Source organism: Podarcis tiliguerta, assembly GCF_965153285.1.
Source record: "Podarcis tiliguerta genome assembly, chromosome: 3".
Taxonomy (NCBI): Eukaryota; Metazoa; Chordata; class Lepidosauria; order Squamata; family Lacertidae; genus Podarcis; species Podarcis tiliguerta.
In genome coordinates, this window is record NC_139536.1 from 5,541,575 (window position 1) to 5,664,410 (window position 122,836).

General features: G+C 46.5%; 3 protein-coding genes and 1 long non-coding RNA gene across 12 annotated transcripts; all 4 read left to right on the forward strand.

The window, feature by feature from the left end:
• Positions 1 to 22,778: 22,778 nt before the first annotated feature.
• Positions 22,779 to 26,887, forward strand: LOC310673972 (gallinacin-13-like). The gene is made up of 3 exons (XM_083432837.1): positions 22,779 to 22,917; positions 25,807 to 25,955; positions 26,796 to 26,887. Exons 1-3 carry the CDS (start codon positions 22,860 to 22,862, stop codon positions 26,835 to 26,837), a joined length of 249 nt encoding a protein of 82 aa, XP_083288963.1. The 5' UTR covers positions 22,779 to 22,859; the 3' UTR covers positions 26,838 to 26,887.
• A 5,866-nt stretch (positions 26,888 to 32,753) lies between these two features.
• MTMR9 (myotubularin related protein 9) lies at positions 32,754 to 73,917 on the forward strand. 4 transcript variants are annotated; one of them, XM_083432663.1, is made up of 11 exons: positions 32,754 to 32,827; positions 34,431 to 34,795; positions 43,454 to 43,562; positions 44,916 to 45,041; positions 46,273 to 46,446; positions 49,973 to 50,190; positions 57,316 to 57,477; positions 58,395 to 58,536; positions 63,592 to 63,812; positions 65,295 to 65,446; positions 67,275 to 73,917. In XM_083432663.1, the coding sequence occupies exons 2-11, from the start codon at positions 34,611 to 34,613 to the stop codon at positions 67,451 to 67,453; spliced, it is 1,668 nt and encodes a 555-aa protein (XP_083288789.1). In that variant the 5' UTR covers positions 32,754 to 32,827; positions 34,431 to 34,610; the 3' UTR covers positions 67,454 to 73,917. The 4 variants fall into 4 exon arrangements, with proteins under 4 accessions (XP_083288789.1, XP_083288788.1, XP_083288787.1 ...); XM_083432662.1 differs by lacking the exon at positions 32,754 to 32,827 and adding an exon at positions 32,932 to 33,026; XM_083432661.1 differs by lacking the exon at positions 32,754 to 32,827 and adding an exon at positions 32,968 to 33,503.
• Positions 67,141 to 109,058, forward strand: LOC310673921 (L-threonine 3-dehydrogenase, mitochondrial-like). 6 transcript variants are annotated; one of them, XM_083432747.1, is made up of 9 exons: positions 67,141 to 67,153; positions 97,235 to 97,427; positions 97,985 to 98,027; positions 98,783 to 98,853; positions 100,408 to 100,557; positions 100,662 to 100,834; positions 102,500 to 102,590; positions 105,064 to 105,333; positions 106,912 to 109,058. In XM_083432747.1, exons 2-9 carry the CDS (start codon positions 97,244 to 97,246, stop codon positions 107,058 to 107,060), a joined length of 1,131 nt encoding a protein of 376 aa, XP_083288873.1. In that variant the 5' UTR covers positions 67,141 to 67,153; positions 97,235 to 97,243; the 3' UTR covers positions 107,061 to 109,058. The 6 variants fall into 6 exon arrangements, with proteins under 6 accessions (XP_083288873.1, XP_083288874.1, XP_083288871.1 ...); XM_083432748.1 differs by lacking the exon at positions 67,141 to 67,153 and adding an exon at positions 84,074 to 84,435; XM_083432745.1 differs by lacking the exon at positions 67,141 to 67,153 and adding an exon at positions 93,914 to 94,050.
• Positions 109,059 to 111,273: 2,215 nt separating this feature from the next.
• Positions 111,274 to 117,271, forward strand: LOC310673984. Its single transcript, XR_014509279.1, has 5 exons — positions 111,274 to 111,390; positions 112,147 to 112,205; positions 114,262 to 114,289; positions 116,141 to 116,197; positions 117,057 to 117,271. It is a non-coding gene; the product is annotated as an uncharacterized lncRNA (long non-coding RNA).
• Positions 117,272 to 122,836: the final 5,565 nt, after the last annotated feature.

A 122,836-nucleotide genomic window follows, 5' to 3' on the forward strand; every position in this document is an offset into this window, starting at 1 on the left:
GCAGCAAGTTATACATTCTTGAAAATGTCTTAGTTTTGGGTTCTAACAGTTCTGTTTCCAATTTTGATTTTTCCACCTGGAAGCCAATTTTTCTATCCAATTTAAATGCCTCCATTATCTGATGATAGTGGAGCCAATCGTGGACTTTGCTTTTTAACTTATCAAAACTCTGTAGTTTCAATTTATCTCCATCTTGTTCTAAAATCTCCCAACATTTTGGCCAATTGGCCTCCATACTGAGTTTCTTTAAAGCTTTTGCTTCCATTGGAGACAACCACCTTGGAGTCTTGTTTTCCAAAAGATCTTTATATCTAGTCCATACATTAAACAGTGCTTTCCTGACAATGTGAATTTTGAACATTCTATGCACTTTAACCTTGTCATACCACAGATATGCATGCCAACCAAATATATTATTAAATCCTTCTAAATCCAATATATCTGTATTTTCAAGAAGTAGCCATTCTTTCAGCCAGCAGAAAGCTGCTGCTTCATAGTAAAGTTTTAAGTCCGGCAGGGCAAAGCCTCCTCTTTCCTTTGCATCTGTTAATATTTTAAATTTTATTCTTGGCTTTTTGCCCTGCCAGACAAATCTGGATATATCTTTCTGCCACTTCTTGAAACAATCTGTTTTGTCAATAATCTGCAGTGTCTGGAACAAAAATGACATTCTTGGCAATACATTCATCTTTATCACAGCAATACGGCCTAAAAGTGAGAGTTTCAAATTAGACCATGTATCTAGATCCTTCTTTATCTCTGTCCAACATTTATCATAATTATCTTTAAATAAATTCCCATTTTTAGCGGTCATGGTAATTCCCAAATATTTTACTTTTTTCACCACTGTCAAGCCTGTCTCATTCTGAAACCTTGCTTTCTCAATTTCTGTTAATTTTTTTATAATGTTCCATTATTTTAATGTTGTATTTTACTTTTGTTTTTAAGTTGTAATCATTCATCTTGTTTTTATTATTGCTTGTAAGCCGCTCTGAGCCCGGCCTTGGCTGGGGAGGGCGGGGTATAAATAAAAAATTATTATTATTATTATTATTACTCAGGGGGTACTAAGAGGCAAAGGAGCAGTCGTCTTTTTCTCCTTCATTGGCAATCACTCATAGCTGAGTAAGATTGTTTTCCATGAACACGGTTTTAACAATGAGTCTGTAAGTGACTGTAGAGGCCAATTCTGGATGCAGTCTTTTCAATGGCCATTGTTCATTGGGTTCATCCACTTTCTTCTTTTTGTGATAGCCGTGCTCAGCTGACCCCCCACCTGCCAGACTCCAAAGGAGGAACTCTATGTCTTTATGATCTGCTGTGAAATGTATGACTCGCTGTTAAGTCATAGTCAAGGCAGCCAAATTCAACAACCATTTGGGTGTTGCCGGTGTCTCAAGATTAGAGACCCAATGGAGCCCAATGGCTGTGTTTGAGAAGGCAGACTGAAGAGGCTTCTGCCTTGGCCGTAATTCAGGAGACAAGTATCAGTTTCATGGGAAAGGCAGTAATAGCCACCAGCCTAGATGACCTTCAAAGAGGATTATAGAAATTCATGGAGTGGGATATCAATGGCTACTGGCCATGTTAGCTGTGCTCCATCTTCACAGTTGGAGACAGTAAATGCGGGTTTCCCACAGGCATCTGGTCAAGCACTGACCGAAGAGGGTGCTGGACAATATGGACCACTGACCTAATCCAGCAGCCTCTTCTTATGTTCTCATGGTGAAGACAGAAGATGCTCCTGCCCTTGTCTGAACTCAAGGGCGTGGTGTTGGCCCCATCGGAAAGCAATGACATAGAGGAGTCGGTTTTGGGTCTTGTTATTTATAAGTTGGATGTAGTGACACCCTTCAACAATGTGTGTGTGTGTGTGTGAAAGGTGTCATGGGCTTTGAAGATGCTCAAACTCAGGACGAAAGGGAGAAACATGCTAACAGGAAGGCACACTTGGCAAACCCTCAACGTGATCAACTCCCACCCGGAAACCAATGTCCCCATTGTGGAAGGATGTGTGCATCCAGAATTGGCCTCCACAGTCACTTACAGACTCAATGTTAAAACCGTGTTCATGGAAAACAATCTTACACAGCTATGAGTGATCGCCAATGAAGAAGGAGAAGAAGACGACTGCTCCTTTGCCTCTTAGTACCCCCTGAGTAGATTCCCCATCTCTCCAATGGGCATTACAACCAAACCTTGCAGACCACTACTCAAAATTATTGGTTGCCATCCCGACCTAGCCATAGGACCTCTGTCTTCGAAGGATTTAGTTTCAATCGGCTCCCACGAAACCATCCAGCCACTGCTTCCAAACATCTGGTCAGTGTGTTCGGGGCCGAGTCGGTGTGACCATCCATCAACAGATAGAGCTGAGTGTCATCAGCATATTGGTGACAGCCCAGCCCAAAGCTCCGGATAATCTGGGCAAGGGGGTGCATAAAGAAATCAGATTAGATTCCCCATCTCTCCAATGGGCATTACAACCAAACCTTGCAGACCAGTACTCAAAATTATTGCTCCCTTTTCATTTGCAGCAGGTCCTTCAGACTCATTGCTGCTCCAATACCCAAATTCCTTGCTCCATTGGGCTCACTAATCTTGAGACACTGTCAACACCCAAATGGTTGTTGAATTTGGCTGCCTTGACTATGACTTAACAGCGAGTCATACATTTCACAGCAGATCATAAAGACATAGAGTTCCTCCTTTGGAGTCTGGCAGGTGGGGGGTCAGCTGAGCACGGCTATCACAAAAAGAAGAAAGTGGATGAACCCAATGAACAATGGCCATTGAAAAGACTGCATCAGTGTGCATTGTACTGGGCAAGAGAAGATAAGACAAGAATGCGCCAAAAGGGCAGAAGGTACGTAAGCCACATGAATGTCCACATGACATCTCTACCAGATATTCCCACTATAAAAGAGCAGAGCCCCTGACTGGAAGCACCGCCGAGTCCCCAGCTCATCCACTGTCCTTCTGTGTTCATCCAGAGAACCCAACCAGAACTCCACCATGAGAGCTCTCTACCTTGCCTTGGCCATCGTGATGTTGGTTGTCACCGACATGGCTGTTGCAGGTATGAACCGGATTTCTACAGGGTGGGAAGAAGGGGCTGTGTTCGATAAGAGAGAGTGAAGGGTCTGCTGCCTTGGCCTTAATTCAAGGGAGAGGTATGGGTTTCCTGGGAAAAGCAGTGATGACCACCAACGGAGATGGTCTTCAAAGAGGATTATTGAAATTCATGGAAGAGAGGGATATCAATGGCTACAGGCCATGTTAGCTGTGCTCTGTCTCCACAGTTGGAGACAGAAATTGCTTCTGAATACTCCAGGGGGGAAGATTGCCCTTGTGCTTGGATCCCACTTGCGGGTTTCCCACAGGCATCTGGTCAGCCACAGAGAGAAGAGGGTGCTGGATGAGATGGACCATTGACCTGATCCAGCAGCCTCTTCTTATGCTCTTATGGCGAAGACAGACCTCAAAGGAGTAGTGTTGGCCGCATGGGAAAGCGATGGCATAGAGCAGGTGTCTTAGGTCTAGACTGGAGCCCCATTTGGGCTTCAAAGAGCTTTTTGGTCTGGGAGGCATTTCTTAGGAGAAACCACAGCTTAGTGGTAGAACAGCAGGGAGAACATGAGGTGACCTCCCTTGAAAAAGGATGTTGTGTTCCAGGCAAAAGTTCAGAAAAGGACAAACAAAATGACCACGGGGTGGAAGCAGCTCATTCAGGAGCTCATTCAACATTCGGGACTTCTTCAGCTAGAGAAAAGGCTGCTAAGAGGAGGCATTACAGGGGTGCCTACAATCATGTGTGGAGTGAGAAAGTGAACAGGCTGCTTTCTGTCCACAAGCCCATGCAGACATTTCTTCATCCTCTGGCCAGAGGCAAGAACGAGGCAACATTGCATCTCAAGAGCACATTCCAGCCAGGGAAAACCACAAGAGGAGTGTGTGGAGCTGGGCAGCGGGAGGTGTGGCCTTGGAAGGGGTGTGGCCTAGGAAGGGGGTGTGGCTTGAGCCAGGCAGAGAGATCTGAAGGGCTGCATTGAGCACCCAAGGCTGAGGTTCCCCACCTCTGACCGCTAACATAAATGTTTGGTGTGAAGCTGCTTCCAGAGAGAGACCATAGCTCAGGGGTGGAGTATGGGATTTGTCTTGCATGCAACTGGGCATTCCCTCTCTGCAGATCCTTGGTGGGAGCTCCATCCACAGGGAGGTGCTCTTGCTTTGCCTCAATATTTATTATTCGTTCATCTATTGCATTTATATGCCACCTTTCCTCCATGTTGTGTACATGGTTCTCCCCCTCCTCATTTAAGCACCACAACACCCAGTGAGTTTCACGGCCGACCAGGGGTTTGCACCATGGTCTCCCAGGGCCTAGTCCAACATTCTAACCACTAATCCACACTGCCTTTCTCTTCCTCCTGCAGGATACTGTAAGGGGAAGCGCACCTGCGGGAGCTACAAAGGCAGCTGTGGCACTGACTGCCCGAAGAAAGGGAACTACGGCCCCACCTGCGACTGTCCTCATGGCACCGTCTGCTGTGTGCCTCACAAGACAGGCTGAGCAGGAGGCAGGCTGCCTCACTGAGGAGGAGCTGGAGACCCTGTCTTCACCTCTCAGCTGTGTAGAGGGGCCCACCATGGATGCTTCTCCTCAATAAAATGACATGAACGTCCTTGGCGAGTTCTGTGTGCTTCTTGCAGAGGGCAGACAGGGAGGAAGCACTGTGGGGCGGGGGGGGGGCAACATATTCAGTTCTGATGCCTGGTGTTTCCAGGACCTTTACCTATTAATCCAAATAGTAGTAGTAGTAATAGTAATAATAATTTATTTATACACCACCCATCTGGCTGTGTTTCCCCAGCCACTCTGGGTGCCTCCCAACATAATATTTACAATAAAAAGTGATAAAATTTCAAACATTAAAAACTTCCTTAAACAGGGCTGCCTTCAGATTTCTTCTAAAAGGGTGGGCAACACTACCAAGAAGGCCCTCTGCCTGATTCCCTGTAACCTCATTTGGCATTTGGAACTGGAGATCAGTGTCTGGGCTGAACGATGGGGGTGGAGACACTCCTTCTGGTATCCTGGGCCAAGGCCATTTAGGGCTTTAAAGGTCAACACCAGCACTTTGAATTGTGCTCGGAAACATACTGGGAGCCAATGTAGGTCTCTCAGGATTGGTGTTATCTGGTCTCGTCAGCCACTCCCAGTCACCAGTCTAGCTGCCACATTCTGGATTAGTTGTAGTTTTCAGGTCACCTTCAAAGGTAGTCGCCCATAGAGCACATTGCAGTAGTCCAAGTGGGAGATAACCAGAGCATGCACCACTCTGGCAAGGTAGTCCATGGGCAGACAGGGTCTCAGCCTGCATACCAGATGGAGCTGGTAGACAGCTGCCCTGGACATAGAATTGACCTGTGCCTCCATGGACAGCTGTGAGTCCAAAAAGACTCCCAGGCTGCGCATAGCACAGTGGTTAAGAGTGGTGGACTCATAATCTGGTGAACCGGGTTCGCTTCCCCGCTCCTCCACATGCAGCTGCTGGGTGACCTTGGGCTAGTCACGCTTCTCTGAAGTTTCTCAGCCTCACTCACCTCACAGAGTGTTTGTTGTGGGGGAGGAAGGGAAAGGAGATTGTTCGCCGCTTTGAAACTCCTTAGGGGAGTGAAAGGTGGGATATCAAGTCCAAACTCTTCTTCTTCTTCTGCACCTGGTCCTTCAGGGGCACAGTTACTCCACTGAGAACCAGGGAGTCCTCTACACCTGCCTGCCCCCTGTCACCCCAAAACAGTACTTCTGTCTTGTCAGGATTCAACCTCAATCTGACTCACCTCCCTGTCCCGCCCAAAAGCGAGCACTCCTCCTGCGAGTACTCAGGTCTCTCCTTCTCTCAGACCTCAGTCTCTGCAGCTCAGGAGACGTCTGTGGGTTACTAGACCCAGAGGCCGCCTCAGCCTCTCCTGACCTAATTGGTAGTGGTGCAGCTGTAAGTGATGGCCCAGCTGAAGGCAACGAGGTCATCCCCGCATCTGGAGCCAGGGCAGGCTCAGGCCCCTGACTCGGCCCAGCTGGTGTTTGTTGCAGGGGAACCTGTGCAGACTGGGGCTCTTCAGGATCAGGACCCAGACTTGGTTCAGCTGCTGCCTGAGGCAAAGGATCCAGTGCAGACTGAGACTCCTCTGGCTCCGAGTGCGAGCCCGAGTCCCAGGCCATCACATGGAGCATGGTAGCTTCGAGAACACTGTCCAACCATCTCGTCCTCTGTCGTCCCCTTCTCCCTGTGCCCTCCATCTTTCCCAACATCAGGGTCTTTTCCAGAGAGTCTTCTCTTCTCATGAGGTGGCCAAAGTCTTGGAGCCTTAGCTGGCAAGCCACTCCAGTATCCCTGCCTAGAAAACTCCATGGACAAAGACTTAGGGGGTACTAAGAGGCAAAGGAGCAGCAGGGGTAGCTGGAACCATAAATGATGGCATGCCAAGGCTCTGTCACCTCCTCGCCTCTGATATAGTAAAATGAAGAATGGGTCAAATAGGCCACAACTTTATTGTTTATATATGAGAAGCTTTGGCATTGCCATTGGGTATACCATTTTAAATCTGGCCCATCTGCTGGGATTGTATTCTAGGGTAAACCCAACCTAAGGTGGGGGCCCGTATGACCTACATCAAATAGGGGCACCCCCTAGGGGGAGGAGTGCTATGACCCAAATCCCCACCTGGGCATCTGAACAGAAGCATCTCCTCACAGATACCCTTTCCTAGGGAGGGGCTGGCAGAGGCTACGACCTCCCTTCCTGTTCAAGCCTAAGGCTTACCCAATGCTTAGCCACACAAAGTTGTGACGAGTGTTAAGAGGAAGGCAAAACCACAGGGCCAGAGCCAATTTGCCCAGTGGAAAAATTACTGCCCGGCCCTGAATACTGCAGCCAAAAATGTCCATAGCAAAGTCAAGAACCAGCAAATAGCTAATATTGGACCCAGGGCCGTCTTTAGCAGATGTGGCGCCGGGGTGCAAATATCCACCCGGCGCCCCCAAATTACCATGTTGGAAAACTTGCCCCCTTGGGAGAGGCTGACCCCTCTCCCAGGCTCCAGGGGCTTGTTTACCGGTGATCTACCTCTGGCTGACATCCTGGTCAGACCAGGGAGATCTTGATAGGTGACACCTCCCAGCGTGGAAGAAGCACACCCCCTTCCCCCTTGCATACCAGCAGGAGAAAGAAGATAGTCAGAAAGTCTTTTACAACTTGTTTATTTCTGACTGTACAACTGAACAAGAAAACATGTCCGTTCACTCAGTGTCAGAAGGTCAGGCCAGGGGTGGAGGGGATCCTGGGGGGGAGGTGGATGTCAGGGAACTGCCATCGGACCGGGAGGCAGAGAGGAGGCTCCAGGACGATGGTGGAGAGGGTCCCAGTAGGGGGAGAGGTAGCCCATCCGCTGGGGAAGGAAATCAGCGTAACACCAGTGGAGAAGGGGGGCAGATGGGGGGATCGGAGAGCTGCCTCCAGGACTCTTCGCAGGAGACCAGCGGAGAGGGCACGAGTACTCCACTGCCCACACCCACTTTGCGCAGAAAACTTCCGTGCAGGCAAAGGGGGAGGAGACTGGGCGTCAAACAGCTTCTATGCTGGAAGAGGTTTAAGAAACGCCCACTGACGGATTCTGCCAGCGACTGAGGCAGTCACGGAACTTGAGGCTGTCCTGACAGAAAGGGCTCAACCAGGCAACCTAGCCAGGAGTAACGGCAACTTACGCACGAGCAACCCCTAGAACCATTACACTCAGACATCTCCAAGCAAGTGACTCAGACTTCCTTTACACAAGCAACAGGAAGGTCTCACATTACACTGAGAACAAATCCCTGTGAATCCTGTGAACTGCCGTGAACATCCTGTCCCACGGTCAGGCACATCATGTGATGTAAACATCGAGCTGCTGGTTTGCAGCTGCGTTGCACTCATATCCCAACAGGATGGGGGGGGAGCTGCGCACTGCCAGCCATGGGTGGGGGCGCAACTCTCCCCCATGCCACTGCGGAAGAGCAATCGCCGCAGAGGCTTGGGACGGAAGCTGTGCGCCTGCCAGCCATATAATAATAATAATAATAATAATAATAATAATAATAATAATAATAATAATTTTTTATTTGTACCCCGCCCATCTGGCTGGGCCTCCCCAGCCACTCTGGGCGGCTTCCATAGAAACAAAAAATACAGTAAAATATCACAGATTAAAAACTTCCCTGAACAGGGCTGCCTTAAGATGTCTTCTAAAAGTCAGATAGTTGTTTATTTCCTTGACATCTGATGGGAGGGCATTCCACAGGGCAGGTGCCACCACCAAGAAGGCCCTCTGCCTGGTTCCCTGTAGCTTTGCTTATCACAAGGAGGGAACCGCCAGAAGGCCCTCGGAGCTGGACCTCAGTGTCCGGGCAGAACGATGGAGGTGGAGACGCTCCTTCATATGGTTGATGGGGCGCAGTTGGCGGGAGTGCAGGGAAAGGGGAGGCCACTGGCAAAGCCACACAGCTTCCCCACTCGCTGGGGTGCCCCTGAGAGGCCAGCGCCCTGGCACAACGCACCACTAAGCCCAATGGGAAAGACAGCTCTGATTAGACCTCAGAAACTTGCTCATTATTTTGTGACATCTTTTGTTGCTCCTAGCAAACAAAGCAGCCAGTTGTAGGGATGGGGCCAAACATTTGATTCAGTTCTCATTGAAAAGTGACTCTACCCAGTTCAGTTTCATAAAATGAGGAACTGAATTGGGCAGATTCGTCGATCCCTACTCAATGGTCAGTTTTTTTGGGGGGGATGTTTCTTATGGACCAACATGACTTCCTTTGTATTTTCACGTATCAGATATTGTGACCTTGCTATGAATGTGAAGTAACTCCTGTATGTTTGTTGCTTGTTTTTAAGGTTAATATTGATGGCCTGGTTGCTGTCTTTAAAAAATGGAAGATGTTCCCTGTCTTTGAGAGTTTCTGGATGCACCTGGAAGAAATTTAAAGACTATCTACAGAAATATTGCAAAATTAATGAATGTTAGAATGATGTTGGATTGAGGTTAAGGGGCTTTTAGTAATAATGTCATGAAGGAATATGCAAGAACGGATTGTTAACAGGTGAAAATTTAAAGTTATAATATATTAAGATCAAAGATAAGGATAAAGGTAAAGAGGGAAAGGATTTGCTGAATAAATAAATTGAATTGGAATACAAGGAGGGAAGGTGTGGGGAGGTCTGGGAAACAAGCAAATGCAAGATAAGTTATGAAAGATTGAACTCTTTTTAATTGTTTTTTATTTTTGTATTTTTCTTTTTTCTCTTTTTTTTCTTTGTAATGTTTTGAAAATCTTAATAAAATATTATATATATAAAAAGAGAGAGTTTCTGGATGCACCTTTCTCCTCAGCTGGAGACTCCTTTTGCTTCTGCCCCAAGGCACCCAGATTATTTTTTAAAAATAAAAAATACCGTATTTTTTGCTGTAAAAGACTCACTTTTTCCCTTCTAAAAAGTAAGGGAAAATGTGTGTGCGTCTTATGGAGCGAATGCAGGCTGCGCAGCTATCCCAGAAGCCAGAACAGCAAGAGGGATTGCTGCTTTCACTGCACAGCGATCCCTCTTGCTGTTCTGGCTTCTGAGATTCAGAATATTTTTTCCTTGTTTTCCTCCTCCAAAAACTAGGTGCGTCTTGTGTTCTGGTGCGTCTTATAAAGCGAAAAATACGGTAAATCCCTTGCGACATTTTCAATGCTTATATGAGATTGTCCCTTGCAATAAAAGCAGATTAAACTACCCTGTTCCCTTTGTTTCTGATTTTCAGTTGCTTGTGAAGCCAAAAAGGCTCCATGATGAGAAGGAGGTGTCAGCAGGCATGGTTGTGCAGAAGCCCAAAATGTCACTAGGAAAGAAGCCTAAATGGGAGAGAAAATCTCCAAAAACAATCCAGCGAGGAGGACTGGGCCATAATGGGGAGTAGGAAGAATGCCAAAATATGGGGGGTGGAATGAGAGGGAGAGGAAGTTCTGTTCCATTTGCATTTAAATGACAACCAACCTGATGTGCACTATTTGGAAAAATGCACAAATTGAAACATGGCCATCCTGCCAAATTCACATTTCTCTGAATTTTGTGATGCAGTTCTCCAACCAAACAGTGTGTTCTTTAAAAAAGTGTATCTGCACAGCTATGCCTATATGCTTGAAAATAACATACCAAAAGGCATTGCAACAGGGAATGTGGCTTTGCAAAAAGTTGTGTCTTCTTATGCGCAGCACCAGTCCCTTGGATGTATAATATTTTATTAATTATTTCAATCAAATTCCCGATAACCTTCAAATCGTGGAAAACACAACCCTCTCCAGCCTCCTCTTCTGTCACTGGTTCTGGAGTGCTCCCTGCCACAGGCTCTCCCTGCTCATTAAACCACGTTACACTGGACCTTCTAGATATGTAATTCGTCCCAGGGGTCCGTACGTATCCAGAAAAATCCGCAAGTAGAGGTGCTGCTTCTGCGCATGCGCACGGCGCGATAGACCTCTTTGGCGCATGTGCGTGTGGTGAAACCCGGAAGAATACACTTCCGGGTTTGCCACATTCGCAACCTGAAAGTTGCGTTACTCTAAGGTAACGTAACCTAAGGGTCCACTGTACATCTTCAGTTTCCAACAGCTCCTCCTCCAATTCTGCTGCCTCTTCTCCCTCTGACCACTCATCGTCATCCCACCACCAATCCCCTGGCTCTGAACCTTCTTCTCTTGGAGATTCCACAGCTGCTTCCTCCTACTACTCCTCTGAATCCAGCCAGTCCATGACATCTGGTTGTAGGACCCACGTACCTCCAAGACCGTCTCTCCTGGTATGCCCAGCGGAGGACCTTAAGGTCTGCAAATGACAACACTTTGGAGGCCCCAGGTCGCAAGGTGGTTAGATTGATCTCAACTAGGGCCAGGGCCTTTTCAGTACTGGCCCCGACTTGGTGGAACGCTCTTTCACAAGAGTTTAGGGCCCTGTGGGACTTGACATCTTTCCTCAGGGCCTGCAAGACAGAGCTGTTCCGCCCAGCCTTTAGTTTGGACTCAGTCTGACCCTTATGTTTCCCTCCCCTTATGGTTTTGATCTATGAGCTACTATTAAAACGAGGCTGCATTTTAAATTGTATTTTAACCCATATTTTAAATTGGTTCCCCCCCCCCCCATTATGTTTTTATTGTAATTTTAATGGTGTTAGCCACCCTGAGGCTGGGCAGGGAAGGTGGCGTATAAATAAAATATTATTATTATTATTATTATTATTATTATTATTATTAATTGGGGAGCAACATAGTATCTGGGGCACCTCAGTACCCTCAAAAACTCCACCTCCAATTTTTTATTTTGCAGAGGAAGGGGTTGGGGGCCTGTTTTGGGGAGACATTGCCTGCTTTTTTTGTCTGTGTCCTACTTGTTCATGGAGGTGATAAAGATTCTTCGTCTGTTTTTTTTGTGTGGAGGAATGTTTAGGGGTCTCAGCCTCACCTGTCTTTCTTCTGTGAAATGGTTATTTTGCAGTGGCCATGGCAGCTCCTTAAATTTCCAGATGTGTCCCTGGGCCCTAAAAGTTTGATGCAAAAGCCTTCTCCTGGTATTGTTACCTGGTGACTGGCATCCAGGGGAGGTATCTGAACCTGGAGGTAATCTACAGTCATCATGACTAGCTGGGGTTCCACAGCAGGTGCCTCTCACCAGACCTCTGCATTCAGCTGGTCCATGACATTATGGTAGGAGTGTCCCATATGCTAAAGAGGAGCTAGAGGAGGAAGCCTGGGATAGGCTACCTGGATAGGTGCTATGAGGAGGGACACAGATGTTGCTTTCAGCCCCAATGTGACAAGATGGAAACCCCCCTTTTTTTTGCAGGTGAAAATATTTGCAGAAATCATCACAGGTTTTGCCTTAGCCCCAGTGTGGACAGTCCTAACGCACGAGGCTAATTGCAGTAGGACTTTGTACACTGGGAAAAGGCTCTGGAAATCCCAGGCTTCTGAAATGACTATATTACACTGACCACCCTACAATTCTCCCTCCCTGTCTGCCCTCTGAAGGAAGCACACAGAACTCGCCAAGGACATTCATGTCAATTTATTGAGGAGAAGCATCCATGGTGGGCCCCTCTACACAGCTGAGAGGTGAAGACAGGGTCTCCAGCTCCTCCTCGTGAGGCGGCCTGTCTCCTGCTCAGCCTTTCCTGGGAGGCAAACAGCAGACGGTGCCATGAGTACAGTCGCAGGTGATGGCGTAGTTCCCTTTCTTCAGGAGGCAGTCAGTGCCACAGCTGCCTTTGCGGCTCCCGCAGGTGACCTTCCCCTTACAGTATCCTGCAGGAGGAAGAGAAAGGCAGTGTGGATTAGTGGTTAGAATGTTGGACTAGGCCCTGGGAGACCAGGGTGCAAACCCCTGGTCGGCCGTGAAACTCACTGGGTGTTGTGGTGCTTAAATGAGGAGGGGGAGAACCATGTACACCACATGGGGGGAAAGGTGGCATATAAATGCAATAGATGAACGAATAATAAATATTAAGGCAAAGCAAGAGCACCTCCCCATAGATGGAGCTCCCACCAAGGATCTGCAGAGAGGGAATGCCCAGCTGCATGCCAGACAAATCCCATGCTCCACCCCTGAGCTATGGTCTCTCTATGGAAGCAGCTTCACACCAGGTTGGAGGAGGGGAACCTCAGCCTTGGGTGCTCAGTGCAGCCCTTCATATCCCTTTGCCTGGCTCAAGCCACAGACCCCTTCCTAGCCCACAGCTCCTACTGCCCTGCTCCACACACTTATTCTGTGCTTTCCCCTGGCTGGAATGTGCTCTTGAGATGCAATGTTGCCTCGTTCTTGCCTCTGGCCAGAGGATGAAGAAATGTCTGCATGGGCTTGTGGACAGAAAGCAGCCTGTTCACTTTCTCACTCCACACATGATTGTAGGCACCCCTATAATGCCTCCTCTTAGCAGCCTTTTCTCTAGCTGAAGAAGTCCCGAATGTTGAATGAGCTCCTGAATGAGCTGCTTCCACCCCGTGGTCATTTTGTTGGTCCTTTTCTGAACTTTTGCCTGGAACACAACATCCTTTTTCAGGGGAGGTCACCTCATGTTCTCCCTGCTGTTCTACCACTAAGCCTTAGGAATGCCTCCCAGACCAAAACGCTCTTTGAAGCCCAAATGAGGTTCCAGTTTAGACCCAAGACTGACTGCTCTATGCCATCGCTTTCCCATGGGGCCCACACCACCCCCTTGAGTTCAGACCAGGTCAGGAGAACCTTCTGTCTTCACCATAAGAACATAAGAAGAGGCTGCTGGATCCAAGCACAAGGGCAATCTTCCCCCCTGGAATATTCAGAAGCCTTTACTGTCTCCAACTGTGGAGATGGAGCACAGCTATCAGGGCCAGTAGCCATCAATAGCCCTCTGGTCCATGAATTTCTATAATCCTCTTTGAAGGTCATCTATGTAGGCTGGTGGCTATTACTGCCTTTCCAATGAATCCCATACCTCTCCTTTGAATTAAGGCCAAGGCAGCAGACCCTTCACTCTCTCTTATCAAACACAGCCCCTTCTTCCCACCCTGTAGAAATCCGGTTCATACCTGCAACAGCCATGTCGGTGACAACCAACATCACGATGGCCAAGGCAAGGTAGAGAGCTCTCATCGTGGAGTTCTGGTTGGGTTCTCTGGATGAACACAGAAGGACAGTGGATGAGCTGAGGACTCAGTGGTGCTTCCAGTCAAGGGCTCTGCTCTTTTATAGAGAGAATATCTGGTAGAGATGTCATGTGGACATTCATGTGGCTTACGTAGATTCTGCCCTTTTGGTGCATTCTTGTCTTATCTTCTCTTGCCCAGTACAATGCACACAGATGCAGTCTTTTCAATGGCCATTGTTCATTGGGTTCATCCACTTTCTTCTTTTTGTGATAGCCATGCTCAGCTGACCCCCCACCTGCTGGACTCCAAAGGAGGAACTCTATGTCTTTATGATCTGCTGTGAAATGTATGACTCGCTGTTAAGTCATGGACAAGGCAGCCAAATTCAACATCCATTTGGGTGCTGACGGTGTCTCAAGATTAGAGAGCCGAATGGAGCAAAGAATTTGGGTATGGGAGCAGAAATGAGTCTGAGGGACCTGGTGGAAATGAAAAGGGAGCAATAAGGCAACTGATTCTTTTGAGTACTGGTCTGCAAGGTTTGGTTGTGTTGCCCCTGGGCAGGGGGACTACTTAGGTGGTACTAAAGGGCAAAGGAGCAGCAGGGGTAGCTGGAACTGTAAATGATGGCACACCAAGGCTCTGTGACCTCCTCGCCTCTGATATAGTAAAATAACCAGACAGGACAATGAGTGTAAGTGAGGAAACAGTCAAATAGGCCACAATTTTATTGTTTATATATGAGAAAGTTTGGCATTGCCATTGGGTATACCATTTTAAATCCGGCCTGTCTGCTGGGAGTATATTCCAGGGTAAACCCAAACTAAGGTGAGGGCCCTTATGACCTACATCAAATAGGGGCATCCCCTAGGGCAGTGGTTCTCAACCTGTCGGTCCCCAGATGTTGTTGGACTACAACTCCCATCATCCCTGAGCTCTGGCCTTGCTAGCTAGGGGTGATGGGAGTTGTAGGTCAACAACAACTGGAGACCCGCAGGTTGAGAAAAACTGCCCTAGAGGATTCCCGTTGGAGGAGTGCTATAACCCTAACCCCCGCCTGGGCAACCCTACAGAAATATGTCTTCACAGATACCCTTTAACGGGATACCATTTCCTAGGGTGGGGCAGGCAGAGGCTACAACCTCCCTTCCATTCAAGACTAAGGTTTACCCAATGCCTAGCCGCACCAAGTTGTGACAATTGTTAAGAGGAAGGCCAAAACCACAGGACTAGAGCCAATTTGCCAAGTGCAAAAATTCCCTCCTGGCCCAGAATATTGTAGCCAAAATGGTCTATAGCAAAGTCAAAAACCAGCAAATAGCCAATATTAGACCTCCAAAGCTTACTTGTTATTTTGTGACATTTTTTGTTGCTTCTAGAAAACAAAAGTTTTTAAGGTTAATATTGGTGGACTGATTGCCGCCTTTGGAGAGAACTCATGAGAGTTCTCTCATGGTGTTCTGGCTGGATTCTGTGGATGAACACAGAAGGACAGAAGATTGGCTGAAGAATCAATAGTGCTTATAGTCAGGGGTTCAGCTGTGTAATATAGGGGAGGCCTGGAATAGATGTCATGCATGTATCAGCAAGCTGCTTGCATAGATTCTGACATTTTGTAGATGTTGTTTTTCTAGTCCTCAGAACAGGGAATATAGAACATAGAATACATGACTTGCTATGAATCTGCAGCCAATGAAGGCCCAAACCAAAATCTATTTGACTTTGATGGTCCATCATGGTTAGAGATAGCCGGTGATAGAAGTTGGGTGGGAATCAGTGCCACAGAAGGATGTGTTAGACAGATAAAAACAAAGGAATAAAGCAACCTGTTTGTCTGAAAAACATGTATGGAATGATGCACCACTCACACTCCATATTTATCTATCTATCTATCTATTTATCTATCATCTATCTATCTATCTATCTATCTATCTATCTTTGTCCAATAGCACCTTATAGAACTGGGACGCAGGTGGCGCTGTGGGTTAAACCACAGAGCCTAGGACTTGCCGATCAGAAGGTCAGTGGTTCGAATCCCCGTGACGGGGTGAGCTCCCATTGCTTGGTCCCTGCTCCTGCCAACCTAGCAGTTCGTAAGCACGTCAAAGTGCAAGTAGATAAATAGGTACCGCTCCGGCGAGAAGGTAAACGGCGTTTCCGTGCGCTGCTCTGGTTCACCAGAAGCGGTTTAATTATGCTGGCCACATGACCCAGAAGCTGTATGTTGGCTCCCTCGGCCAATAAAGTGAGATGAGCACCGCAATCCCAGAGTCGGCCACGACTGGACCTAATAGTCAGGGGTCCCTTTATAGACCAAGTAAGTTTGTTCTGGTATACGCTTTAGTGTGCATGCACACTTCTTCAGAAGAAGTGTCTGAAGAGATCTGAGGAAGTGTGCGTGCACACGAAAGCTTATACCAGAACAAACTTAGTTGGTCTATAAGGTGTAAGGTGCTACTGGACAATTTTTTAAATTTTTTTTAATTTTTATTTCGACTACGTCAGAGCAACACAGCTACTTACCTGAATCCATATTTATCTATGTTTAGCTCAACAGTTGCCCTCCAGGTGTTTCCTGTCTACAAATTCCATTAAGAAGAGTCCTGACGAATCAGTCCGAAGGCACATTGGGGCCAGCATCCTGTTCACGCAATGGCCAACCAGGTCCTTATATGGGTAGCTCGCAAGCGGTGTCTCAGTCCTGACAACCTGACCATTTTGCCATTTTATCTGGGGCTGATCAGAGTTCAAGTCCAGCCACATCTGGACCTTCACAATCTCTCCATTCCTGGTTTAACACAATCAATGTGCATAGTGGTTTGCAAAGTACAGAGGGAGAGGTTGACACTCCTGGAGAGTTCACAGTTTAAAATTCAACACATTGTAGAACTCTACAATTCTATGAAATCAGAAAATTAAGTTGACTAAGTCCTGGAGAATAAAATGTGCACGGACCCCAGGCCTAGAACGGATCCTTGTGGCACTTCAGAACCAAAACATTCCTCCTTGTTGTTCCCTTAAGAAAGGGAAGCGTCTTTGGGCAATCAGCTGGGTCATGGTTGAACTAACAGGGAGAATGTCCCACAAACAGTGGGAGAAGGCAATGAACAATAAGCATTGGAAATGTGGCAACTGGGAGGGAAATGCCTGTGAGCAGGTTCAGTGGGCCGGCATGACAGTTTGGAAGAGCAGGCAGGGAAAACCTACTGACCCACAATCACCGGTCTTCCTGAACGACTCGGCTTCTGATAGCTTTGCCAACTCACCACGTAATGAATCTGCTCCAAGTTCCGTCCAATAGAAATGCATTGTCCCTATCACTCCCATCAGGATTACTAAGAAGACCCCCATTCCCTCAATAAAGAAACTTCTTTTCTCCCTCTCCTTCCCTGCTAGAACTGAGGGGTAGCCAATGAACCTGAGTGTTAGAGGATTTGGTACAGATAAAAGAAAGTATTTCTTCAGGCAGTGCATATGGAAACGATGGGACTCACTCCAGCAGGAAGCAAATAGCTTTAAAAGAGTACTGGAAAAATTCGTGGAAGAAAAGGCTATCATTGGCTACTAGATGCAATGGCTATCTCCTACTGGATACTCCCTGGTCCTGAATGGGGTAACTGTGCCCCTGAAGGACCAGGTGTGCAGCCTGGGAGTCATTTTGGACTCACAGCTGTCCATGGAGGCACAGGTTAATTCTGTGTCCAGGGCAGCCATCTACCAGCTCCATCTGGAATGCAGGCTGAGACCCACCCTGCCCGTAGACTGTCTCGCTAGAGAAGTGCATGCTCTGGTTATCTCTTGCTTGGACTACTGCAATGCTCTCTATGTGGGGCTACCTTTGAAGGTGACCTGGAAACTACAACTAATCCATAATGTGGCAGCCAAACTGGTGAGTGGGAGTGGCTGATTAGACCACATAACACCGGTCTTGAAAGACCTACATTGGCTCCCAGTACGTTTCCGAGCACAATTCAAAGTGTTGGTGCTGACCTTTAAAGCCCTAAATGTCCCAGTATCCCTGAAGGATCGTCTCCACCTCCCTCGTTCAGCCTGGACACTGAGGTCCAGTGCCGAGGGGCTTCTGGCAGTTCCTTCACTGTGAGAAGCCAAGTTACAGGGAACGAGGCAAAGGGCCTTCTCGGTAGTGGCACCCACCCTGTGGAATGCCCTCCCACCAGATGTCAAAGAGAAAAACAACTACCAGACTTTTAGAAGACATCTGAAGACAGCCCTGTTTAGAGAAGTTTTTGGTGTTTGTAGTTTTATTCTGTTTTTAGTGTTCTATTGGAAGCTGCCCTGGGTGGCTGAGGAAATCCAGCCAGATGGACGGGGTATAAACAATAAAACTATGACAGTATTATTATTATTATTGCCTGCATTGTCAGCATGCCCCTGAATATCAGTTGCGTGGCAATTCCCGCCCCCTCCCACAGATGTAGTAAATAAAGACACCGGACACCAGAATTAAGGTTAATGGGCGAAAATGGCCACAACTTTATTGATTACAGGTAAGAGCGGTATTGGCTTTAGGCATTGGCCCTAACAGACTATCCGGTCTAACCGGGAAGGGTTAAGCACCAACAGGGGGAGCCCCCCGAGATGCACATCCATAGGCGCTCCCCAAGGGGTTACCGCTCGGGAGCGCGCTTTAGGCCCTAGCCTCCATAGGTTTCGGACGAGGCAACCCCCCTCGGAGTCCCTTAACGAACTACCCTTCAAGAATTGGGGGAGGTGATGGCAATCCTCCCCCCCCCGACCTCATTTGCATAACAATACCCCTGCCAATGCCTAACCACCAAAACCAAGGAGTTGTGATGTTTTGCTACGAGGTAGGTGAAAAAACCAAGTGGCTTTAATCACAGCCAATTAGCCAAATGGAAAAACTCCTACCAGGCCCCTTGCGGCGACCAGCCGAAGCCCATAGCTAAGTCCGGATGCAACCTAGAGGGAGGGTGGGTGGGAAACCGCTGCTGCTGTAAGGAAGAAAAGGGGTGAGCTAGGGCTGCCCCGACCTTAAGAGCACCTAGATAACCCTGCCCCTACCGCCAGCTGATTGGCTGGCCCGAGGGTGATGAATATTAATGTGACTGGGGAATCCCTGAGTCCCGCGGGGCTGCCGTCAGCCCCGCGAGAATGTAGACGGGGGCGTGAGCCCGCAACCCCACCCCCTCTTTAGGTCGGGAGTGGCTTTGTTGGGACTCACGGGCAGGGAGAGGACTGTAGTGCTCAGGTCTTGCTTATTGGCTTCCCTTTGAGGGAACTGTGAGAACAGGATTCTGGATTGGATATTGTGGACTTACCACAACATAGGACACTTCTTAGGTTATTGAAGAGATTTTCACAGTTTTATAATCAAGTGTCCATGCACAGGGCTAACTTGCCCGAGGAAATGGGGCGTGCAGAGAGAGAAATGCACTTTGCGGTGCATTCCCCGCCCCTTCCTTACAACAAACAGTCCGATTTTGGTTGAAGTGGGTGTTAGAATTCCTGATCTATGATTGCAGTCATGGGATTGTTGTCTTTCACATGACAGTATATGTTTTGACTCCACAGAGTGGGAAGTGACGAAGGCAAGATGTTTGTGTTGCTGCGTTCCATGAAGTGGGACTATTGTCCTTTGTTCTTTTTTCTGTCTGATGCTAGAGAGAGAGGGAGCCATGTTGCAGTGCTCTGTGTGTGTTTATATGTAAATAAAGGTAGATTAGCCAAAATGCTGAGTTGCTGTCACGCAAGGTGCACAAATTCTGTGGATCCCTAAGTGTGCCGATGTCTGTTGGCATCGGTCATTGTGATGTTGGGGCTGAAGAAAGCTTATGAAGCTCCTGAATGATCAACCAGGAGGGAGAGAACATGCCAGTCGGGCATGTGTCTCTGCCAGGGTCCTACTCGAGTGTAGGCTGAACTCTTGACAGCAGGTTCATTGAGTGAGAACACCAGCTCTGCCTTAATTGGTGAGCCTGAATTTGCTGCTATGCGCTTGAATCCCACCTGTCTAGAAGCAGCTGCAGACACATTCCAGATCACCTGGGATGATCAATTCCCAGTGTACACCTAGAGGGCCCAAGTTGCATCAGCGGATGTTGGTCTTTGCCTGCCTCAGACTCCTCCTTAAGGTACAGCTGTGCTTCCCACAGACTTGCCTGACGCCGAGTGAGACTCTAAAGGAGCTCCTGGTTCCTTTGGGACCCCGGTGGTATGCAACGCTGCTTGTGCCCCGATTAACCTCTCTGAGGAAGTGAAGTGAGGCAGGAGGAGTTGGGAGGGAGAAGGAGGCTGGTTTTGGCAGCTGCCTTCTGCTCCGGAGGGAATGTTTGGAGCAAAGGCACTTTCCTGCCTTGCTCCAGTGAAGCTGAAAGAGCCATCCGTGGCTGAGAGAGAGCGTCCTCAGAGGAGAGGAATCCTGGGCCACTGATTTTTACAGTGATCATGCCTTACAGGAGGGCAGATCTCCAATGAGATGGAGAAGTCACTGTGGAGATCTAAACTCTTCCCATGCTTCATGGGAACAAATAGGAATCTTCTTTTTTAAAAAAACCCTTTACCTAGAGCATGTCTGTCTGTCGGCATATCTATCTATCTCTATATCCATCTATCTAGAAGCTCAGCAAAAAATATAACAAGGTGTGACTGGACCATTCTGTGAATGGTCACAGAAATTGGACAGCGAGAAATAGTCGAACATACAACAACAACAACAATTCATTATTTATACCCCGCCCATCTGTCTGGGCTTCCCCAGCCACTCTGGGCGGCTTCCAACAAAATATTTCAATATAGTAATGCATCAAACATTAAAAGCTTCCCTCAATGGGGCTGCCTTCAGATGTCTTCTAAAAGTCTGGTTGTTGTTGTTCTCTTTGACATCTGGTGGGAGGGCATTCCACAGGGCGGGCGCCACTACCAAGAAGGCCCTCTGCCTGGTTCCCTGTAACTTGGCTTCTTGCAGTGAGGGAACTGCCTAAACGGCCTCATCCCACTATACCTGAAGGAACGTCTCCACCTCCATCATTCTGCCCGGACACTGAGGTCCAGCGCCAAGGGCCTTCTGGCGGTTCCCTCACTGTGAGAAGCAAAGCAAATGTATTAACTTATGTGCATTGCTTTTGTATATATACAATAAACATTTCCCATTCTTGTTTATATTGTTGTCATCTTGATTTCTCAGTTTCCCAATTACCGTTATCTTAACGATTTCAGCATATTCCATTAACTTAATTTACCAGCCTTCTTTGGTTGGGACTGTATTGGGCTAACAGTATCCGAACGGTCTTCTTCTTCTTCTTCTTCTTCTACATTTCCAACATTTAAATGAGGTACAAGCCATAAACTTTCAACCGTTCTTCCAAAGTCTTTCCCAATAGCAGGTACACCCTTGTGCAAATTAATTGAAACACATATATGTACATTAGTACATTAGTACATATGTACATCTGTTTAGGGAAGCTTTTAATGTTTGATGTACTACAGTATTTTAATATTTTTTTGGAAGCCGCCCAGAGTGGCTGGGGAAGCCAAGCCAGATGGGCGGGGTATAAATAATAAATTAAAATTAAATTAAAAATTAGTAACGGATATGACCTCCGTTATTTTTAAGCAGCATTTGAACACGGTTTGGCATGCAGTCTACTAGTTTTGAACAGTCACTGTTGATTTTGGGATCCCTGCACCACACTTGAATCAGCGCCTGAAGGAGCTTCTCCATCGTCATACAATCTACAGCACGGAAGTAACCTGTTCCACTACTTCCGGGTTGCCGCGGGACGTGTTCTGAAAGAACGTAACCTGAACCGAACATAACAAGAGGTATGACTGTAGCCCACAAATTCTCAATGGGATTTATGTCTGGGGAATTCCCTGGCCGATCAAGTACCTGTATTTTCTGCTCTGTCATGAATTTCTTCACCACTTTCTAGGGGGCTAGATCCTGCTGCAATATCCCAGTCCTGCCAGGATACCTCTTTTCCAGCTCTGGAATAACTTTCTTTCGTGGAACCTCAATATATTGTGGCGAGCGCATCGTTCCTTCTGTTGGCTGCAGGCTTCCAACACCCTAATGAATGAGAATTACATGAAGATGATGTACAGATGGTACACAACACCAGTGCAGTTAGGGAAAATGTACAAAACTAGTTCAAATATATGTTGGAAGTGTAAGGAAAAGGAGGGGACATTTTATCATATGTGGTGGGATTGTAAGGTAATTAAAAAATTTTGGGAAATGATATACAATGAATTGAAGATAATGTTCCATTTAAGATTTGTTTAAAAACCTGAAGCATTTTTATTAGGGATTGTAGGGAAAGATTTGCCAAAAAAACTGAAAAACATCTTCATGTATGCGACAATGGCTGCGAGAGCACAAGGATGGAAGACTGAAGAAACCCCAACTAAAGAATCATGGCAAGAAAAATTGATGGACTATGCAGAACTGGCAATATTGACATATAAGCTATGGGACAAGGATAACTGTGACTTTAAAGAGGAATGAGAACCCTTTACAAAGTATTTGAAGTCGCAACAAAGCGAACTGGACTCCTTGGCAGGTTTTGAATAAACATTCACAAACTTTTTATTGATAATAATCAGCTAAATAGTTTGAGGACCTATACAACTTTGTAACATGCAGAAAACAGCATTCTTAGAGAAACCAAAGACTGGAACTGAGGGAAGTCGGGGGGTGGGTGGGTTCTGTGGGGGGAGGGAGGAAAAATGGGGGGAAATAAGGATGGTATGTTTCTGGATAGTATGTTTTGTTTTAATTTTGAATAAAAAAGTTATAAAAAGAAAAAAGGGGGGGGAGAAAACAAGCTTTGTTCCAATTAATTTGCACAAGGGTGTAGCTTCACTCTCACCCTCCAGGCTCTGTCCTGGCCCCGCTTCTGATCACTGTCTCCAGTATGTTTAAAGTCAGAGGTTGGCTGCCCTGAATTTGAGCAATGCTACAAGAGCCTTAAACATCAATCAGGGCGCCCATCGTTCTCTGAGCTGGTGCACTGGGGTGGAGCGACACTCGAGCATGGAGGAGGAAGAGTTGGGAGGCCGGAGACTCTGTGTTCCTTCACACACACACCCTGCAGTTTCTTAGGCACATCTCTTTTGTCGTTCACTTTCCTTCTTGGGTCCTTCCAGACCTCTCACATCCTATCAACTCGCACCCATGGGGCATTCTGTAGTTCTTTTCCCTCTCGTCCTTTTTCTCTCCATTGCTCAGGCAGGTAAGAAAAGAATTTTGTGTATGTGTGTGCTGGTCCCGAGGGTTAACTGTGCGACGAGGTCTGAGTCCAGTCCGGGGTCGAGGGTGCAGTATGGAGGCTGTCCATCAAAGCTGAAGCTGGGTCCAAGGCAGGGAATCGGGTGAGGTCAGGAACTCAGGCAGAAGAGCAGGACAGGGTGCAGGCAGGAACAGGCTACCAACAATGTTGCTCCCACAACCTGGGACTGGGGCTGGCTGGCTTTTATCTGCCCCAAGGCATAGGGCAGCCCCAGTCCACAGGTCACTCGCCTCTCTCCTGGCCTGGAGGTGAGCACTCCTCCTGTGGGAACTTAGTTCCCTCCGCCTCTCTGCCCTGAGCCTCTGCAGCTCAGGAGAGGCTGGAGGGTTACTGGACCCAGAGGCAACCTCAGCTTCCCCTGACAGGGCTGAGAGTGGAGCACCTGCAGTCAATGGGTTCTCCATCACCTCAGGAGCGAGAGCAGACTCAGCTGGTACCTGCACCTGAGGATCCAGCACAGGTGAGGATCCTTCAGGCTCATGCCCCAGCCCTGGCTCAGCTGGTTCTGGAGGCGGGGACTCCTGTGCAGGCTGGGATTCCTCAGGTTCAGCCTCCGAGTCTAAATCCCAGGCCATCACAATGTGTGTGTATGTGTTGGGGGGGGGGGTTTCCTCTTATAGCCTTGGTTTGTCTTCTAAGGGCTTATGCACAACTCCATTCCCCCCACTTCTTTCCCCTGGGAAAACCTGCAGTGAACGACAATCTGGTTGTCCATGGATTGCTCCAATTTAGCACTAAAGAGCAGTTTTTCCAGGGGGAAAACAGTGTAGGAGTGGCAAAACCACTCGGACGCGTGCCTAGAAAAGTGCAGGACACACAGAAAAGTTCTCAGACCCGGGTTTTCTAGCCACGGGACATGCAGAAGTGTGGATGTACTCTAAGTGGAAAGGAGATGTTTTCCTCTCTTTCTCAAACTACTAGATATCCAGAGAAACTGAATGTGCAAATATTCAGGTCAGACAAAAGGAGGGACTTCTTCACACAGAGAGTGATGATGATGATGAAGATGATTTTATTATTTATACCCCACCCATCTGGCTGGGTTCCCCCGGCCACTCTGTGCGGCTTACAGCACATAAAAAATTGTAAAACCCTTCCAAGGGAAACCTGCTCTTTAGTGATACATCAGAACAAATGGCAATCTGGGTGGGGGGGGGACCCAAATTCCTGTTAGCTCCAATTGAGCACTAAAGAGCAGGGGGTTTTTCCAGGAGGGTGACGGAAGCAACAGAACAAGGGGAGGTGTGGATAAGCCAATCTGTATATACATATGTTTTGATTGTGAAATCAGTTTGGGACGCTTTATGAGAAGCGATTCATAAAGGAAATTAAATGAATAAATATTCAACTGAACAGTGCTTTAGGGTTTACATATTCTAGTCCATCGTCTTGTTCTCACAGTGGCCAATCTGATGCTTGTGGGAAACTAGCAAACAGGATCCAAGCATAAGAGCCCTCTCCCTTCTCTGCAACTGGTCTCCAGCAACCGGTGTTCAGAAGCATTGCGGTTGTGGAGGCAGAACAGAGGCACCCAGTCATTGATAACCTCTTCTTCCTCCTCCATGAATTGTCTGGTTCTCTTTTAAAGCCATCCAAGTTGGTGAGCATCACTGCCTCCTGTGGGAGTGAGTTCCATAGTTTAATGGCACCGTGTGAAGTTCTTTTAACTGTCCTGAATCAGAGGGCACACATGCGCACGCTAGGCTAAGCTAGGGGTGTGCCCAGTAGCAATGGCCGCTCCCCTTCTTCTCTTAGCAAACACATGAACAGGACACCCGAAGCATAGCTGTCAACCGTCCCTTATTTGGCGGGAAACTCCCTTATCCCAGCGCCGTTTCCCGCTGCTGTCCCTTATTGATGATGTTCCTTAAATTTCCCGGGTTTCATGCTTGTCCGGCTCGGGAGGGAAGCAGCGGCTCGGGGTCCTCCGCCTCAAGAGAGCGAGAGAGAGCACGCGCACAAGCTGCCGCGTCTTCGTCTCTCCCTTTTCCCCCTCAGGGGCGCGTCGTGAGGAGACAGGTGGTGGCGGGCGGGCAGGCAGCCCCTCTCTTGCGAGACTTCCGCCACGCTGCCAGGGGAAGCCGGAGGTGGAAGAGCGGTGGCTGCGGCTGAGGAGGCGGCCCGAGGGAGGAGGAAGAGGAGGGGATGGGGAGGGACGCAGAAGGGCGGCACTTCAGCGGCCGTCGCACCACTGCAACCGCCTCATGCCTGGCTTGCGGGCGGCGTGGGTGAGAGTCTCCCTCTCTCTCGGGTGGGGAAGGGCTAATGGAACTCCTCACGCCAGGATGATGGCAGCAGCCCTGACGTGCTACTTAGCATACCCTCCAAGCAGTGCAGCATCTTAATGTAGTGATTTCCCCCTCTGCATCCCTTTCATAACTCCATTTTTATCAATCATTTGTCCATCCATAGTTCAATTTTTTTCTAAGGGTTTTCTGTCAATCCTACCAATGTATGTAACTCTTTACAATAGCTTTTCAAATAAATTATAAACTTTCCCCATTCTTTATTAAAGAGGTCCTCTTCCTGGTTTCTAATTCTGCCCGTAAGCTTTGCCATCTCGACGTCGTTCATCAGTTTTGTCTGCCCCTCTTCTTTGGTCGGAGTTTTAGACCCTTAGGATCATGTAGTCCAACCCCTTGCATAACACGGTCAGTCACAGCAAAAGCAGCATGGCTCCATCAGTGGTGGATTTCTGCATAAGCGAAGCCAAAATCCCTTATTTTGGCTGCTGATCCCTTATTTTTGAGGCTGCTGGTCCCTTATTTTCAAATCTGTAAGTTGACAGCTATGACCCGAAGCTGACGCCCAGAGCCGTTTTTCCTGGTCCAGGACGCAGAAGGCAAACAGATACGCAGACCTGCATCCTACGGGACGGTTACTGCAGGAGCAAATGCAACGAGACCACCTGGGCCATCGCAGAACTAGACCTTGGGACCTGTGCCAACGGGAAGGAGAGATGTTGCCGACCTGAGGAACTGGTAAGGGAGCCTGTAGCAGTGACACCAGCAGGGTTGTGGCAAATTCAGAACTGCAGGGTCTCTTTGTAGGGTTGCCAGGTGAGGAGCATCCCAGATCCTGTGATTTAAGGCCCAAAGCTGTTGACCTAGGGGTGACCCCCTGATAGTGTCACAGCCCCTCCAAGTGTCCCTATTTTCCAGGGACAGATCCAGACTTACAGAGTCCATCCCGGTTTCTGATTTGATCCCAGAATGTCCCGCTTTTCCTTAGGACGTCCCTATTTTCGATAAATGTTGGAGGGTATGAAGTTATGCGACTCCTGGAAGGAGTGCTCCTGGAAGCAGTGTCTGGGCTGAGATTGCTTAAAAGCCCCAGAAAATCCAGACATATGGCAACTGTAGGGTTTTGGTGGTTTTTTATTTTAATAATAATAACAATAATACTTTATTATTTATACCCCACACATCTGGCTGGGTTTCCCAACAGAATATTAAAAACACGCTAAAACATCAAACATTAAAAACTTCCCTAAACAGGGCTGCCTTGAGGTGTCTTCTAAAAGTCAGATAGCTGTTTATTTCCTTGACATCTGGTGGGGGAACATTCCACAGGGTGGGTGCCACCACCAAAAAGGCCCTCTGAGATTTTGCAAAGAAAGCTCAACAACATTTGTGTCCAGGTTTTCACTTTTTGGAATATGGCAACCCTATCAGCCCCCCACTCCACCCAGGGCTCAGGACAACTACAAGGGGGGGGCAGACAAAGCACCTTCCTACTCCCTACAGGTGGAAAATGACTACAGAGCTGCAAAAGGAGAATTGTTATGCTTTCATGGTCTGACTGCAAACGTTCTCCCTTAGCTTCCCAGCCACCAGGAGATCTCAGATGGACCCCAGCCGTGACAATTGCCTTCCTTTCCTTTGGTGTGTTCTTCATTCGGGAAGGTAAGAAGCGAAGACGGGCTTTGCCTTAGTGTCTTGGCTCTGCACGCAGAGGGTTTGTATGACAGGACTGGGAAACCCCACAGAACAACCGCCAGACACGATTTCTGTCCCTCCAGACACGATTTCTGTTCTCATCCTGAAGCAAAGTTCTTAACTATTTCTGGGTTAGCGGAGTCTGTAACCTGAAGTGTATGTAACCTGAAGCGTCTGTAACCCGAAGTACCATTGTATATATGTAAGGAGATGTTTGAAGATAGCTCTCATACCTCCTCTGAGTCTCCTCTGTTGCGTTCGCAAAGTAAAGGAAGGATTGGACCCTGATTAAAAGCAAGACACGAGGCTTTGACCAGCAAGGCTCTCGGAGAAAGTGCGTACACCACACCCCTCGCCAGGCCATTTTATTAGCAAAAAAATCTTTTACACAGTGCTCGTAAGAACCAATCATATTTCCTCTGAGCATTTCATCAAACCCCACGTGGGGAAAAAGTTATACTACAACACTAATTAGCATGCATATATTTTGGGGTAAATATGTTGAGAAGTACAAAGGGGTAGTAAATAGTTGAGAATACAAAGAAGAGCATCTGGCAACCCCAAGGTAATAAACAAGCAGTACATATGATAAGAAGGATGGCCAGGAGGACAGTGACCATTATCCCCCGAATGTGAGATCTGTTTCCTGGCCCTAAGATTAACATCCTACATCAAATAAACTTGCCCACTATCTTTGATGACCCAGGACGCCGGCCTGTCTAAGCAACTGGGCTGTGTACGTGACAAGAGAAATGGGCAGCAGAGGCAAAAGGGCATGGAAAGGACATGAATGTAGAATCTTATGGGATTTAATCAGAAATTATCGTCAATATATCAAACCCAGTCAACACAATGTCTTCATCGTGGACACGATGGCTTGATGTATATTTTATAATTCCTCATGGTAATCCCATCTGATCCATACATCCTCTTCTCCAGGCTAAACATACCCAGCTCCTTCAATCGCTCCTCATAAGGCTTAGTTTCCAGACTATTGATCTGCTTGGTTGCTCTCCTCTGCACACATTCCAGCTTGTCGACATCTTAAATTGTGGTGTCCAGAAATGGACACAGCATTCCAGGTGTGGTCTAAGATGGAATAGAGCAAAACCTCTTACTTCCCTTGATCTGAACAATATACTTCTGTTGATGAACCTGGAGTGATACTACAGTGGCTGCTCCAAGGCATTGCAGGTAATTAAAATGACTTCTGGAAGCTAAGTCTGCAGATGCCTCACATCAAAGACCCATGGGACCATGAAACTCATGGGGGGACCTTGAGATGGTTACCATCACTCAGCATAGCCTACCTCACAGGGTTGTTGTGAGGATAAATGGGAGGGGAATGGGGGGGGGAGACCCATGGGTATCACACTGAGCTCCTTGAATGGTGGATTGTTGTGCTGGGCCCGGGGGTAACCCAAGCAACACGGTCCAGGTCCAGTCCTGAATCCAAGGGATCCGTGAGGAGTCAGTCCGACAGGGCCAAGGCAGGACACAAGGCAGGAAACCAGGCAAGGACAGGTACAGGATCACAGGCAGGTTCTGGCAAACTGCAACGTTGCTCCCACAACGACAGAGATAAAAGGTCCAGCAGCCTTTTATCTCTGTCAGGGTAATGGCCGGTCCTGATCTCCTGGTGACTCACCTCCCTGTTTCGCCCGAAGGCGAGCACTCCTCCTGCGAGTACTCAGGTCTCGCCTTCTCTCAGACCTCAGTCTCTGCAGCTCGGGAGGCGCCGGCAGGTTACTAGACCCAGGGGCCGCCTCAGCCTCCCCTGACCCAACCGGTAGTGGAGCAGCTGTAAGTGATGGCCCACCTGGAGGCAACGAGGTCATCCCCGCATCTGGAGCCATGGCAGGCTCAGGCCCCTGACTCGGCCCTGCTGGTGCTTGTTGCAGGGAAACCTGTTCAGACTGGGGCTCTTCAGAATCAGGCCCCAGACTAGGTTCAGCTGCCACTTGAGGCCAAGGATCTGGTGCGGACTGAGACTCCTCTGGCTCCGAGTCCGAGTCCCAGGCCATCACAGTTGCAAGCTGCAAAAATGACTGCCAGGATTCCTCTAGGGCTGGGGAAAACAGGCTTGGCCATCATATCACCTCTCAGTCTCCTCTTTTCCAGGCTAAACATATCCAAGTCCCTCAACTGTTCCTCATACAGCTTGGTTTCCAGACTCTTGATCATCTTGGTTGACTTCCTCTGCACATCTTCCAGCTTGTCAACATCCTTCTTAAATCTTGGTGCCCAGAACTGGACCCAATATTCCGGGTGCAGCCTGACCAAGGCAGAATACAGCAAGACTACGACTTCCCTTGATCGGGACACTATATGTTGATGCAGCCTAGAATCACATCAGCTTCTTTTGCTGTTGCATCACGCTGTTGACTTGTGTTAAGCTTGTGGTTCACTGAGACCCTTATATCTTTTTCAACTGGCAAGCACACATCCTGAAGTTGTGCGCCTGATTATTCCTGCCTAAGTGCAGAACCTTTCGTTTGTCCGTAATGAGACTGATTTTTTGTAGTTTTATAGTTCTGGCCCAGGTCTCCAATCTGTTAAAGCCCTCTTGAACCCTGATTCTATATTCTGAGGTATTAGCTACCCCTCCCAGTTTGGCACCATTGGCAAATTTGAGAAGTATATTCCTTTATGCCCCCAAAATAAAAAAAAATTGTCCAGTAACACCTTGGAGACCAAACTACGTTTGTTTTTGGTATGAGCTTTCGTGTGCATGCACACTTCAGATACACTGAAACAGAAGTCACCAGACCTGTATATATAGTGAGAGGGTGGGGATGTCAGCATCGCCCTTGAGCCAGTGCCACTAACTGGACTCATCCACTTCAGCCCCGACTGGGCTAGGCGAACTGGGTAGCACTTCCAGAGACCACCTTCTGCACAGAAACAGGTCTAAGTGCTGTGGACTCACAGCTTAGAGTTGTGAGCACCGGATTCACTTCCACAAGTAGACAGTCGTCGCACAGCAGAGTACAGCAGAGTCTAGCAGAGTCTAGCAGAGTATATAAACAACTCGGAGAGCAGCTCAGTAGAATATCTTCTTTATTCTATCTACAACTATTATACAACTATATACAGAGCTAAATGACCCTAAGAATAAAGAATGCTCAACCGCACTGAGTGCCTGCAGCTGCTCTTAGCAGCAACCTTATCTAAACACACAATCTCTCTCTCTCCGACACACTGACTGACTGACTGACCGACCGACTCACTCACTGACCGACTCTTTGATGTGGTACTGAAGCAGAATAAGTAGAGAGCAGAACACACCTCCTCCTCTCTGCAGAATCAGCAGACTCCTCAGGAGATTCTTGGATATGGGAGGGGTGAAATCTCCTCAGGGGAGGGGTATTACTTGGAAGGGTGTTGGGAATGGGTGATTTTGGCTGATAGGTGTGGTAAACCTGTTGACGACTGTTAACGACTGCAGTTGGTCTTACAGGGAAAAACAAGGGATGCGATGGCCAAAAATAGCTTTATCATGTATAATGAGATAAGAATCCAATGTCTCTCCATGGTTTTAAGTTTGGTAATAAGTTGTAATTCAGCAACTTCTCTTTCCAGTCTATTTTTTTGAACATTTTAATTATTTTTTATATTGTACAGTGGTACCTCGGGTTAAGAACTTAATTCATTCTGGAGGTCTGTTCTTAACCTGACACTGTTCTTAACCTGAGGTACCACTTTAGCTAAGTGTTGCTGCCACCGCGCCTCCGCCGTGCGATTTCTGTTCTCATCCTGAAGCAAAGTTCTTGACCCGAGGTATTATTTCTGGGTTAGCGGAGTCTGTAACCTGAAGCGTAGGTAACCTGAAGCGTATGTAACCCAAGGTACCACCCTATATTTCTACTGCGTCAGACCAACACGGCTACCTACCTGAAACCTTTATCCCAAGTTATTGAGGATGATAGCTTATGATACTAATACAATATTGAATGGAAGGGAATGGACTTGTGTGTTCTGTTTGACCAACACTGGAACAGCAAACTGCTTCCCTCTAGTGTCCAGAGCCACAAAAAACCACAAAGCCTTGTTATTTGCTTTAACAGCATTCATTTTCCCAATTTTGAAGCACCTCATTTAAGGGGCTAGTCCTTAAGACAGAGAGCACCCTACCCATTCATCTCACACACATGGGAAGGTACACTCTGCATACACTCAGAGGCACTTCTCTCCCTTCAAATTCTACAAAGGACTGAGCCAAGCCCCCGGGCACAATATATGCATATGTACACATAAAAACAACACACTCACACATATATGCATATTAGTATAGTGGTGCCCACCCTGTGGAACTCCCTCCCTTCAGATGTCAAGGAGATAAAAAAACTACACAACTTTTAGAAGACGTCTGAAGGCAGCCCCGTATCAGGATGTCTTTAATGTTTGATGCTTTATAGTTTATTATGTTTTTATATGTGCTGTAAACTGCCCAGGGAGGCTGGGGAAATACAGCCAGATGGGTGGGGTATTATAAATAAATAAATAAATAAATAAATATTTTAAATTAAAAAAAAATACACACACATATTCAATGACCAATAAAAGAAAATACAATACACACACACATACATACATGTACAGTGGTACCTCAGGATGCGAACAGGATGCGTTCCGGAGCCCCGTTCACATCCTGAACATACCGTAAGACGTGACAGCGCGTCTGCGTGTGTCGCCGCTTCCGCGCATGCGCATAATGTCTTTTTGACTGTCAGCGAAACCCGGAAGTAACGTGCTCCGTTACTTCTGGGTCGCCGCGGAGCGCAACCCGAACGAGTTCAACCTGAAGCGTATTTATCTCGAGGTATGACTGTATATGAGGGACGCGGGTGGCGCTGTGGGTTAAACCACAGAGCCTAGGACTTGCCGATCAGAAGGTGGGCGGTTCGAATCCCCACGATGGGGTGAGCTCCCGTTGCTCGGTCCCTGCTCCTGCCAACCTAGCAGTTCGAAAACACGTCAAAGTGCAAGTAGATAAATAGGTACCGCTCTGGCGGCGTTTCCGTGAGCTGCTCTGGTTCGCCAGAAGTGGCTCAGTCATGCTGGCCACATGACCCTGAAGCTGTACGCGGCTCCCTCGGCCAATAAAGCGAGATGAGCGCCACAACCCCAGAGTCGGCCACAACTGGACCTAACGGTCAGGGGTCCCTTTACCTTTTATGACTGTATATATATATATATATATATATATATATAAAAGGTAAAGGTCCCCCTGCCCGTACGGGCCAGTCTTGACAGACTCTAGGGTTGTGCGCCCATCTCACTCAAAGAGGCCAAGGGCCAGCGTTGTCCGAAGACACTTCCGGGTCACGTAGCCAGCGTGACATCGCTGCTCTGGTGAGCCAGAGCCGCACACGGAACGCCGTTTACCTTCCCGCTAGTAAGCGGTCCCTATTTATCTACTTGCAGCCAGGGGTGCTTTCGAACTGCTAGGTTGGCAGACGCTGGGACCGAAGAGCGGGAGCGCACCCCGCCGTGGGGATTCGAACCGCCGACCTCTTGATCGGCAAGCCCTAGGCACTGAGGCTTTAACCCACAGCGCCACCCGCATCCCATATATATATACACTGAACCTAATGGTCAGGGGTCCCTTTACATATATATATATATATATATATACACACACACACACAGTACATATATACACATATATACACACACACACACACACACATATACATATACACACACACATAATATATTTTATATCTTACACCCACCCACACCAATATACACGCGCATTCACTCACAGTCACATTCACACGCACAACGGCCAATTAAAAGCAAACCCCCGCCTTGCCTCGCCCGATTATGACGGAGCAGGATTGGATACCGGAACCGCCTGGCTGCGGGGCGGAGTTTCCAGCCGGCACCTTCCCTCCCGCGGCCTATTTCCGGTAAGGGCAAAAAGAGAGAAAAAACACACTGAAGAGAGGTGGGGAAGGAGAAAAGCGAAGGACCCGGAGGCAACTTCCGCGCTTCTCAGTTGCCTCCCCTCATTGGTCGGGCCGGGGAGCATCACGTGGGGGCGAGGCGGCCCCGCCCCCTCCGCCACTCCGCCTCCGGGCAGCGCCGGCCCCGCCTCCCGGCTGTTTCGTGTGTATTTTCATTATTATTATCGCTATTATTATTATTAATATCACGATTCCTCTCCTCATTTCTCCTCTCCTCATTTCCTCTCCCCCTCCCCCTCCCAAAATAACGGCCAACCGCCTCAACATCCGGGTACCGGCGGGGAGCTCTTCCGGTCTCCTGGAGCCTCTGTAGGGGAGGCAGAGGAAGCAAGGAGGGTTGTTTGGGGGGGCAAAGGAAAAGGGGTCCCCCCCTCTAGACTGGGAGAAAGGCGGGGTGTGTGTATATATATATATATATATATATATATACCTCTATCTCTACAATATTGCATATATTGCGTGTGGCATCCAGACTATTATTATTATTATTATTTTAAAAAAGCAGCCTTTTGTTGCCAGTCCCCCCCCCCACCCCAAAATATTCCTCCACTATGGAGTCCAAGATCCCCCTCTGACAGCTGGGGGCCCAGCCCCCCAACCTCCTCCCCCTCTCCAAAAGGTGGGTATTGATTCTTCTTTAATTCTCTCCCCCTTACCTCACCTCAACAAGTTCTTCTGAGATTAGGGGGGGCGGGCGGTTCCCCACCCCACAACCCTGTGATTTGTAGGAAGGGGGGGGTTGGTCGGTTATTGGTTTGTTTTCATTACGCTTTTGGCGTTCTTGTTTTGCGGGCGGTGTGCAGTTTGAATGAATAGTGATAGAGTAATAGTTGCTCCCATTTCTGATTCCATGAACTGGGCAGGAGTGGGTGGGGTGTTAAACTCTTGAAGTCGTGGTGGGTGGGTAGGTGGGAGGCGGTTACCCTTTTCTGTTGTTAGGAGCGGGGAGTTCAGCTGCCTCTCCCTCCCCTGGGTGTGTGGGGTATATGTGTGGAGGGGGGAACCATTCTCAGGTAATTGGACACCCCCCCCCCTCCCACTGAATTGGGATCTCTGTTCTGCACAAGGTCTTCCCTGGCTTCTGTGTTAGGGGAGCGTGGGTTTATTCTGCACCTGTTATCCATGCCTAGGAGCTGGAAATGGATCCACTTCTGGTGGTTTGTGGATGGGAGGGTCTGAGTGGGTGGGTTTGAGGTGTTCTGACCACACCAGGTGCTGTGATTTTAGTCCTTAGGGGTGGGAGGGCAGGACCTTTGAATTCTCTCCAAAAGTCCTTAAGGCCCTTAATAACGTGTTAAGACTTCTGCTTTACATCCATTTGCACCTGGAGAGAGCTGTGATTGTGACATCCCCAGATACCTGCCTTTCATTAGCACCTTGGTTTGTGACATCTTCCCCACCCACTCCCCAGAGAGCTTTCCTCTTTCCTAAAACTTCTCCCATACCTTGTAAGTTATCCTGCCCCTTCCTCAAAACACCCTTAATATTTGCTATCCTTTTCTAAGCTAGAAATGGTTCATGATTTCTCATGTCTTCCCCCAACCAGTAAGAAATTGGATCCTGCAGCGATGACCTCTGCTGGGCCGCTAACTCTCAGCTAGTGCCGTGATCTTGAAGTTTGTGGCCTCCTGTGGAAGCTACCAAGAGTTTTGGGTTATATCTTGCTGGAAGATTCGAGTTGGCACCGGTTTGCTTACAGGAACGTTGTGCTGAAGCCGAGGGAAACATGGAGTTTGCTGAGCTCATCAAGACGCCACGGGCCGACAACGTGGTCCTTCACCGCCCCTTCTACCCGGCAGTGGAGGGGACGCTGTGCTTGACAGGCCATCACCTCATCTTCTCCTCACGGCGGCAAGACAATGTTGAGGAACTGTGGCTTCTGCATTCCAACATTGATTCCATTGAGAAACGGTGAGGGAGCTTTTATCTTTGCGTTGCAGGCAGTTAACGGAGGAGGAAAATGAGCTATGTACTGCAAAAGAAACATGTAATTGTCATTCAATACCAACATTAGACTTGGGACGCGGGTGGCGCTGTGGGTAAAAGCCTCAGCACCTAGGGCTTGCCGATCGAAAGGTCGGCGGTTCGAATCCCCGCGGCGGGGTGCGCTCCCGTTGTTCGGTCCCAGCGCCTGCCAACCTAGCAGTTCGAAAGCACTCCCGGGTGCAAGTAGATAAATAGGGACCGCTTACTAGCGGGAAGGTAAACGGCGTTTCCGTGTGCGGCTCTGGCTCGCCAGAGCAGCGATGTCACGCTGGCCACGTGACCCGGAAGTGCCTCCGGACAGCGCTGGCCCCCGGCCTCTTGAGTGAGATGGGCGCACAACCCTAGAGTCTGTCAAGACTGGCCCGTATGGGCAGGGGTACCTTTACCTTTACTTTACCAACATTTGAATGTGTAAGAAAAAAGCATTTGGAGACAGCATGGTGGGCAAGGAAAGCACATATACACTCAGGTCATTATTGTGTACTTCCCAAAGGCATCTGGTTGGCCACTGCGAGAACAGGATGCTGGACTAGAGGGGCCATTGGCCTGATCCCGCAGCAAGTTCTTCTTATGTCCTTATGAGTTTGTCCTACAAAGCCCTACATAAACTGCCCCCAAGTGACCTGAAAGACTGTTCTCCCATTCCATACTGCCTGAGTTTTGAGATCTTTGGGAGATGCTGTCCTTCTGTCCTGACATCATCTGTAGCCTGTTTGGCTGGAAGTCGACAAAAAAGGGCCTTCTCAGTGGTTCCTCTCAAGTTCTGGATCTTAAGAACATAAGAGCCCCACTGGATCAGGCCAAAGGCCATTTAGTTCAGCATCCTGTTCTCACAGCAGCCAACCTGCAGCTGGCCAACTCCTTCTCATAGAATCAGTTTTTTAGGGTACCTGCAGGCAATACTCCTCTATCCAGTGCTTTACCAACTGCACTGGCTCCCGATGGAGTACAGGATCAGGTTTAAGGTGCTGGTTTTGACCTTTAAAGCCCTATGCGGCCTAGGACCCATGTTCCTACGGGACTGCCTCTCCTGTTATGCCCCACGTAGGACCTTAAGGTCCACAAACGACAACATTTTGGAGGTCGCAAGGTAGTTAGATTGGTTTCAACTAGGGCCAGGGCCTTTTCAGCACTGGCCCCAACATGGTGGAATGCTCTGTCACAAGAGACTAGGGCCCTGCGGGACTTGACATCTTTCCGCAGGGCCTGCAAGACAGAGCTATTCTTCCTGGCCTTTGGTTTGGACTCGGTCTGACCCTTATGTTTCCCTCCCCTTATGGTCTTGATTTATCGGCTACTTTAAAATGAGGCTGCATTTTAAATTGCATTTTAACCTGTATTTTAAATTGCCCCCCCCCTTTCCTCCTATTATGTTTTTACTGTGATTTTATTGGTGTTAGCCACCCTGAGTCCGGCTCTGGCCGGGGAGGGTGGGGTATAAGTAAAATTTAGTAGTAGTAGTAGTAGTAGTATGCAGGAAGTCTAGGGCTTGGCAGAAGGCTGTCCAGTCACTGCTAGGGACCTCTAGTGAAGGTGAGCCCATCATCTCACTAGCCAATCTTCTCTATAATTACCTTCTGCTGGCTTGATTATTCAGACAGGTCTTCAGTCTCATAAGCTGTTTTTTATGGCCATTGTAAAGTTTTGTTAATGTGTTCCAGCCTGCCTTGGTTTTTTTTCTATTATGTATATTTTCTTTTTCTGTTGCCTTCAACGCTGTTTGCTGGCATAATATTTTTTTACAGAACACTGAAGAAATGTACCTGTGTGCTCAATATTATTCCAAACAACCCTGTTTAATTATTCTCCATTTTACTGAGAGAGGAGGGGTTGCCGGGGCTGACCACCTAAGTATTACGGAGCTGACATTTAGACATAAGGAATGTACAGATCTTATTGGACAGCGACAGTGGTTACACGCCAGTGTCCTGCTATCCCATGAAAATGAACGTGGGTGTAAACATGCCTGGTTTTGTGCTGGGTCTTAACCAAGGATGGAATCATAGAATTATAGAGGATCAGCTCATCTTTGTTGTTGTTGTTTAGTCATTTAGTTGTGTCTGACTCTTCGTGACCCCATGGACCAGAGCACGCCAGGCACTTCTGTCTTCCACTGCCTCCTGCAGTTTGGTCAAACTCATGCTGGTAGCTTCGCGAACACTATCCAACCATCTCATCCTCTGTCATCCCCTTCTCCTTGTGCCTTCCATCTTTCCCAACATCAGGGTCTTTTCCAGGATGTCTTCTCTTCTCATGAGGTGGCCATAGTATTGGAGCCTCAGCTTCAGGATCTGTCCTTCCAGTGAGCACTCAGGGCTGATTTCCTTCAGAATAGATAGGTTTGATCTTCTTGCAGTCCATGGGACTCTCAAGAGTCTCCTCCAGCACCATAATTCAAAAGCATCAATTCTTCGGCGATCAGCCTTCTTTATGGTCCAGCTCTCACTTCCATACATCACTACTGGGAAAACTCATCTCATCTAACTCCTAGCAATACAGGAATATGTCCTGTATGGGGATCAAACCTGTGACCTTGGCATTATCAGAACCATGCTCTAACCAACTGAGCTATCCTGGCCTAAGGAACATAGAAAGCTGTCTAGTACAGAGTCGGACCACTTGTCCATCTTGCTCAGTATTGTGTACGTTGACTGGCAGTGGCTCTCCTGGATTTTGAAAGGGCAGCCTTTCAGCCCTATCGAGATGCCAGGGATTGAGGCTGGCACATTCTGTGTGCCAAACAGATGCACTACCACTGAGCTGCAGCCCTTCTGCGAGAATGATTGATGGCATGACTTGGCATACTTGTAATATTTCCCTTAACTGAGTGGGCGGATGCCCTGCCCTGCCAACGCATATGCCTCAGGACTGGATTTTTTTTTTTTCAGTTGTGGTCAGGAAGAACTTTTGCCCTAGTCAGATTAGCTAAGGATCGGTTTTATCCTTTTGACTTTTCCCGCTGGTTAGGAGTGGGGAAGCTGCCACCCTTCAGATGTCGTTGGACTCCCAACTCCCATCTGCCCCAGCCAGCACGGCCGATGTTGAGGGATGATGGGAATTGTAGTCCTGCATTGTTGTCTGGAAGGACACAGGTTCCCCACCTCTGCTACAGTTCACGATTCTGGGAAAGACTCAGCCTCTGCCTTTAAACAAGGGGAAGGTCTGCTCATACTCAACTGAATTTTGCTTTATGGCTGTCAGTTTTTATATTTGCACCCAGAAAGGCAGGATTCTGGGGATTAATCATCATATCTCAACTGCTGGGTCAGACTACAAGGTGCATCTAGTTCAGCAACTTGCTTCCTGGAGCAGCTGGCCAAATGCCCACAGGGAGCCCACAAGTAGGGCTTGAAGGCAGTTGGCCTGTCTGTTTGCATTGCCCCACTCCCCAGCAACTGTCATTTCGTGGTATACTGCCCCTGAGCATGTAGGCTCTGCTTAGCTCCCTTAACTTGTAGGCACAAGGAGACCTAATTGACCTCCATGAATGTGCTTGATCTTTCTTTCAAACACCGTTTCCGTAAGGCTCGTGGGCACATTGGGATTTTTAAGTGAGCGCCTTTGGATTTTTAAGTGGGTGCCTTAGGCACCATACTTCTTGTAGCTTAATAATAATAATAATAATTTATTTATACCCCACCCATCTGGCTGGGCTTCCCCAGCCACTCTGGACGGCTTCCAAAAAAAATATTAAAATACTGTAATACATCAAACATTAAAAGCTTCCCTAAACAGGGCTGCCTTCAGATGTCTTCTAAAAGTCTTAATTCTTCCCCTGCCTCAGATTAATTCCCACCCCCAAATGAGAGACAGACAGAACGTGCGTGTGGACACACTTCACTTTCCAAGGGGTCTGGATAAAAGTCGGATCAAGTAGAATTAATCTGAGCCTTGAGAAGCGCATAAGAGGAAGTGGGGAAGAGCGTCAATCTTCCAACTTCCTAGTTCACCTGTAGGGACTTTCCAGAGGAGGCAGGGGTGACCACCCCTCACCATCTCATGGCCAAGCAGGGCGGCAAGTGGCAGTGCCGGGGGGAGGTCAGAGGCTTTGTGGGCATCAGGAGAAGCCTGCAAGGGGTTTCATTGCACCCACGGGCACCACATTAGCAACCCCTGCCGTAAGGTAATTTTGCAGAAGAAATACCTTCCTTTTGTTTGTCCTGAGCCCACTGCTACTCAGAATGAGACTGTAAGCTAGATGCGGGTGGGTGGGACCGTACTTTGGGAAAGGCATTGAAGTTTATACGGTTTGGGCCCCTCCTCTGCCTTTGTCTCCATGACTTCTCCCCTGCCATTTTCAAAATCCCGAGCGAGCAAGAGGCAATTTGCTTGCAAGGGTTCAGTGTTGCTTTTCTCCCGGTAGCCTGGTAGAGAAAGACGAACTGCAATCTGCGGAGCCTTCATTTTTGTTCTCGCATCCTACTCTCTGGCACGCGTTCCTTTCTTCCGAACTAAAGAGCAGCAAGCAGTTTGGAACAGGGTTGAAATGGGACAATTAACCTGCTTGCCCTCCTGCCAGGCTCTTTTGCAATTTCCTTGAATGCGAGTAAATGGGGAACTGGCACAGCAGAGCTTCTCCTTGTAAGGGCAGCAGTGGCTGGTTGATCTATTTAAAAATATTACCAGGGCCGTTTGGCAGTTCACAGGATTACTTGGAAGGGCGTTAATGTCCCATAGTGGCTGGCTTGTCACTTCTGTGGAGTTGTGTGGCCTGGCTGAAGGCAGAGAGGGGCAGTAGCTCAGGGAGTAGTGCATCTGCTCTGCATTCATCATCATCATCATCATCATCATCATTTATTATTTACACCCCGCCCATCTGGCTGGGCTTCCCCAGCCACTCTGGGCGGCTTCCAAAAAAATATTAAAATACTATAATACATCAAACATTAAAAGCTTCCCTAAACAGGGCTGCCTTCAGATGTCTTCTAAAAGTCTGGTAGTTGTTGTTCTCTTTGACATCTGGAGGGAGGGCGTTCCACAGGGAAGGCGCCACTACCGAGAAGGCCCTCTGCCTGGTTCCCTGTAACTTGGCTTCTCGCAGTGAGGGAACCGCCAGAAGGCCCTCGGTGCTGGACCTCAGTGTCCGGGTAGAACGATGGGGGTGGAGACGCTCCTTCAGATATACTGGACCAAGGCCATTTAGGGCTTTAAAGGTCAGCACCAACACTTTGAATTGTGCTCGGAAACGTACTGGGAGCCAATGTAGGTCTTTCAGGTATGTGGTCTCTGCGGCCACTCCCAGTCACCAGTGTAGCTGCCACATTCTGGATTAGTTGTACTTTCCAGGTCACCTTCAAAGGTAGCCCCACCTAGAGTGCATTGCAGTAGTCCAAGTGGGAGATAACCAGAGCATGCACCACTCTGGCGAGGCAGTCCACAAGCAGATAGGGTCTCAGCCTGCGTACCAGATGGAGCTGGTAAACAGCTGCCCTGGACACAGATTTGACCTGTGCCTCCATGGACAGCTGTGAGTCCAAAATGACTCCTTCAGGGGCACAGTTACCCCATTCAGAAGGTTTAATCAAGGCATAGGCAAACTTGGCCCTCCAGATGTTTTGGGACTAGAACTCCTATCATCCCTGACCTACTGGTCCTGTTAGCTAGGGATGATGGGAGTTGTAGTCCCAAAACATCTGGAGGGACAAGTTTGCTTATGCTGGTTTAATCCCCAGCATCTCCACTTTGGGCTCCATCTGAGACCCTGGAGAGCTGCTGCTGGTCAGAGTAGACCACACTGACCAATGGCCTGACTCTGTATAAGGCAGCTTCCTGTGTCCCTTATACAGAGGCTGCATCCACATTGTACATTTAAAATGCTGCAATTCCACTTTATAAACAGTCACAGCTTCCCCCAAAGAACTCTGGGAGCTGTAGTTTGTTCAGGTTGCCAAGAGTTGTTCAGGGACCCCTTTATCCCCCTCACAGAATTACATTCCCAGCGTTCCCTGGGAAGAGGGATTCCCACTGTGGCAATTGTAGTCCTGGGAGGGGAGCAGCGTGTTGTGCGGATGTGTCCTGGGTTTGAACTGTACGTATTTCCCTAGAAAAGGTTTTAAAATGAACATTCCGTATATGCTGCTCATTGCGTTTCCGTCTCACACCTCCCCAAAGACAGCAGTTTTCAGTAAATCAAAATGCATGCTGTAAAAGTCACAAGGTAACTGGAATACACCTCCCATGGGCCCCTGTGGAAGAGCATTCCTGCTGAGATACGACAGGCGCTCGCTGTCTGAACCTTCTGGAAACCACTGAAGACATATTTGTTCCAATAGGCGTTCCCAGCTGGATAACCAGGTCCCTGGTTAATCTCAGGATTGTAGGTTTGAGGGTTGTAGGACTCTTAATCTCAGGGTTGTAGGTTTGAGCCCCACGTTGGGCAAAAAGATTCAATTAGACCACAAGACTCAGGGTTGTAGGTTTGAGCCCCACGTTGGAAAAAAAGATTCCTGCCTTACTGGGGGTTGGACTAGATGACCCTCGTGGTCCCTTCCAATTCTGCTCCCCTCCCCCCAAAATGTTCAGATGTCACTTTGTGTACCTGTCTTAGTTGCCTCTGGGTAAATAACTGGAAAGAGGTAGACGACAAACACCCTTCCTGTTATCCAAGCTTGGCTAGAAGGTCAGTAAAACTTGGGTTTTGTAGTACTAACACATGTTCAGCAGGAAAGAAACAAAAAACTGCCAGTGTAAACACAACACTCCCTTGCTATCAAGTTTCCTCCCTGATAAGATGCCTGAAGCAACAGAGAGAGGCTCAGCTGTTTGCAGGAAGGGAGAAAGCTGCCTTTTACTGAATTGAACCTTTGGCCCATTTAGCTCAATATTGTCCACACTGGCTGGCAGCAGCTCTCCAGGGTCTCAGGAAGGCTTTACGTGGATATACCCAGGACCTTCTTCATATAAGGCAGATGACACTGAGCAGCGTCCTCCTGGGTGGGGAAACTGTTTCCTATTGAGGAAGCATGTGTGCTACATGCTGTATAGGGTCCAAAGTTTTAAGAATCCTTGCATTAGTCCAAAGGATTGTTTAGACCTGACAGTGCATAATGTAACCCGCAAATCCCTGGCTGACCTCATCCACTCCTGCTAATTTGATGCGTCTGCGCCAATGACTTAGCAGTCCCTCGCCATGGAAACCCTGATCTTTTATGTCTGGCCCTGCATGTCTGACTCTCCCTAATCCTTGCTGGTTGCTTGAGTGAGCTTAACCTGATCACAACTGTGATCCGCTTTCCTCTTTTTAAGCCCACTTCACTTTCTCTGCTACTAATGCTTCAAACTGACGGGATCGGAGTCCCCCTCATTCCAGTTTTCCGTATGAGCAAGGGCTCTTCTGTGCATCCCCTCCAGAGTTCTGTGTCATTGCAGTCTCTCTCCTTTCTGCACCACCGTCAAATTATAATACCAAGCTCCTAGCCCTCATGGTTTGGGAGGGAAATCTATGTCTTAGGTAAGTGAAGGAATCATAGAATCATAGAATCATAGAGTTGGAAGAGACCACAAGGGTCATCGAGTCCAACCCCCTGCCAAGCAGGAAACACCATCAGAGCACTCCTGACATATGGTTGTCAAGCCTCTGCTTAAAGACCTCCAAAGAAGGAGACTCCACCACACTCCTTGGCAGCAAATTCCACTGTCAAACAGCTCTTACTGTCAGGAAGTTCTTCCTAATGTTTAGGTGGAATCTTCTTTCTTGTAGTTTGGATCCATTGCTCCGTGTCCGCTTCTCTGGAGCAGCAGAAAACAACCTTTCTCCCTCCTCTATGTGACATCCTTTTATATATTTGAACATGGCTATCATATCCCCCCTTAACCTCCTCTTCTCCAGGCTAAACATGCCCAGCTCCCTTAGCCGTTCCTCATAAGGCATCGTTTCCAGGCCTTTGACCATTTTGGTTGCCCTCCTCTGGACACGTTCCAGTTTGTCAGTGTCCTTCTTGAACTGTGGTGCCCAAAACTGGACACAGTACTCCAGGTGAGGTCTGACCAGAGCAGAATACAGTGGCACTATTACTTCCCTTGATCTAGGTGCTATACTCCTATTGATGCAGCCCAGCATTGCATTGGCTTTTTTAGCTGCCGCGTCACACTGTTGGCTCATGTCAAGTTTAAAGGAACCAAAGAGACACGTGGGCAGGCTCTGCAGAGGCGAAGGATGAAGCTTCATATTTATTTATTTGCATACCACTTAATTGTAAAAACCTCTAAGCAGGTTACAGAATGTTTAATGTTTTGGACAGTGGTGGGTGGAATACTTGCAGGAGCAAACCAGCAGGTGTGGGAAAAGCTGAGCACCCCCCTTCCCACTTGACAATTCTCCTTTACGAATCACATCCCACCCCTTGCTAAGATCACTTGCAGTTCTGTTCCTACCATTTTTCAAACCAGCTACTTCTGCGCCTTAAATGAAGGGTGTGTTAGCAGCTACATTGTGATGGGTTATAAGCTCTTGTTGGTTGCGCTGCTTGCTGTTGAATGCAGCGGGTTTGCTGTAAGCGGCTGCCTTTGCAGGCTTGCAGAGCATCCCTGCAGAGCATCCTTGCATCCTCCTCTTAAACGCACCTGCCTTTTGTGTTGCTGCAGCTTTGTTGGCACCATCGGCACCATCATCATCAAATGCAAAGACCTGCGGATTATCCAGCTTGACATCCCCGGCATGGAGGAGTCTTTGAACATAGCTGGCTCCATTGAGGTAAGCGGATCCCTAGAAGTTGAGAGAAAATGGCAAAAACCTGACCCGGTTTTTCAGGGGTCCTCATTGGAAGCTAGGGTGGTGCTCAGTTCCACAAGAGCAGTGGGATTTTTTTTTTTTTAATGATCATTCAACCTTTGAGAATCAAGAAAATAAAAATGCAAGGATGTGTGTATAAAAATAGCATATATCTGAGGAGTTGGGAGATGTTCTGTTTGCTTATTAGAACACAGGGATCATCTCATTCCATATTCACAGATATAGTCCCCCATCTCGAAGGGTAGCTCTGATGGGCTGAAACCTACTCTCACCAGCAGCCTTAGTCATTGGCTGAGCTGCTGTGATGTCATGGAATGTTTGCAAACATTCCTCTAAGGCAGCGGTTCTCAACCTGTGGGTCCCCAGTCCAACTCCCATCATCCCTGAGCTCTGGCCTTGCTAGCTAGGGGTGATGGGAGTTGTAGTTCAACAACATCTGGGGACCCACAGGTTGAGAAAGACTGCTCCAAGGGGAAAGCTGTCATCAGTGGAATGTTGATAAAACAGCGAACCATCAGGAAGGCAAGAGGAAAAGTCAGTCTGGCTGGGCAAAGAAACTTAAGTGCGGACCAGCGGAAAGAGGAGGAGGAGGGCTTCATAAGTGTTCAGGAGATAACACATCTCCCTTAATCCCCATTATTCAGACTGGGCTGCTCTGAATAATCTCTGTGGACCTCCTACTTGTGATAGCTGCACCACTCCCAGCTATTACATTTCTCTGTGACATTCTGAATGCTGAATATTGTAAGGCGGCGTAGTGTCCAGAACTAGGATATGGTAGGCACTTCTAGTAACAAAGCAAAAAAAAAAAAGTGGCAAAGGGCAGACCTGTTCCTTCCTGTACCCTGTGTACCATGCACTGGGATAGCCTGCATGCAGCCAGTTCCATCAGGCCTCCCATCCCCGCAGCCATTCCAGCAGATTGCCTCAGTGGGAGAAATGGGAAGCTGAACTTACCCCTTTGCCAAAAGCCCAGCTCCGTTGTGCAGGTTCCTGCACCCGGTCATTATAATAACAACTGTTTAGAAATTGGTGCCTGGGTTTTGATTCTGGTTTTCCTCTTCCCTCCTTGGCCCTTTCCCCTTGTGTGCCGTGCTTTTCCTCTGCTTGCAAGCCGACACCCACCTGTCTCGTTTTACACCATTGTATGCGTCTGGGAGCCTTTTTGGCCGAAGAGCGCTGTACAGATGCTTTAAGTAAATAATAAACAGAGGCTGCGGAAGCAAAATGCGTCTAAGGGGCCGAGACCCACTGAATCTTCAGGATTGTTCGATGAAATTATGTCTCTGCATGTCTGTGTTTTCCGTCCCGCAGGCACTGTCCACCTTGGACTCCATCACCCTGATGTATCCTTTCTTTTACCGGCCCATGTTTGAAGTCATCGAAGATGGCTGGCACTCCTTCTTGCCGGAACGGGAATTTGAGCTTCTCAGTTCAGTTGTAAGTCCCTGTTCATGGAGCGATGCCTCACCTGCTGCGCTTAGGGCAGGGGTCTGCAACCTGCGGCTCCGGAGCCGCATGTGGCTCTTTTACACCTTTGCCGCGGCTCCGGGGCAGATACTACGGAGGGGAGGAGGCGCATTGTGCGCCCCGACACTCCCCACTGTGGCGGGCGCTGTACTGGCTGTGACGTCGCATGGGGGCGGTGCGTGCGTTAGTCACGCACCGTCCCGACGTCACCTTCCCGCCCGCCCACCCGCTACTGTAAGGGGCATGTACGCTGGTCACTGCATTGAAAGGGGGCATGTACGCTGGTCACTGTTATGAAGGGGAGTGAAGAACACACACACACAAAAAGGTAACTTGTTAATTTAACGTTTATTTCTATGAGGAGGAGTAATTCTGAGGGGTCAAACAAAAAAATAATTAAAAAGTGACAAAAAAGTTATTTTTATAATGACGAGTTTTGCGGCTCTCAGGTTTTCTTTTTCTTCGGAAACGGGTCCAAGTGGCTCTTTTTGTCTTAAAGGTTGCAGACCCCTGGCTTAGGGAGAGCGAACTTGCATAAAATGGGAACATGTAGTGGGGATGGGGAGGGGACATGGTTCTCCACGGAATGAGCAGTACCATTTGGAGGGGAAATCACTTCCAACCAACCCTGGGGAAGACCATTCAGCTCATGAGGTGCAGAGTGAAAACCCCACCCCTTCTCCCCTTCTGGCACAGTGTTTCTTGTTGCAGCCTTGTAAGACTTCTCACGCCCTCAGGCTGGAAAAGCTTCCCCAGCCCTGGATTAAGTAAATACAGCTTGTGTTTGGCATTGACCTCTGCACTTGTGGGATTGCAGAATCTGCCAGTCTCCTCCCTGTCCGTGTGTGTCTGATTTTACACACCAGCTTTGTTTAAAGCTCCGTAAAGTGGCTGCCTTGTAGGGTGCTAAATTATGTAGCAGTGCTGAGAGGCGGGGAAGGCCAATCGACAAGATGTCTCTTGAAGAGGCAGCCAAGTGGGTGGGTATGTGGCACGATTAGGAGGAAAAATGAGTCAGGAAAACCGGGTTGCAAAGAGGCTGCTCTTAGCCGGCTGAGCATCCTTGGGGACTTTTGTCTGCTCCTGAAATCTGATGGCTTAAAGCCACAGTAGTTTACTATCATTTCTGATCCCCCCACCCTCTGGAAATCCCATTACATTACCTTCACCCTTAGTTAACCATGATTTTTCTCCCCTCCAGACAAACGAATGGCGGTTGAGCTACATCAACAAAGATTTCTCCGTCTGCCCCTCTTACCCGCCCATCGTCACTGTCCCCAAATCGATTGACGACGAATCCCTCTGGAAAGTTTCCACCTTCCGCCACGGTGGGCGCTTCCCGGTCCTCAGCTATTACCACAAGAAAAATGGGATGGTGAGTTGGTCGCTATGTCCTTTTAAAATATATATATATATATATTTATTCCAGTTTTCACAAATACAGAAAAAAATTGAAAAAGATAAAATACAGTAGAGTAAGAAGAAGAAGAAAAATAAAAAAATAAAAAAATTAAAATACATAAAAACACCACCCCTCCACCCCACCAACAAAAAAGGAAACAAAAAACAAAAACATTTAAAAAGAAAACACTTCTATTTTTCAAGTTCCATCTTTCGATAACTTATTTCCTCGACCTCCTCCCACCTCCCTTTTTGTATTCCAATTATTAATTAAGTCAGCAAGTTCTTTCCATCTTTCACTGCTTAATCTAGAAAGTTATCCAAACTCCAATCTAATAGACAGAGAAAAGATAAAAACCTTAAATCTTATACCCTTAAATCCTAATATCTTATACCCTTAAATCCTAATATCTCAAATCCTTATCTTATTTCCACTAAAGCCAAGTAAATTCATTCCACCATCTCCACCATATCTCGCTGAGATATGTCCTGTGCAAGGTAGCAGTTGGGGGAGCTGGGTATCTTCAGCTTGGAGAAGAGAAGACTGAGAGGTGATAGGATGGTCATCTTCGGATACCTGAAGGGCTATTCCATGGAAGATAATAATAATAATAATAATAATAATAATAATAATAATAATAATAATAATTTATTTATATCCCTCTCTCCCCAGCCGAAGCCAGGCTCAGAGCGGCTAACAATAATAAAAGTAACACAGCATTCTAAAATCAATTCATTCTAAAATCAATTCAAAATCAAATTAATGGCAACCATTGGGCTAGAGTTATGTGAGGATTACCAAAGGAGAGGGTCAGACTGTGCCTTGGCCAAAGGCCTGGTGGAACAGCTCTGTCTTGCAGGCCCTGAGGAAAAATGTCAAGTCCCGCAGGGCCCTAGTCTCTTGTGACGGAGCGTTCCACCAGTTCGGAGCCACAGCCAAAAAAGCCCTGGCTCTGAGGCCAGCCTAACCTCCCTGTGGCCTGGGACCTCCAAGATGTTTTTGTTTGAAGGCCGTAAGGTCCTCCATGGAACATACCAGGAGAGGCGGTCCTGTAGGTACAAGGGTCCTAAGCTGTATAGGGCTTTAAAGATTAAAACCAGCACCTTAAATCTGATCCTGTACTCCACGGGGAGCCAGTGCAGCTGGTATAGCATTGGGTGAATAGGATCCCGTGGCGAGGACCCTGTAAGGAGTCTCGCCGCAGCATTCTGCACCCGCTGGAGTTTCTGAGACATTCTCAAGGGCAGCCCCACATAGAGTGAGTTACAATAATCAAATCTGGAGGTGACCGTCGTGTGGATCACAGTGGCTAGGTCAGGGCGAGAGAGGTAAGGAGCCAATTGCTTACCTTGGCGGAGTTGAAACAATTCCGCCTTTGTTATAGCTGCAATCTGCGCCTCCATGGAAGGCTTGTTTTCTGCCACTCCGGAGGGGAAGACACCTAACCATTGGGTTCAAGTTACAAGAAAGGAAATTGCGACTAAACCTTAGGAAGAACTTTCTGACGGTAAGAGCTGTTCGACGGTGGAACAGACTATTTCAGAAGGTGGCAGACTGTCCATTGGAGGTTTTAAAAGAGGGGGACGGCCATAAGTTAGTGATTGTTTAGCTGTGATACCTGCATTGCAGGGGTTGGACTAGAAGACCGTTGGGGTTCCCTTTCCAGCTCTACAGTTCTGTGAAGGTGGCTTGTACAGTTACCTAGAGCCAACCCAAGTAGAAAGACAGCAGTACATGTTTAATTATTTGTACTCTCCCTGTCCAGTGAGGCAGACCTCTGCAAAGCAGCTTCTTATGTATATTTTGATTGATTGATCTTACCCCACCAATCAGATTAGGTTGCCCCGGCCACTCTGTGCATCTTCCGACAGGGTATATGTAGAGTAAAAGCCATAAAAGCAGAACCTCAGAAACTTTTTTTAAAAAAGAGCATGGTGAATTCAGCCCCAACAAGCCTACCAATCAGCCTGCACCAAGCTTGGCCCCTCCAGATATTTTTGGACTCCAGATATTTTGGACTGCAGTTCCCATCATCACATCATGCTGGCTGTGGATGATGGGTGTTGTAGTCCAGAACATTTGGAGGGCAGCAGCTTGGCGTGAGCTGCTGTAATCAAACAGAATACAGAGCCTTGCTTGCAAAGCCGTGGTTCTTGCACCCGATGGACAGTGAGTAGTGCGTTGAGAGGAGAGGAGATTGGTCTGGTATGGTGTAGTGGTTAAGAGCGGTAGTCACGTAATCTGGGGAACCGGGTTCGCGTCTCCGCTCCTCCACATGCAGCTGCTGGGTGACCTTGGGCCAGTCCCACTCTCTCAGCCCCACTCACCTCACAGAGTGTTTGTTGTGGGGGAGGAAGGGAAAGGAGAATGTTAGCCGTTTTGAGACTCCTTAAAGGGAGTGATAAAGCGGGATATCAAATCCAAACTCTTCTTCTTCTTCTGTCTGAAAAGCAGAAATGTTTCAGCTGATGGAATAATCACCTTGGTTTCTGCTCAGGGGATGGGGGTGAGTCCAGGTGGATGAGTTTCAACTTGAAATGTAGAGTTGTATCCAGGACCTGCATATTCTCAGATCTTGACCTTGAGGGCAAATAATAATAGTAGTAATAATAATAATAATAATTTATTATTTATACCCCGCACATCTGGCTAGGCTTCCCCAGCCACTCTGGGCGGCTTCCAACAAAATATTAAAATACAGTAATGCATCAAACAATAAAAGCTTCCCTAAACAGGGCTGCCTTCTGATGTCTTCTAAAAGTCTGGTAGTTGTTGTTCTCTTTGACATCTGGTGGGAGGGCGTTCTACAGGGCGGGCGCCACCACCGAGAAGGCCCTCTGCCTGGTTCCCTGTAACTTGGCTTCTCGCAGTGAGGGAACCGCCAGAAGCCCCTCGGTGCTGGACCTCAGTGTCCGGGCTGAACGATGGGGGTGGAGATGCTCCTTCAGGTATACAGGACCGAGGCCGTTTAGAGCTTTAAAGGTCAGCACCAACACTTTGAATTGTGCTCGAAAATGTACTGTGAGCCAATGTAGGTCTTTCAGGACTGGTATTATGTGGTCCCAGCAGCCACTCCCAGTCACCAGTCTAGCTGCCGCATTCTGGATTAGTTGTAGTTTCCGGGTTTACCTTCAAAGGTAGCCCCACATAGAGCATATTGCAGTAGTCCAAGCGGGAGATAACATCATTCCTTTGAAAACTAGTGCATAGGTTGCACTACATTTTTGGCATTTTAACCTAAAATTGTGCCCTGTGTGTGCATGCCAACTTTCATCCCGCTACCTTTGTGTTTAGGGGAGATGTGGGGGGCCGTTTGCCAAGCAGACAGGTTGGCAAGATAAATGGAAGCCCTTGCTTTCCCACACCAAGGATTCTTAACGCCCATTTTGCCTTTGGGCCGAGCGGACGTTCTTCTTCAAGTGAGGTGTCAGATCTGTGGACCGGTGCAAGACTCAGCTGAGGCATCGCCTGCTCACTGGAAACCGCTTGCCCTTCCTAGGTGATGATGCGCAGCAGCCAGCCGCTCACGGGTACCAACGGGAGGCGCTGCAAGGAGGACGAGAAGCTGATTAACGCCACGCTGAGAGCCGGCAAGCGGGGCTACATCATTGACACACGCTCTCTGAGCGTCGCTCAGCAAGCCCGGGCCAAAGGGGGAGGCTTTGAGCAGGAAGCCCACTATCCCCAGTGGCGAAGGATCCACAAGTCCATTGAGAGGTGAGTTGATGAGCGAGGCATGGTATGAAGGACCTCGTGAGGTTGTTGCTAAGCTCTAAGACAGGGGTGGGGAGCTTGTGACCTCCCAGATGTTAAACATAAGAAGAGCCTGCTGAATCAGGTCAATGGCTTATCTAGTTCTTCTTCTTTTTTTAATAATATTTTATTAAGATTTTCACAAGAAAAAACAAAAAAAAGCAATTAAAAACAATTCAATCTTTCATAACATATCTTGCATTTGCTTGTTTCTCGGACCTCCCCACACCTCCCCTCTTTGTATTCCAATTCAATTTACATATTCAGCAAATCCTTTCCCTCTTTACCTTTATCTTAATCTTGGTCTTAATATATTTTAGCTTTAACTTTCCACCTGTTAACATTCCATTTTTGCATATTCTTTCATAACATTATTGCTAAAAACCCCTTAACCTCAATCCAACATCATTCTAACATTCACTAATTTTGCAGTATTTCTGTAAATAATCTTTAAATTTCTTCCAATCTTCTTCCACCAGCTCTCTTCCCTGGTCTCGAATGGCTTATCTAGTTCAAGCATCCTCCCCTCACAGATATCTGTATCTACTCAGATATCTCTTATGGGAACTTGCCTTCTTGGAAGGCCTGTTGGAACAAAAATGTCTCTAGTCATTTCCAGAAAGTGCAGACAGTGGGTGTGTGCTGTATCTCAACAGGAATGCTATTCCACACAGAAAGTCCTGCTCTGGTTTACCACAGAGCTGGCTTCTGATTTCTTTGGAACTTGCAGGAGAAATTCTCCTACAGACCTGGAGCCCATTGCAGAATCACTGCAGGTTAAAGGTAAAGGTAAAGGATGCCTGGATGGTTAAGTCCAGTCAAAGGTGACTATGGGGTTGCGGCGCTCATCTCGCTGTCAGGCTGAGGGAGCCGGCGTTTGACCACAGATAGCTTTCCGGGTCATGTGGCCAGCAGGACTGTACCGCTTCTGGCGCAACGGAACACCATGACAGAAACCAGAGCGCACGGAAATGCCATTTACCTTCCCGCTATTTACCTATTTATCTACTTGCACTGGTGTGCTTTTAAATTGCTAGGTTGGCAGGAGCTGGGACAGAGCTCACCCCGTTGTGGGGATTCGAACCACCCACCTTCTGATCGGCAAGCCCAAGAGGCTCAGTGGTTTAGACACAGCACCACCCGCATCCCTTAGAACAGGCATAGGCAAACTTGGTCCTCCAGATGTTTTTTGGGACTACAATTCCCATCATCCCTGACCACCGGTCCTGTTAGCTAGGGATCATGCGAGTTGTAGTCCTAAATCATCTGGAGGGCCGAGTTTGCCTATGCCTGCCTTTAGAATCACTGCATGAGGCTTAAGGAGATGCAAAGGTGGTGTATGTGTGCACTCCACTCTGAGCTCATTGGAGGAAGGCTGGGGTAGCAAAATTTTAAGGTGGGATATTTTACAGTCCAATGCTTGCACAGGGCCAGTGAACTCAACCAGAGTGGGTTGTCTCTGTGGTCTACCGAGTTCATAAAGCAGCCTATGATGATATCGCAAACACATTTATTTCTCTGTTCGAGGTAGCTGAGAGTACAAAATCTGAAAGTTCAGATCCACTGGGCACCAAAAGAATCATGGCAGCATTCCATGTGAACCTCCTTCCCAAAGGATTGTGTCTGATGTCTCTTATTTGACTGGCTTCAAATTTATTGTAAATTGACAGGCAGTGTGGTGTCTAGGCAACTTCAGCTGCCTGATTGCACATTGCCTGATTGCACTGTGGTGTGGAATTGTTTTTTTTTTTAAAAAAAAAAACAGAAACAGAACCCACTTTGTTAGTATGGCACACTGAGAGCTTGGGCTCTCGTTTTTGCTTAAATCAAGCTTCCAGTCCTTAGAACCAGAGGGTGGTTTTGCAGGGTTTCAGATAGTGGTTGAGGGAAGCTCTGCACAAAATAGAAAGTAACAAAATGGTCAAAGGCCTGGAAACAATGCCTTATGAGGAACGGCTAAGGGAGCTGGGCATGTTTAGCCTGGAGAAGAGGAGGTTAAGGAGTGATATGATAGCCATGTTCAAATATATAAAAGGATGTCACATAGAGGAGGGAGAAAGGTTGTTTTCTGCTGCTCCAGAGAAGCGGACACGGAGCAATGGATCCAAACTACAAGAAAGAAGATTCCACCTAAACATTAGGAAGAACTTCCTGACAGTAAGAGCTGTTTGACAGTGGAATTTGCTGCCAAGGAGTGTGGTGGAGTCTCCTTCTTTGGAGGTCTTTAAGCAGAGGCTTGACAACCATATGTCAGGAGTGGTCTGATGGTGTTTCCTGCTTGGCAGGGGGTTGGACTCGATGGCCCTTGTGGTCTCTTCTAACTTTATGATTCTATGAGGGGCCTCTTCATTACTGGATTCCCATGGCCCCAAGAAATAAGAATATTTTTGCACGGGCTTGAGAATGACTGGCTTATGTAAAAAACCCCTCATACAGTCAAACCTTGGTCCTCAAACAGCTCTGTTTTCAGACATTTCGGTTCCCGAACGCCGAAAACCCGGAAGTAATTGCTCCGGTTTTTGAATGTTCCTCGGAACTCGAACGTCCAACACAGCTTTTGCTTGAGTGCAAGAAGCTCTTGCAACCAATTGGAAGCCACACCTCGGTTGTTGAACATTTCGGAAGTTGAATGGTCTTCCAGAACGGGTTACGTTCAACAACCAAGGTTTGACCGTACTAGTTTTGTTTCGGTTGATTTTGGAAGAGTTAATCTAGCGCTGTAGATCTGGTTATTTCTGTATATTTTTTGTTTGCAAACACTGCCCTTAGCCTCCAGCAGGAATTTTTAGATTCTGAAAAGTTGATGCCAGGTTCTTCACTTGTGAAGTAATAATATTTCTAAAAGTATAGAAGATAAATTATTTCTAAATAAAATCACATTTTGTGCAGAGGTGCAGTTTCACTCTTGGAGAAGATGAGTGAGGGCATTTTAAAAGCCAGTTTTGCAAATTAAAAACAGGAAGGAAAAATATAAAACAAAACTAATGCAAAATTAATAAAATTCTGGGTGCATATAGAAATTACGCAATTCTTGGTTTATATCTTTTTAAAAAGATTGCCCATTCTTAATTGCAGCATTTTCTTTTCTATTTAAAGAAAGGAACTATCCCCGATAAGTTTCCTCAAGTGTGTGGGTAGAGGGGAGAGAATTATCCTCTTTTGTGTTTGGATTGCTGACAGCCGTCTGGGTTTGGGGTTTTCTTGGTTATAGTTTTGGGTGAAGCACCTTCGTGGACTCCTCTTTTAATTGGTTTCATCCTAGTAAGCGTTTCCAGTAAAGGAGAGCTCCGAAATCCATTTCCACTGGAGGATCCTGTCAGCTTCCTTTTAAATCCTGCCCCGTAAGCCTTCGTGCCTTACAGTTCATTGCCCCTGTTTCTTGCTGCTGCAGCCGACAAACCTTGAATTCACGAAGGCTTGCTTCCCTCAATTAAGATCCTTCCTGCTCTGCTTTCTTGTCCTCTCCTCCATCTCCCCCTTCTGCCCTGTGGGCATCCAATCAAAGGACATTAAGTGTCCCAATTCATAACCAATTAAATGTCCTGTGACCAGTCCCTGGACGCAGGAGAGAGGAGGTGGCTTTAGACCTCCGGGCAGAAGTTACAAACCCGTGCTCAGCCATGGAACGTGCTGGGTCGACTGGATGCAGTGGTCTCTGTCTAAACCACAGGCCATTGGCTTAAGGGGGGGGGAATGTCACCCACAAAAGCCAAAATTCTATGATTTTGATTTTTATTTATTAAATCTGTATACTGCTTTTGTAGATCTCAGGATGTTGCACAACATAAAATTGCAATATAAAAAAGACGAGATGCATAATAAAAAATAAGAACAAAAGCAAACCAGTAATTCCACACACACACACCATTCTAAAACACATTTAAAAGGGCATCAGACGTCAGTCAGCCAAAGGCCTGGCTGAATGGGAATGTTCTTGCCTAGCGCCTAAAGGCGTATAAGGAAGGCACCAGTTGAACCTCCCTGGGGAGAGCATTCCACAAACGGAGCCACCACAGAAAAGGCCCTTTTTGTTTTGCTGATTTGTATCAGTTACATAAAATGAAGTGGAATTGCATGCTTCTGCTTGTATTTGCGTAATACAAGCTTCTGCCAGTCAAGGGGAAGTGCCGTGCGTTCTGTCCCTTATAAATCCCCCTTATGCGGAGCCCCTTGAGGACTAGTAGCTGAGATTGTCAGGTTGATGAGTCTGCTGCCCAGTCCCCAATTTGTCTGCATGTGTGATGTGAATGTGAACCTAGCCAAAGCTCAGCCCCACGGATTGTCACGGTGTTCATTCTCACTGCCATGAAATACTTTTTCGAACGTTCCGTTATAAAGACCTAATGGGTCTGCAAAGACGGTATCCTAAGCCCAGGCCGTTGCACATCTTCCTTCCCCGAAATCCCTCCTTGACCACACCTTTCTTGTGAAGTCTTTGACCCCCCAGCCCCAAGTCAACGTTGTTGTTGTTGTTTAGTTGTTTAGTCGTGTCCGACTCTGTGACCCCATGGACCAGAGCACGCCAGGCACTCCTGTCTTCCACTGCCTCCCGCAGTTTGATCAAACTCATGCTGGTAGCTTCGAGAACACTGTCCCACCATCTCGTCCTCTGCCGTCCCCTTCCCCTTGTGCCCTCCATCTTTCCCAACATCAGGGTCTTTTCCAGGGAGTCTTCTCTTCTCATGAGGTGGCCAAAGTATTGGAGCCTCAGCTTCATGATCTGTCCTTCCAGTGAGCACTCAGGGCTGATTTCCTTCAGAATGGAGAGGTTTGATCTTTTTGCAGTGCATGGGACTCTCAAGAGTCTCCTCCAGCACCAGAATTCAAAAGCATCCATTCTTCGGCAATCAGTCTTTTTTATGGTCCAGCTCTCACTTCCATACATCACTACTGGGAAAACCGTAGCTTTAACTATATGGACCTTTGCATCCTCTAGCTAATAAGAATAAGTGCACGCAACAAATAATTGCATCTTTGTAGTGCACGCCACGCCTCACATGCCCTCTTCCAAGATTCTTCCCTTCCCGTTGCTGGGGGGTGTATTGGGAGGGAATGTTGGAATGCTGGTTTGCTGTGTTTCCACGTGGGCGTTGGAGACTGTTGCACCTTGGAAGTGGTAGGGCAGAAGGCAAGGAGACTGGCAGTTGATGAAGCCAGAGCTGACTAAGACTTGTTGTGTCCCCGTCCTCCACCTCATCATCATCATCATCATCATCATCATAATTTATTTATATCCTGCCCTCCCCAACCGAATCCGGGCCCAGAGCGGCTAACAACAGTAAAAATAACACAGTTCACATAAAATCACAATCAATTAATTGAAATACATTCTAAAATCAGTTTATTCTAAAATCAATTCAAAATCAAATTAATGGCAACCATTGGGCTAGAGTGCTATGAGGATTACAGAAAGAGGGGGTCAGACTGCGCCTTGGCCAAAGGCCTGGTGGAACAGCTCTGTCTTGCAGGCCCTGCGGAAATATGTCAAGTCCCACAGGGCCCTAGTCTCTTGCGACAGAGCATTCCACCAGATCGGGGCCACGGCCAAAAAAGCCCTGGCTCAGTTCTGCAAAGGCAACACTGAGCCAGGGGAAGAGGAAGCTGCCAGGCAGTTCCACCCTCTTAGACTTGTTGTCAGTAAGAAGGCAGGCTGAGATTAGTTGGGCAGTGCCCCTTTCGTCCTAATAGACAAACCACTGATGTGTATTATATATGTGCATTCGCATGCAGAATCAAAGGTAAGCATAGTCCCCAGACACAAACAGCAAGGCTGTGCGTCTTGCCATGCTTTGGCCGATGCCATGGCACAATTCAGTGTTAGCTCCACTTGGGGATAAGCTGTGGCATTGCTGTTGTTGTTCTGCACACTGCTATCCAGCCTGCCTCCAGCTCTTGTCCTGCTTGCTTCCTTTCTGTAAATTCAGTGCGTAGATAAGATGGTATTGCCTGGAGTCAGTAGACCAGTGACCAAAGCCAGGTAGTATAGATCAGGGTGTACTTGGAAAACGCAGAGTCATTCCATGGGCTCTTTCTGCTCCATCTGATGTCAGCCCTGTAGGTCATAGAATCATAGAGTTGGAAGAGACCACAAGGGCCATCGGGTCCAGCCCCCTGCCAAGCAGGAAACACCATCAGAGCACTCCTGACATATGGTTGTCAAGCCTCTGCTTAAAGACCTCCGAAGAAGGAGACTCCACCACACTCCTTGGCAGCAAATTCCACTGTCAAACAGCTCTTACTGTCAGGAAGTTCTTCCTAATGTTTAGGTGGAATCTTCTTTCTTGTAGTTTGGATCCATTGCTCCGTGTCCGCTTCTCTGGAGCAGCAGAAAACAGCCTTTCTCCCTCCTCTATGTGACATCCTTTTATATATTTGAACATGGCTATCATATCACCCCTTAACCTCCTCTTCTCCAGGCTAAACATGCCCAGCTCCCTTAGCCGTTCCTCATAAGGCATCGTTTCCAGGCCTTTGACCATTTTGGTTGCCCTCCTCTGGACACGTTCCAGTTTGTCAGTGTCCTTCTTGAACTGTGGTGCCCAGAACTGGACACAGTACTCCAGGTGAGGTCTGACCAGAGCAGAATACAGTGGCACTATTACTTCCCTTGATCTAGATGCTATACTCCTATTGATGCAGCCCAGAATTGCATTGGCTTTTTTAGCTGCCGCGTCACACTGTTGGCTCATGTCAAGTTTGTGGTCAACCAAGACTCCTAGATCCTTTTCACATGTACTGCTCTCAAGCCAGGTGTCACCCATCTTGTATTTGTGCCTCTCATTTTTTTTGCCCAAGTGCAATACTTTACATTTCTCCCTGTTAAAATTCATCTTGTTTGGTTTTGCCCAGTTCTCTAATCTGTCAAGGTCATTTTGAAGTGTGATCCTGTCCTCAGGGGTGTTAGCCACCCCTCCCAGTTTGGTGTCATCTGCAGGTCAGAGGGAGCAGGTCTCAAAACAAAGCTGTTTTGCTATAACAAGGAAGGCCATAGATCCTTGGGGCATTTCAGCCCTCCAGGTACAACCAGATTCCTCTGCAGGCTCATTGTGGTCATTCTTGTTCCTTCACCCGGTACAACATTCCCCACAGGTACAACATTCTGCAAGAGAGCCTCATCAAGCTTGTGGAGGCCTGCAATGACCAGTCGCACAACATGGACCGCTGGCTGAGCAAACTGGAGGCTTCCAACTGGCTGACTCACATCAAGGAGATCCTGACCACTGCCTGCTTGGCTGCTCAGTGCATTGACAGGTGGGACCCACCTTCCGGTTATCTATTTATTTCTTTGCAGGTTTACAAGCAGCGTCACTGTCACCAAAGCGGTATGCAGTAAGATAAGATCCAGGAGGTCGCAGGCCCATTAAATGTAAAAAAACACACACTTCTACAATTGCAAAATTTTTATTCTCTAAAATGATTGGGTCACACTTCGGGGAGAGCATTTTCAAACAAAAAAGGGCTTCAGTGGTTGCCTGACTATCAAAACGCTAGGTGCTTGTCTAACTTAGGTTTGCAACTGATTCCAGAAGGCTGGAGATGCAACACTAATAGCCCCATTTCTGGTGCATACTCTAAAAATGCACATGGGGAGCATGTCGTATGCTTAGCAGTGCCCCGTTTGAGGAGTGCAGTTGCTGGGCAGGGATGTATATGGCGTCCAGTCCTCAGGTCTGAATTTGTTTGGGGCTTTCGAGATGAACTGCAGTTTAACGGAATGAGCCGCTCCAAACAGCTTTGCTTGTTTAGAACGTTAATAAAGAACATAAGAAGAGGATTGCTGCTGGATCAGATCAAAGGTCCATCTAGTCCTCTTATTGCATTCATAGCAGAATTTTCCAGGAAACTCGCTGGCGGTTACGGCCCCTGTTGTTTTTCTCAAAGAAACTGATATCCAGTTGGAATGTGGAGGCTCTGTCCACCTATTGTGGCCACCAGCCCTTGAGAAACCAAAACGTCTCCTCAATAAATTTGGCTAACAACCATTGGGGGTTGTTATTCTGGGGCAGCCGGTAAGATCTTGCCCACCTCTGGCCTCCAGAAGGTTTCCTGCCAGAGAACATGGACCTTGGGCTGAAAAAGTGTTCCCGCCCCTGCAATATGTTGTCTATACATACGCCAGCTCAGTATGTTTGCCTCCCTTTCTCAACCTTCCTCTGGCCCTTTCCTAGGGAGGGAGCATCTGTCCTGGTCCATGGGACTGAAGGCACAGATTCGACACTACAGGTGACCTCGCTGGCTCAGATCATCCTAGATCCCAGGTGCAGGACCATCCGCGGTTTTGAAGCTCTGGTTGAGAGGGAGTGGCTGCAGGTAAGAGCTGACGAATTGCTAGTTCCTGGGTGCGGTGAGGAGCCCACAGTAAGAAGTACTCTGCTCAAGGGCAAATTCCTGGTGGAGAGGTCTGCCAGTGGCTGTTGGTTGGGACAGCTGCTGCCCCCTTCCCTCTTAGCAACCCTATAGGTAATCCTGATCAAATCCGGATTTGATTTAGATCAAATCGATTTAAATCACAGTTTAAATCACTACTCAGTAAGACTTGATTTAAACCATCTTTTTACAGAAGGACTCATTCTTGCTGGTATAATATTAATATTTACAACCGGGGGAAGGTTTCATTTCTGGAATAATAAATTTTCGGAGTAGTTTTTACAGTTACAGTCAAAAATTACTGATTTGGTTATACTATTAGAAAGACATAGATAATTATGAAATTATTGTGAGGTTTAGTAAGTTACCGTATTTTTCGCTCTATAAGACGCACCAGACCACAAGACGCACCTAGTTTTTGGAGGAGGAAAACAATAAAAAAAATATTCTGAATCTCAGAAGCCAGAACAGCAAGAGGGATCGCTACGCAGTGAAAGCAGCAATCCCTCTTGCTGTTCTGGCTTCTGGGATAGCTGCGCAGCCTGCATTCGCTCCATAAGACGCACACACATTTCCCCTTACTTTTTAGGAGGGAAAAAGTGAGTCTTATAGAGCAAAAAATACAGTAACTGTTTACATTTGGGCAACTTTTCTGCTGTACTTTATTGGAAGGAGAAGAGTAATCATTTCCTTAATAACAATTTAAACAATTTATTGTGCTAAAACAATAACATTCTAGCATATGTATCCATGTTTGTTAACTGATGGGGTTGAACAATTTTTTATTTTTATTTTTAAAAACTTAGACTGAGTTTTAGCACACATGAAAAACTTAAAACAAATCCTTATTTCCTGATGGGTAGCCTTTGGACTATAATGTAACATAAACAGAAAACTATAGAAATCTGATTTAAATTTTAAAAATCTCTCTCTGTGTGTGTTTAAATCATTGATTTTTATCCACCCTGATCCTGATGCCCCCCCCCCCCCAGGAAATGGTACCGCCCACTTTAGGAACCATTGCTTCAGATTATTTATGCGAAAGGTAAAAGACGCAAGTGTCAACACCGATCCTTTGGGGACTCCACTTTCTGTGCCCATCCTGCCAAATGGGAGAAGAGTCCATTTATCCCCACCCTGGGCTTCCTGCTTCTTAACCAGCCCCTGATCCCAAAGAGTTACTGGCGCTTGAATTCAACATGCCACATTCACCTCCCTCCTGCCCGCTTGGCAGCTTTGCGCTTGACTGTACCCCCTGCGGCGCATTCGCTCGTGGTGAGATGTGCTGCGACATTCCTTGCAAAACAATCACCGGCTGGGAAACCGTGGCCTGCATCCCTGCGCTGGCCCTCCTTCCCGAGCAACTGCCGACTCGCGGCAGTCAGCTCGAAGCGCCTCACTTTTTGCCCCTTGTAACAAAACATTAAGCGACCCGCACGAGACACATCCATGCACGTCTGGGTTGAAGTTTTCATCTGTCAAAACGGAGACTTGTAAGGGGAAACGACTCGGATGCCTATAAGTGCACGTTTAGCTAGCGAGTGCACGACCTGCTTCAGAAAATTGAAAAGACGTGTGTGTGAGAGGGGTGGCGGCACAGCAGGGAGCTACTAGTGTGCGGACAGGAAGCGCTAACTGCAGAAGACTGGCAAGAGAAGCCCGACGGCAGGGTCAGATCAAAGCTTCAGCTAGTCCAGTTTCCCATCGCCACCCAGTGGCCAACCAGATGCCCTGATGAAAGCCTGAATGCAACAGGAATCTTCACCACTTGGCACTCCTAGTAGTTGGCATTCAGGGGCATATTGCCCCCTACAGAGGAGGCAGAACACATCCATTGTGGCTAGTAGCCATTGTCAACATGCAGAGGGCCAGGAGGCCAGCTGACAAACAGCTCTTACTGTCAGGAAGTTCTTCCCAATGTTTAGGTGGAATCTTCTTTCTTGTAGTTTGGATCCATTGCTCCGTGAACCCCAGACCTATCACTTGGGGTGGCAGGTATTTAGAAATACAGTGGTACCTCGGGTTAAGTACTTAATTCGTTCCAGAGGTCCGTTCTTAACCTGAAACTGTTCTTAACCTGAAGCACCACTTTAGCCAATGGGGCCTCCTGCTGCTGCATTAGCTAAAGTGGTGCTTCAGGTTATATAAGATGGGGGACATCTGACTTACTAGTACAGTCAAACCTCAGTTCTTGAACGGCTCTGTTTTCAAACGTTTCGGCTCCTGAACGCCAAAAACCTGGAAGCAAATGCTCCAGTTTTCAAATGTTTTTCAGAACCCAAACGTCTGATACGGCTTCCATTTTGAGTTTCCCTATTGAATTGAGGCTTCGGCCTTCAGAATCCAGTTTCAGAAGTCGAACGTTCTTCCGGAACGGATTACGTTTGAAAGCTGAGGTTCTACTGTAGTACATGAGAAAAAGGATCTGGGGTGTATTAGCAGACCACAAGCTTAACATGAGTCAGCAGTGTGATGCAGCAGCAAAAAAAGCAAATGCTATTCTAGGCTGCATCAACAGAAGTTGAGTGTCCAGATCAAGGGACGCAATAGTACCGCTCTATTCTGCCTTGGCCAGACCACACCTGGAGTCCTGTGTTCAGTTCTGGGCACCCAAATTTAAGAAGGATGTTGACAAGCTGGACATAGCTGTTAGTTCCCAGGAAGCTGTGCCGGAATGTAAACAGATATGTGACACGCAACAATCTCATGCTAACTACAGATTTATTAAACATAAACCAGAACAAAGAAACATGTTGTCTCTCCCTCTCTCATGTCGTCTCAGAGAGAACAGCAAAAGCAAAACTATACACAAACGGAGGTTCCCAGCAAGCGGTGCTGGAATGTGACACGCAACAATCTCACGCCTGTTCCTTAAGGTGGAATGGAAATGTCAACGCCTTTTACATCCATGAATTTGCCTAAACCTTCTTCCAAAGCCATCCTGGGCCCGGTCTTATTCAACATCTTTATCAACGACTTGGATGATGGACTCAAGGGCATCCTGATCAAATTTGCAGATGACACCAAACTGGGAGGGGTGGCTAACACCCCAGAGGACAGGATCACACTTCAAAACGACCTTGACAGATTAGAGAACTGGGCCAAAACAAACAAGATGAATTTTAACAGGGAGAAATGTAAAGTATTGCACTTTGGCAAAAAAAATGAGAGGCACAAATACAAGATGGGTGACACCTGGCTTGAGAGCAGTACATGTGAAAAGGATCTAGGAGTCTTGGTTGACCACAAACTTGACATGAGCCAACAGTGTGACGCGGCAGCTAAAAAAGCCAATGCAATTCTGGGCTGCATCAATAGGAGTATAGCATCTAGATCAAGGGAAGTTATAGTGCCACTGTATTCTGCTCTGGTCAGACCTCACCTGGAGTAGTGTGTCCAGTTCTGGGCACCACAGTTCAAGAAGGACACTGACAAACTGGAACGTGTCCAGAGGAGGGCAACCAAAATGGTCAAAGGCCTGGAAACGATGCCTTATGAGGAACGGCTAAGGGAGCTGGGCATGTTTAGCCTGGAGAAGAGGAGGTTAAGGGGTGATATGATAGCCATGTTCAAATATATAAAAGGATGTCACATAGAGGAGGGAGAAAGGCTGTTTTCTGCTGCTCCAGAGAAGCGGACACGGAGCAATGGATCCAAACTACAAGAAAGAAGATTCCACCTAAACATTAGGAAGAACTTCCTGACAGTAAGAGCTGTTCGACAGTGGAATTTGCTGCCAAGGAGTGTGGTGGAGTCTCCTTCTTTGGAGGTCTTTAAGCAGAGGCTTGACAACCATATGTCAGGAGTACTCTGATGGTGTTTCCTGCTTGGCAGGGGGTTGGACTCGATGGCCCTTGTGGTCTCTTCCAACTCTATGATTCTATGATTCTAGTTGTTGGCCATGACTGCATCAAGTTGGAGCAATTTCCACTCTTTTAAGTAGCTCCAGCTGTCAGCTGCCTCTGGGATGTTCACAAAGGAGGGGGGGACTAAGAGCCTTTCCTGTTTGATCCCCAGTAGTTGGTATTCTGTGGTACACTGGTTCTTGCTCTGGAGGTTCCACTTAGCTGTCACCGTCCCTTTTGGCTTTGAATAAACCTTACAGGCATTTCCACTTCTGGGGCATTTTTCCATCAAGGGTGATATCCAACAAAGTCGCTCTACTAGCAGAAGGACTTCTGGCTGCAGCATCAAACTCCTCCACTCTTTTCCACACATGCACCTCTTAAATCTATTCTGGTTGTTCACCCAGTTCTGCAGAGCAGATCTGCAGAGGGTGCAGGGAGAGAGGGTGGAGAAGTTCCATGATGGAGGCAGAAATCCTTGCACTTCTAGCAGAATGACTGTGGCCACCGTAACGATCAACCATCACATAACCCCTACTGCATCCTACTGTAACTAAGCCTGCAATTGAAATAAATGCACATTCTTCCTCCAGTTATTCACGACTACATACCTGGCCTCTGTTTGCTCCCCGGACTTAAATTGTAAGCTCCTTGTGGGCAGGGACCTGACCCATTACTGTGATTTGGAAAGTGCCACGCACTTTTCTGCTTATGCATAGAATTTCCTCTCTGCAACCCAGCAAAAAGACATACTGTATTTTTTGCTCTATAAGACTTACTTTTTCCATCCTAAAAAGTAAAGGAAAATGTGTGTGCGTTTTATGGAGCGAATGCAGGCTGTGCAGCTATCACAGAAGCCAGAACAACAAGAGGGATTGCTGCTTTCATTGCACAGCGATCCCTCTTGCTGTTCTGGCTTCTGAGATTAGAATATTTTTTTTATTGTTTTCCTCCTCCGAAAACTAGGTGCGTCTTGTGGTCTGGTGCGTCTTATAGAGCGAAAAATGTGGTGCTATACGGTGCCTCTTTCCATCAGAATTCTTTGTTTTTTAGGCTTTCCATGTTACGGATTTTTAAAAGAACTCTTTCCTAGCTGTACCCTTTGCTCTGCCTAACGAAAGACCCTCTCTCTATTTATTTTTTGCCCCTGCAGGCCGGCCACCCATTCCAGCAGCGCTGTGCCCAGTCTGCCTACTCCAACAGCAAGCAGAAGTGGGAAGCCCCTGTCTTCCTTCTCTTCCTAGACTGCGTCTGGCAGATCCTTCGCCAGTTCCCTTGCTCCTTCGAGTTCAACTACCACTTCCTGATCATGCTCTTTGAGCATTCGTACGCCTCCCAGTTCGGCACTTTCCTGGGCAACAATGAAAGCGAAAGGTAGGTGAGCTTTTTGCTTCTGGGGTTCCATGAGGCAAAGAGGGAGGGCTGTCGGCATCCTAGGCAGTCTCAGTTGCGCTCTGCACCATGGATGAGAAAACACGAAGGGATGTAGGGGTCTAGGCAGTCTCGTTTGCACTGTGCAATATGGATGAGGCGCATAATGAGGAATATACAAGCCTCTTGGCAGTGGCATAAAAGGCAATCAATAAATCAATACAGTGGTACCTCGGGTTACAGACGCTTCAGGTTACATACGCTTCAGTGAGCCAGTGTGGTGTAGTGGTTTAGAGCAGTGGACTCATAATCTGGGGAACCGGGCTCGCTTCCCCGCTCCTCCACATGCAGCTGCTGGGTGACCTTGGGCTAGTTACACTTCTCTGATGTCTCTCAGCCCCACTCACCTCACAGAGTGTTTGTTGTGGGGAAGAAGGGAAAGGAGAATGTTGGCCGCTTTGAGACTCCTTCGGGTAGTGATAAAGCGGGATATCAAATCCAAACTCCTCCTCCTTCAGGTTACAGAATCCGCTAACCCAGAAATAGTACCTCGGGTTAAGAACTTTGCTTCAGGATGAGAACAGAAATCTCGCAGCGGCGGCACGGAGGCAGCAGGAGGCCCCATTAGCTAAAGTGGTGCTTCAGGTTAAGAACAGTTTCAGGTTAAGAACAGACCTCCGGAACGAATTAAGTACTTAACCCGAGGTACCACTGTAATTATGATCATCACTGATTTATTAATCAATTGCTTACATCCAGTAATCTTCCTTTTTTTATTTTTACTGAGCTTCTGAGCTAGTTTAGAGTTTTGCTTTGTAGGATATCGGGTGACTAGCAGGTAGTGAACCGCCGAGTGGTATACAAATGAAATAAATAATCATAACAGTGTGTGGGCCTGGATTTTTGTGCAAAGCCTCCGTATTTATATCTCGGAGGTGACCTTGAACTGTATAATAACAACCTGCTAATCCACACGCACTTATGTTTCCCACCACAAGGGGGAAGCCGTGCATCATGTTGCTGGTCAGTGTTGCTGAAACATCGCTTTTATTTGCACAGAGTAGCAAAGAGGCACATTTTCTAAATTTCTACATTTGCAAAACAGGCCTTACTGGCTTGCTCTTCATTGGCCCCTGCGAGAGTTCCCTCACACCTGCCTTTGGCTTATTCAGGAGCACGTGATCTACTGTTTTCCCTGGGGTCAGAGTTTGGTGCCCCCTTGATTCCATGGGAATTTAGTCAAAGGCAGCATGAAGGTCTCTTGTTTCTGCCTTCTCACATGCCCTGTTCAGAGTGTGTGTGTGTGAGAGAGAGATTCATCTTCCTCTAGGTTGTTTGCAAATTTGCAGAGAAATTAGAGGAAAGGTTTGGCAACAAGCCGGTGACTCCCATGCTTTCTGAACCCTTAGGCTTGACTTAGTGAAGGGAGTTGATGTTTTTTATCCTCAAAAGAGACATGTGGCTGACGGCTGGTCTCTTTGCCAGGTGTAAGCTCAAGCTGCCCCAGAAGACGATGTCCCTGTGGTCCTGGGTGAATCGGCCGGAAGAGCTCAACAGATTCAAGAACCCCCTCTTTGAAGCCAACAGCCTGGTCATCTGGCCTTCTGTGGCACCGCAGAGCCTGCAGCTCTGGGAAGGTAGGTCGTTCCCAAGGTGGCTTAGAGAGGTTCTAGTCAGGTACCCGTGCCTTAACATCATCACAGAAACATCTGCCTTTGGTCATTCCCTAAGTTGGTGAGGCTCATTTGACAACAGTGAGAAACCGAATCTTTTGTGTCATTGGCCCAGTCCTCTGGAACTCTCTGCCACTAGATATTCAGCAGGTGCCTTCTGTTCCTGCTTTTAAACACCTGCTTAAAACTCGTCTATCCTGCCAGGCCTATGCAGGCAGTTAATAATACACAACGGTTCACTGATGTCTATTTTAAGCTTTTTATGGTTTTATTGTTCGCTTTTGTTGCTTTAAACTGCTCCAATATGTGTGGGTTTTTTAATGACACAGTACTATACAAATTTTTTTGTAAATAAATAAGATGCCAGCATGTTGCCCCTGGGCACTAGTGTGCATGCCTTTGCCCGTAGAGGATCTCGGGAAGTATCCTCTCAAAAATCCACAATGCGTGAGAAACCATTTACCGTATTTTTTGCTCTATAAGACTCACTTTTTCCCTCCTAAAAAGTAAGGGGAAATGTGTGTGCGTCTTATGGAGCGAATGCAGGCTGCGCAGCTATCCCAGAAGCCAGAACAGCAAGAGGGATTGCTGCTTTCGCTGCACAGCGATCCCTCTTGCTGTTCTGGCTTCTGAGATTCAGAATATTTTTTTTCTTGTTTTCCTCCTCCAAAAACTAGTTGTGTCTTATGGTCTGGTGCGTCTTATAGAGCGAAAAATACGGTAATCTTCCTGCCCAGTTCCTGTTTGCACTCACTCAGCCTCTCCTGCATTGAGCACCCAGTCAACACGGTCACGTTTCATTGGAAGCCAGGATTAGATGCCCACCCAGCCTTCTATTCCGAACGGTGTAGAGGTGCAAAGCGCTTCTCCCTTCAAGGATTTCCTCCTCTTGGAGTCCCATTCCCATACGTTCACCACCAGAGGTCCTGCTCCATTTCCTCCTCTCATCACAGGTTTGGCAACAGGGCACAGCATGTTTCAATGATTACGTGGCCTTTCTTTTCTTGGACTGCGGGAGAAAAGTTGCATGACCTTTTCACCCTCTGCTAGCGGGAAAACCAGCTGTGCAAAGGGGATTTTGAGCAGATAAAAGTGCCTGGGAGGACATTGTGGTTAGAGTGTTCAGACTATGACCTGGGAGACCCGAGTTCAAATCCCATATCAGGCATAATGTTCGCTGGGTGACCTTGCACCAATCACTGTCTCTAACCCTTACGGGGTTATTGTTAAAGGCGAAATGTGGATGAAAGAAGATTTATATATCACCCTTTACACAGGTGGTTTACGATAAAAACTGGTCAAGAAGAATACAATTAAAAAGCCACAACCCGTTAAAACACACACAAAAATCACTAAATGCCATTTGTTAATAGCAGTAGCAATCTGGTCTCCTGAAATAAAATTACTTTCCCAAGTGCAGGAAAATGATCCTACTTTAGTCTCCAACCTTTTTTTTTTTCTTTTTTTTTTGTCTTCATCTTAAAAACTACTCCCTTTTGGTCTTCCAGATTGCTGTTTCTACATCTTACCTATTTTTTTTGTGTCCTCCAGTCGCTTCCATTCCCTCACCCCCGTGCCCCAAGACACAGTACAACATAGCTGTCAACTTTTCCCTTTTCTTGCGAGGAATCCTATTCGGAATAAGGGAATTTCCCTTTAAAAAAGGGAAACGTTGACCGCTATGCAGTACAAAGACTTAAGTTCACAGTCTAAAGTTTTGGCACGTTACATTTTGTGTGTTATTCCATATCTCTCAATTGTCTTAGAAAAAAAAAAATCTCTCCCACCCCAGGTGTCTTCCTCCGCTGGAACCGGTCGTCCAAATTCCTGGATGAATCCTACGAAGAAATGATCAACATCATCAAGTACAATAAGGAGCTGCAGGTGAAAGTCAACCTGCTTAGGCGGCAGCTGGCCGAGCTGGAGACAGACGACACCACGCAGGAAGACGGGGTGCCGGAGAGCCCCTGAGGCTGCGCCAGGCTCCCTGCCGCGGGCCAGATTGTCCCCCTTCCTCTGTCGGGCAAGTCGCCCCCACACACTATAAAGCACTAAACCCTCCAAGACTTGCATGCGCTCGAGCTCCTTTCTGGTGCAGTCGAGTCGAACATTCCTCCCCCTCCACACACCCTCCTTTATGTCTTTATTATTATTATTGTTATTATTGCATCTCAGTTCCTCACTTGACACTGTTTTCTCCCCCTCTCTCACCTCCCCCTTCTGTTTGGAATGGCGCCATTTCTCTTTTGTTTACAGGAGAAGACTCTTGATTTAATTCAGCTGACTGTCCTCTCCCGGCAGCTCTTGCCACCTCTAATAAATGGTGTGTACAGTTCCAGTGTCAGCGCTAGCCGCTCCCAAACCTCATCCCCCTGTGGCATTCAGCAGGGGGTGCCTTTTGGTCTTTTGACTTGAGAGAGGTTTCACTCATTCAGGACTTGGCGGGCGTCTTGCGCTCTTTGCCTGGCCTGAGAAAGGCTGTCTTGATGACGCGTCTATCCTGCTTCTCCCAAACGCATGGGTTTTGATTTTTGATTTTGTTCCTGGGCTAGACAGCTTGCTTCAGCTTAATCCCAAATCCAAATGGCATCTTTCCGTGCTTGGCCTTGAGGCACACAGACGGTAAACGTGGAGAAGATCTCTCGCAAAAGGCAGGGACACCTTTCCACAAGTTTCCTTGGGTGCCTCCTACACCATCCTGAAATCTTAATTTGGATATCTGAATGGGCACAAGATAAAATGCATGGTAGAGCCCTTTAAGGACCGTACCACTTCACGCTATGGGGGAGGGGGGTGTTGTTGGAAGGTTGCCCATTGTGTTTGCGGGAGAGTTTGTTCTTAAGCCTGCATGTGGAAAGCGAGAATGGCTTGCCAGCTTTGCATAAACGCATGAGCGGAGAAGACCAATGACCCACCTAGCCCAGCATCCCGTTTTCTCACAGTCTGATGCCTCCAGGAAGCCCCCAAGTAGGAGGTGAGTCCAACGGCCCTTCCTGATGTTCTCCCAAAGCGAGTGACGTTCAGAATCCTGTTTGCTGGCCTCCCACAGGCACCTGGATGGCCACTGAGAACAGGATGCAGGACTAGATGGGCCACTGGCCTGCTCCAGCAGGCACTTACAGGATAGGTGCTAAGCAAATCATTCCTCGAGTGCAGCTTTGGATTTCGGCTTACGTTGCAGAACTCTCCTGCATGCCCCCCTGAATCTTTCCCAGGGGTTCCCCCAAGCCTTGGGATCCGAATTAGGGAGGACAGTTCCTATTGCGCAAGCAGGAAACTTTGCTCCGAAGGGACAGGGCAGCTGAACAACCCCCAGAGAATGTTTCTGCTGCGGAGGAAACATCCAAACTGACGGTCCTCTCGCTTGCTCCCAGGAGCAGCACGTTGTACTCTGTGCTGACCTACCTGCCTCAAACCAGCCTCCACCAACCTGGGGATGTTTTAGACTCCCATCATACCCCCCAAGGAATTGTAGTTCTGGAGGGCGCACCAGGTTTGTGAATGCTGGTGAGGCTCTCGGCTCTGAGGATCAGCAGGCGTCCCATGTAGGAAGAAGCATGCCAAAACCATGGCTCCATAATCTCCCGAACGTGATTGTTGCATATGTTATTTAATAGGAAGAAAACGGAGGTTAAGCCATGATGGCAAGTGTGCTTTGCAAAGCCTTATCCTAATGCCATGAAATCTTAAGACTTGCTCTGTGGGCGATGAAGCCCAGGATTTAAAAGCTTCCAAGTGGAGTGACGGAATTCCAGCCCACCCAACTGAACAGGGAAGCCCCTGTGTTTGCTGTCTGAGATAGATTCCGAATAGGATAGATTCTGAATATCTGCTAGGCTTGCCGTTCCCAGCTGGTCGTCTGTATTCAGCTTAGCTCGCACGTGCAGTCAGTTTGGTGTGGGTTGAGCTCTCTTCTCTGATCCTGTGGATCTAAGGCCTGCTCATGGAATCAGGATCTCCAGATAACCATCTCCTCTGCTGTGTGTCTTTGCACCTGCTCATCCTTTGGCAATGGGTGACTAACGCTTGGTGTGGCCGCTGCCGTCGCGTCTTATTGTGGAACCTCGAGTGAGTCAAAGCCTTTTGGAGAACATTGCTGTGCTTTTTGGCTGTGCGGTTTGAATATATATATATTATAGCTCCTCCTGTGGCTTAAAATCTTTGCCACCCTTTTCAGGTGGCTGTGGCCTAGATGCTTTTTTCTCACTACCATCTATACAGCTGTTTTTCCTCCTAGTATTGAAATGCTTTTACGGCCTGCTTCCACTCCACTTCCTGCAGACTCCCAATCTCTTAACCCTCTCATACGGCCCCTCCTCATCTGAAGCGGTGTGAAATTCCTCAATTCCCCTCTCTGGATAGTTGCCTCCTCTTGCAGTGGGTCCCAGCCAAACTGACAGCTCTCTCTTCCCTCACAGAACCGGGACACCAAAGGTTTGCTGGGCAGCTGAACACGTCGCCGCATCAGCTCGGCCATTTGCTTCCCTCCCACCCCAACAGATGCAAAAGATGATTGGATCTGACACGAGGCGCTTTTGCGAAACCGGTGGTTCATTGCAAACCAATATTTTTATGGTGCTGAAATACAGGTTCTGCTGTCACTTACTCAGCTTGGCAAAGGGCTTCCTGGAGAGGTTGCAACTTGTTCCTCTTTAGAACTTGCCGCTGCCCGGGAGGGCGGGTATTCTAAGTCTGGAATAGGCAATCAGTGGTTGTTACCTGACTTGCATATCTCCCCCATTCTGTCTCTTGGGGATGGGGAGGAATCCCTGCACTTAGGGACAGTGTCATTGCCATTCCCAACAGCACACATTTCTGTCCCTCTTGGAGCAGGGAAGCACATCCTGGGCTAACCAGCTGCAGCCCCTGTCGGTGCTTGCAATGAACACTCCATCCCAGGTCTTTTGGCATGGACAGAGCGCTGGGCGGAGAGGCAGGGATTTCTCTTATTTGGGTCGGTGCAAGGAGAAGGCAGTCCTACCTTCCCCCAAGCCGCAGGGGGGAGCTTAGAGCTGCTGGGCACCTTCCAAGTCTCTGCCAAGTAGGTCTGTAGACACCTTCCCTTGGCTTTGCATCACATTGCAGCGTAAAAGGGACACAGCTGGTTGAAAATGCGCCGTGTTAGTGGTTTGCTTCCTCCTCGGGCGTTTCCAGGGGAAAGAGTAAAATCTCAGGGTAAAAGGAGTGCATTTGAGTGCATTTGCTGTTAATTCAGCTTGTGTTCTCTTCTGTTAGATCCCCCCCCCCCAAGGATGGGGGTTCCTGTCACTTTCCAGGGGGACTCCCCAAGCCCCATTAGCCCTAGCCAGCATGTCCAATGGTCAGGGGTGAAGGGAGCTGTATCCCAACAACCTTTGGAGGGCCATAGGCTCCTAGCCCCTGCCCTAGTTGCATCCTAGCTCTGTCCCCACTCTGCTTCAGCCCTGATCTATGGGGCATCATCTTTATGCTCCCAGTCTCTTTCAGTTTTGGGCAATAAACTGGAGGAGAATTGGAAGCCCTTCTAGACACAGGTTTCTCTTCAGATCGTATAAATCTTTCGCCTTTTACTTATAGACACAGTTCAGTTTCTGGAGGCCTAAGAAAGATCAAACCTAATTCCAGAACTGGTTTCAGTTTCAGTCCCTTCTCTGATTTGCCTGGCTTTGAAATTCTTCTTCTTCTTCTTCTTCTTCTTCTTCTTCTTCTTCTTCTTCTTCTTCTTCTTCTTCTTCTTCGTGCTTATTCTTAAAGGATTTTTTAAAAGCTCGTTCATAATCTTTGAAGGCTGGCACTGTATGGTTCTTAATCTCGATTGCACTGTTTGAAAACAGCTAATCTTTTGGTGCTTTTAATTTTTTTAAGTATCTGGTTAAAGGGAGTTGTACATACAGTCTGTAATATTATTATTATTATTATTTTATTTTTATTTCATGTTGTTTGCTTGGTTTTGAAACTGTTTGGTGAATGTTGCCAGCCGAAGCATTAATCATGTTGATTCCAGTTGTTAGAAGCCCATGTGAGTTTCATTGGGGCAAAGGATCTTGGGATTGCCCGGGACTCCCCTGAAGGCATTTTTTCCAAGTGCATTACTACACTACAAAGAATTCTGGGAATTGTAGTCCTGGGAGATGGTTGGGAATTCTTCCAGATGTATTCCAAAAAGCCTTCACAGAATCACAGTTCCTAATGATTGGACCTGTCATAAATCCCCTCTCCCATTTTTATTTTTCTGTATATATGCATAGGTGTTGGTTAAAAATTGGCGTGAGGACACCAAAATCTGCTTGGCTACTTGTTTTTGGAAGTGATTATTTCTCACCCAGCTAAAGCAGTAAAACTGCATTTTCTTTCTTTCTTTTTTTGATGCTGTTGCAACGGGTGACATGAAAATTATGCTACTGATAATTTCCCCCCTCAAATTCACTACTGTACCAAGAATGATATTCAGCTATGTTTGCTCAGAGTAGGCCCACTGAAATGAATGAGCACGGCCAAATTAAGACCATTAATTCCAATAGGTCTGCTCTTGAGTAAAGCTTAGCTTAATACCACTCCAAATCTTCAGCCTATTTCTGATGGATGATATGAGTTATGGGCTCAGTGAGTTACTGTGAAAACAGAGAAAAGCTATTTTTGAGTAGTCGAATTCCTAACTGTCTAGCTGTATATCTCCCTCCTTGAATGCTTGCATCTGAAGAAATTGGTGAGCTTGCTGTGATTGATAGGTGTCAGATTCTCGTCATGTTGCAGATGTGTTCCTGTTCCGATTTCCACTTTGTCGAGTCCCCCTCTTTAAATGTTTTGAAGTTATGGCTTCATCCTGGCATTCAAGAAGATTCAACTACCTTGATTTTTGAAATTAGCACACGTTTAGGAAACAACTCGTTCTCTTGTGGGATCAATCCATATTCTTCTACCATGTGGTTCTCTGAACCTCTGCTGTTCCACAGTAAGAGGCCCGGGTAGCTGCTTACTTTTCAAGTACTTGGCATTGTGATGTGCCCTTGCAGGACATATAACCCGCCACCATAATTAATGTGCTTAGCAGAAATGCTCAAGAGCTTTAAATTTGGCCCACATTGCTTTGCTATGGTTGTATCAGCTGGATACATCCCTGCTGGTGTGGCTAACACTTGAAATTGTTGCACAAGCGCCCAGACCCGAACGTTGATGGAGAACTCACCAAAATTCACTGCGTCGCCAACTGTACTTTGCCAGAGGAAGATCAGGATAGCAGAGGAGGGAGGCAAGGTCTCACATTGGGTTCCTGGGACCAGGGAAGAAGGAAAGACTTGGGCAGTGATGGAGCCAAGCACTTCTTTCACTTATGTCCATGGATGATACGAGTTATGGGCTCAGTGAGTTACTGTGAAAACAGAGAAAAGGGATGCCTGCTGAAAACTTTGCTTGAGGCTTCCCAAACTCCTGGTGCCAGTCCTCTTCTTAAATTTGGGAGCTTGTGCAACCTTCAAAACGCAAAGCCTTTTAAGTAATCCTAGTCGCCAGAGCATGAGCCAGGTGGAAACCTATAGCTACCCCTGCTACCCATACCTCCAGCCAATATCTCCCGTATCTTAATTATTCTGTTGGATGCTCTTGAGAAAGGTAGAATGTAGGAAGCCGTGGTCGATCTTCCAAAGGGAAACACTTTCGTCGTAGATTGTTTGCATCGAACGCTGAACATTTCTGATTGTACCCAAGCTTTACTGTTTCCCGTGCGGCTTGGGGTGCCTGGATGTAGTGACCCTGCCCTTCAGCGGCACATAGGACAGCCTCACAAGTGTGTACACAGTTTGCCAAAAATGACTTGATTTTGCACGTACAGTAGTGGGCATTGCACCTTTTACGGGGAGGGCTGCAGTTTGATTGTATTTGGGACTGAGCGTTTTCTTGAATGTGGCAATCTTGTTTTCAAGTGCACTACTGTCTATTGTCTCCTCCATCTCTGATATTTAATGTCATATTGGCGCCTTGATGCTTTCTTAAGCCTTGCAAAAGAGAAAAAGAAAAAGCAGAGCTTTTCTTTATAAAGCAGGAAAACTCCAGTATATTAGCAGATCTTTGTGCAGCGGAGTAGAACCATTGCAGCCTACTGTACCACACCATGTCTGTTAACGATTTACAAACTAAGTTGTAACTGCATCTCAGTCCTAAATGTGGGCCTTCTGCTGCTTCCGAGTTTTCATTTTTCAAGCGAACCAAATCTGGGAGCGTCTGGGGGAAATCGTGCGCTCGCATGCTGGAGAATGTTTGCCGTTTTCTGTACAGAATCTGGAAACGCTGTTACACGGCCTTTTGTGAGAGAGGGGAATAAATTTTAAAAAGAGAGTGGGGAAGGGTTTGAAGTTTATTCGTCTGTTTTAGGAAAGCTGCAGTGGAAAAATAGCTATCAACTTTGCTTTTAGATTTGTGGGTGTAGCGTAAATGATCTCAATTAAAATATTTAAAGACTTTTTTTGCTACACTTGTATCTTTCTTGTCTGCCTTTCCAGTGTCATTTATTTTATGAAATTTGCGAGGAATTCGCATTCAAACTGATTTATGCATGCAGATTAGATCATTGCGTTACCAACTCCTGGAGATTCACTCTCTCCCTCCCCACACTTTCTAAATATATCCTGCCTTCTGGGAGAAACCATTTGGATCAGTATTTTTATATTGCTTTTCAGCCATAACTGTCTCTAATCCAAGCATAGGCAAACTTGGCCTTCCAGATGTTTTTGACCTACAACTCCCATCATACCTAGCTAACAGGACCAGTGGTCGGGGATTATGGGAATTGTAATCCCAAAACATCTGGAGGGCCAAGTTTGCCTATGCCTGCTCTAAGCGGTTCACATCAACAAGGCCAACAAGTATAAGTAGGGTTGTCATATTTCAGAAAGAGCTTTTTTTTTCTAGGCAAACCACAAAACTGTTGTGCTTTTTTTTAAAGGAAATCAATGGGAAATCCAGACGTATGGCAACCCTAGCAATATTGCCCCTAGTAGTAATGGATCCAGAATACCAGGTGCTGATGCTGGCATTCAACAATGGTACCTTTTGTCTCCTGCCTGTGCACCCCTGAAAGGTGGTAGTAACAATAGCCAATATTGGGGGCAGATGATGCTCAGAGTCCTCTCCTAAGCCCAACAAATGTTCCTCAAGCTGCCAAGAGCAAGAGAGCGAGAAAGAGCTATGAATCAGGAAGTCCCTGGTTCTAAATCTCAGTACAACCATGAACTCAGTAATAGTGTAGGAGAGCTGAAAAAAACAACATCATTGGCAACCAATGCTCTCCGTTGGTTTTGGATAGTACATGGGTAGACGACATCTAAAAATTCCTGAACACAAATTTCCATGGCCTTCTTGAGCTATGGGCGGCTCATTTCCCATAAGTGATGTATTCAGCATTAACTCTGGAAGTGTATACTTGATTCTGACCAAAACTAAACCTGCTATTGCGTAATATACATTAGGAAGCTGTGCCTTGGGATAGATGATAGGGGAAACGAACCTGGGCTTGATCTTAAGTGGCGCCCAAGACCTGATGCAAGATGCTGAACCAATTGGGTATGGTGAATACAGTGCTATCAAGTTCAGCACAGCATGGTGGACTGCGTACTCTTTGACCTGCATAGCAATATACCTTCAGCATGCCCTTCTCTTTCTGGAAATAAACATACCCCACCAAGTCTCTCCATTCCACCAGGTTTCTGTTACACTCATATCACCCAAACCTCCCTTGAAACCAAGCATTCCAGCTCACTCATTTTGGCTTATAGGTTTCTAGTATTTGCACAGTAGAACCTATACAGTGCATGATGTGTTGTTTCCCAATGTCTCTACCACCTGTGTTTTTGCTCCTGAGCATAAGCACCTGGGAAGTGTGGTCTTTTCCAGAGACAATTCTCCATCTTGGTGGAAGGGAGTATGGGAGAAACGAAAGCAACTGATTGGCGATGGTGCAAGAGCAAGCCCAAAACACCTGTGTCGGGAAATGCAGCGGCGTCCCTTTATGATACTAGCTTGGTTTCAAGCTGAACTTTCTTATCCCACCCCCAAAAGAGAAATTGTCTGTGCAAATAAGGAAGTTGGTAGACCTGCTGACTCCTACTTCAAAAGTGACAACTGACTAGATCAGGAAGGTAGGTCATGTAAAAAAAGAGTATTGGGAAATGATTCATAATGAATTGGGGGGGGTTTAAATTACTTTCTCAAAAAACCCAGAGTCCTTTCTGTTGGGGGCAACTCGAACTGAAATCCCCAGGCGTCAGAAAAGCTTATTTAGGTATGCAACAACTGCAGCCCGCGTTTCGTTAGCCCAGAAATGGAAAGTGAGCAAGGTCCCAACTAAAGAAGATTGGCAACTTAAATTGACAGAATATGCACAACTTGCAGACTTAACATATAGAATAAGAGAGCAAGAAGAACATATGTTTAAGGAAGATTGGAAAACGTTTATTGAGTATATGGAAAATAGCTGTGTACAGCTGAAAACGATGGCAACATTAAGACAAATTAAACAGTGTAAGTAATCTTTGACGGATGTAATAACAGCAAACCAATTGGAATAGTTTTTGTAAAATATGTAGGGATGGAAGAGATGCAATATGAACCATGAAAAGAAGCTCGGAAACGTACTGGGAGCCAATGTAGGTCTTTCAGGACCAATCTTATACGGTCTTGGCAGCCACTCCCAGTCACCAGTCTGGCTGCCACATTCTGGATTAGTTGCAGTTTTCAGGTCACCTTCAAAGGTAGCCCCACACAGAGTGCATTGCAGTAGTCCAAGTGGGAGATAACTAGAGCATGCACCACTCTGGCGAGACAGTCTGCAAGCAGATAGGGTCTTATCCTGCATACTAGATGGAGCTGGGAGACAGCTGCCCTGGACACAGAATTGACCTGCACCTTCATGGACAGCTGTGAGTCCAGAATGACTCCCAGGCTGTGCATCTGGTCCTTCAGGGGCACAGTTCCCCCATTCAGGACCAGGGAGTCCCCCACAACCACCCGCCATCAGCCCTTGTCTTTGTGAGAACCCAAGCCTGTGTATGGAGCATAGAAGCAGCCTCATACCACTGGCCCACCAAGGTTAGTATTGTCTGCACTGACCTGCAGCAGCTCTCTGGGATTTGGGCAGGGGTCTTTTCCAACCTTGCCTGGAGATGCCCAGGACTGAGCCTAGGAGCTTTTTGCATGGGAAGTGGATGATCTGCTACTGGGCTATGCCCCCCCCCCCGAGCTGTGAACATTTTCCGCATTTGGGGGGGCGGGAAATGATATTCAATGAAAACAGGTTTTAAGGTACAGTCATACCTAGGGTTACAGACACTTCAGGTTGCGCAATTTCGGGTTGTGCACCGCGCCAAACACGGAAGTACCAGAATGGGTTACTTCTGGGTTTGGGCGCTTTGCACATGTGCAGAAGCGCCAAATTGCAACCCGCATGTGTGCACAAGCGCCGCTGTGGGTTGCGAATGTTATGTACTGAAGTTCTCACCCTGGGCCAGCAGGGGGATACTGTGGATTGTTTTCACTCAGGTCCACGTATGCAAATAAGGGATTGAAAGTGACGTTCAGTGATTGGATAGTTACAGAAAATGGTTACTGTTGCGTTGTAGTGGAGCTCTATATAAGCAGGCTGGCTGAACCCTTCAGTTCAGTTCTGTTCTGGCCTGTGAATAAACTAGAGCTGTTGGAAGAATCGCTGTGTCGTCTGATATGTTCACCCACAACTTAACAGCGAACATGCTTACTGCGTGGATCATGTTTGCAACCCGAGCATCCTCTGTAGTCTGGAAAAGTGTGCCTTTGTAACACATATATCATCCATACTTCTGTGTGTGAGAGGGAGTTGTGTTCGATCTATCATAGCACCAGTATTCTCTGCGTCCAGGACACTGCTATTCTTCCATCTCATCAACAAACCATTAGGTCCATGAAATTTGGAAAATACTGCTTGGCATAGAATTGTAAATCCTCTACTGTTTTGTCGCCCGTGCAAAGTCAGTTCCAGGCAGGTCTGAAATAAAAATGGGTAGAGAGGAGAATTAATTAGCTCTGTGAAAAGGTTTTTAATTCCTCCCCTAAAACAAGGAGAGAAAAATAGCAGCAAGCCTAGGGAAGGCGTAAAGCGACTGCCTTCTGGAACGATTCTGCAATGTTTCTTTTTGTCTAGTTCAAAAGGCTCGTTAAGGTAATTCCTGTTTTTGCTTCTGGCTCTCAGACTTGCTTTTCCTCCTAGCCAATGCAAGTCATTACTTCCTCCCCTGAAGGGAAAATTGGGACTTGTGAACTCTTGCACCGCCTTAATTTGCAGGAGCATCTCTTATCGGACAAATCTAGTTTGCATTGCCCTTTTTGGGTGAAGAAGGTGGCAACGCCCAACATCTTCCCATAGGGTGTGTGAGAACCTCAGAGCTTGTGAAGGCTTTTATTTATTACTCATTTGGAGCAACTTCCCAGGGTGGTAGCAGTGTTAGGCCACATCAGCACCATATATTTATAGTATTATAATGCCAATTTAAACAGTCATGGCTTCCCCCAAAGAATTATGGGAGCCGTGGTGTGTTAAGGGTGCGGAGAGTTGTTAGGAGGACCCCCTAAATTCCCCTCACTGAGCTATACTTCCCAAGCGTGGTTCAACATTCAACCCCTCTTCACGACTCTGAAAATGGTAGCTCTCTGAAAGGAATAGGGTTCTCTTAAGAACTTTCAGCACTCTTAACAAACAAGAGTTCCCATAATTTTTTGGATGAAGCTTTATTCATGTCTATGCTATGGCCATTTGAACTGCCTACTGTAAGTAAATGAATTGCCCTTTCCTGATCTTTCTTTATTAAGGTTTCTTTGATATACCCAAATACTGTAATACAATTTGAGAGTTATCTAGGATCTCCCTCTTTCTCTCACACACAGAGACTAAAGTTGATATCTTCTAGTGATTGAGATTGCTTTTAGCAGTGAAAAGCAGGCTATACGTGTACGTGTGTGTGTGTGTGTGTGTGTGTGTGTATGTATATATGTGTGTGTGTATACACACACACACACAGTGGTACCTCAGGTTACATACGCTTCAGGTTACAGACTCCACTAACCCAGAAATAGTACCTCGGGTTAAGAACTTTGCTTCAGGATAAGAACAGAAATAGTGCTACGGCGGTGCGACAGCAGCAGGAGGCCCCATTAGCTAAAGTGGTGCTTCATGTTAAGAACAGTTTCAGGTTAAGAACGGACGCCTGGAACGAATTAAGTACTTAACCCAAGGTGTATATATATATATATATATATATATATATATATATATATACACACACACACCCTTATTTCATAAAAGAAAATCAATGCAGTTTATGACAAAAATACATAAAACCATTCAAAAAATTAAGGACACATCAATTATCCATTGTGGCAATATGGTACAGTGGACGCTCAGGTTGCAAACGTGATCCGTGTGGGAGGCATGTTCGCAACTCGCATCATTCGCAACCTGCAGTGCCGCGTCTGTGCATGCGTGGGTTGCGCTTCTGCGCATGCACAAAGTGTGACTTAGCATCCCTGCGCATGCGCGAGCGCTGAAACCTGGAAGTAACCCGTTTGGTGCGGTGTGCAACCCGAAAACGCACAACCTGAAGCGTCTGTAACCCGAGGTATGACTGTATTCTTAATTACATATATAGGCCTGGCTGAATAGATAGGTTTTCAGGTGGTTAAAAGGAGGAACAGATGGTGCCTGTTGAAGCACCAGTGGCAGAGAGTTCTACAACACTTGCCTGATGACACCAAACGGTTTGTTCCTTGTTGTGAAATAAGCCTCACCAACTTGGAAAATGACCAGAGGCGCTCCTGCAGATAATCTCAGTGATCGGTCTTTTAAGACCACACCTGCCATGATGCACAATGCTTTCTGCCCCTGATCTTACTATATACATTTCTAAACTGCTGTATATTTAAAATATCAAAGCACCATACAAAAGCACAAACATAAAACAGTGTGATAAAAGCAGGAATCTTGTATCAACAGATATTTCTGTAATCTGCATGCATAATTAGGTTGCATTCCTAGCCCCGCTTTCCCAAGAGTAGGCTAAATACCAAACTCTGGGATTTAATTGTGAGCAGACATGGTCAGGACTGCACTTGTTAATCAGTTTCAACTAATCAGATTCATTTAAGATTTCTTTAATTGAGTGACAGCTCTGCCAAGACCTCGCCCTCTGTTAGATGAGGGTGATGCCTCATGCTTCTAGTGACACATTCGTCTCCAAAAGCCTCTTGCCACAATAAATCTCCTATTTTATTATTAATACAGATTCTGCTGTAGTGCTGGAAAATACTGCTTTTTTTCTTCTATTGCTCAGGAAGTATTTAACAGCTCAGTCCTGCAGATGTCTGCTTATAAGGCAGTGCGATAGGATAACGTTTGGCCTCTCCCTCAAGTTTCCACACTTTTGCAATAGGGGGTTAATCATACTGTTCTCTGTCACAGGATCTCTGTATGGCTTACAACAATGTTTGTGAAACAATCCCGGCACTCTGAATTGCTGCATCAGTGTGAAGTATTGTATCCATCCCTGGATGCAAAAGGAAAATGTGCTGAGATAAGAAGCGGCTGGCTCTCTCTACTGGTTTCCCTTTTGTGTGCGTGTTTGTGTGTCTTTTGTATTGAATTATGCTAGTGCCGTTTCTGATGGATGAGGCAGGGTGTTTGCGTGTGTGGTCACATATGGCAAAATACGCTGCTTATTTCCCATTTGCTTTCAACCTTTTATTGTTTGGGTGCTCCCCTCTCGCCCCACAAAATGCAAGCACTAAGACAGGCATAGGCAAACTTGAGCCCTCCCGACGTTTTGGAACTACAACTCCCATCATCCCTAGCTAACAGGACCAGTGGTCAGGGATGATGGGAGTTGTAGTCAAAAAACATCTGGAGGGCACTAAAATGTCTAAACTATAGGACAACACAGAAATGTGAATCTGAGAGGGGAAGAAAGAGCAGGAGGAGAAGGCTGCTGGATCCAGTCCAAAGCCCATCTCGTCCACCACCCTATGCAGCTCAGGACCCTAAATAATAATAATAATAATAATAATAATAATAATAATAATATGTGTACCACGCCCATCTGGCTGGGCTTACCCAGCCACTCTGGGAGGCTTCCAACAAAGATAAAAAATACATTAAAATGTCACACATTTAAAACTTCCCTTCAGATGTCTTCAGATGTCTTTTAAATGTCAGGTAGTTGTTTATCTCTTTGACATCTGATGGGAGGGTGTTCTACAGGATGGGCGCCACTACCGGGAAGGCCCATGCTTGGTTCCCTGTAACTTGGCCTCTCGCAGTGAGGGAACCGCCAGAAGGTACTTGGCGCTGGACCTCAGCATCTGGGCAGAACAATGGGGGTGGAGACGCTCCTTCAGGTATACTGGGCCGAGGCCATTTAGGGCTTTAAAGGTCAACACCAACACTTTGAATTGTCTTCGGAAACGTACTGGGAGCCAATGTAGGTCCTTCAATACCAGTGTTATGTGGTCTCGGCGGCTGCCCCCAGTCACCAGTCTAGCTGCCGCATTCTGGATTAGTTGTATTTTCCAGGTCACCTTCAAAGGTAGCCCCACGTAGAGCGCATTGCAGTAGTCCAAGCGGGAGATAACTAGAGCATGCACCACTCTGGTGAGACAGTCTGTGGGCAGGTAGGGTCTCAGCCTGCATAGTAGGTGGAGCTTGTAAACAGCTGCCCTGGATACAAAATTGACCTGCGCCTCAATGGACAACTGTAAGTCCAAAATGACTCCCAGGCTGTGCACTTGGTCCTTCAGGGGCACAGTTACCCCATTCAGGACCAGGGAGTCAAAATGAGCCAAAATGCTGAGTTGCTGGGGTTCTGTTATGCAAGCGGTGAAGACTCTGCAGATCCCTAAGTGTGCAGATGTCTGTTGGCATCGGTCACTGTGATGTTCAGGCTGAAGAAAGCTTTTGAAGCTCCGAACGATCGACCAGGAGGGAGAGAACATGCCAGCCGGGCATGTATCTCTGCCAGGGTCCTACTCAATACATCTTCCTCATCTGTGTGAAATCTGGTTCTTGCTTATTGGCAGTTGATAAACTGGATCTTTCTGGCAAATGCAGCAATTGGTGCAGTAACAATATACAAGACCTTTTTTCAGAGCAGCAGAATTTGCTAACCAAGAAGAATATTTAGAAAGCCGTGCATGGCAAAATGTTCTTGGAGCTGTACTACCATGCCTGAAGTCTTAACTTTCTTTAAGGGCCCAACATAGTGTTAGGAGCTCAAATTTCAACTCTGGTAGAAGTTTTGCTTTCAGTATGAAAGTTCTTGTATCCAGGTTTTTTTTCTTCCTGTTGCTCAAGTTGTACATTACAGGTACTTGGATATTTCCTGTCTCTTTTGAGGCAATAAAATACCAGCATGATGGTTGATGAAGCAATTGCAGATCCTCAAACAGGATAGCTCTGATTCTTTGCTTTCTCTTTCAACATTAAAACTGTTATGCCTCTCTTTCAACCTTCAACTAGAAAAACCTAATTGCACAAGGTTCCTGTTTCCAAGAAATGGATGCTTTCTGGGAAAGTTGTTGGCACTGTGGATTCCTGTTCTTCTGGGTTCCTTTTGGTTTCTGTTCTTTGCAAACTCCCCCACCTGCCCACCAAAAAGTAGGCCCAGATCCAGCATCAGCCCCCAGCTCCTCACCTGTTCACAAAAGTTCACCACATGTCCTATGATTATATTAGCACGGCATTTATATGGTTTGTGACATTTCAATGGTTTGCAACAGTATGGTTTGTAACATCTGCAGAAGCATTAAATTGGTAGCAGCTGCATTCGTCTCAGTCAATAAAGCATGAGACTCAATCCCAGGGTTGTGAGTTCGATTCCCATGTTGGGTGAAAGATTCCTGTAATGCAGGGGGTTGGACTAGATGACCCTGTGGTCCCTTCCAACTCTACAAATCTGTGATTCTGTGATCTGCACTGGCCCAGAAGGTCTCTCTTGCAGAAAGATGCAGAGAATCTGATTCTGGCAGCTGCTCTCAAAAGGACTGGCCTCAGAGATCATTCTAAACCAGGACCACAGAATTCTGTCCTGGGCCCTGTCCTGGTTGTTCAAAGTCTTTATTAATAACTTGGACGAAGGAATTGAGACAATGCTTATCAAATTTGCAGATGACGACAAACTGGGAGGGGGAGATAATGAAGGCAGAATCCGGATTCAATATGACATCAACAGACTGGAGAACTAGGCGCAAGCTAACAAAATGAATTTCAATAGGGACAAAGGTTCTGCACTTAGGCAGGAAAAACTAGCTGTAAAAATATAAGATGAGGTACACCTGGCTTCTCCTTCATGGATCACTGCCTTGTCCTTGCTGACGAAGGTCAGTATAGTTAAAGCTATGGTTTTCCCAGTAGTGAAGTATGGAAGTGAGAGCTGGACCATAAAGGATGATCGCCGAAGAATGGATGCTTTTGAATTATGGTGCTGGAGGAGACTCTTGAGAGTCCCATGGACTGCAAGATCAAACCTATCCATTCTCAAGGAAATCAGCCCTGAGTGCTCACTGGAAGGACAGATCCTGAAGCTGAGGCTCCAAGACTTTGGCCACCTCATGAGAAGAGAAGACTCCCTGGAAAAGACCCTGATATTGGGAAAGATGGAGGGCACAATGAGAAGGGGATGACAGAGGACAAGATGGTTTGGACAGTGTTCTCAAAGCTACGAACATGAGTTTGACCAAGCTGCGGGAGGCAGTGGAAGACAGGAGTGCCTGGCGTGCTCTGGTCCAGGGGGTCAAAAGGAGTTGGACACGACTAAACGACTAAACAACAACAACACCTGGCTTGGTACCTTGAGTTACTGACGCTTCAGGTTTCAGACGCTTCAGGTTACAGACTCTGTTGACCCAGAAATAGTACCTCGGATTAAGAACTTTGCTTTAGGATGAGAATAGAAATCGTGTGGTGGCAGCAGGAGGCCCCATTAGCTAAAGTGGTGCTTCAGGTTAAGAACAGTTTCAGGTTAAGAATGGACCTCCAGAATGAATTAAGTTCTTAACCCGAGGTACTACTTGTGAAAAGGATCTAGGAGCCTTAGTAGACCACAAGCTTAACATGAGTCAACAGTGTGATGCAGCAGCAAAAAAGGCTAATTCTACTGTAGATGTTCAAGGGTCTGGAAACCAAACCTTATGAGGAACGGTTGAGGGAGTTGGGGATGGGAAAGGAGACTGGGAGGAGATATGAAAGCCATCTTTAAATATCGCAAGGGCTGCCTCATGCAGGATGGAGCAATTTTTGTTTTATTCCTGCTCCAGAGGGTAGGACCAGAAGCAATGCCTTCAAGTTACAAGGAAGGAGATTCCCATCTGTCAGGACTTTTCCATCATTGCAGGGGGTCGACTAGATGACCCTTTGTGGGGGAGGGGCGTATCCTTCCTAAATGCTGAGCTTCTGCATTTTAAGAAATGCTAAACTTGGGTCCGCTTCCCGTTTTACTCTTTGTCTGCCACCCACCCGAGCAGCATCCCTTTCCTTTCCATGTATTCCTGCCTTTATAAACCTTCACAAATGACGTCATGAGGAGAAGGCGCTGACGCGGCAGGTGCGGGGGTGACGTCACTCCCGCTCCGGCCTTCGCTTTAGCAGCGCAGCCTCTTGCCAGGCCGCCGCCAAGCGGTTTCCATAGTAACCCCGCGCGGCTCGGCCGTTGCCGGCGCCGGCGCCCCTCATTGGCCGAGACCGCTTTGCCTCCGCTACGTCGAGGGAGGCGCGGCGGGGGAGGGAGGCGGCGGCACGACACCAGCCTATCAGGAGGCAGGAGCCGGAGGGCGGGTCGCCGCGAGCCGGCGCTAGGCTATATAAGGGCAGGTGCCGGAGCCGTTGCGTCAGGTGGGTCGTGAGGCGGCGGCGGAGGAGCGGGAAGGATTTCGTCGCGTGTGAGGGGGGAAAATAAAAAGAAAGAAATCAGGTGAGTGAGGGAGCGCGAATTTATTTCCTCTCCTCAGAACCGTCCTTTGTTCTCCTTTCTCTCCCCATTTTTAAATTTTATTTTATGGCGGTTCGCAACAGAAAAAAAAAATACAAAACGAGAACACAATAATAAAAGAACCGAATACTCGAGCTTTCAAAATACCTTATTTTATTAACCAGCGACGTGGTGGGAGCCCAGAGGCTCCACCTCAATTTTAAGGGTTTTTTTTTAGGGGGGTTGTAGGAGAGGGTCTCTGCACATGCTCAGAGGAAAGCATCATCTCTTCCACCTACTGCTCTGGTTTCCATCAAGCCTCCACTGTCTCCTGGGCATTTATTGGATACATTTATGTGTTTTTCTTTAAACACGCACACACAGAACAAGAATGCATTTTGCATGTACGCGTTATACTTGACTTTCTTCTATAATGTTTTATCCTGGGTTGTTTTATTAGGTGCTTTAATGTAGGTTGTAAACTGCTTTGATGCTGGGGTTTTGTTTTGTTTTTAATTAGAAGTGGTATAGACATGAAATTAATAATAATTGTAAAGTGTTTCTAGGGTGGCTAACAACAAAGACCAGAATAAAGTGGTACGTTTCAAAAAGGAAAGAACAAAAGGTTTTTGTTTTCTTGGCCGGCTTTTTTGTGGTGTAATCTTATTAAACTTCTCTGTTTTTGCCTCCCAATGGAATGACTAAGATTTTTCAGCAATCTCGATCTCTCTCTCTCAGCAGCAAATGTACTGAAATAGCATTTTATTTAAATTTATTATCTATGCTGTTTTGTTTTGGTTGAAAAATCTTAGCCCTCCCTTAAAAAAAGCAACAACCAGCAAACCCCTTTCTTCCCGGATGTATGTTTCCAGGTGTTGTTTCTATGCTGATTTATTTCGGTTATTATTTTTAAGCAGACCTACCTTGCTTGCTGAAGAGCACTCCCAGCCCTTCATGTTGCAATCCTCCTTATTCCTGGTGCTTTACAGAGCAGAGGCAAAAAGCGTGGGTCCCTGCCCTGAGGCGCTCAGTCTTGAAAATTTAATATTTTAGGGGCTGGAGGTGGCAGAAGGCATGTGTGTTCCATTAACATTTAAAACACATCACTTTCCTCCAAAGAATATTGGGGAACTGTAGTTTCCCTCTCAGAGCTGCAGTTCCCAGCACCTTTAAACTAAAGTTCCCAGAACTCATGTGCTTTAAATTTATATTGTGGAACTGGCTTTAGGCTCTGTTTCAGTAGGGGATGAGGCTTAAGCCAGAGGCTTAGAAGATTATTCATACCAAATCAATAGAGAGATAATTGTAAAGGGCATGCACTTGTCTAGCCCTTATTTTCCCTGCCCCATGATAGACCCTCCCAGACAGGAGCTTCTCTCTCTCCCTCTCCCGTACCTGTCACTGAAAGTCCGGCTGCCACTTTTGCAGGGCCACAGGTGTCCCATGAGGGACGCGGGTGGCGCTGTGGGTTAAACCAAAGAGCCTAGGACTTGCCGATCAGAAGGTCGGCGGTTCGAATCCCCACAACCGGGTGAGCTCCCGTTGCTCGGTCCCTGCTCCTGCCAACCTAGCAGTTCGAAAGCACGAAATGCAAGTAGATAAATAGGTACCGCTCCGGCGGGAAGGTAAACGGCATTTCCATGTGCTGCTCTGGTTCTCCAGAAGCGGCTACGTCATGCTGGCCACATGACCCGGAAGCTGTACGCCGGCTCCCTCGGCCAATAAAGCGAGATGAGAGCCGCAACCCCAGAGTCGGTCACGACTGGACCTAACGGTCAGGGGTCCCTTTACCCTTACCTTTAATGGTATCCCAGAAGGGGAGACACCAAATGGATACATTTGAGGTGACCCCCACAGACACCAGTGCATCACTGGTGTTTGCAGCATGCTCAGCTTCTCTCTTCCCATCCTGAAACACCCTCTTGGGCTGAGTAGAATCTGTTTGCCCGCCTCTACACAGCAGTAGTTAATGAGGACTGACCCATGCACCAAATTGCTGTTAAATTAGTGCAAAAAGTTAAAAGGTCTCAGATAGTATCTTAAAGGGCAAAGGGTAACCTGTTTTAAGTTCACTTCCTTTTTCTCGATAACCTGGCGGCCAAGATGTTTTGTTATCACCGCCTGCATCATGCCTGACTTTGTCTCTCCCCATCCTGAGGTCCAGCTGGTCCACCTCTGCACACGGGTAGCTAAGTAGCACCATCCCATGTGGTCAAATTGCTTCTATGCTTGTACAGAGAAGAAGTCTTGTACATTGGCTGCAGATGTGAAGGGCAGCAAGTAAGATGTGTGAAGCTCATCTCCCTTTGAAACCTTTGGCTAATTTATTTCCCTTGCTGCTGTGGGTCTTGCCTTCCCAGTTGGATGCATGGACTATTCCTTGCTCACATTCTCCTCCTCCTCCTCCATAGCAGCCAGCCCTTGAAAGATGAGGCTGCAGGAAATCTAGTGTTGTCTTTCCTAGGGAGGGAATTGGTCCAGGGATGTGGGAGTACATTTGAAAGCATGCTTCCCCAAAAGCTTTTCTCACCTCCCAGAGCCTTTTAAACTGGTGTGTGTGTGTGTGCATGCATGTGTGCAAGTGTGTGTGTAAGTGCCCATGGGTCCGCTTGGAGCTTTAAGAATCCAATGGAGTCAGGGGCTTGGGCACAGGTCTCATACGTTCCCATCAGCTGGACTCTTCTCCTGCACTGCCCCAGGCTGAAGGCATGCAAGCAGTAAAGGTAAAGGGACCCCTGACCATTAGGTCCAGTCGTGACCAACTCTGGGGTTGCGGCGCTAATCTCACTTTATTGGCGGAGGGAGCTGGCATACAGCTTCCGAGTCATGTGGCCAGCATGACTAAGCCGCTTCTGCGGAACCAGAGCAATGCATGGAAACGCCGTTTACCTTCCCGCCGGAGCAGTACCTATTTATCTACTTGCACTTTGACGTGATCCATAAGGGTTGCCTGCATGGTGATCCATAAGGGTTGCCTGCATGGTGCTTTATGGTGCTTTCTGCTGCTGAGGCAGCATGATCACAGGAGAGCAATGTACATGTGTAGCCTGTAGTCTGTTTGGGCATTTTGGGAAAGCTATTGCTTTTTCTCTTCATGTTTTTTTTTTAAGAAAGAGAGGAAACCACCTTTATTTCTCCCTGGCCTATTTGGGCACCCAGTGTAGAAAGAGGATTATTTCTGTAATACTATTCCGTTTACGCAGTACCTTACAATTTTCATCTCGTGTCCTCAAGGTGAGGTGAGGCAATGACTTAACAAGGCCATGAGGGTCACTCCTCATGTTGGTGAAACTTTTGTTTTCAGAGGGAGTTGCATAATGCTAGTAGCAACTTTCCTCAGCTCCCCCCCCCCCCAACTGCAAACATATGCCTTAAGAATATAGGACAAGTTGTAGCTTCCCAACTAGAATATTTATACTGCAGGTGCAGAGGAGAGGGAGTTTTCTTCTTACATTCCAGAGTTTGCCATTAAAATGTGCAAAAAATATGTGTGTACTGTAGTTAATTGTGTTGAAGTCCCACTTTATCAAGTTGCTAGTTAATAATTTAAGTTGTGCTCATTTTAATAGGATGAGAGCACAACCACCTTTCTCTGGATTGCATTCAACGTGGCATCCTGTTGTGCTGTAGGAGGCTGATGCCTTTAATGGAAATAATAATAATAATAATAATAATGATTTTTATTTATATCCCGCCCTCCCCAGCCGAAGCCGGGCTCAGGGCGGCTAACAACAATCAAATAATCAAACAATCAAATAATCCAACATTCTAAAAACATTTCATTATAAAAATTAATTAAAATCAAATTAATGGCAACCGTTAAGCAAAATTCTGTGCAGGTTGCCAGAGGAGGGAGTCAGGCTGGGCCCTGACCAAAGGCCTGGTGGAACAACTCTGTCTTGCAGGCCTTGCGGAAAGATGTCAGGTCCCGCAGGGCCCTAGTCTCTTGTGACAGAGCGTTCCACCAGATTGGAGCCGCAGCCGAGAAAGCCCTGGCTCTAGTTGAGGCCAGCCTAACCTTTCTGAGGCCTGGGACCTCCAGGATGTTTTTATTTGCAGAGCGTAGGTTCCTCTGTGGGGCATACCAGGAGAGGCGGTCCCGTAGGTACGAGGGTCCTAGGCCGTATAGGGCTTTAAAGGTTAAAACCAGCACCTTAAACCTGATCCTGTACTCCACCGGGAGCCAGTGCAGCTGGTATAGTACCAGATGAATGTGGTCTCGCAGCGAAGACCCCATAAGGAGTCTCGCCGCGGCATTCTGCACCCGCTGGAGTTTCTCGGTCAGAAATGCGAGGTGGCAACTGTCTGTCCCAAGAGACAATGGGAGAGTGCACCAATGGGGATGAAGTCAAACTGTTGGAAGGGAGAGACATGTTTTGTTGGAGCTGGGGCAGATCAAGATGTCCAGTTGTGCTGCTGCAGATGCACCATGGCGTTTCTTCTCTCTGCAATCATCCCTGTGGTCACTTCTCCTGGTCCCTGCCGTGGATACACAACCTGACTGTCTCCAGGCACTGCGGTTGTCTGCAAGGGATTCCCACATGGCAGGGTTTATGCTGCCAGCCTTCATGTCATGTTTGCAGACATCTTTGTAACACAGAGTTGGTCTGCCAACAGGCCTACTCCTTGAAGCCAGCTCCCTGCAGAGCATGTCCTTGCGGATCCTGCCACCTTCCGTTCTTTGTACATGACTAAGCCAGTGAAGACTTGTTGAGATAGAAGTGCGAACGTTCTGGGAATGTGGGCTTAAAAAGAGAAAACAAACTATAGTGGTACCTCTCATTGCAGACACTTCAGGTTACAGATGCTTCAGGTTACAGACTCCGCTAATCCAGAAACATTACCTCGGGTTAAGAACTTTGCTTCTGGATGAGAACAGAAATTGTGCTGCAGCAGCAGGAGGCCCCATAAGCTAAAGTGGTACCTCAGGTTAAGAACAGTTTCTGGTTAAGAACGGACCTCCAGAATGAATTAAGTTCTTAACCCGAGGTACCACTGTCTGGTTGATTTTGCACTTTGTGAAAGTTCTGCAAAGTTCAGGTATCAAATTGCATGGAAATTAATGGCAAAGGTGCTGCCTGCCGTCTTCCAGAAATAAAACGCATCACAGTCTGCATTTCATTTCAGTGCCACTTAATGCTGAATTCCAACATTTGTCTTTCACTTTCCTCTGAACTTCTATTTCATCAGCATTTTTTAAAAAATGTCTTTGCACGTGTTGCTGCAGCAGCACTCCATTCCTGCAGTAGCTGAAGAGGCAATGGGAGACCCATAAATCGTCCACTAACTGAGCTGCAGGCAGTGCGTAGTAACTGCTGCACAAGCTATATTGCTCAATGCAGTGTGTGAGCCAGAGGTTAACCAAGCACTTGGCTGTCATGAGCTAAGAGTTATGGGTTGTAATTTAAGAGCGCCTTGAAATCAAAATGGGCATTGCAGTGTTACAAGCAATTCCAGGAAAGGAACTTGCTGTAATAGACCTAGAGACATAAAAGTGAGAATCTGCGTAAACATGGGAGTGACGTTGCACACTGTTCAGTGCTGCCAAGAAGTTAAAAATGAAATCCTCTTACTAAATGGATATGTCTAGTCTAAAATTGCCTTGCAACAATAATGACATGGGTAAAAGGTATAGGACCACTGGACGGTTAAGTCTAGTCAAAGGTGACTATGGGGTGCGGCACGCATCTCAATTCAGACCGAGAAAGCCGGTGTTTGTCCACAGCTTTCCAGGTCATGTGGCCAGCATGACTAAACCGCTTCTGGCGCAACAGGACTTGATGACGAATGCCAGAGAGCATGGAAACGCCGTTTACCTTCCCACCACAGCAGTACCTATATATCTACAGTGGTGCTCCGCAAGACGAATGCCTCGCAAGATGGAAAACCCGCTAGACGAAAGGGTTTTCCGTTTTGGAGGTGCTTCGCAGGACGAATTTGCTATGGGCTTGCTTCGCAAGACGAAAATGTCTTGCTATTCCTGGGGTTTTTCCCCGCTCCCTACCCCCTTTTTCTAAGGCACTAAGCTGCTAATAGCCTTTTAGCAGCTAATCCGCTAATCCCTTAAGCCTTTAATAGCCGCTAATAGCCGCTAAACCGCTAATAGCGCTAATCCGCTAATGGGCTTGCTTCGCAAGACGAAAAAACCGCTAGACGAAGAGACTCACGGAACGGATTCTTTTCGTCTTGCGAGGCACCACTGTATTTGCACTGGTATGCCTTTGAACTGCTACATTGGCAGGAGCTGGGAAAGATCAATGGGAGCTCACCCCGTTGTGCAGATTTGAACCCACCAACCAGCAAACCCACCAACCAACCAGCAAACCCACCAATCAGCAAACCCAGGAGGCTCAGTGGTTTAGACCACAGCGCCACCCACTCCCCCGAATAATGTAGGGTGCAATTCAGCCCAAGTAAATACTTTTGAATCTCATTGATTGCAGTTGGGAAGAGTTAATTTGTAGATTTTTTGATAAAGAGATCCCCACACAGTCCCATGCAGGCTTTGTTTGTTTACAAAAAGGGCGGTGCACAAAATATTTTATTTTGCTTGAGGAAAAAGCCATTGAACAACGTTCTTGCATTCTCTGATCATTTACAGCATGTTGGGTGGGGTGGGGGGGGGGTTGCAACACTTCTCCATCAGTTAAGGAGAAAAGAAATTGCATTTGGAAATTATATTTCCCTTGTAAAAGAACATAGAAGAGAAGGTTGGCTACTGCCTACTGTCATCCCTACGTCTCTGCAAGTGGAGTGAAATGCATCCTGTCAGTTCCTCTCCACTCCTCCTCCTCTAAATTTTTGAATCCCCAGGAAGTGCAAAATATGGAGATTCCAAGGACTACTAGAAAATGGAAAAGGGCAGTAAAGCAGAGGGGGAAACAGCTCTTTAAAGTCCCAGGGATTCCTGTTGCCTGGTATGAATACAGTTCATCAGTCACTGAATCATAGAATCATAGAGTTGGAAGAGACCACAAGGGCCATCGAGTCCAACCCCCTGCCAAGCAGGAAACACCATCAGAGCACTCCTGACATATGGTTGTCAAGCCTCTGCTTAAAGACCTCCAAAGAAGGAGACTCCACCACACTCCTTGGCAGCAAATTCCACTGTTGAACAGCTCTTACTGTCAGGAAGTTCTTCCTAATGTTTAGGTGGAATCTTCTTTCTTGTAGTTTGGAGCCATTGCTCCGTGTCCGCTTCTCTGGAGCAGCAGAAAACAACCTTTCTCCCTCCTCTATGTGACATCCTTTTATATATTTGAACATGGCTATCATATCACCCCTTAACCTCCTCTTCTCCAGGCTAAACATGCTCAGCTGCCTTAGCCGTTCCTCATAAGGCATCGTTTCCAGGCCTTTGACCATTTTGGTTGCCCTCCTCTGGACACGTTCCAGTTTGTCAGTGTCCTTCTTGAACTGTGGTGCCCAGAACTGGACACAGTACTCCAGGTGAGGTCTGACCAGAGCAGAATACAGTGGCACTATTACTTCCCTTGAAGTAATAGTGCCACTGCATTGGCTTCACTCATTGGCTAAAAACATGGATAGGTGGGAGCAGCCAGGCTGGGTTGTTTCACCAATTTTTTTATTTTTAAATTAGATGAGTGCTTGCACAATTTGCTTAATTTTTTTTATAGGAAGGCTATGATTTTTTTTAATGATAGCTCAGAGTTTGGATTTTTTGTCGACACTGGCACCTGCAGGTGCAGTGCTGATGACCTCTGCACAGTACAGTGGTGCCTCGGGTTAAGTACTTAATTCGTTCCGGAGGTCCGTACTTAACCTGAAACTGTTCTTAGCTAATGGGGCCTCCTGCTGCTGCCGCGCTGCCGGAGCCCGATTTCTGTTCTTATCCTGAAGCAAAGTTCTTAACCTGAAGCACTATTTCTAGGTTAGTGGAGTGTGTAACCTGAAACGTATGTAACCCGAGGTACCACTGTAGTAGAGTCTGCACTAATTGCAAACTTCTTCCTGACTGCCAATCCATTCTTAGCAGAAACGGCACCGTCCAGGCACATGTTCAGGGGAGCCCTGATGCTTGCAGAAATAGCAAGAGGAATGGAAAAAAGTGGAAACAGGAGACACCTCCTAAAACAACTCAGTGAGCACTGACCATACTGTGTGTAAGAGGAGGTGTTTGTTTTTTTCGGGGGGGGGGGGTGCCAGGTGGGGAGTTGGATATATGGAACCCTGAAAAGGAGTTCTTCACACTGCAACATTTTGTTGCAAGACTAACTTGCAGTTTTCTAGTGCTGAAAACTTTGGGTGTGAATCTTGTCCCTTTGGGTGGCTTCTCCAAATAGCAGTGTGTTTAACTTTAATTGGACAGCTATTAAGTACATCGGTGAAAGAATGACAGTAGATTGATATAACATAATCTCTAGTTTTCCCATTTTGTTCACTGGAATCTACAGCTCTTATAAGCTTCAATTCAGCTTACCTAAGGACCAAACTATGCGGTACATTAACTTACTCTAAAAGCATGCTTATTGCTACCAGTTTTCTTCTGTAGAAAACCAGCTGGTGGGTCATAGTCCAGTTCCTCAGTTTTCTTTGGAGGCCTTCTATTGATTTCATGCTTCAAGTTGCTATCCTCTTCCCTAAACTTGTTAATTACAGCAAAATAAGACCTCCAGGGTTCCTAACTCTCTCTGAATAGCCTTATTGTTGCTGAATGAACCTGAGGGCTGCCAATTTATGCAAAATGTTCTTGATTTCTGTGTGCGTAGCAGGTGCCTAGGTTACGTTATCACTCTGGAGATCTGTCACGCTGCAGCCAGAGAGTATTACTTCTATTACCTATCTGCTAGCAGTACGGGTTACATAACTTTGTTTTTAGAACATAGGAAACTACCTGGTACTGATGAATCACACCATTGGTCCATCAAGTTTGTGTTAATAAATTTAAGTATTAAGTGTAAAAAAAAATGCCCCACCATTCATACTTTGTGATCCATCTTATATTCTAATATATACAGTGTGTGTGTGTGTGTGTATGTTTAGGGACGCTTTTAATACTGGATGAATCATTGTATTTTAATATTCTGCTGGAAGCCACCCAGAGTGGCTGGGGAAAGTCCGCCAGATGGGTGGGGTATAAATAATAAATTATTATTATTAAATAATAAATTATTATCATCATCATTTCAGACTAAACCTTAGAGGCTTTTTAGTTTACCAGTTGTGTAAATTGAAGTACTATTGGAGAGTTTTTAATCTTTCTTTTTAAGCCAAACAAATCCAGTTTATAGTACCATTACTTCAGTTTCCATTAAAACAATAGTCGGCAGGTGTTAATTTAGGATAAAGTATTAATCCAGTGAACCAGGCAAGCAGGCCCTGTATTATTAGAAAAGCAGCGTTGCTGTTGCTTCTTGTCTTCAAAGTTCTGTCCCCATTGTGTGGTGACGCTATTTTTAAATCAAACAACCTGGATTATGATGTGTGTTTTGTGCTGATATCATGTGTTCTCTCGCACACCCTTTTTCTGTGTAATGGACAACTCCCACTCTTTCAAGAACTCCAATTGGCTTGACGGAGAGAGGCTGTGCCCTATAAATGTCTCTCCCCTCTTCTTTTCCTTCTTGCTTTGCAAAGCCACTGGCAAAAAAGGGGAAGGTAAGCTGAGAAAAAAAGTCTTATTGTATTCGGAAGAAGGAAGACACTGTTTAAAGATTTGCTTTTTAGAATTTTTTTTCCAGTTGCATTTAGAATAAATGAATTATCTCTAGTTTGATGGCTTCTCTTAGATGCTAAATGGGACCCAGTCAGTATAATTTTAATAACCAGACACAGGTATTATTTTTCCTTCCAGTGCTAAGGCTTAGCACTATTACTGATCTACATGAAAAGTAGTAGTTTCCGTCAGTTGGTGTTGTGAGGATTTATGTAAGTTCTGAGAGTATAATGTGTGTTCTTATATTCATGTATATCAACTTTAGAAGGTGTGTAGCTTTTAATCTTAATGAAGCGCTGGAATGCCTTTTTCTAGTATTCTAATCTTTTAATACCCCAATATAATGTAATCAATTATGAACTGTGTGAGTGTAAAGAATAGATTTCTGACTGGATGCTGAGAGAGTGAAATAGCCATCATTAGCTCTCGTCCTCTCCAAGGTCCCAGGGCAGGTTACAACAATTAAAATAAGGATGTTTAAAACACTTTAAACAACACAGAAACAAAGCAAGTCCTAAAAATATGAAGCTCAGGTATCAAAAGCTAGAGTAAAGAGATGTTTAGGATCTTAGGTCAGTAGGGCATTAGAACTCTGCCTTTTACAACAAAGAAAAACATGGGATAAGAGCAACCTTTCTTGAAAGTCACATTCAGTATTAGAAAACTCCAGAGGCATAATGGATGGAAATTAGACTTCCAGGGCACCCGGTGCACAGTCTCCCCAAAAAGACGAGCAACATCCTGATATGCATTTGCAAACAGATGAAGGAGGTCAAATGATCAATTTCTTTTAACAGCTGGAGGATACTAAGGTATTAAGAACTCCAGACTGACAGTCATCATGGGGGAAGAACTTGACACCCCAAGATGACTGTGAAGCTTTCACCCTAGCCTGACTTCAGCTGTCAATTACCCTTTACTTCTAGACTGGCCATCTAGCTAGATGGAACACTTGTTGACTAGGTAAAGGTAAAAAGGTAAAGGACCCCTGGACAACTATATCCTTGCAGTGTGAGGGGTGTGTGGGTGGGTGGGTGGGAGGGAATCTTTATTATTTATTATTTTTTAAATGTGTCAATAAGTGTGAGGTCTGGCCTTTTACCTCCCCACCCCCACAATGTATGCGTCTCACTAATTTATTTCTGGCTGAGCTTTATTAACCGTAAGCTTTGGGAACTTATTAAAGTGAAGTTAGGCTGAGCAAGATTCTACTTTGTGGTTGGGGGTGTGTTGGGTGTACAGGAAAATGGTATATATTTTGTAATAGGTGTCTTCTCTCTAATCGAATCCCTATTTCCTTGCATGGTTGTGAGGAAAGCTACTGCAAATTTAATGAATTGCATGAGCCCACAGTCAGACTTCTTAAGCCCTCTGCACTAGATTTATAGACAACAGGTGTAGCTAGGATCTTGCTGATTCTGGCTGCCTTCAAGAAGCTGTAACATTAGGTAGCAAGCCAGCAGGCATGGTACTTAATACTGTGTTGTGCGTGCGTTTATTTGTTACTTAGAAGTTTCAAAAATATGCCTCATACTGAACAGCAGGAATTTATGATCGAAATATGATTAGTATGCAATATGATTTCTATTTTTACTGCAGTGATGTATTGTGATTTTTTTAAAAAAGTGTCTATGCTATTATATTACATCAGTGAAGATTTATTATTGGTCTTTATTCTGGTCTTAACATTATACAGTGTTCTCTTACAATCAGAGCTAATATTAACTGATTCATAAAAATCATAGAATTGTAGAGTTGGAAGGGACCACAAGGGTCATCTAGTCTAACCCCTGCAATGCAGGAATCCTTTGCCCAATATGGAGCTCAAATCCACAACCCTGAGATTAAGAGTCTCATGCTCTACTGAGTTAGGTAGGGTGTGGAGAACTTGATGGTTGCGGAAAAGCATGGTACAAATTTAATGTACAGTAGTCCCTGAAATGGAAGACAGGAGTGCCTGGCGTGCTCTGGTCCACGAAGAGTCGTACACGACTAAACGACTAAACAACTAAACAACAAAGTCCCTGAAATAATACGTTCTTCTGTAGCATCTGTTCATTTCAATGGGTCTTGTGCAAGAGAAGTTCATTGCATGCCGTGTTGTTAATATAGTGTAGACCAGAGCTTCCCAAACTGTGTGCTGCGACACATTAATGTGCTGGCTGCAGTGTGTAGGTGTGTTTCGTAAATGCTCCCTGTGCTCTTCCCAGGGCTAGAAAGAGGTTAGTTTAACCTGTGGTTTGTTAGTAAAACTGAATCACTGTGTGGCAAAATGATGCATATGTAAAAAGTGTGTCGCCAACATGAAAAAATTTGGAAAGCCCTGGTGTCGATTTTGGCTGTGTAGACCAGCAGACATGACAATTTAGCTGTCAGAATTGACTATTTGTTTTATAATAAACAGTTATAACAAGGGAGGCCCCTCAAGCAAATTGCCATATTGGGATAGCAAATTTTTGCTGGCCCTGTGTTGATTCAGGCACTTCCCTTTCTGACAGTGGCATGCCAGTGTTCTGAGCGCATAGTAAACTGTGTTGCAGAGTCGAACTGTTCCAACTACATGAGTCTTGTCTGTGACTGGCAGCATTTTCCTATGGTTTCCTGGAAAGACTCCTGTGTGAAGATGCAAAGCACATGCTAAGAACATAAGAGTTGCCGTCTTGAATCAGAACCAAAAGCCCATCTAGTTCTGCAGTCTGTTCCCGTGGGAAGTCAACAAGCAGGGCCTGAATGCAATAACACTGTCCCTAACAACTGTTATTCAGAGACATTCTGCCTTCAATACAGGACATAGATCAGGCACCCCCAACCTGCGGCCCTTCCGATGTTTTGGCCTGCAACTCCCATGATCCCTAGCTAATAGGACCAGTGGTCAGGGATGATGGGAATTGTAGTCCAAAACATCTGGAGGGCCGAAGGTTGGGGATGCCTGACATAGATACTAGCCATGACTGCTGTGTACTATCGACCAGCAGCTCTACCATTGAGCGTATATGAGTACTCCCACTGTAGCTAATGAATTGTTGGGTAATTCAGGCAGAGCTGGTTTTTCTGAAGCGCTTATGAAAAATGACTGCTTGTGGAACCTCTTATTAGTGACCGTGAAATTTCCTTTTCTTCCAACAGCCTTGAAAAATGCCAGCCATGAGGAGCTTGAGCCGAGCTGTCAAGCAGGTGCTGCAGAAACCTGGCTGTGGCTGTCAAGTTGCTGTTGTGCCGGTTAGGTGTCTTGGTTTCTCACCACGGCAGGTAGCTTCAGACGCCAGCTTTCACTCGGTGTCGTTCTCAGAATCGGACCATCCACGGGTGTTAATTACAGGTCAGTCTGCTGTTAAGCAGTACTTTGCATTTGATTTCCTCTGTTCTGTTTGTATTTCTTTGTATCAGGCCACATGTATTGATATTCATCTGATTATATGTAAATACTGGTTTAGAGAAACACTGTGGACCCTCTTGGAGCCCTTATCCCCTTGTACACGTAGGCCTGTCCATTCTACCTCACTCCAGACCACTGAGAACAGGAGCATTGCTCCAAATGTAGCCCTGGAAAAAGAGGGTTCAGCTTCCATCTGATTATTGTAGATGATGGATCATCTGCCATTTCTTTCTTGAACCAAAGCCCTCTTGAGATGCCAACATTTCGTGAGGTAGTAATTTTGAGGTTTGAGGATTAGCACACCACAGATCATTCTTGTGCAAGTCAAAGTCACTAAAGTAAATAACCCATCTGTAGCTTCCTTTGATGGCTTCTATTAATTGAGTTTATGCCTAGTCTCTGCAGAGTTCTCAGTCTCTTCAGGACAGAAAATATTTTTATTTGTGTTGTTATAAGGCATAACATTTCAGGTGTTGTAAACATTTAATCTCGTTTTGTAGGGGGACTTGGCCAACTTGGAGTAGGACTTGCTAAGCTCTTGAGGTAAGCTGTAATTTCTATTTACGACTAGAAGTTCTGGTGCCCTTTTTGAAGATATAGGTTAAGATTTGTTGGGATTCGCAGGATGATGAGTAAGTCTGCAGGCTTTACCAGGCTGATGCAATACTCTGTGAAGTGCTGGGTCAGAGTGACTCAGTGGGAATGTGATTGGCTATCACCTGTTTTAAAAGGAAAGCCTGTTCAACAGTAATTGTGGTTGTGGTGGTTGTGCTGTGGTGTGGTGGTGCTGTAGTGGAGAGTATTCGTTTTCCTTAAGGAGCAGGTATTCTGTATGGACTGTTTTTGTAAATACTTTTATATAGCTCACATTAAAAAGACTGCACTGAAAAGAAACCTGGGACTCTGAGCGTTTCGCTAAAAAGCGCCGCGAGGAATTCGCGACAAGATTTCCCATGAATGATCACATTTACTTGTAGTTAGAAGGTGAAAATCAGGCACATACATCTCATTCATAATCCTAAAGTTGTGCCAGGGGAAGAAAAGCAGGGAGGCAATGGAGATTGCATTGTACACTGATCTGGGTTGATCACAAAACTGAATCCATATGTTGTCGGCTGATGTTTTCTGATGCAGGAGGGTTGTCGATGCTGCTATTTCAGAGTGCAGGAACTTTGGGCTAGAAGGCACAGCACCTAGCAAAACTAGTTCTGTTCAAAGAGTCTTGTCCAGAACCTATCTTGCTAATTAAAATGAATTCAGAAGAGCTGTTCTGAGTCTAATCTTTCTGTTTTCTCTAGAAAGCGCTTTGGAAAGAACAATGTAATCCTATCAGATATTAGGAAGCCCCCTGATAATGTCTTTCATAGCGGTAAGTGACCAGATTATGATGAGAGAGCAACACTGATCCACACTATGATTACATTCCAGCAGCAGTGATCCTCTTTGGCAAAGGATCTTGAAAACTTAGTTTTCGCCTTTCTGTTTCTTCCTGTTCGCCTGAATTTGCTGACCTAAACTTCAGTGTTAATAAAAAAAAGGCATTTGGCATATTAAAATAATGGTATATGTATTTTGAGAGAATCTCTGCCCAACCGTTTTCGTATTTTCCATAAAACAAAGCCAACATGTATGCAGTATAGCTAGAAAGGGTTTGTGTTGATGCCAGTGCAACAGCAATTGAATTGACTCGCTTATTTCTTTGTGAACATAAATGGTAAACAAACCAAAGGACACCTGTACATTAAATGTATGCCATATCTAATCATGCTGAACAGGCAACAGTGTGATGTTCTGCTTTGAAGAGAGTCAACAGAGTTGAAAAGTGGAATGAAGAGACATCCTAATTTGTGGTGTACTCACTCATTCCACTGCTGCTTTTGGTTCACAGGGTATTGCAGTACTTCAAAACCTTGTAAATCCTGTTTGACAGTAGCCAATGGCAGGAAAAATAAATGAGTGTGTATTCCAGTGGAAAACAATGTTTTTATCACCCTTTTACCTTTCTTAAAAGCTATTGTCTGGTTCCAGCTTAGGGCATATTGTTAACCTTTATCATAGTGACCCCAGGCATGTAAGAAAATCCCGTGTGGTATTCCATGCATGCAGCTCTATATTTTAACCAACTCTTCAGTGGTTATACAAGCAGTATACAAGGCCAGCTTAGTGCTAGCTATAGGTCCCTTGCATGCTTATCACAGCACACAAAAAGTGAAGTAACCAGCTTAACCAGGCTTCTAGTTTTGTAAATGGTGTGGTGGGAAACTTTTTCCTCCTATGCCTGATACATTTTTCTCTAAATCTTGCCATACAGTTTGCCTTGTCAGTGGTATTTTCCTGGTACAGAAGGAAACTGATCAAAGCAAACAGATCCTCCAAATGGACGCTCAAACAAAGCAAAATGCTTTCATCAAATGAGATCTGGCTCTGTGAACAGTGCATAGCTTTTCAAGAGCTGGAGATGCTGTAGTTAACTTGTCCTTAGCTTTGTTGCGCATGCACTCATCTTTTTTTATATCTCTGGCGAAATCAGTTTTGCAGCTCTTGTGGTGTTTCAAACAGCGCCTTGGTCAACTGAAATGAGTGTCAAATTTGGCCTAGCTGCTTTGCAATAGATGTATGTATGTTTGGGGGTGACTGCCATGGACACCTGCTGATTAATGTGCACAACGGATGGTGCACAACACCATGGTCAAAACATTTTTGCACCTTTTAGTAATGGATCGTTCTGTATGTACATGAAAGGATGCACACACTTGTGTATGAAGTTCGTTACGCATGCAGTGTTCCGCAAAGAACATGAGAATTCCTTGAGTTTCTGTTTTCCATCAACAAGCTTTTGTCCCAAAGGCAGGTGACCCTCTCCAGTTTGTAGGTTCTTACGCTGCCTCTTACCTTCATGCTTTCACCTTCCTCCTCCTCTTAGGTCCTTTCATCTACTCTGACATTTTGGACTACAAGAACCTCCGTGAGATAGTGGTGAACAACCGGATTACGTGGCTGTTTCATTACAGCGCTTTGCTCAGCGCCGTTGGAGAAGCCAATGTCCCTTTGGCAAGATCTGTGAATATCACTGGTAGATGTCAGCTTGCTTCATATTGTTTGTTTAGCTGTTCCTGCCTCCCTCTGGGAGTGTTAACGCTTGGTTTCAAGCCTGATAACTCTGTTTGCTGTTCCCAGGATTGCACAACATTCTTGATATTGCTGCTGAGCACAGCTTGAGACTCTTTGTCCCCAGCACAATTGGAGCGTTTGGACCCACGTCCCCTAGGAACCCAACTCCCGATCTCTGCATCCAGAGGCCAAGGACAATCTACGGTGTATCCAAAGTTCATGCTGAGCTCATGGGAGAAGTAAGAGTTGCCCTTTCCTTATGCAGATGCCTCCAGCCCCTTTCAATATGTGGTGGTGGTTCCCCTTTCCTGAGCATTTGTCTGTGGTGTTGTGGATGGACAGCGAATGCTGCTAAAAGCGCAGAAAGTGCTTCTTGTTGTTTAGTCGTTTAGTCGTGTCCGACTCTTCGTGACCCCCTGGACCAGAGCACGCCAGGCACTTCTGTCTTCCACTGCCTCCCACAGTTTGGTCAAACTCACGCTGGTAGCTTCGAGAACACTGTCCCACCATCTCGTCCTCTGTCGTCCCCTTCTCCTTGTGCCCTCCATCTTTCCCAACATCAGGGTCTTTTCCAGGGAGTCTTCTCTTCTCATGAGGAGGCCAAAGTGTTGTAGCCTCAGCTTCAGGATCTGTCCTTCCAGTGAGCACTCAGGGCTGATTAAGCAGAAAGTGCTTAAAGTTGCTTAAATGAATTTCTTGTACTTTGTTCCTAAGTTACTTGTACCAATGGCATCTTAACCCAAGAGAATTCATCAAATGCCAGTACAGTCGTACCTTGGATCTCAAATGCCTTGGCTTCCGAACAAATCGGCTCCCGAATGATTGAAACCTGGAAGTGAGTCTTCCGGTTTTCGGAAGCTGTATGTACTCCGCGGTTTCCGATTTGCTGCAGGAGGTTCCTGCAGCCAATCGGAAGTCGCGCTTTGGTTTCCGAATGTTTTGGAAGTCGAACAGACTTCCGGAACGGATTCCATTCAACTTCCAAGGTACGACTGTATGAAAAGGTGACATGCACTGTGGAACATTCCCTCTCTCCTCCCACTCCATGAAATCTGGACTGACACTCTTAACTTTTCAGGCCTTTTTCCATTTTAAGAGAGAGAATGTAAACAACAAACTCCTGTATTACCAATGACGCTAGCTCTGTTTATGAAGGTACATGAGGCCACCACCTTGCTGAAGTTAAGCAGGTCTGGCTCTGGTTGGTTTGTGGGTGGACTGCCTGCCTGAGAACTGCATGTACATGCAAGTCCCGCTTTCTGGACACAATGCGTTCCCAGGAAATGGTTCGTTAGGCAAGTGTTTGCATAGCAAGCTGACGATTTCCAGTATTTCCTATGGGAACATTTCTAATCCGTGATTTGTCCAGTCTCCCTCCCCGCTCCCTCCATGGTTTCTTCCTGAAATGGCTGCAGCCAAACAGCAAAGAAAACTGATTTGTCCAGTCTCCCTGCATGGTTGCTTCCCCCCCATATGGCTGCCACAATTTAGCATAACATAATCAAGTAAGAAAGTGAGAAAACTCCATCTGCTCTGATAGCTGAATCTGTGGTGTGCATAGTGAGTTTTAGGTACCAGTTCTTCACGTTGGAGAATTGCTTTTTCACATCGTGACCTGCATGTACTTTGCTTTGGGTTCCTTGATGGAGGAAAGGCAGGGATATAAATTTAATTAATTAAACAAAAATAGCTGATAGCTTGTGAAATGCTGTCATCCACAATTTCTCAGTTTTGAAGGTGCCACAAGACTTTGTTGCAGCAAACGTCCCTTTTTTTGCTCCTAAAATCAGTCTGTTTCGCTAATTTCCTCTATAAACATTTTAAGAAGCGACTAACACCAGGTAGCTAGAGTTGCTACTGTAGAAGAATTAGTAGCTAACTGTATCTTTTTTTCCCTTGTTCAGTATTACCATTACAGGTATGGACTCGACTTCCGGTGCCTAAGATACCCTGGTATTATCTCAGCTGATTCCCAGCCTGGTGGGGGAACAACTGGTAAGGGGGCCGATGCTGCTTGGACAGATTAAGTTAGCCTATAAAATACAATAGTGATACTAAGAGGGAGGGGGAAATGGGGGTCTTGCCTTAGATCATGGCAGAACATTTGATGTGCCATGTGCCATAGGAGAAGGGAACGATGGAGGGAATAGGTATCTCTCACACATAAACACTCCAGCTGTTGTTTATCATCCTTTATTTCTTTCTCTAGTGCAGGAATAGCCAGTGTGATACCTTCTGTGGATTCCAAATCCCATTGGCCCCAGCCAGCATGGTCAGTGGCCAGAGATTATGGGAAGAGTAATGTATTCCCCTGTCCATCTGGCCAGACCTTCTCAGCCGCTCTGGGCGGCTCCCAACAGAATATTAAAAACACAATAAAAGATCAAACATTAAAAACGTCCCTAAACAGGGCTGCCTTCAGATGTCTTCTAAATGTCAGATAGTTTATTTCACGGGTGTCAAACACAAGGCCCGCGGGCCAAATCCGGCCCGCCAGACCTCGTCATGTGGCCCGTGTAGCCAGCAATTCCTGGTGTCCGTAAGGGCCGCCCCCTTCCCCCGCAAGCCCTTTTATCAATGACAAAGGCAGGAACGCTCCTTCCGCGCCTGTCCGGCTCTGGAAAAGGCAACCCTTTCACGCGCTTGATTTGCAACCCAACCCAGCCGCGTGGTGCCCTTTCGGATTTCTCTCTCTCCTCCTCGCCAAGCCCCGAATCGAGCCCGCCCTCCGCTGTCAAGGCCTGTCTGGCTCGCAGTACCCATTGCGGCGCTTGTTTCTGGGAAATGCGGATCGCTTCCCGGCTCTCTGCCCTCGCTTTGCCCGCTTGGATGGAGCAAAGCACACGACACCGGCTGCGCCATCGCGGGGTCCGCGCGCGTAAGAGCCGCCGCTGCGCACGAGGCTAGGGATCCTTCTCTCTCTTCCTCCCTCGGTTCACCTTTGGCCCTGATCGGAGAGGCCTGATCCTGGGCCATCGCTCGCTCTTCCCTCCTGCACAGGTGACTCACCCGCCGCCGCCTCCTCCTCCTCCTCCTCCTCCTCCTCTCCTCCCAGAAAGGCAGGCTGGATGCGGGAGGGTCGCTGCACCTTTAAAGTCCTGCACATTTTCTGCAGTGTGTACAAACACCGAGGTCTAGCCGCAAAGTTAGCAAGCCTAGGCCCTTGTTAAGGTGGGCTGGAGGAGGGTTGGCTCGGAAAGCGGGTTGCTCTGTGCGAGCCCCCCTCCAAGCAACCCACGCGCGACGGGTGCTGGCTGAGCAAGGTCGCTGCTGCAAAAAATAAATAAAGAGAGCACAAAAGCAAATACCACGCACCAGGGGAAGCTTGGCCTGAGGAAGCCGAGCAGCGGCGGCGGACACATAGTCCTACAGATACAACCGGCCCTTTGAGGGTGACCAAACTGCTGGTGCGGCCCCCGATGAATTTGAGTTTGACACCCCTGGTTTATTTCTTTGATCCTTGACATCTGGTGGGAGAGCGTTCCACAGGGCGTGGGTGCCACTACCGAGAAGGCCCTCTGCCTGGTTATCCTTGCCATAGTTGGTAACTTTACTTCTCAACTGTTAGGGGAAACTGGTATGTAAGGGAAGATGAACATCAAGGAGAGAGAGGCATTCAGCAGCTCCTCCTTCACTGTGTGTGACAGAGATGGCCGTCTACTTGGATGGCTTTACAGGAGGAGTAGACAAATTCATGGAGGTGACTGCTGCCAGTGGCTACTAGCCACGATGGCTATGCTCTGCTTCTACAGTTGGAGGCAGAATGCATCTGAATACCAGTTATTGGAAACAGCAGGAAGAAATAGTGCTCTTATTGCTTGGGTCCTGCTTGCCAGCTTCTCGTAGGTATCTGGCCAGCTACTGTTGTTGTTGTTTAGTAGTGTCCGACTCTTCATGACCCCATGGACCAGAGCACGCCAGGCACTCCTGTCTTCGACTGCCTCCCACAGTTTGGTCAAACTCATGCTGGTAGCTTCGAGAACACTGTCCCACCATCTTGTCCTCTCTCGTCCCCTTCTCCTTGTGCCCTCCATCTTTCCCAACATCAGGGTCTTTTCCAGGGAGTCTTCTCTTCTCATGAGGTGGCCAAAATATTGGAGCCTCAGCTTCAGGATCTGTCCTTCCAGTGAGCACTCAGGGCTGATTTCCTTCAGAATGGAAAGGTTTGATCTTCTTGCAGTCCATGGGACTCTCAAGAGTCTCCTCCAGCACCAGAATTCAAAAGCATCAATTCTTCGGCGATCAGCCTTCTTTATGGTCCAGCTCTCACTTCCATACATCACTACTGGGAAAAGCATAGCTTGAGCTATACGGACCTTTGTTGGTAAGGTGATGTGTCTGCTTTTTAAGATGCTGTCTAGGTTTGCCAGCTACTGTAAGATGGGCCATTGGCCTCATCCAAAGGGCTCTTTTTATATTCTTACAGCTGCATTACCAGTTAGCATTGTTTAACGTTCCTCATCTCCAGATTATGCCGTCCAAATCTTCCACGATGCGATGAAGACGGGCAAGTTCCAGTGCAACCTCAAACCAGACACCCGCCTCCCAATGATGTACATTGATGACTGCCTGAGAGCTACCTTGGAGATCATGGAAGCCCCTGCTGAAGGGCTGAGCATGAGGACATACAACATCAGCGCTTTGAGTTTTACACCCGAGGAGCTGGTTCAAGAGGTCCAGAAGCATATTCCAGAACTTGAAGTTTCCTACAAAGTAGATGCTGTCAGACAAGCCATAGGTCAGTACTGGGCTCTGATCTTTCACTGCAATGTGTGTTCATCTTGTTGCTGGGTCTTAAAATAGGCTAGATGTAGTTGGGTCTGGGTGTTCCTCTTGGCTCTATCCCATTGTTCCTTTTCATCATCATCATCATCATTTATTATTTATACCCCGCCCATCTGGCTGTCTTCCCCAGCCACTCTGGGCGGCTTCCAACAAAGTACTAAAATACAGTAGTCTGTTAAACTTTAAAAGCTTCCCTAAACAGGGCTGCCTTCAGATGTCTCCTAAAAGTCTGGTAGTTGTTCTTCTCTTTGACATCTGGTGGGAGGGCGTTCCACAGGGCGGGCACCACCACCGAGAAGGCCCTCTCTGCCTGGTTCCCTGTAACTTGGCTTCTCACAGCGAGGGAACCGCCAGAAGGCCCTTGGCGCTGGACCTCAGTGTCTGGGCTGAAGGGTGGGGGTGGAGATTCTCCTTCATATGAATGGCACCAGGCTTTGGGCCAAGGCATGATAGATGTAACTAGCCTTCACTAACCTGGTGCCTTCCAGAACTTTTGGACTATAGCTTTCATTGGCCCCAGACAACATCGCTGTAACCCACAACTTCTGAAGGCCATCAGGTTGATCTAAGTAGTACTTAAAAGTTGCTATGTGAAGGTGAGGACTTGGATAGCAAGGCTGCGCCTGGAAAAACACTTTTCAGCTGGTAGACTCCTGTCAACTGGCATACAATGGGCTCACCAGATCCAAAGGTCTGACTCTGTAAGGCATCTTGATAACAAGAGAGGAGCCTTACAGGTGGATTATGTCGGATTTTATCTGTAGTGAGCAATGGTGGAGTCAGATCAATCAGAGCAGCATTCGTTCCCCTTCTAAGAAGAATTGGTGGGTGGTGTTCTACAGAGGTCGGGTGCTATATAGGCAATGGGGATGCTCAGATTTTCTCTTGGGAGACAGGAAAGCCTTAAAAGATGTACTGGGGGGTGTGGGAAGGAGAGCCTCAAAATGGTACGGTAAAAACGACTTGGTTTTATAAAATAGTAAAATGTCGTCGTAAAATGTGCAACACATTCCAGTGAAAACCTTCAGGGCCACAAGAATCTTGTCTTCCTCCCCGCACCCCAAAGGCAACATCTCTCAGCTAATGCCAGGTGAAAATTGCTTTACTTTGGGCCAAGTGGGGAAATGTGTGCATTGAAACCTAGGCAGAAGCTTTTCCTGCTTCATGAAGGAGGTGACATTCAAATGAAGGAGGGGAGGCTGTGTTCCATAGACATTTACCATCACAAACAGACCTACAAATACCTTGTATATAATATATAGATCCCAGTGAAAGAAGGAAACTCCTCCCTTTGGAACATCGTTTTCTGGTAAAGAGATGAGAGAAGATTTGTGCCCTGATGCTTTCCAGTTTCAAAACTTCTCCCTCCTGAAGCTGCTGTTCATTTCTTTTTTCCTTTTAAAAGTAGAAAAGCAAACCTGGGGTTTTTTGGGGGGGTGGGGAGAGCCACTGAAGTTATTGAATTAAGCATAAAGCGAGGAGGAATTTGCTTATGACACAATCTGTTTTGTCTTTCCCCCCTGTGCTATAGCTGACAGTTGGCCGATGATTTTTGACGACAGCAATGCTCGCCAAGATTGGGGATGGAAACACGATTATGATCTACCAGACCTGGTGAACACCATGTTCACCTTCCTCGACTCAGCCCGCTCCATTTCCAGGGTTGCCCAGGTCAACTGACTCTCCAGGTGTGAGGCAGCCTCAAGTGATCAGCTGGCAAGACCTGGGCAGCGCCATCCTGAGTGTTCATCTGTTTTGAAGTCTTGAAGCAGCACAGCACCAGAATACCATCTTCTAGGAAGGCTTGCTCATATCTCCGTTCATCTTTCTTCCTGTTTGTCCCCCATCTCCTGTGCACTCGCAACATATACATAGATAATTTCAAAAGCACTTCTGGATGCTATGTAGCTCCTGGGTTTCACAGAAAAACATCATTCCTGTCTCCTAATGTGCAACTTGATTGCCACAGGCTCCAACAAATGTTCACAGGGACATTCTCCTCTCCCTCTTGAGTATCTCTTCCATGTGATAAAATATTTGACTTAGTTACTGGATGATATTCTGTGGAATTGTATTCACATAGAGATATTACAGGCTCTCACTGTCCGCACTTTCTGGAAACAATTGGGGATATTTCTGTTCTGATAGGCTTTCCCCCCTGGATAAATGAGTCTTTACTTTGTCCTGTTTTCACCTTGTTTTAAATGTGTTTGCGTTCTTGACTTTTAAATTATTTTATGTGCACATCTCCTTCAGACCTTATTCCAGGTTGCAGTTGATACACTGATTGAGGGTGTTGAGGATGACATATACAGTGTGGTCTTAACCCTGAAGCTGCTACGATAATGGGAATAGACAGCGTGTGATCATTATGGGGAGAATGGACTCAATCTATGGGGTGAACAGGTCATCTGTGGGGCTCACCTTAAGCACACATTGCCGGTCAGCTGAGCATCCAGTTTTGTTGATCATGGGGTGGAATCTTAAATATTAGATCCATCTGCCCTTGCAAAATAAAGAACAGTGTTTATTCACTTCATCTTTTGGATAACATGGCTGCGGGTATAGGATGGTAGACAGATTTAAGTGGTAGTAATAATAATAATAATGGTTGATGCCAACTCCAGGTGTTCTAGGCTGATACAGATTATCTTGGCCGTTTAGAGGGATGAAGATTTCCTTGAGAGTTAGAAATATAGTTATATTAGCACTTGACAATCCTTTTGGACCATGTCTGTAGGCTTGATATTTTAGACACTCAAAATATGGGGTGGGGAGAAGCTGGCATGGGACAGGCATTTTTAACTGAGCTGGACCACACATCCAGTAGGCTTCCTGCATTCAGCATCTTCATATACAAAGTACATAATGACACATGGGCTATCTACTGCAACCCCCTCTCCCGTTCTCAGTTAGGTACCAGGTTGCACTTCTTTCATTCGTTTCTTACCCAAAGTACTTTCATCTGAAAAAACTGTGTGTTGCCATGTTCAGATTTTGCCCATAATATTTACCGTTCCAAGAGAAATTTGAACTTCTGGTCAGTTCTTTGTTGCCAAACAGTTCAAACTTACGAGATTTGGCCCGGTGGGTCTTACAAAGTTGATCTTGATCAAATACGTTTTAGGGCTCCTCAAGATCTCAAGGAGTAACTCAGCAGCATTCTTGTTTTGCTTTTTCCATTTCCTTTAACTATGTTCAATGAACAATATAAATAAGAAGCAGTAATTCACGAGCAAAATGTTTCCCAGTGTCCTTTATCCTGTGATGGTGAGAGGTGAATAAGAGGAGGTGTCAAGAAGTCAAACATACCGTCATGGTCTATGTTAAGATTTGGGCTGTAGATGCAGCAGTTACTATTCCTATGAAGACACATTTAAGAGGGTTCTGTCATTTGGGTTTTGCCCCCAATGTGCAGTCAACAAAATCCTGTTGTTTTACAGCCTGGTGTATTTAGTTGGAAGTAAGCAAACCACCTCATTCTGCATATTTCTAAGTTCTGCAGTTTTGTTTTAACAAAAATAAATTCCTGTTTCTGAGAAGAGCTTTGCTACTTGGCTTCTGTATCACTCATGTGCCAGTTTTTAGGATTTTGTTTTCTCTCTCCACCTCCCCCCCCCCCCCCAATCTAGTGTAAGACATCAGTAATGGTTACTTGAATAAAATCCTAAATGCAAAGGCGTGTTTGCTTCTATTTACCCTGCAACCCAGATGTCAACTAGAGTCACCTGCTACCAATGCTGTCTGCATTATTTAATTTCTATAGCTGCCCATAGGTGAATGTTCTCTTGGTGGCTTATAAGAAGAGCAACACTAAGTTACACTATATTGAAATCAAAACAGGAATAACTTCCTGATAGGAAGAGCTGCTCAACATGGAGTGGACTCCCTCTGAAGGTACTGGACTCTACTTCTTTGGAGGCTTTTAAACAAGTTGGATGGGTATCTGTCAGGGGCCCTTCAGCTGCGATTGCAGGGGGTCAGACTAGATGACCCTTGGTGTCCCTTGCATCATATCTAGGATATTCATGACTACCAACAGACTTTGCATATAAATCCTCAGCAAATCCAGTGTGTGGCAGCCTTCTGGGAAGGGCTTACCTGGGTCAGGTGTTCAGGCAGAGTAATAATAATTTATTATTTATACCCTGCCCATCTGGCTGGGTTTCCCCAGCCATTCTCGGCAGCTCCCAAAAGAACATTAAAATCACGATAAAACATCAAACATTAAAAACTTCCCTAAACAGGGCTGCCTTTGGATGTCTTCTAAAAGTCAGATAGTTGTTTATCTCGACTCGTGATAGGAGGGTGCTCCGCAGGGTGGGAGCCACTACCAAGAAGGCCCTCTGCCTGGTTCCCTGTCACCTCACTTCTCACAGGGAGGGAACCACCAGAAGCCTTCGGAGCTGGACCTCAGTGTCTGGGCAGAACGATGGAGGTGGAGACACTCCTTCAGGTATACTAGGCTGAGGCCATTTAGGGCTTTAAAGGTCAGCACCAACACTTTGAATTTTGTCAGCAGCAGAATTATATTTGTATATCACACTTTGAATTGTGCTCAGAAACACATTGAAAGTGCGTTCCATGCTCCCATGCTATATAAAAGGTCTCCACACTTGAGTTTTCATTTGAAATATTCAGATTTTTGTAGGTTTTTTTATAGTCCTTCATCCGTAATTTTAGGGAAACAACAAAAGGAACAGCACTTTAAAGGCTAAAAGCTTTGTTGCAGTAGCATCATTTGTGGTAATTCATCAAGGCTTAGATGGTAATACATTTGGTAGCCTTTAGAGTACTACTGGATTATTGCCCCATTCCTGCTATTCTTTTGACAAGGTAAAGGTAAAGGGACCCCTGACCATTAGGTCCAGTCGTGGCCGACTCTTGGGTTGCGGCGCTCATCTCGCTTTATTGGCCGAGGGAGCCGGCGTACAGCTTCCGGGTCATGTGGCCAGCATGGCTAAGCTGCTTCTGGCGAACCAGAGCAGCTCATAGAAACGCCGTTTACTTTCCCACTGGAGCGGTACCTATTTATCTACTTGCACTTTGACATGCTTTTGAACTGTTAGGTTGGCAGGAGCAGGGACCGAGCAACGGGAGCTCACCCCGTCACAGGGATTCAAACCGCTGGCCTTCTGATCAGCAAGTCCTAGGTTCTGTGGTTTAACCCACAGTGCCACCCGTGTCCCTTTTTGACACAGTACCAGGAATAATTTACCCAGTACCATAAGTTGAGCTTGTGACAGAATGGGGGAATTTTAAGTTAGCTTTCTAGATCTGGGAGGCTGACTTAGGTATGAAAAGAAATTGTGACCCCAGAAATAAATGACATGAGCATGCGCAGAGTGCACCTGTCCGACCAAATCTCAGTATCTATTAGGATGATACCACAACATCCATGGCTGGCGAAAAAAGAAATAGCTTTGAGGATGTCGTTGAGGATCTCACCCCCTGTACTGTTCTGGGGGTTCCCTGACCCTCCAGAGCAGATTTGCGGGGGGGGGGGGGCTAGGCCAGAGGGAAGCCCTAGTGTGCTAGCAGCAGTCCTTGTGCTGGTTTTTGCTGGTGGAATGCAGTAGTTGAATCTGGCCCATCAAAATTAATGGACACTAGCACTGTAATTGATTTCAGTAGGTCTGCTCCGAGTAACAGCTAGTTGAACACCACCTTCTGTGGCTAGCCAATAAATTTCTTTCCAAGTAAGTCAGACAAGAATATCTCTTGTTGGTTGTATAGTCTGGATAAGAGCAGCGCTACAGGGTCAGACTGAAAGTTCATCTAAACCAATTTTCTGATACCCAGTGTGGTCAGTCATTCCTGAAGCCGCAAGATGGTTTCCGTTTTAAATGAGTATTGTGTTGCTATGGAGCTGTGTGACCGTTGGTGGTGGCAAGACATTGGTTTGCTCAGAATTCCAGTCCTGTAGTTGCATCATCAGTTCAGAAGAACTGGAGTCTGAGAACATTTCTGTATCCAGAGTTTGGGAACGACGAAAGCCAGGTGGTTTCTGGTAAGTTCTTCTTATGCAGGACTGGTGTTTTCTAATAGCTGAAAACATGCCACAGATGTGGCTATTTAGTGACACTGTCTTCATTAAGGACCAGGGGTGTGGAGAAAAACCGCAAGATTCACCTTTCATCTGTATCTGTAGCATCTGGAAGCAGCCCAGTCTGTTTTGGATTTGCTGTGTGTAACTCCAGTTCATTATTCAGATCTGAATCTGTTCAACCCAAAACTCTGTTTTGATCACATTGACTACAATGGGGAATCTAAAAATGGCTATATCTTTCCCCCTCTTCTTACATAAGTGGGTGAAATTTGCAGGCAAAGAGTGGATCAAGACTGCCAAATTTCAGGCAGAATCCAAGGGAGTTTGGTTAAGTAACTTTTGGTTATTATTTTTTTAAAAACAGGAATGTTTTTATTTTCTGCCAGAATGGGCCGCAACTTCTGAGGAGATAATGCAGAAACCGATAGTTTTGGGAAGGCCAGATCTAGGGAAGTCCTTGTTAAAACGAGATCTTTAAAATATGGTGCTTAAAATATGAACTGAACTGAATTTCCCCCTGTCCCTTATAGGTACACTGTGCCTATGTCCCAAGTCACTTTTTGCCGCCTTCAAACTGGAGGCACACATTCCTCATCCACCCAATGAGGGTAACTCCAAAAGCAGGTTTGAACAAAATCATTAGGTTAATGTGCACCTTGGGACCAAAGGAGTTTGCAAGGAACATAGCCAGTATTGTGTGATCTTTTCTATGTTTAGACAATGGCAGACAACCTTCTTCAGGAGAGCATTTACCAGCTGCAGAGAGACTGGGACTGGTGAGTGTGCACCCTTTCTGATGCACGTGTTATTGAGCAGGGGATACAATATAAATGTGCGTTCTAGACCTTTGAGCAGTGGAATTGGGCGCGCATAATACTGTTTGCAGGTGTGCCTATCGCACAGATGCTCCAAATTCCCCTGTTGATACTCTGATGGATTTATTTATAACCCATCTATTTTGGCAGCTTCTCTCTTGCTGCTTCCTTCTGCTAGGGACAGTCCCTATTGGCTAGTTCCCGGTAAGTCACAAAATTTAATTTTGTGTTATGGGGCGATTGGGGGCTCTCAGTGCCAACCAATTGTATGCCTCACGGAGGACCTTAAGGTCCATAAATAGCAACACCCTAGTGGTCCTGGGCCCTAAAGAAGTTAGATTAGCTTCAACCAGAGCCAGGTCTTTTTCAACACTGGCCCCGGCCTGGCGGAATGCTCTGCCTCATGAGACCAGGGCCCTGCAGGATCTGATTTCTTTCCACAGGGCCTGTAAGACAGAGTTGTTCCGCCTGGCCTTTGGCTTGGAGCCAATTTGATTCCCTCCCCCTCTTTCTTTTTCCTTCTCCTGTGATGAGGCTGCATTTTAACATGTTAATGTTTCAGTATTTTAATGTTGTATTTTAATCTTGTTTTTAAGTTGCATTCATTCAATTTGTTTTTATTATTGCTTGTTAGCCGCCCTGAGCCTGGCCTTGACTGGGGAGGGTGGGGTATAAATAAATTATTATTATTATTATTATTATTATTATTATTATTATTATTATTATTATGTGCAGGATATGTGGGTACAATCACCCTTAACTCTACCAGTTTAACTCTAGCTTTAAAGGCCAGCTGAATCAAAAGAACTCAGAGACGTACACCCGAGCCATTCTCAAAATACAGGAATAATCCTGTGCCATTCTCCTTAACATGAATTCCTGTGGGGGGGGGGAAGAGCACAGGGAGCCTTTCTAATGTTTTGAGGAATGCAGTTAGACTCTGGTCCATCACATGCAGAAACGAGTGGCCTGCATGGGGATTCACAACTGGGCCTTATTTATTTATTTTGAATATTTATTGAATTTCATAATAATTAATGATACAAATCTCATTCATCATGTTATTTACAATTATTATCCCCGCTCCTTTTGACTTCTCTCAGCTCCCCCTCTGTGGGGTTATTTAGTTTTATCTATCGTATCCTGCTTTTCCTACACAAAAATAAAACCCCTTTTCATTTCTCTGAAATATCTGTTACTCAAATGAAATTGTTTATGGATTTCCCAACCACCAACTGCACAAGGAAACTCACTTAGACTGCAATACCTTACACACTACTTTCAGAGTAAGTCTAAATTGAACTCATTTGGGATTAGAGGGCATGGAAATGTTGTTTCATCCAAATCTTTGTGTCTTCTTTGGCGATCCCTCATAGTCAAGTAAGATTGTCTTCCATGAATACGGTCTTAATAGTGAGTCCATCAGTGACTGTGGAGGCCAATTCTGGACCCACACATCCTTCCACAGTGGGGACATTGATTTCCGGGCGGGAGTTGATCATGGTGAGGGTTTGCCAAGCCTGCCTTCCTCTTAGCATGATTCTCCCTTGCGTCCTGAGTTCGAGTGTCTTCAAAGACCAGGACACCTTTGGTAAAGGCTGTTCTCCAGCTGGAGCGCTCGTAGGCTAGTGTTTTCCAATTTCCGGTGTTTATACTACATTTTTAAAAATTTGCCCTGAGAGAGTCTTTAAACCTCTTTTGCTGACCACCAGCATTACGCTTTCCATTTTTAAGTTCGGAATAGAGTAGTTGCTTTGGAAGACGATAATCAGGCATCCAGTTCAACAAAGTTGATGCTGAAGGATCATTGCTTTGACACTGGTGATATTTGCTTCTTCCAGTACACTGGCATTAGTTCTCCTGTCTTCCCAAGTCATGTGTACTTTTTTTGGAGACCCCGTTGATGGAATCTTTCGAGGAGTTGGGGATGGTGTTTATAAATTAAAAAATGGCATTTAAAATCTTTGTGTATGACGGTCCTAACGTCTCTTTTTCGTTCTGTTCTTCCCTTCTCCAGTCAGCTATTTGAAAAAATGGAAAGTGCGGTGAGTAGAGAAATCTCTTGGTGTCTGACCTGGGCTGCAGGGAATTGTTTGAATTGTTAATGCACTGCAGGTTGTGATAAGAACAGGTGGGAGGGAATGCCCAAATTGGAGGGAGATGGGGGGGGGGCAGGATCTTAGCTTCATTTGCCAGGCCTTAGGGGCTCCTTGCGATCTCACCAACCTTAGACACTCAAGGCAACCTTCTCTGTTTCTTCTCCTTTCACCCCAGAACTGGCCCTACTAAACCTCTTCCAAGATGACAAAATTAATATTTTCTTGTATGTGACAACAGCAGCGAGAATGCTGATAGCCAATAAATGGAAAGGAAATTATGTTCCAACCAAAGAAGAATGGTTGAATAAATTATGCGAATACTTGGAATTAGCAAAGTTGACTGATTTGATCATACAAAAACCGAAAAATATAATCCAGAAACAATGGAAATGTTTAAATGGCTATTTATGTAGACAAGGATTAAATGTAAGGTATTGGTTGTGTATAGAATAGATTTATGAAAGATTTAGAAAACATTGATTAGAATATTTGTATGAGATTGTAGGGGAAAAATACAGAATAACAGATACAATCTTGCTTAAAATGTATATAGGAAGTGCAGTGTAAGCGATGGAAGTCAATCAATGAAATTTTATTATTTTCATATTGAGATATTTGTAGAATAAACTTGGAAGAAATTCTTCCAACTTTTCTTCTTTTCTCGTTATTTTTTTCTTATTTTTTTCTTCTTTTCTCATTTGTTCCCTTTTCATATATATGTGCTTATTTAAAATATATATGTATTTGCAATATTTTGCTTATATTTTGTAACAATTATGTTAAATAACTTTTTTTTTAAAAATCTTCCAAAATAATAATGCCCACTCTCATCACAAAGAGCTCACAATCCACTTACTTTCAGCAGCCAGAAACACCATAGCCAGACACTGGAGAGACCTGTCAAGAGTAAGCATGGGCCAGTGGTACCAAATAGTATGGGAAACAGCCTTATTAGGGGGAAAAAAACCTAACCAATAAACTGAAACTGACACAGGGACAAATGGAAGAAGATGCCTTCACCCCGGTATGGCTCCCCTTTATCACATACACAGCCCAACAAGACAATGATAAAAATCCACCAACAGCATACAAATCAATATGGCTAACCTGATCCAAAACACCCACCCACCCCACTCACACATGAAAACTAAGTTTCTTCTCCTTTCTAAATCAGTATTCTGTTTCCTGGCAGCCACTTTTCGGGGGGGGGGGTGAAATAGGGGAGGAATCTTACACTTTACTCATGTGAGATAAATGACTGCAGCTTTCAAAATGGTAAACTGTGCTGGGGAAAAAAATACTGTATTTTTCTCTCTATAAGATGCACCAGACCACAAGACGCACCTAGTTTTTGGAGGAGGAAAACAAGAAAAAATATATTCTGAATCTCAGAAGCCAGAACAGCAAGAGGGATGGCTGTGCAGTGAAAGCAGCAATCCCTCTTGCTGTTCTGGCTTCTGGGATAGCTGCGCAGCCTGCATTCGCTCCATAAGATGCACACAAATTTCCCCTTACTTTTTAGGAGGGAAAAAGTGAGTCTTATAGAGCAAAACCCACTCTCAGGTTTCCAGCTCTCCCTCATCTCCTGTTTAGGCTACAATTTGCTTCTAAAAAGCATTACAGATATAGAATGCTGAATCATGCAGAGTCCATCTTTTAAGGGTTGGGTGTTTTGTGGTTATTTTTTGGCAATTTTGACTGCTGAATAATGTATTTCTTATGAATCTAGCATTGATGGTGACTTACTCATGTGGCTAATTGTCCCTCTCTCCCCACTGCTGCCTCCTCCAAATCTAGTTGCTTGAATTCACCCATTTGAAGGTTGAAATGGAAAATGCTCCACCAACTTTCCAGGCAAGTGTCTTGCCCTTACTGGGGATTTTTTTAAAAAAAATATATTTTGAAATGCAGAAAGATGACTTAATAGCTGAATAGCTGCAACCTCTTGCCCGCCTCCACCTGGACAAATCTTAGAATCATCTAGTCCAGCCCCCTGCAATGCAGGAATCTCAGCTAAAGCATCCATGATAGATGGCCATCCAAACTCTGCTTGAAAACTTCCAAGGAAGGAGAGTCCACCACCTCCCGAGGAAGCCCATTCCACTGCTAAACAGCTCTTACCCTCAGAAAGTTTTTCCGTGTGTTTAGTCGGAATCTCCTTCCTTGTAACTTGAAGCCATTGAGTCCTATCCTCAGAAGCAGGAGAAAACAAGCTTGTTCCCTCTTCCATTTGACAGCCCTTGAGATTTTTGAAGATGGCTATCACATCTCCTCTCAGTCTCCTCTTTTCCAGCCTAAACATACCCAGTAAAGGTTAAGGGTAAAGGGACCGCTGACCATTAGGTCCAGTCGTGATCAACTCTGGGGTTGCAGCGCTCATCTCGCTTTATTGGCCGAGGGAGCCGGCGTACAGCTTCCGGGTCATGTGGCCAGCATGACTAAGCCGCTTCTGGCAAACCAGAGCAGCGCACCGAAACGCCGTTTACCTTCCCGCTGGAGCGGTACCTATTTATCTACTTGCACTTTGACGTGCTTTCGAACTGCTAGGTTGGCAGGAGCAGGGACTGAGCAACGGGAGCTCACCCCGTCGCGGGGAATCGAACCACCAAGCTTCTGATCGGCAAGCCCTAGGCTCTGTGGTTTAACCCACAGTGCTACCCATGTCGCAGTATTTGCCATAAAAGATTCTTGGTTTTGGATTTTTCTCCCCTAGAATCTTCAAGGTGCCAGACCTGAGGAAGGAGCTGTTGAAGACAGAGAGGCAAAAGGCAACCGAGACAGTTGAGTGGACACTGAACGCTGCCTTTCTTTTATCAGAGCAGGGAATGAAGGGCTCTCGGCGGTGCCTTAGCAAGTGCAGGCGGCTGTTTTCTTGCAATTTAAATTCGTTGTGGCAGATTGCTATTAAAAGGGAGTGTTTTTGTTGTACTGCCTTTCCTTTCTGTATTGCAGAATCCCAACCCTGGTGCTGATATCTTGAGACAGGTGTAGGTGTGCTTTCTGCTTTTTTCCCCAGGTGGGATTTAATGCAGTATGTAATGTACTTGCTCCTGAGATCCCAAATGGGCTTCTTCTTTTCGCTTACCCCGCAGTAAGGGGAGCACATTTTAGACAGGTCCAGAGTCTCTCTCATATGTTCATGGCTGCCTCCAAAGACTTTTTGCAGTAAAATGCACTGGAAAGGGTGGGAACATAGGAGCAAACTCCCCACCCCCCAAAAAATTAATGGGTATTGTCATTCAAATGGTGTGTGTGTGCTTTGTCATGTGATCAATTATGTGAGGTGGGGCTTACCTGGACACTCCCAATATTTTATTCAAGTTGGCACCCCCCCCGGGGGGGGGGGATACCCATTGCTTGGTGCAACATCATCTAACATCTCCAAAACACCAGGATGAACTTCCAGTCCATAGCTGTGGTCATCTAACATCTCTGCAACAGTATCTGGCCATGTGCTCAATAAACAGGATACAGTGATGCCCCGCAAGACGAATGCCTCGCAAGACGGAAAACCCGCTAGACGAAAGGGTTTTCCGTTTTTTGATGCGCTTCGCAGGACGAATTTCCCTATGGGCTTGCTTCGCAAGATGAAAATGTCTTGCGAGTCTTGAGATTTTTTTCCGCTCCCCACCCTCTTTTTCTAAACCGCTAAACCGCTAATAGCCTTTTAGCAGCTAATCCGCTAATCCCTTAAGCCTTTAATAACCGCTAATAGCCGCTAATAGCCGCTAAACCGCTAATAGCGCTAATCCGCTAAGGCGCTAATAGGGTTGCTTCGCAAGACGAAAAAACCGCTAGACGAAGAGACTCGTGGAACGCATTAATTTTGTCTTGCGAGGCACCACTGTATCTAGAAGTGATCTAAGAAGAAGAGATGAGTGAACTCTTGTTGAATTGAACTGGATTTCCCCCCCCCCCGGGGTTTTTTTTTTGGGGGGGTGAACTCAGGGAAACAAAAAAACCCCAAACCAATCTGTGGTCTTAGAAAAATACTGACCCCTGCCATACCACCCAAACACATTCCTCTCTTCCCTGGCATGAACTACACAATATGCCCATTTCACAGAACATGAGAATCGCTTGCTGGATCAGGGCAATGGCCCAACTATTTTTTTTAAATAATAGAATCTTACAGTTGGTTGGGACCCCACGGGTCATCTAGTCCAACCCCCTGCAATGCAGGGATCTCAGCTAGAGCATCGATGACAGATGGCCATCTAGCCTCTGTTTATAAACCTCCTTGTAACTTGAAGCCATTGGTTCGAGTCCTACCCTCCAGAGCAGGAGAAAACAAGCATGCTCTCACCTCCATGTGGAAGCCCTTGAGATATTTGAAGATGGCTATCCTATCAGCTCTCAGTCTCCTCTTCTCCAGGCTAAACATACCCAGCTCCTTCAAGCACTCCTCATAAGGCTTAGTTTCCAGACCCTTGATCATCTTGGTTGCCTTCCTCTGCGCATGTTCCAGCTTGTCAATATCCTTCTTAAATTGTGGTGCCAAGAATTGGACACAGTGTTCCAAGTGTGGTCTGACTAAGGCAGAATAGAGTGGTACTATTACTTCCCTTGATCTGGACACTAGACTTCCGGTGGATGCAGCCTAGAATAGCATTAGCTTTTTTTTGCTGCTGCATCACACTGTTGACTCATGTTAAGCTTGTGGTCCACCAAGACCCCTAGATCCTTTTTACGTGTACTGCTAGTAAGCCAGGTGCCCCCCATCCTATATTTGTGCAGCTAGTTCTTCCTACATTTGTCCCTATTGAAATTCATTTTGTTAGCTTGCACCCAGTTCTCCAGTCTGTTGAGGTCATATTGTATATAGATTCTGCCTTCATTAGCGATCCCTCCCAGTTTGTTGTCATCTGCAGATTTGATGAGCATCACCTCAATTCCTTCATCCAAGTTATTTATAAAGACTTTGAACAACCAGGACAGGGCCCAGGACAGAACTCTGTGGGACTGGTTTAGAATGATCTCTGAGGCCACTCCTTTTGAGAGCAGCTGCCAGAATCAGATTCTCTGCACCTTTCTGCAAGAGAGACTTTCTGGGCCAGCGCAGATAACAGAATCACAGATTTGTAGAGTTGGAAGAGACCACTGGGGCCATCTAGTCCAACCCCCTGCAATACAGGAATCTTTCACCCAACATGGGAATCGAACCCACAACCCTGGGATTGAGTCTCATGCTTTATTGACTGAGATGAGTGATGCTGCTACCAATTTAATGTTTCTGCAGATGTTACAAACCATACTGCTGCAAACCATTGAAATGTCACAAACCATATACCGTATTTTTCGCTCTATAACACGCATCTGACCATAACACGCACATAGTTTTTAGAGGAGGAAAACAAGAAAAAAATATTCTAAATGAAACAGTAGATGTATGATTTTTATGGTTCATGCTGTGGCCACAGACATGTGATCTGATGGTGAGTTTGGGGTGGCCCAATGCAAAAATCCTGAGGATCCATGTGGATCCATGCTTTGTAACCATTTTTTTTTTTTTGCGCCATTGCGGCCCCATGAAACAGTGGGTGCGTGTGTGTTTTTTGGTGCAGGCTGTAGCCATGGACATGCTATGTGATCTGATGGTGAATTTGGGGTGACCCAGTGCAAAAATCCTGAGGATCCATGTGGATCCGTGCTTTGTAACCACGTTTTAAGTGGGGAGGGAAGGAAAAGCACTCAAGGGACACGGAGCACGCATGGGGTGGGTGGAGAAGGAGCTTTTCAGCGAGCTGAGTGGGGAGGAGTGAGGGAAAGAGCACTGTTACTTAATAATAATAATAATAATAATAATAATAATAATAATAATTTATTTGTACCCCGCCCATCTGGCTGGGTTTCCCCAGCCACTGTGGGCGGCTTCCAACAAAGATGAAAAATACACTAAAATGTCACATATTAAAAACTTCCCTAAACAGGGCTGCCTTCAGATGTCTTCTGAATGTCAGGTTGTTTTTTATCGCTTTGACATCTGATGGGAGGGCATTCCAAAGGGGGGTGCCACTACCGAGAAGGCCCTCTGCCTGGTTCCCTGTAACTTGGCCTCTCGCAGTGAGGGAACCGCCAGAAGGCCCTCGGAGCTGGACCTCAGTGTCCGGGCAGAACGATGGAGGTGGAGACGCTCCCTCAGATATACTGGACCGAGGTATAAGTATACCTTTAAAGGTATACTTAAGGTATATGCCCTGTGCCTGGGTTTTTTTTCCATTTAACAGTTTGCAGCCTTTTCCTTCCGTTCCTTGTTTTGAGGCAGAATAGATTTGAGCAACTGAGGAGGACTTGGATTGCAGGGGATTCGCCATTAGCTGTGTAAAAGTGCACCTCCTTGCAGCCTTCTATTTTGTTTGTACACGTGGCTACTGGTATCAGGTTCAGTTTGAGTGATAAGCAGCCACCAGCAGCAATAGAATGGAGCACAAAAAAGCAGTAGGGGCACTAGGACCCAGACAATGCTCAAATCTATCCTGCCTGAAAACAAGCTGGTCCGTCCCAGCTGAGACACTGGGGATTTGGGAAGTTTTCCCCTCTCCCTCATCCCTTGCCCTCCCCAGCCTTTTTTTTTACTTCCTGGTTTTCACTGCACTCGCGGCTCAGAGCTCGAGGTTGGTTTTATTTTGCTGCTGGTTGCTTAAATTTTATCTTTCCCGATCCAAGCCCTCCTCCTGCCGTCCCTCTGCAGCCTCATTGCTCCGTTTAGAGAGCCCTTGGACCTTTGCTAGCATCTGTCCTCCTCCCGTGTAAGCAGCTGCTGCCCGCTTTGCTGCCATGGCTCTCCTTCCCTCCCTCCTCCCCGGCTCCAGGTCGCTTTAAAGCAAGCAAAGCGAGAGCCTTGTAGAGCGTGTAAGCGGCTCCCGCTTTGCTTGACTGACGGCAGCCATGGCTCCGGCCCAGTGCATTTGCTCCATAATAATAATAATAATAATAATAATAATAATAATAATTTATTATTTGTACCCTGCCCATCTGGGTGGGTTTCCCCAGCCACTCTGGGCGGCTTCCAACAAAGATGAAAAATACACTAAAATGTCACATATTAAAAACTGCCCTGAACAGGGCTGCCTTCAGATGTCTTCTGAATGTCAGGTAGTTGTTTATTGCTTTGACATCTGATGGGAGGGCGGGTGCCACTACCGAGAAGGCCCTCTGCCTGGTTCCCTGTAACTTGGCCTCTCACAGTGAGGGAACCGCCAGTAGGCCCTCGGAGCTGGACCTCAGTGTCCGGGCAGAACAATGGAGGTGGAGACGCTCCTTCAGATATACTGGACCGAGGCCATTTAGGGCTTTAAAGGTCAGCACCAACACTTGGAATTGTGCTCGGAAATGTACTGGGAGCCAATGTAGGTCTTTCAAAACCGGTGTTATATGGTCTCGGCGGCCGCTCCCAGTCACCAGTCTAGCTGCCGCATTCTGGATTAGTTGTAGTTTCCGGGTCACCTTCAAAGGTAGCCCCACGTAGAGCGCATTGCAGTAGTCCAAGCGGGAGATAACCAGAGCATGCACCACTCTGGCGAGACAGTCTGCAGTTCGCTCCATAACACGCACAGGCATTTCCCCTTACTTTCTACGAGCAAAAAAGTGCATGTTTTGGAGCGAAAATTACGGTAAATGCCATGCTAATATAAACATAGGACTTGTGGTGAACTTTTGTGAACAGGTGAGGAGCTGGGGGCTGATGCTGGATCTGGGCCTACTTTTTGGTGGGCAGGTGGGGGAGTTTGCAAAGAACAGAAACCAAAAGGAACCCAGGAATCCACAGTGCAGACAACTTTCCCAGAAAGCATCTATTTCTTGGAAACAGGAACCTTGTGCAATTAGTTTTTTCTAGTTGAAGGTTGAAACAGAAAGCAAAGAATCAGATCTATCCTGTTTGTTTAGCTATTAGGATCTGCAGTTGCTTCATCAAACATCATGCTGGTATTTGATTGCCTCAAAAGAGACAGGAAATATCCAAGTACCCGTAATGTACAACTTGAGAAACAGGAAGAAAAAAACCTGGATACAGGAACTTTCATATTGAAAGCAAAACTTCTACCAGTGTTGAAATTTGAGCTCCCTACACTATGTTGGGACGCGGGTGGCGCTGTGGGTCAAACCTCAGTGCCTAGGGCTTGCCGATCGCATGGTCAGTGGTTCAAATCCCCGCGGCGGGGTGAGCTCCCGTCTTTCGGTCCCAGCTCCTGCCCACCTAGCAGTTCGAAAGCACCCCTAAGTGCAAGTAGATAAATAGGTACCACTTTATAGCGGGAAGGTAAACCGCGTTTCCGTGTGCTGCGCTGGTGCCGGCTCGCCAGAGCAGCTTCGTCACGCTGGCCACGTGACCCAGAAGTGTCTCTGGACAGCGCTGGCCCCCGGCCTCTTAAGTGAGATGGGCGCACAACCCTAGAATCTGTCAAGACTGGCCCGTATGGGCAGGGGTACCTTTACCTTACACTATGTTGGGTCCTTAAAGAAAGCTAAGACTTCAGGCATGGTAGCACAGGT

What these genes read in the sequence shown, in the direction of transcription:
- LOC310673972 (XM_083432837.1), top strand. Translation starts at nt 22,860, where the DNA reads ATGGGGCATTCTGTAGTTCTTTTCCCTCTCGTCCTTTTTCTCTCCATT. An exon ending in TCTCTCCATTGCTCAGGCAG is followed by an intron (nt 22,918 to 25,806) that starts GTAAGAAAAGAA and finishes TTCCTGGTCCAG; the next exon opens with GACGCAGAAGGCAAACAGAT. An exon ending in GTTGCCGACCTGAGGAACTG is followed by an intron (nt 25,956 to 26,795) that starts GTAAGGGAGCCT and finishes GTTCTCCCTTAG; the next exon opens with CTTCCCAGCCACCAGGAGAT.
- MTMR9 (XM_083432663.1), top strand. Translation starts at nt 34,611, where the DNA reads ATGGAGTTTGCTGAGCTCATCAAGACGCCACGGGCCGACAACGTGGTC. An exon ending in ATTGATTCCATTGAGAAACG is followed by an intron (nt 34,796 to 43,453) that starts GTGAGGGAGCTT and finishes GTGTTGCTGCAG; the next exon opens with CTTTGTTGGCACCATCGGCA. An exon ending in ATCCACAAGTCCATTGAGAG is followed by an intron (nt 50,191 to 57,315) that starts GTGAGTTGATGA and finishes CATTCCCCACAG; the next exon opens with GTACAACATTCTGCAAGAGA.
- LOC310673921 (XM_083432747.1), top strand. Translation starts at nt 97,244, where the DNA reads ATGCCAGCCATGAGGAGCTTGAGCCGAGCTGTCAAGCAGGTGCTGCAG. An exon ending in TCCACGGGTGTTAATTACAG is followed by an intron (nt 97,428 to 97,984) that starts GTCAGTCTGCTG and finishes CTCGTTTTGTAG; the next exon opens with GGGGACTTGGCCAACTTGGA. An exon ending in GCCTGGTGGGGGAACAACTG is followed by an intron (nt 102,591 to 105,063) that starts GTAAGGGGGCCG and finishes CCTCATCTCCAG; the next exon opens with ATTATGCCGTCCAAATCTTC.